Below are 144,179 nucleotides of genomic sequence, written 5' to 3'. Positions count from 1 at the left end.
CTGGATGGGCAGTTACATATCTTCTCCAGCACGTGGCCCATGCTACACAGACATCGTGTTTTCCTACAGGTAAGAACAGCCCTGACTGCACAGGGAGTGTGTCCTTCTGGGACAAGGCCTCTGTGGCAGTGTCCTCCTTGTCACCGCTCCATCTCACCAGGAGGCCAGGGTTTTCAGAGGTGAGGGGACATAGAGCTCCTACACTTCAAATTGATTTCCCAAAAAAACTATGGAAAAACCAAATTCACCTGCAGTGTGGGAAACATGAGCAGGGCCCCTAAGCAGACCGACAAACCCAAAGTAAGTCGGCCCGATGTTCAGATCGGAACCAGAACAATGAACACCTGGCCCCAGTTAAATGACCACCACCTCACCTGCAATGAACTGCTCATACTCAATGTCAGGGATGTTTCTGTTGAGACTTGGGAGGTCAAAGGTGTCGGACCAGGGAATCCAGACCTGGTTGATGTCGTGGCTCTGCCAGTGGTAGAGGTGGCCCCAAGGGGATAGCAACAGTACCGGCTTTTCCATCTTCAGCAGGGTCTTCAGGAGGAAGGCAATGTGGATGCAGACGTTCCTACGGAGGCTGAAGCCCTCTGGAGGGTTGAAGTCACACAGAAGGTACCTGGCAGGGAGCAAAGGAGGGCGGGTCTTCAGGGCCAGGCCTCTGCACAGGAATCTCGGCTTAGATAGAACAGATACAAAGGGAAACCCTGCACAGCCCATGGCCTAGACTCCAGACACATTCAGCAGCTTCTGGTTTGTAAACTGGAGGCACTGCCCACCCATCTCCATGTGGCCAATTACTTCAAGTCCGGGAGCAGTTGCGGAAGACATCTTGGCATCCGTCTAACACCACTAAGCACCTGACTAGCACCTGAGAACCCGTTCTCCAGGGGCTCACAAACTTCTTGTTCTACAGAACCCTATACACTCTTAACAATTACTGAGAACTCCAAAAGGCTGCTATTTATGTGAGTTAAATCTATCAATATTTCCTGTGTTAGAAGTTAAATAAGAAGTTAGAAAAAGTGTATGAATTCACTTAAAAATAATAACAATCTACTGTATGTTACCATTAATACTCTTAAAAAAAATATAATTCTATTTTTCAAAACAAAAACCATTAGTGAGAAGAATAGCAGTGATTTTAATTTCTGCAAATCTCTTTTGGACTGGTGAGAGCTGAATTCTCCTATCTGCCTCTACATTCCCTGTTTTGTGATATCACAGGCCAGGTTTTCCCTGGAAAACCCCACAGGATCTCGGGAGAGCAAGAGAGTGCAAAAGGCAGGTGACATCCCGGCGTTTCAATGAAAAAGGTCTTGCACCTCCGGGGCCTTGGATACACTTTCATAACTGCTGCCCTATCCTAGGCGAGACTCTTCTACACAAGAGACAGGCAAGGGTCCTGGATTCTGTAATGAGTTACCGCCACCACACCCCTCCCTTCTGTGTGTTTCTCACAACCTCCATTACTGCAGATGAGGATTTAATCCTCAGCTGGGACCTCTAATCCCAGGAGATTGCTAACTTCAAGAGAGAGGGTCCCATCAACCACCCCTACACCCCACATAGTTTATTTTGAGCCAAGCCCTAGATAACTGCTTATCGGCACTGACCCTTGTGTCTTATTCCTGAGGTTGACTGAAGGAACCAACATCTGGATGGAACTGAAATTTCCCTGCAGATAAACAAGGCTGATAAACCACCCCATTCCAACATCTGATTCTGGGGCTCTTCAAAACCCGGGTAAGGCCCCGCTTCATCTATGATGGGTCCTCCGCCTGCCCTTCCCGGGGGGTTCTGGGAGGCCGAGGCCACCAAGGGCGACCCAGACTCGCGGCCCCAGCCCCAGGGCCTGAGGGGGAGGAAAGCTTGAGGCTGTGCCCAAGTCCTGCCCAGCCCCGCCCCAACACGCTCCCCGGCACCACAGCACTCCCCGGCCACCACCCCAACCCCGATCCCACTCCGGTTCATGTCCACCGGCCTCGCCGACCACCAACCCAACCCCCATCCCACCCCGGTTCATGTCCAACGGCCCCGCCGACGGCGCGGACGTACGTTTACCGTCTGTGGGACGCCGCCCCAGACAGGATGTCGGCCGCCGACTGACCAGGCCAGAACTAGTCGCCCGGCCGAGCAAGCCGCCATCCCCAGCAGCAAGCACCGCCATGGTCCCTGGCAGCTACACACTTCCGGAGCCCGCTCCCCGCCCCAGAAGCGCACGTCGGCCGCGCGGAGCGCGGAGCCTGAAACCATGGCAACGCCGCGGGGCCCTCCCCTAGCGCTTGCGTCGTGCGTCCTCCCGAGTCTAGATGTGCGAGAGCAGAACTTGCGGAGCCAATGGGAGGCAGGGCGCGGCCAGGACGGGGGTGGGGGGAGGCTTATGGGACAGCTGGGCTGGGCCGTGGCGGGCGGGGCCGCGCGGAAGTCCTGACCTGCAGGTGGCGCCGGCTGGAGGCTGGGGCGGTGCTGCCACCAGTGGGCGGGACGGCGGGGCAGCGGGGCAGCGGGGCGGGGGCACCCTCACCTGTCCGTGTGTGGGGATCAGCCTGGGCTCCGCGGCCTCCGCTTGCACTGGCCGTGGACCCAGGCTACCGGTGGGCAAGATAGAGGACTGAGCCCAGGCACGCACAGCTGGCCAGGTAGGGCACCTGAAGTGCAGATCCGCCAGGCCCGCTGCCGGCCTTGAATACGCGCTGCTAGGCAGTTTCCAAGGAGACGGGATCTGTCATAAGAGGGGAGGTAGGGCTGGGGTGCCAGATGCCGGGTTGGGTGCAGTCTCATAGGAGAGCCACGGTGAGAGGATGCAGAGTGGCCCCTGTGTTGGCGGAGCTAAGAGTTTGGGGTATAGGGTGGGGGTGGTGTGTGCTTTGCTCTGTGGTCTCCCCAAGAACCCTCACTCCAGAGCAAGGGGCACTGCTCGCCCCACCCCTCACTGCACTCCCTGCCTTCCCCAGCACCACCAGGGGTGTGGTCATGTCTGGGCAGGGAAGACTCAGGGAAGGGGCTCATTCAGGGGCAGGGGCCACTCTGCAGGGATGCTGGACCTGACAGCGATGTGGTGCTTTGTAACTCCCCTGGGCTGGGTTTCTAACCAGTGGGATGGAAGGGTCTCTCCTTCCTGGGGTGCAGTTAGGGGAACTAGATCCATCATGAATGTCAGCCCTGAAAATGGAGGCTGCGCTACATCCATTCCTGGAAAGAAAAATCAGGCCCCTCCAGCCCAGGTGACTCACAAAGTCATTCAGCAATTTTTGCGGTCCCCAGTTTAGGCTTTCAATTAGAGCTGAGCAGCTCAGGAGGCCAGATCCCTGTCCGTGGCTCCAGGAGAAGGCTTTCTGCTGGGGGACAAGATCCTCACAAACACCTGTGTCTTTGTGGGTCACTCCCCTCTGACAAACTGGGAGGCAGGGTGCTGTTGTGGGAAATCGTGTTTCCATGAGGAGAGGGCCACCACGTGGTGGGGGCACAGGAGACAGTGAGAAAGTGTCCCACAGACTTTCTGGAATCAAAAAGCTGGCAAATGTGAAAAAGTGCATAATTTGTTTTATCGAACAGGCTGCTTATGTACGTTTGGAGGGCCAGGTTCAAGGACCCTCTATCCCTGCAGGACAGTAGCCTCAAGAGAAGAACACACAGAGCAGGAGGAGATGTGGGGTTTCTCCCAGGAATGAGGCAGAACAGGGATTTCTGCAGATTTGCAAGTAGACCCCGACCACTGAGCACGGGGTTACAAACCCACGTGACACCTGTCGTGTTTGGCTTGGGCTCTGGATCTGGCCTGATCATGTATACTTCAAGCTGAGTTCCAGAAACTCAGAGGGTAGACTTAGAGAGGCTGCGTTTGGAACCCGGTGTGGAGACGGAGGGTCCTTCATCCTGAGTCCCCTCAGCCTAATCACTGTAGCTGAGTTCCAACACTACCCAGGGTGGCCGTGGAGGGAGAGCAAGCCTGGCAGGTGACCCAGGGGTCCCACTGCTGTTCCCCTCCCTTATCTTTGTTCCCTTTCACCCCGGAAGGTGTGATTGTCTCATGTCATGGTGACAAGCCATCTCTCTTCTCTGTCAGGTGGGGTCGCCACCCCCGCTCAGCCTTCTCTCTGCATGGATGCTGAAGCACAAGGCTCACTTGAATTTCTGAGCTTGAGCAGTAAGGTGGAAACAAAAAAACCAATGGAAACAAAGAAACAAGTCATTGTGGCAAAGCTCCCCACCACAGAGAAGCTGCCCTGAGTGGAAGGGAGGGTGTGGGCATGCCCATTTGTTTCCTGTCTCCCAGTGCTCTTCTCTTTCTTATTGCAGACCTGCATGGTTACAACAAAGTGATCTGCAAAACTGAAAATATTTACTCTCTGGCTTTTACAGAAAAGGCTGACCAGGCTCTGTTTCCCGTAACAGTCAAGTGATTGGAGTACCTTTCCAGTTAGGAAACATCTGGGCAGGCCCAGGTTTGCAAAATTCTTTAAGAGTAGTTACGGAGTTTTGCTTCTAAGCATTTTTACGGCTGTATATTTCTGAGCTGAGGTTGTGCTGTGTAATTCTGAGCCGGGATTTTCTCAAGCTGTTTCTCATTTCTTATACCGGACACCCCTAAATTTCAAGGGGAATGGGATGTTAAGGAATCCATGGAGTTTAGGAAAAAGATACAGATTTCATTTCCATTTAAGCATCGATGTATCTCCATCCTAGGCAGTATCGGTTCTGTGGTATTGATAGGGGAACTAAATAGCAACCAAATTTATAGAAAATAGTGGGTCATTGGGTACACAAGTTCTTCTTTTCAACATTTTTGTAATGTTTGCAGTTTAAGATGACCATTCCTGAGAAGCAGGCAGCCTCTTAGAATGAAATAGCATTTTCCCTGAACCATACTCAGTTTTTATTTCGTCGAGAGCAAGAAGGGCAATCACACATCCAACACTTGGGGACCTCAAAGATAAAATGCAACTTTCTGAGAGCACACTCCCCCCGTCTCACTGTGCTCTTTTCACTGTCCCATTGTCCCTGAAGGCTCTTTCGTATCTTCTGCTCATGACTCCAGTAACTCTTCCTCCTCGTTCCTCAGCTGGTAAGTTTACTTTTCTACTTTGACCAAGCAAACTGAAGCCAACAGAAGAGAACTTTCACCAGCAACTCCCAGCACATCCGCTTGCCTTCTGATGTCTGTGACCTCACTCTCGCTGCCCCACCTCTTATTACAGGTGACATCGAAAGCCAGATCATCCAAAAGTCGCCAGGGGGCCCATCCATCCAATCTTCTCTGGGCTGTCACTCCCACATCCATCCTCTCTGTCACTACCTCATCTATTTTGTTCTCCTGCTAGTTGGCTCCTATCAGTATATAAAAGCCCCTCCTCTTAAAAGAAACAAACAGCACTCTTTGACCCTAATTCACCCCCACCGATTGCCAGCCCATGTCTTTGCAGCAAATCTTTAATGAGTAGTTTAAACTCACTGTCTGCATATTCTCCTGAGCCATCCCCTTTTGCACCCACTCTGGCTTTTCCCCTGATCCCTCGCTCTATGGAAACTGCTCTGTCAAGGCCATCAGTGACCGCACGTTGCTAAATATTGTGGTCAGTTTTTAGTCTTCATCATGCGTGGCCTTTTGGCAGCATTTGACCCAGCTCTGCCATCTCTCCTCCCCCGTGTTCCTGCTTTATTTGGCCTCCAGCCCATCGTTCTGCTTTCGATCCACTGGCTGGTCTTTTGCCAACGTCTCCTCTTTTTTCCAAACATGTACTGTGAATGTGCCCCGGAGTTGGGTCCTGGGTCTCTCCTCTCTCTCTCTGCTATACCTTTGGTGGAAGCAACCAGACTTGGAAATTGACATGCCATCAATTTCTCGATTTGTCCAAAACTCCCTGATTTGCCCTTTCCATTTGGAACTCTCTCCCTGATACTCATATTCTTTTTCCTTCATTCATCTTGCTTTCACATTCATACATATGTTCTACTGTGTAAATTACTTTTCCAAATTTTGAATCAGTCCATACATATCATGTAAAATGCTCAGATCTCTATTTCCACTAAGATGCTTATTCTACCTTAGAACTTTTCTGCATTTCTGTATTTATGTCAATAAAGTGAATAGTATTTCTACAAGCCTCATAGTTAAACAGTGTGTAGGTTTGGGGCTATTATGTAACATGAAATAATGATACATCAACATAGTCCTTTTTCATTTAATTTTATGTAACACCAAGATGAGGTTTTTGCACTGAGGACTGGTTTTATTGAAATTTTACCTACGTTATGGACAGTCAGTTTATGTGAAAGCACTCATTCCTCCCCTTTTCTGATATATTTTCCATTTGGCTATTATAACATATACCTTGGCATGAAATAAGTTTCCAAATTCATTCACATAATAAAATTAATACATTTAAATTATATTTTTTAATGTTAAAAAGAAAGAAAACAAAAAAAACAGACTCCTCTACCTATTAGGCATTTCTGTGGCAATATCTAATAGACTCCTTAACCATGACATTGAAGAACTGAGCTGATTCCAGCCCCTTTCCACCTGCTAACCCCATCTTGTCCCACCCCCTGTGGATGGAGAGGACATCCATCCCATTTTCCAGGTCCAGGTGTTTGAACTATGTTCTTTCTCTCTCTTTCTCTTACACACACACAGCAAATCCAGCTTGTTAGAAAATTCTGGCTACTCTGTCTTCATTAACCACCTACTCCCTGTTCCCCACCCTCCTAGGAGCAACCTTCAGCCCCTTCTTGGACACCAAATAGCCTCCTTCTTCCATCTTTGCTTTTCTACAATCTCATCCACACAGTCAGAGGGAGCCTATAAAAGCATACATTGAGGTGGTGGGTGTAGCTCAGTGATAGAGCGCATGCTTAGCATGCATGAGATTCTGGGTTAAAACCACAGCACCTTCACTAAAATAAATAAATTACCCTCCCCCCTCAAAAAAACAAAACAAAAGCATAAATTGGACATCATCCATCCCATCAAAACTCACTAAAAGGGTCACCATATCATTAGGAGCCAAAGTCATCCCAAAGCCTTCCAGGATCCGGCGTGCTCTGCCTCTCCAACCACGCTCTCCCCATCACTCTGGGGGCCTCTGGCTCCGGCTCTTCCTTCTTCCTCCAGATCTATTCTGCTTCAAGTTCATTACTCCGTGAGATCTGCCAGGATTGCCTTTTACCCTCCTGCCTGCATCCCACCCCACCAGCATCACCTGAGCTTGCTCATATCACTCTTATTTTTCCCCAAACTCTTGCTACCCCCAACATGCTGCCTGTTTCCTCTGCAAAAACTCTGAGCCCCCAGTGATGGGGAGTCGTGTCTATTTTGTTGACTAATAAAGCCCAAGACCCTTGGGAATGGGTATAGTTACTAGATTCCCATATGTAGTAGGAGCTTATACAGATTTGCTGAATGAATGCAGAGGTCCTGGTCCAATCCGATGGAGCACTTCTGTGTCCTGCTCAAAGAATAACTCTCCTTTCCCCCTGAGAGGGGGTGACCACTTCCTTGGTGATCAAATGCAAGATCTATTTTCTTTATGCTGTTAACCTTAGGTGGGGAGACTGGGGGATCTTCATTTATATTTTAAAATTTGATTCACTCTGCTGTTTGTCTTCTGTCTATGTATCCTTTTGAGAAACCATTTATGAGTGATCATTCTTCCATCAGACTGAACAGGATCCAGGGGGAAGTACCAAGCCTGTCCCATCGGCCATCCTGTGTGTCATGTCCTGTGACCCAGTGGATGCTCAGCACGTAAGTGAACCGACAGGAGTGAGTGAAGAAATGGGAGAATCTCATTATTGTGGTGGATGCACTCTGTCCGATGCCTTGAGGTTTGGGGAACGGTTTACAAGTGCGGAGGTGTGAGGGCAGGGCCTCTGTGCTCTTCCTGAGTGCCCTGGCCTTACCCATTCCCCCATCACCCTCTGGGCAGCCAAGCCCAGGAGCTGGGTCACCGGCGATTGTGCTGATCAATAATCCACCTCACCCAAAGTCAGGGGGTAGGAGCTGCCAGCACAAATGTTTGTAGACTCTGGAGTCAGATCCTTGGAGGAATTCCTCACTGAACGATGTTTTGGACCTTTCATTTTTCTCTATAGCCTCGAGCTGAAGAAACAGATAGCCATAGATACATGAAAGTTGAGGACACCTACTATCCTCATGGAGCCCAGATGGGGCTGGGAGTCTGCTGTTTGTACAGCCGGTGGGCTCGTGTTGCTTTGGGCATCCCTGTGCCTGAATTCCTGCTGTACACTCGGTGGTAAGAACGGGGGTGAATGGCAGGGAGGGAAGCGGGTCGGGAGACTGCACAGCTGGGGAGACGTTAACCTGGGGTGAGCGGGAGCCTGCTGATGCACGGAATCTCGGTGCAGGGAACTCTCCACACTCAGAGAGGTTCCCACTCCCTCAGGGTCCCTTTGATCAGGGTGCTGGGCTGCCAGCACAGCAGCGTCCCTGTGAGGATCATGGTGCCTTCAGGCAGTGGGAAGTGAGGGGTCCAGTGGCACTTAAATTAACTGTGCACCCGAAGCCAACCCCCGTGTCTTTCAGCCTGTTTCCTAATCTGCAAAACTGGAATGATGTTAACCATCCAGCAGGTTCGTTGATGGGCTGGGACACACTAGATAGCCAGGAGCTGGAATTCCTCTGTCCCGATTGTTTTCCTTCCTTCCCACTATTTGCTCTCACAAGCTCAGTCTCTTTGTCTCTCTCTCATTCACTTGTAACTTTCCCTCCTGCTCTGGTTTCATTTGATTCCCACCCTCCTCCCAATCTCGAGATGAGTGAAATTAATTTCTGTATGTCAGTTCCAAATTCCCGGGAAAGATGCTCTGTCCCCTCTGGATTGGTTGTCCAACCCATCAGTTGCAGCCAGAGGAGTGAGTCCCACTGTGACCAGTGGAGGGGCTCTGCCCATCCCCCCAGCCACCACTGTGGGAGCACATAGCTCTCCGAGGAGGAGGTACTGGCTATGACTTGTTGTCACTAAGTGTGAATTTATGTCTCCTCTTGCCCCACCTTCATCCTCTTAAACAAAGATGAAAATTAAACACTCCCGAGATTTGTGTCATGGAACACTCAGGGTGGGGGCTAAGAGGGCGGGATTCCCTGCTGAGTGTAAGGGGCTACAGTGAATCCCCAACGAGAGCCTGTAAAGGGAACAGCACCGGCCCCACCGGACACTTAGGGCGCTGAGTCTGTGTGACATTGAGCCAGGCTTCTGACCACAGCTCAGGGGTCTGGTCCGAACGGTTAGTCTTTGAAACCAACCAGCTTTGGATTCCTCAATCCCTCCCTGTGGTTTTACCTGAACTACCAGCTTCTGAATCTCTGAAGACAGATGATGAGGACCCTTCACGTAAGCCGTTCGCACAGCCCTGTGCAGGCCTTTGTGCTGCACGGTCAGCCCGGCGAGCTGACCGAGGTTGGTATTTTACTGATCTTAGAAATAGTCTGGTTTCCTGATGCGCTGTTTCACTGAACAAGCAACAGAAGCCACCTCTGGCTGATAAAAGCAAAAAAGGGTCTTAATGAAAAGATAATGGGAGGTTGCATGGAGTGGCCCGGACCAGAGCCGACCCGGGGGCCGTAGGAGATGTTGGGGAGCCCCAGGCACCAGGCTGGGCAGGGTGCTACCGGGCCCATTGCTGCCCCAGTAGGGGCCCCCGCTCCTGACACTCCACCTCACTGCAGGTTCATGTCCCGGCAGTGCCAGGTCACAATGAAGCCTCCAGCACACACCTCAATGGGGGAGTTGGCCCCGTCTCAGCTGATAGCGTGCCTGGTGTGGGGAGAGGCCCAGTTAGAGGAAGGCAGTTCCCCTACTGTTCTGAGTAAACGTGCAAGTCAGTGCCCATCACTCAGGAGAGCCAGGCTGGTCTGACCTCATTGTGGTGACTAGGACGTCTGAGTTCACTTATTAGTTTTTAGGTCGGAAGGCCCAAGAGAGAGAAGTGGAGGCTCTAGTACTTATTTTATATTTCCCATGTACCAGGTATAGTAAGCAAGCCACTTCAGACAAGGCCCAGAACAACCACGTAAACAGTCCACGGAGCAAGTCGTGCAGTCAGGCCTCTGCAGTCCCGAAAGCCGTGTCCTCATCAGCTCCGTAGTTACCAGTGGAAGTTGTAGGGATTTAGGGGACTGTGTGCTCCTGTGGGGGCTGGGATGTGTGTGTTTAAATCCACATCTTCAGAAACTCGGCTAGAACCACAGCCACTGATTGTCTGCATGGAGGCAGAGGAGGGGAGGCTTCCAGCCTCTGGTCCAGCTTGTGAGGAGCTCAGAAGTTGCTCCTTCTGTCCTGAAAACAATACCAGAGCTGAGGGAGCTGAAAACCCACTGGTCTTCTTAGATCCACAAGAAAACTGAGGGGGAAAGCTTCTCCCAACCCAGAGAGGCAGCCGGGCAGGCTTGGAGAGTCACAGTTCCCAGGGCAGAACCCGCTTTTGTAAGATCCCCGGGGGCAGGCAGATTTAGCAGGTCCCTGAGGCCAGCTGGAGGCTCAGCGTGGGGAAGTCTGAGTGTGACAACTCCAGGGGGCCAGTCAGAGGATCCCCCTGCTCTTTTTCATGCATTTTACTTCCAGGACCATACCCTGTTCTCAGAGTGAAGATCATAGGAAAACTCCTCATGCTTTCTGCCAGGAAAGGAAAAAATAGCTCTATTGAAATACACCCAGAATATTCTCTTCCATTGTGGGGGGTTGTGATTTGTTTTGTTTTGTTTTTTAATGAGAAGTTATTTTACCAGAGCCTAACCTACCTGGGAGAAGGGAAATACCTTCTGTGTCACCCAAATTGGGGTGGGGGGAAAGAGACACACTTGTGGAGGTCACAGCTCAGGGCACAGGCTCAATGAGAACCAATCACAGGACTGCAGATGCCCTAATCTGTCCCGCTCCCCCAACACCTTACCTCCATGTCAGTAGGGCCCCTGTGTAATAACAGGAATAAAATTAAAAGAAGTAAATGTCTCAGGAGTGTCTAGGGAAAACCCAAAGACAGCGGGGAGATGAAAACAAGGACACACAGGCGGCTTTAGCCCCTCGCACGAATTGCTGTAGCAAACTACACACAGCCCAGCCTCAGTAGATAAACAGAAATCCTCACAGAAGAAACTATTTATTTTGGTTCTCCTACCCAATGCATTCCATGGTGCATCCTCGCCTAGAATTGCGTGGAAGCAAGTCCATCTCAGAAGGGACATAACTGAAGGGGAAAGGCTTTCCAGACTCTGAAGGGCAAAGAAAGCACCAGCCTGGGTTAGAGAAAGGTGAGGGGTGGGGTAGGGGGTGGGCTGCCTTCTTCCCCAAATAAGGAACCTACCTGAGGCTAGCACAGTGGGAGGGAGGGCCATGGGGTGGAAGTAGCCAGACTTCTTCCTGAGAACTGATAGGATGCCTCCAAGGGAACATTCAGGTGCCCAAACTGGGTCCTGAGGGTGGGAGCCAGTCGGTCTGCCTCAGAGCCCAGGACTGAGTTGGGCACACAGCAGGCTGGTCTTACTTGGCCGGATCCGTTTCACTTCTCCGAAGCCCTGTGTAAAACATGAAGCGTGGACCGCCTGCTGAGCACAGCTCTGCCCTCAAGAGCAGTTTCAACTCCTCTCTTCCCAGAGAACAGCATCTCTGAGCCCGTCCTGGGTGACCTCACAGAGATCACCCTAGTGGCCCAGGCTAGTGACCGGGAACATGTACCTTCCTGCAGCCAACCCCAGACGTCCACTGATGCATCATATACTGGCAAAGAGTGAGTCCCTGTGCATTGGTCTAACAGCAGAGACTCTGCCACAGGCCCAAGAGGTGGTGTGTGGGACATGCTGGGGTGCAGGAGTGTACGCAGTGCAAAGGTGTAAGTGGTGGCAGGGGTGCAGGGGCTGTGGAGGGTGCAGGCAGTTCAGGGGATGCGGGGGTGCAGGCAGTGCAGAAGTGCAGAGAGTGGCAGGGGTGCAGGGAGGTGCTCAGGCACGTGGCCAGGATCAGAAGGCAAGTGCACATCCTGGAAGTCAGCCTGACCCCGGGAGGCTAGTGCAATGGTTTGGGGCGGCGGCAGGTGGGAGGCTGCCCGGGCAAGCCGGTCGATTTCTTCTCTTCCCTGCAGCCTGGACTGGGGGGGGGGGGGCCTTGGCCGCCGGAGATTCGCCAGATGTTGGACTCCAAGTAAGCTTGCTCCTGGGAGGTGGGGCGGTTAGGTCAGCGGGCGGCGGCAGCGGCAGAGGGGCGGAGCGCGGCTGCCCCTGGCGAACTGGTGGAATAGCTGCCTTGTCCCGGCTGCCGGGCCTGGGAGCGGCCTCTGCTGCCCCAGGTCGCCGGACACACCTGTCCCACTCAGCTTGCTGAGTGGGGAGTGGAGGCGGTGTCGTTAAGGTGCGGGGCCCACGTTGGTAGGGGGCCTGCCGCGGGGGAGCCAGTCAATTCGCTCCGCTCTCCCCCGCGGTGGAGTCTAGGAGCGGCCTCCGCTGCCCTAGAGGCGGGACGCCGGCCTCCAGGTGTGCTTGCTCCTGGGAGGCGGCGGCGGCGGCGGCGCCAGGGGGAGGGGGGCCGTTCCAGGGAGCTCTGCTCCATTTCTTCTCTCCCTCGCGGCCTGGCCTGGGGGCGACCTCTGCCGCCGGAGATTTGCCTGAGGTCCGACTCCAGGTGAGCGTGCTCCTGGGAGATGGGTGCGGTGCGGTCAGGGAGCTGGTAAGGTGGTGGCTGCGGGGATAGGGAGGCTGCCCCGGGGTAGCTTGTGGATTAGCTCCATGTCTGCACCTGCAGGCGGCCTCTGCTGCCCCAGGTTCAGGGACACCCCTGTCCCACTTAGCCAACTGTGGGCGGGAGGCAGGGTAGTCAGGGTGCAGGGGTGGCGGGGGTCGGGGGCCTGCAGCGGGGAAGCGGGCCCATTTGCTCCCATCTTCCCCGCGGCTTGTCCTGGGGGCGGTCTCTGTTGCCCTGGGTTACGGGACACGTGTATCCTAGTCAGCCTGACCCCGGGAGGCGGGCGTGGTACTTTGTGGGTGGTGGCAGCAGCGGCGGGTTTTCCCATGAAGCCGGTCCATTTGCTCCCATTTCCCCTCATGGTTTGCCCTGGGGGCGGTCCCTGTTGCCCCAAGTTCGCCGGACGTCCATCTCCAGGTCAGCCTGCTCCCTAGAGGAGGCCACCGTGAGGTCAGGGGCAGGAGCGGTGGCTGATGCTGGGGGATGGGGATGCCTTGGGGAGTTGGTGGATTGGCTCCCGTCTCCCTTATGGCCTGGTGTGGGAGTGGCCTCTCCTGCCCCAGATCAGCAGACACACCTGTCCCATTCAGCCTGCTGGGTAGGGGCGCCCTGGGCGGTGCCTTTAAGGTGCGAGGGTGGCGACGGCGGGGGTAGAGGACCTGCAGCGCGGAGCCTGTCAATTAGCTCCCCTCTTCCCCACGGCCAATCCTGGGGGCGTCCTCTGCTGCCCAAGAAGCCGGATGCCCGTCTCCAGGTCAGCTTGCTCCTGGGAGGCGGACGCGATGAGGTCGAGGGGCAGAGGCAGCTGCGACGGCCGGCTGCCCCGCCTAATGGGGCCACTTCTCCTTTCCCCTGACCTGGCCTGGGGACGGCCTCTCCCGCCCAAGATTCGCCTGACACACCACACCAGGTCAGGTTGCTCCTGGGAGGTGGGCGCGGTGAGATCAGGGGGTGGAGAGGAGAGGGATGTTAACTATTTCGAGCTGGAGGATAAGCTCCCTTCTCTCTGGAGGCCTGACGTGGGGGCGGCCTCTGCTGCCCATCGTTTCCAAGTCACCCTTCTCAGGGTCATATTGTCCTGGGTGTGCGTTAAGGTGCGGGGGCGGCGGGGTGATGGCGAGGGTATGGAGCCTGCCACTTGGGAGCTAGTGGTTTATCTCTCATCTCCCCAGCAGCTTGGCCTGGGGGCAGCCTCTGTTGTCCCAGGTCGCAAAGCACAGTTTCCCTGACAGCTTAGCCACCAGAGGTGGGCAGTATGTGCTGAGGGGGCGGAGGCAGCCACCAAGGCAGCGACGGAGGGTGCTGTCCCAGGCCAGCTGGTCTATTTGTTCCCATCTCTACCTTTGCTGCCCTCGTTTCGCAGGACGTCCTTCTCCAGTTTATCCTTCTCCTGGGAGGTGGGTGCAGTGCATGCAGCCCAAGGTCTGGGCTCTCCTCTGGGGAGGGGAAGAACTCTCTTGTTCTCCTTTGTCTTTATTCTTCAGCGAAGGGGTTACTTGACCCAATTCTTAATCCTGAGAAAGTGTAGCCTGTGTTACAGAAGAGCTGATGGACAGTGTGGTTTTTATCAGCTGATGCCCAAGGCAGGCAGGAAAGCTATTACTCAGAGCTTCTTAGTGTGGAGTTGGGGGATGGCCCCACTGTCCTCACCATACTTTTTAAAAATGTGTTTCTCCCCTCTTTTTCCTAGGTGACATTTTAGGTTATTGGGTCACAGATTGCAGGCACACTCATCCCTGTTCTCAAACATCTTTTAAACTTGGGTGAAGTGATAAGTAGGGGAAGAAGATGATTTACTGAATGGTAACAATACTTAAATTTGCATTAAAGCTAAATTCTGTCAATCTTTCTCAAATGATTTTCCTCGGATTCAAAATCCATGACCTAGTGAATGTTGTACTCCTGTGTAAATCATTGATCTTCACATCACATTTGTTAAATGGTCAATGAGATTTGTTAAGTAGATTATTCCTGAAAGAAAAAGCTCAGGCTTTTGAGACTTCCTTGTCTGATGTCACCCCGGCAGTCACAGTAGAAGACAGAGCTGATATAAAAAATCCCTCAGCTGCCTGAACTGCAAAGCTTCTGGGATTACTGATCCCTGAAATGCAGGTGACTCTTGATGATATTCTGGGGGATGGTTTACATGATCAGATTGTTCCAGTCCTGTAAATGGGTTCCGTGGCCCCAGCCCTGGGAGAACTGGTCATAAGGGCCATATCGTGAGGGGTGGGATGGGAAGGCAAGGTGTAAGAGCTGGAATCACTGAGATTCCACACTCGCTAAACACAGACTCCAGAGCCTAATTGTTGTCAGGTTCTGTTCTGGATTTGAGAGTGTGTTCAGACATGATTCTTGCCCGTCAGGAGTCACTGCCTGGGTGGAAGTAACCTTTACACAAATCTGGGAAGGATGGCAATTAAGTAGATGGGCTGTTATGGTTCTCAGTGTGCCCAGGCTCCCTCTTCAGGCACTCGTGGGACTAACGAGAGTCATGTTATTCACTCATTCACTGATTTATTACCCTTGAATTGATCATTTGTCCCATAGTAAGTGAAACAAGGGATCAGGGACCTGAGTTTTGTCCCCTCTCCTATCACTGATTGTATCTGTCAGTCGGGTGCCCTGCGTATGCATTGTGAAGTGGTGGTATTTCTTGCCCAATGGGGCTGCACTGTCAGTTCTGAGAATCAGGGGAGTCTCGTGGGTAGGACAGCACCCTGACACACATGACACCCCCCACCCCGTGGGACAGCATTGTCGATGCTCAGGTGACCCGATGTAGACGGCAGTGTTAAACCTGAGTGTGTTTAGTGATCTTGCTGGCTCTGAAAATACAGACTACCGGTCCCTACCTCTGGAGACGCTGAGTGTCTGTACCCCAGAATTCTGCATTTTAAGAGGCACTTTAACTAATTCTGATGAAGATGATCTGAGTGTCCCATTGAGTAAAAGTGTTGTGCGATACAGCAATATTGAAGATTCTCAGGGAACGATGTCTTTTCAGGATGGTCCAAGGGCCCTCACTTGAGACTTTTGCCTTGGGTTTAATTGTATGTGTTCAGAAGTGATGTCTCCCACTTCCAGTGCTTGTAAGCGTGCTCTGTGCAGGGACTTGCACTCAGTAGATGGCAAAAACTATGATTCTTCAGGTCACTGAGCTAGAGTGTGAGCGATCTTTTATTTTGGTTTTCTTTATAGCAATGCAGAGTCTCCTGAGAAGAGATTCAGACTGAACAGCTTTGTGTCAGACTTTGGAAGGCCGCTGGTGCCCAAGGTGTTCTCTGGTAGCACAATGACGAATCTAGGTCCCTCTTTCACTGCTACGTCAAAGAATTGGACCACTTGGGTAAGGCCAAAGCTGGTATCACAACCATTACCCTTGACAGTGATATTCGGCTCCAGGAAGCCATCAGATGCAGCAGGTGGCCAGATGAGGAGCCGAACAGGCTAATGAAATGTGACATCCCCAACTTCATCAACACGGACCAGAACTCTTCCTTTGGGGAAGATGATCTCCTGTTTTTGGACCCACCAATTGTTCTAGAAGATAAGCCAGTTGCTCAGACCTCACACAAAGACTTGAATTGAGAAACGTTCTTTGTCAAGTGTCTTTCTGAAGATGTGAAGTCTGTCTTTGTATAGCAGGAATTCCCCTTTCACAAAATTGTATGTGTTTGTGTCTGAGAGAGAGAAATGGAGACAGACAGAAAGACGGAGGCAGAAGAGAGCCCCCTCAGAAGAGAGCTGGTTAAGGTGAGATTTGTGCCTTTAAAAAACATTTGGGGTTTTGGGGGGAACAAAGTATTTACACTGTCTCATTCTCCTAGTTGGAAACCTTGGCCCCATACTCATTGTTATCGGCCTTGAACGGGGGTTGCCATGGTGCCACTTCCACGCTCTGCCTTTAGCACGTTGCTTTGCCTCTCAGGGCTGCCACCCTTTTAACTGTAAGGAGAGGAGTCTGGAGTAGGTGATCCATCCCAGCTCTGCTGTTTTGCAAATTTCTGATTTCGTATTCGGATGAGGCTGAGATACACCCAGAGCAGTATAAACCAGGCCCTACCTCCTGCCTATTGCTGGGGCATCCCTCAGGTCTGTGCCTTCTACTCAACCCTTTACTGAGCCCAGCTTTTGTCAGGAGCCCAAGTGCCTACCGAGATGGCAGGGGACGTCTCTCGTGGTCACGGTGGCCATCGTTTCTATTGGTTGTGCTGAAACAGCTCTTCTGAGATCTCCCGGCCACTATTGCTCAAACCTGAGGACAACCCTGTCATTTCTTTCCTAGGAGGAGGATCAATGCATGGTGCATTTTATGACAATCCTGTCCCCAGGAATGCACGGAAGGTTATCAGCTGAGTGAGGGGAGGTGCCTCTGTGTCCCTTTGTCCCTGTATCTCTGTCTGCTCACAGTGCTCTGCCACTGGCTACTGAGCAAGAAAAGTGCTTTTCACCATGATGTGTGTTTTGCAGACGTGTAGGTGATGGTCGTGTGGCTCGTGTGTGGGCTTTGAGCTGGGATGTTGAAGGGCTAACACATACCTCATCAACACGTATTCGAGGTGGCCTGGTGCCACACAGACTTGATTCATGAAGGCATCAAGCCTGCACACCGATTTGGAAACAACTTGCTTTTGATCAGTCACACTGCATGCATGACTCGCTGCTAATCTCTGGGTGGTGTTTTCATTTTAGATTTATTCACCCAGTGTCTTGCTTAAGCTGAAAAATACTTTTATTTCACCACAATATTCTCTGATTCTTTGTTTTCACACATCCAGTTTTTTAATTCCTTTAAAAATTGTTCTGTGTTTATAATGCCTCCTTATTTCTATCATCTCTAGGTTCCCAGTGGCCTGAGCCATGCACCAGATTTTATGTAGGAACTGTAACACCAAAAGGCATCCCCTCGCCATAATATCTTTTGAGGAAAATATTATTCTTGGTTAAGATTCTAACATTAAATCGTAGAACAAAGCATGGAACATTTCTTGTAGTTAATACATGTTGATGCAAAAAGAAACTTGATATTTTCATTGAAGAATGTTGATTTTAATAAATTTTACTAATGTGAATATTATTATTCATAATTTAAGTAACCAAATAAAACCACAGTTATTTATTATTAAGATTGAAAACTATTTACACAGTCTCTCATTTAGAAGACTGAAGTGTACTTAAAAGATGATAAAATACCCATGATGACACCATCTTTTTTATTAACTAAATATCAAGAACTGTGCAGGGTTAAGATTTGACCACCTGCAAGCTGCCAAGTTCGCATGAGGTAGTTTGTGGATGCTGCCAGAAGACAGGACACTCCCCCAGGATCAGAGACAAAGGACTTCCTGCCAGCACAGCAGGCAGCCTGTGGTTCATGTTCATGTTGGTTCCTGGGTTCCTTTCCTATTGCTGTTGTAACAAAGAACCACAGACTCAGTGTCTTAAAGTAACACACATCCATTGTCTCACTGTTCTAGGGTGCAGAAGTGCAAAGTCAATGTCAGTGGGCTAAAACCAACGTGTGGCCAAGGCTGCATTCCACACCGAGGCCCTTGGGAGGGATTCATCTTCCTACCTTTCCCAGCTTGCAGAGGTGCTCACACTCCTTGGCCCAGGGCCCTGTGTCACTGTGACTTCTGCTGCCACTTCACATCTCTGTCTCTGACCAATCTGCCTCTCTCCACTAAGGACCTCCTTGATGACGTTTGCTTTCCCACAGTGATCTGCCATCCCAAGGTACTTGACAGTCACACCTGCAGAGTCCCTTTTGCCATGCACAGTGACATATTCCCAGGTTCTAGGGATCAGACAGTGGACATATTGGGGGCCATTATGCTACCAAGTTCTTCCCTTTGGCCCCACTGGTTCTTGTCCATCCCACATGCAGTATGCATCCACCTCATCCCAGCACCCTCCAGGGTCTCATTTACTACACCATCAACTCAAAGTCCAATATGTAGTCTAACTATTATCATCTCAAAAGCCTAAATATTTTCATCCTCATTGCCTAAGTCAGGCATGATTGAGACCCTGGGTGTGATCTTCTCTGCTCAAAATCCTGCAATGGCTTCTCATTTCACTCAGTGAAGAAGCGAGAGTCCTTATGGTGACCTTACAGCTTTCCTCCCCCTCCCCAAGCTGAGCTCATCTCTGGTTTTCTCCCTGGCTCACTCCGCTCCAGCCACACTGGCCTCCCTGCTGGCCCTTGGGGACATCAGACATGCACCCACAGGCCTGTTGCCCTGGCCGGTCTCTGTCCAACGCATATGCTGAAGTCCTAACCGCCAGGACTACAGAACATGACCCCATTTGGTAATAGGGTTGTTGCAGATGTCATTGGTTAAGAAGAGGTCATTAGGGTGGGCCTTAATCCAGTATGACTTGTGTCCTGATAAAAAGGGGCAATGTGGACACAGAGACATGTGTACATGGGAGATGACGGGATGAGATGTGGAGAGAAGACGGTCGTCTCCCAGCCAAGGAGAAAACCCTGGACCAGCCTCTCCCTCCCAGCCCTCAGGAGGAACCAGCCCTGCTGACACCCTGCCTGCAGACTCCCCGCCCCCAGGGCTGTGAGACCGTGAGCCTCTGTGGTTCACGTCACCCAGCGTGCGGTGCTGTGTTAGAGGGAGCTCAGCAACTAGCACCCCCTTCTCAAGGTCCTCAGTGAGGCCAGCTCTGGCCATCTCATTTTAAACTGGAAACTGCCTTCCCCTTGTCTCTGCCCCAGAAACCCCCTCTCCCGGATCATATTATTTCTATCACCCTCTATAATACCATATATTTCACATGACTGTCACGACTGTAGTTTATGTTCTGCTCTTCCTCAGTCCTACAGGGACAAGGCTCCTTATTTGTTCACTGACGGACCTCAGGTGGCTTGAGCAGTACCCGTGGCACAGCAGTCAATACAAATTGGCCGGATGGAAGGAGGGATCGTTCCTTACATTCACAGGTGAGTGAACGAAGATTCCGGGGGATTGAATGTCTCGCTCAGGCACAGAGCTGGTAAGTGTCAGGCCAAGGTGGGTTTCAGGTACCTATGAACCTGAGGGAGGCTTGAGTGATAACATTTCCATTGATTAGTATTTCTCAGGTGTCTCTTTTTCTGGCTCTAACTTTTGACCTCTTTCTGTTATTCTTCTAAGCTTTCAACCAGTTTTAAGTTTTAATTTTTCTTTGTCTCAGGTAAACAAATGAAATCTGTAAATCTTTTAACTCATTATTTATTTCATCTAAATACATTGTGATTAGTGATGATGTTTTATTTCTGGCATCTTGTTTTGTGACTTCTATTTGCTTTGCTCTGCTTTTCTCCTGCCTGTTATATACCTTGCAGTCATGGTTAAGAGCATGGCGTCTAGAGACAGCCTATCCGGGCTTGGTTCCCTCCCTTGCTAACCATGTAACCAGGATATGTAATCCGTTTGAGACTCACTTTCTTCGTATACAAAAAGTGGTACTATCCACCTCAAAGACTGTGAGCAGTAAGTGATAAAATAGATGAACTTAGAATAGTGACCGGCCTATTTTGCATTCTTCATTTTGACTCCTTTATTTTTATTCTCTTTTTAAACAATTACTTTAGAGATTTCTGTTGAATTTTAATGAACACCCTAGATATTGAAGATTAAAATGTTACTTAACCCATACATTGAATTTTATATACCAAATGATATCTGTATTTTGTTTCCATAAGTTCTGTTTAGTTCTTTAAAAAATTGATCAGTTTTCTTTTTCATGATGTCCTGATTGTTCATTACGTTATATAAGATTCATTTTATCTTCTAATGATTCAGTCATACTTATTTTATGCTCTCTCTTAGATTGTGTCATAATTTTAGGCTCTGGAATATTAATCATCCTGTGTTTTACAGTTAGCTCTTTCTTCCCTGTGGCACTTATTTCCTTCTGGTTTTAGTTGTGTGTCTGTGTGTGTGTAGAGTTGTGGGAGTTTCTCTATAGTGAGTACAATTTTTTTCCTATGATTGTGCCTTACATCCTGGTTTTTAAAGTTTCCCTAGAGAACAATTTTATGTTGCTTATCCTAAGGCTCCACGTGGTATGATCAACCTTGAATTATTCTATTTTTTTTATTTGGGAATTCCGGAATCTTAAGTGGAGTATCAATTTGGATTCCACATTCATATAAAGCAGGGGCGTGGAGATTATAATTTTTAAGGGAGACTTTGTTTTTCCCTAGAGAACCGGTTGTTTCACCCCTTTCCTGTGTGCACATGTGGAGAACTTTGAGTCTCCCTTTCAGTGAAGAGGCAAGTCTTCCAATACGTCTTATGCAGAGGTTTCTATAAAGGAAGACTCTTCTACATCTGGTATGGACCCTTTTCCCTAAATGGACATTGTATTCCTATTTATGTGCAGATGAAAACCCCTTCCCTCCAGGGTGCGGTGGCATCAGCTCACAAGATTACCATTTTGGCGTTAAGTGTCCTCTTTGTATTGTCACCTGGGAACTTCTCTCTCCACAGTAAGCTCTGTGTTACTTTTGTTGTTGTATTTTATCCGGCATTACTGAAAGTTTTACTTAAAAGGGATCCTAATTAGCTCTGTTTACCTGTTTCCAGAGCTGAAAGCTTCAGTTCTAGAGTATCTGTTTGATTTTTCTTAAAAATACATTCCAGTATATTTCTCTGGGGAAAGTCTTGACCCTGTTATCAATTCTCCCATCATTTCCTTATTTTCTTGAATATATTAAAAGTATTTTATAGCCTCTATTGGTAACTCTGATGCCTACAACACCTGGGGGTTTGCATCCATTGTCTAACGTTTCTTATTCTCATTTTATCTATCATATAGTCTTGACATGTTGCATGTCTAGAAATTCTTTATTACATGGCAGACATTGCAAATGAAAAATCCATATCTTATCTTCCGTGAGAGGTTTTCTACCTTCCCGTTAGGCAGACAGGGTGAGGGACTGATCATCTCACTCCAATCAGGCCCTGAGTTGTGTCAGGACAGAAGTGCCTTTTTTCTAAAGACAGCTTGGAGGTATACTTGGCAAAATAATTTTCACACATTTAAAGTGTACAACTTAATATGTTTTAACATAAGTATATCACCAAGAAACCATGACCATATTCAAGACAGTGAACATACCCATCACCCACAAAACTCTTCTCCTGCATTTTGTTGTCCCTCCCTCGCTCCCCATCTATTCCCCTGGAAACCATTGATCTGGTTTCTATCACAACATAGTGGATTGCATTTTCAAGATCATTGTATGAATGGATTCATGCAGTATCTACTCTATGTTGTCTGATTTCTTTCATTCAGTGTAATTATTTTGAGAGTCATCTGTGTTGATTTATTAATAGCCTATTTTTCTTATAGCAGAGTATTGCTTAGTTCTGAGTTTTTCCTGAATAGTTTATTGTGAGCAGTGTTTGGATAGACCATCCTTTGTTTCTCCATTTACTTCTTGATGGATGCATGGGTTATTTACAACTTGAGCTATTATAAATAATATTGCAGTGAATATTTGGTTACAAGTCTTTGTATGGACATATGCTTTTCTTTTCTAAAGCATCAGATGAGGAATATCTGGGTTATATGGTAGATAGGTGTTTACCTTTTTTAAAGAAACTGTTAAACAGTTTTCCAAAATGGTTGTGCTACTGTAAATTCCTCGTGGTGTGTATCAGTTCTGGTTGCTCTATTTCCTTGCCAGCACTTTGTAAGGTCGGTCTTTCTAGTCGTATACATTCTAGTAGGTATGTGTAGTAGTATCTCACTGTGGTTTTTAAAAACATTTCTCTAATGACTAATGGCATCTTTAATCAGCATCTTTTCATATGCTTATTATCCATCTGGGTATCTTTACTGAAGTGTGTTTTCTGGCCTCATTCATTCATTCAGGTGTTTGCATTATTATTGAGTTTTGAAACCTTTTTATTCTGGATCAGACTCAAAGAGAGACATTTACCAGATATATGATCTGCAAATAGCTTCTGTCTATGGCTTGTCTTATCATTTGCTTCGCAGTGTTTAGAAGAGCTTTGAAGAGTCTTCATTTTTGTAATGTTCTATCAGTTACTTTTTAAAATAGATTATACTTCCGGTGTCATAGCAAAAAATAGTTGCCAAACCCAAGGTCATAAAGCTTATCCCTATGCTTTTTCTCCTAGCTGTTTTATAGTTTTAGATTTCCTATAAAGATCTACAATCCACTTTGAGTTAATTTTTGTATATTTTGTGAACTGTGGATCAAAGTTCATTTTTTTTGCATATAACTATCTAACAATTCCAGCACTACTTGTTGAAAAGATCCTTTTCTCCACTGCATCCTTTTTGAGAATCAATTGTCTATATTTATAAGTGTTGGTTTAGTTCTGAACTTTCTATTCTGTTCCATTATTCTATTTTCCTGTTTTACACCAACACCATACATTCTGATTACTGTAGCTTTATAAAAAAAGTCTGAAAATCAGATAGTGTAAGCCTTCCAACTTTGTTTTTCTTGTTCAAAGTTGTTTTGGATATTTGGGATCCTTTGTATCTTTATATGAATTTTAGAATCAGTTTTTAAGTTCCTTACATCCTTTTCTGCCAAAATTCCACCCATGTCTTTGGCCATCTCCAAAGCCACATTTTCTGAAGAAGTCTCTCTAGATCCCAGGTGAAAGGAATTTCTCTTTCGTCTGTGCTCCATTCACATTTCATAATATTTGATTACATTTATTCATATTTGGCTGTATGTACTTGTCTGATCTTTCCTGCCATATAGTAAACCTCTCAAGATTAGGAATCTTGACTTGGTTCCCTATGTCTGCTGAGAAAACTAGTTCTATGCTTTGCAGGAGTGAGCCCTGTAGTAAGAGGTATCTGCAGCACACATCCAGCTCATTGCTTGCATATTGTCAAGGAATCCTGCAGATTTAGAATTGTTTATTGATTGTTGTCTCCCCAAGACGGCTCAGTCTTTTTTATTTCTATTACTACTCCTGCAGTTTCAAAGAACAATGGGCTAATTATTTTCCAAATATCAAAACGTAGTGTAATTGAGTTGTGATGCAAATTATGAGCTGCTGTGTCTTAAAAACCTGCTTAGTGTTCACAGGCTCCTTCACTCATGGAACTTTTGGGAGAATGACATATCCTTAGAGATAGCACTGCTGACTTTGGCGACCTGAGCAGCAGTATCTGAACTCACTCCTCCTGTATTTCCAGTGTCCCGTCTAGCCCTCCTCCAGCCCTCCATGGGGGGACCTGCAGCTCTGCCCTCGAAAAGCCTGTTGCTTCTCAGGAAGACTTCCCTGTGAAACATAATCATATCCTTCTTGTGGTGACATTCAGTCCAGTGACCTGACAGCAGGGGAAAATGTTTAGTCTGCTCTTAGTAGAGCCTAAACTCTTCCATACTTATTAGAAGCAAATCCAATGAGGAAATTGTGTTGGCATCTAACAAATCAGCATAAATGTCTGATGAGGAAGATCAGCTTCCCCATCCCACTCAGGCGTCATGTTGATGTGACACTCACCTTGGCTAACATTTTCTCCTGTGTGCAACGTAAGTTTCAAGGCATATGAATGGCTTTTTGTTTTTCTTCCTTGGTCTTTCCACATTCACTGTGTCTGGTGAGATTATATGAGTCCTGCTTATTTTCAGCCCAGCGCTTACCCTTTTTAAAGGATCACGTGTTTGAAAGGCTAGTGGACAATTGGTTAGAAGATAGAAATCCTTAGATTTTGGTTCTAGAGTTGAATCTTGGTTGGGGTGAATGAAAGTTCCCATTAAAATTTTAAATTCAGTGTTACAAATTTTTAAAAATAGTTAAATATTAGTCAATTTCATTAAACACTTTAGCAGTTATTTAGTTTTAAGCCTGTTTCTGGGGCAATTTTGCAATGATTCCCTCCCTTTATTGATTCCCTCTTTATCAGAATCCTTGAGAGGCCCCTGTCATCACTGTCAGTATCATCATCATCATCATCATGGAACTGATTCCTCTGGAAGATTCTAGGAAAATAAAGAGATGGGTGGGGTTATGTGTAGGTCAGTGTGTGCATATACAATAAGAACAGTTATCAGACATTAGATGCAAGATATCCATTTTATTTGGAGAAGAATGTGGTCATGAATTCCTGATGTGGTGACTGAAGGAAGCAGTGGGAACATGATAGTCAATGGAAAGAAGGAGGAAGTGAGTGAAGTGGGGAGCATAGATCCTTGGTTAGGCGATCATCAAATTGGTGTGAATGAGGGTAGAGTGGTGGCAGAATCATATTCCTCCCCCGCCACATGTTAGCCAACTGTGACATGTTACTGTACATGGCAAAAAGGATGACAGATATATTTGGAGAAAAATCTTAGAGGATTTCTGTCTTCTAAATTGTCTATTAGCCTTTTAAACCCATGGTACATTATTAAAGATTAGTGGAGGGCCACAAATAAAAAGGATTCATATAATCTCACCACACATACTGAATGTAGAAAGACTAAGGAAGAAAAACAAAAAGTCATTCATAAGTGCCTTGAACCTTAAATTGCTCATGAGAGGAAATGTCACACAAGGTGAGTGTCACAGCCACATACATAATGCCTGAATGCGAGGGGAGAAGGGGATCCTGAGATGAGACAATAGGGTGAGTAGCCTGGATTGTCCAGGTGGGCCGAATGTAATCACAGGGGTCCTTAAAATGGAGGACATAGCCCAGCTGAGTTTAAAATCAGAGGGAGGTGTAGCCATGGAGCAGTGTTCATAAAGGCTGCTGGCCATGAAAATGGAAGAAGTCAAGGGGCACAAGCTAAGGAAGGTGGGTGACCTCTGGAAACTGGAAAGAAAAAACAAAAACAAGGAAATATTCTCTTCTAGATCCTCTGGAAGGAAGGAACCCTACTGGTAACTTGAATTTAGCTCAATGAGAACTGTGTTGGATCTCTGACCTCCACAGCCATAAGGTGATAAATCTGTGCTGGTTTAAGCTGTTAAGCTTATGGAAGTTTGTTACAGTGGTAATAGAAAAATAACACAGTGAGCGGTAGTGTAAGGGATTAAAGTTCTAGGCTGGGGTGTGGAGAGGATTCTGACATTTACACCTAAAAAACAACCAGGTTCAGTGGGAAGGTGTTTTAAGGAAGACCTACCTGGTAGGGCTGTTAAGAGGACTGTTTGGTGTGAGGAGAGCATTGGAGTAGAGGAATCAATTAAATCTCTACCAGAAAAATAAGGAATAAAATATAACAGGGCTTCAGTATTAGTGGATGCAGGAATGGAAATGGGCAGAGAGATATAAACATTACTATGAAATTAGCTACAGGTTTGATGATTGCATGTTGGGGAGAGTTAGCCAATGTGTGGACTAAAGGTTTGCATCCCCTCAAAACACATATGTCGAAACCCCATCTCCCAGGGTGATGGTATTGGGAGGCGGGGCCTTTGGATGGTGATTACTAGGATAAAATGAGGTCATGAGAGTAGAGTCCTCATGAATGGGATTAGTGCCCTTATAAAGGGTCCCAGATTGCTTGCTTCTCTCTGCTCTGGCCCATAAAGAAAGTGGGAAGACAGCCATCTTCGAGCCATGAAGGCTATCCTCTCCCAGACACATTGACCTCAGCCTCCAAAACTTAAGGACCATGCTGGTTGTTTAAGCCACCCGACCCATGGTAATTTGTTACAGCATCCCAGACTGACGAAGACAGTTGAGAATGCCTCTGAGTTTGGCACTGATTGCCTGGAGAATGCTGAAACCCAGGGAAGTGGGCAGCACAGACGCTTACTCATTTAACCTTGGCAACACGGTACGAGATAGTCTACATATTCCTCGCTATTTAAAAGGGAAGGAAAAAGAGGCACAAATAACAACAACAACAACAACAGCAATAATTTTTCCAAGATTCACACAGAAACCCCTGGAGGCAGAGTGTGAATTTATACTCAGGCAGGCTGGCCCCAGAGCCCCTGCTCATAACTACTAAGTCAGATCACCTTGCTTATGTGGATCAATTTATTTCAAGTGTGATATGAGGTTACTGTGTCCAGTAACTTATAATTTCAAAATAACTCACTGTAAGGGAATCATTAGTCGCAGGCATTGCAAACCACAGAAAGCTAGACATACAAAAATAACTCGTTAGGGCAAGATAACCAATAATGTTTTTAAATATTATACTTGCTGAACCTTTGCAATAAAATGTGTATTTATAATTCTGTCTGGCTACAGAAAAACTTCATAATCCTGAATGTGGCTGGTGGCTCCCATGGTGGACAGCACGGGCCTAGAGAATTTAAGTGACTTGTCCAGTCTCGCCCAGGAAGCTCGTGGTGGGATCAGAGCTATAGGCTGGGAGTTTTCCTTCCTATCCAACAAGTCCTTCATGGAGGCTTAGAAGCTTCTCCTTTGGTGCCCAGCTGTCTATCCGTACTTATGACATCTTGTCAGGTGACCCAGCCTGCTCCGGAACAACAGTCAGTAACCACTTCTGCTCTTTTCTGGCCAGGTAATACATTCTAGCAACTTCCATTGACTTCTTGGCATCAGTTCTTACCTGGAAGGGTAGTGCCTAGAGATGCAAATGTGTCCACATGACAGGGTTTTCATAAAAATAGCAGGAGTTGTCAAGAGAAGAAAACGTCAGGAAGACGAGTGGAAGCAGGTCATTTAATATACCAAATGGGTACTTTCAATGTATTTTTGTGTTTCCAAGTCCAGACTTGTTCTGTTCGTGCATTACAGGCCAATAAATCGGGAGACCAGGTCTTGGGGCAAGAAATAGCGACTTTAATTTGGAAAGCCAGCTGAGAAGATGGAAGTCTAATGTCCTGGTAAACCATCTCCCCAAGTCAGAATTCAGGCTCTTTTTATATTAAAAAGGGGAAGCAGGAATGCTTGGTTGTTGCAAACTTGGTTTATGAATTCTTTGTTGTTAGAATCTTTTGTTCTTGCAGCTCTTCACCAGGGTCAGATCCGTGTAAACCTCCAACAGACAAATGTTATTTTCTATTCTGTAACTTGTTATCTTTATATGAGTGGGAAAGTGTTAATATCCTTTAAAGTCAGAGCCTTGAGAATAGGGTCTCCTATATAATTCAGGCTCTAGGCAACATTGTTTTACAAAAGGTGCAGAACAAACAAGACTATAACTAGGAAACAGGGCACAGGGTTAAAGTCAAAAGAACAGATCTAATACGGAGTCAGATTTCTTCTTTCTTATTTCAGTAGTGCCATGGAGAAGGCACTTTGGGCAGTTTGTTGTAGGGTCCTGGAGGCTTTCTCTCTCAGCCTCTGGGCGCCTATATTGTAAACCCTTCATAGCTGTCTGGCCTGCTGGAAAACCACTCCAACTGTTTTGCCCGGAAGATGTGTTCTGTTTATAACTCATCTCTACAGCTTGGAAAACAACTCAAGAAAAACTCAGTTGGTTTTCCACCAGCCCTGGGCAGGGGTGAGGGATAGCATGTTATTATTTTATAAAATAAAAATAAAAATTAAAAAAATAATAAAAATAATAAAAGAAGTCTTAAAACAGCACTGGGCACATAGGAGAGAGTCAATAAATGTTTCCTGGCTTAAATTAAAAGTGATGGCTCAGTGATTCCATGGATGCTGTGTTTGCTGTGCTAGTTACTCCTTTGCTCCATTACAATTTTTTTTTAACTGAAAAAGAAATACATGCATATGGTTAAAAAAATTCAAACAGAGCACAAAAATACACAAGTGAACGAAGTTTTCCCTCATCCTCTGTCCTTTCAGCCCTAACTGGAGATGCCACTGTTTATTTTCCTTTGTGTGCTTTTCCAGATATGCTATGCACAGTCCCACCTATGTATGTAAGTTCCTTAAACTTTTATTTATTTTTAACTTAAAGGGTTTTAAATCCTCAAGTGCCTTCTGCCCGGGTAATAGAAAAGAACAATACTGACTCTATACTAGAACTTTTCCTTTGACTTTAACCATGTGCTCTGCCTCCTAGGCTTCATCTTTCTTGTGAAACAATGTTGCCTAGAGCCTGAAATATACAGGAGAGCCTATTCTGAAGGCTCTGAACTTTAAGGATATTTAACACGTTTTCATTCATAAAAAGATAACAAGTTGCAAAATAGGAAATAATGTTTGTTTTGCTGGAGGTTTACAGAGATTTGACTCAGGCAGATAGCTGCAAGAACAAAGGATTCTAACAAAAGAATTCCTACACCAAGAAGTTTGCTACAACCAAGCACGTAGGAAAGGAGCCTGAATTCTGACTTGGGGAGATGGGTTTCCAGGACATTAGTTTGCCATCAAGGTCTAGAGAAACTTGCTATTCCATGCCCCAACACCTGGTCTCCGAACTTATTGGCCTGTCCTGCAATGAGGAGAATAAATTTGGACTCGGTAACACTCCTATCTACCTAGCAAGATGGGCACTGGAATTGAGGACAGCTAGCTCTCCCACACCCAGGGACCTACTGTGAGCCCTTGATGGTTCCCCTAGGGTGGGGTGTGGTTTACTCAGGAGTAATGGGAACTATGTACCAACACTCAGGCAGTCTGCTCTGTCTGGGGCTCTCATCTTTTACCTGCTGCCCCCTGCCAGCCCAACACCTGGGACATTGGAGCTAAGGCAGAGATCCTGCCAGCCTGTTTCCCAGCGTGTAAAAGGGGAATATGTACTCTTCCCAAGGTAGTTCTGAGCGACAACACTTGCGGGTGCTTGGTTCCCAGAGCAACAGGAAACCCAGCTCTGCGTGGGGGCAACGGGTGTGATCCCCGTAGGGGTTCTGCACAGGCCTTGGCTGGAGGGCTGGACCAGGGAGGTAAAATTTGAGCTGCGGGCCTTGAAAGGTTAGAGTAGGGTACAGACGCAGGACTGCCGCCTCTTTCGGGGTGCCCCCAGAGGTAAAGCTTTTTCTCTCCATCTCGGCTACTCCCCTCCCCCCTCCAGATCCCTCCCTTCTCTCTGCACCTCCTGTCCGTCTCCCTCCACTTTTCCCCTCCTCTCATCCTCCTCCCATCATCTCCCTCCCTCACTTCCCCAGCTTGTCTCACAGAACCCAGAGGATCGCTGGCCGTCCTGCGCATGCGCAGTCGGTGCCAGCTGGACCGCGGGTTGGAAGCTCCAGCTCCGAGCCTGGGATCGGACCCAAAGGCTTCTCAGCTCTGTCGCCAGGTAGGCCTTTGGCTCCTGCCCGGGGCCTGGGCCTCCGGCTGTGGAAGTGCAAGGTGGGGGGCTCACGGGAAAGGTTCAGGCGGCTGCGGGAGGGCGGTCCGCGTATCACAGCCCTCGAGGGCGCGAGTCACCATGCGTTCAGCTAAATTCCTCGGGCCAGGCCCCTCTGCCCGCACCACCTGCCCCGGCGCCCCGGCCACACCTGTCCAGGGCCAGGTGTGCATCTGCCGCCTCTCGACCCAGCCGGGCTCCCCTCAGTCCGCGGCTGGCGTCCCTTTCCCCTCTCCCGCCCAAGAGTCCTCTCCTCCCGGGCTTCCTCTCCTAGGCAGCCTACCCGTCCCCGCCCCTGGGTGGTCTGTGTCCCGGAATGTCGGGGTCTGCGGACCCGGACTGGAGGGAGCAGCTGGGCCTGGGACTGGCCTCTGAGCGGGGCTGCAGCCCGAGTCCCCAACCCCCCCCCCCCGTTGTCCCTGCCCTGTCACCCCGGGGCTGCACTCCTCTCCCTTTCCCGCTCCCTCAGGACCAGCTCAGTGGCGTGGGCACTGCTCACCGGGCTGAGAGCCTCAGGCTGTAAATACCGGCTTCTCCTGGTGAAGTCGGGAAAAGGGAGCGTCAGTGCTAAGGGAGCTTCCATCTCCTCCCTCAGTGTTTCTGCCACAGGTAAGTTCCTTTAAAACTTTCAGGTGTTATGATGGCGGTGCTTGATGATGTCACGTGTTTTTATATTGAGGACGATTACAGTGTTGAAAGCAGGGCTAGGTTAAGTTAAAAATGAGCTGAAAGCATGAGTCTGTGGCAACCTCCAGGCTTCCCTCTCCCAGGGTGAAACGTGTGACCATCGATTTTAGAAAGATAGTTACAGTCCCTAACTAGTCCAGCCCAGCTAGTGTGTGTTAACAGGAACAGCACCACCAGAGGCGTTGGAGACCCAGGGACATTGAAGTCCTAAAGAGCTCCTGGCACAGTTTGGTTTGTTTTGGTTTTTTGTTTTTCTTAAATTGTGCGGCAGACTAGTTGTATACAGGGGAAAATAATTGTCAAGAAATATTTTTTTCATATAAGAGTTTTATTGTGATATTGTTCACACACTATGAAGTCCATCCATTTAAATGGTACAATTCAGCAGCTTTTAGCATATTCACAGTGGTGCAACAATTATTATTCCAGAACGTTTTCATCACTTCAGAAAGAACAGTGGAAATCAATGACCTATCCACCCTTCCCCAGTGGTGGTTCTAAAGAAGTTTCTTGGCTGTTCCTGACCATAAATTAACTTGTTATATTTCATGAAAAATCTGGTAGGAATTCTAAACAGAATTGCATTGAATCTGTCTATCAAAACAGGAAGAATTAATGCCTTTATGGAGTAAACTTCTTCTACCCATGAATATATCTGAGACCCTATCTTTTCATCTGTCCAGAGCCTGGCCCATGGGAAGTCCTCACTAAATTTTGGGCTTGTGAATGATGAGATTCTATACATTGTTAGTTGCAAATGTAGCCTTTCACAGAACAGAAAAGTAACCTCAGTCAAACCAAGTGACTCTCTGATGGTCAGAAATGGTGACAGTCAGTGCTGGAGTGATCCAGTGGACTTGCTGCTTGCAGACAGACTTCTGCACCACCTACAGCTACAGGGATTACAGTGTTCTTTTATTTTTTTAATGACTTGCTTTTGTTTTTCTAATTATTTTTTATTGAAGTGTAGTTAACTTACAATGTTAGTTTCAGGTGTACAGCAGAGATTCAGTTGTAAACATATGCATATGTATATACATACATTTTTGATTGCTTTTAGTACAACCCATTACAAGAACTTGAATATAGTTCCCTGTGCTATATAGCAGGTCCTTGTCATTTATTTTATATTTATTAATGTGTATCTGTTAATCCCCCATTTCCTGCCTGCTAACCACAGTTTGTTTCTATGTCCATGAGTCCATTTCTAGTAGCACCGTTTTTCCTAGTTAATATATGGTGCTTGGCTGCTTTCAGTTTCAGTAATTCCATCTTATCTGTGGGTGTTTTTCTTCTGGTGGGTCTGTATGTGGTTTGCACACGTGGTAATAGAGATCTGTATTTGGGAGAACTCCAGGCCTTGTGTAGTCCCTAGTACAGAGCGCCCACTGACATGATGTTTGACCTGGGAAAAAAGCATAGAAATTGTTGGAATTTCCACTATGCTTGAGACTTCCAGGTTTGTATAACCTCTCTAGCCCACCTTAATGTGGGCTGCACCCATACTGGGTAATTTGGTGGAACTCCCTGGTATGGTGATGTAGAGACAGGGCCTTGTATGCTTCTCCTCTTTCCTTTTTCTAACACTCATTCTCCTGGGCCTCCCAGATCCTCCCACAGCAGTGCCAAGGGCTGGCTTGGTGCTGCACTCAGGCAATATTTGTTAATAAGGCCCTTTCCTCATCTTTTTGGAGCCTTTGTTTCCTTCTCTGCACAATGAGACCGTAGACTAGATAAGTCCTTTTCAGTTTCTTTTTAAGCCATGTTTCCTTTGAGAAACAGAAAATGCAAATCTCTCCTCCCATTTCAACCCTTTAGATTTTGATAAGTCCTCCAAGGAGTGACATAGCTCTTTGTGGAAAACTGATGTGATTGTGATTCCAGGTGGCACAGAAAAGACTCTTCAGAGATTTATTGCAGGGAAAGGGCAGGAAAGGGGCAGAATGTCACACTTTCTAGTGTGAGCAAAGGAGCAGGGGATTGGGTTTAAATATGGTATCTGATGTGGCCTCTCTCTAATTTTGCACAATGTGATAAACCTCTCTCCATCAGTTTCTTCATGTGTCAAGTTGGGGTGATAGTATTTTAGGGTTTTTGTGAAACATTATACACATAATCCATTTGTGTCTCGGTAGAATCAAGCCTTGCTAGGGAGTCAGTGATTTATTTAAAAAAAAAAATCTTATCCATAGTACTCTGTGTGTATTTTGAAGTTCCTGGAGGGTGAGTGTTGAAACTGAAGTCCATCGTGGGACAGGTGGCCCATGGTTCTCTGTGCCCCAGATTGCCCCCTCCTCCCCAGTCCTCTTCCCCTCAGTCCTGGATGAAGTTCCCTAGTAGATTTACACAGAGTTCTTGTGGAAATGGCTTTTCATTTTATTGTTTCACCAAGAAGGGCTGCCATCATGATCTCTGTGGTCATGTTTTGGTGACCTGAAGGCTATGCAATTGGGGGACCCTATTTAATAAAAAGAAAAAAAATTACAAATACAAAGTTAGACCTAGGGTCGTGACAGGGGCTCTGGGAAGTGGGGACCATTAGCTTTGTTAGCTTCAGGTGAAGTAGCCTCTGGCCACGAGGACCCATCCTCGTGCTCTGAAGTTGGAGGGACCAGTGGGTTCAGTGGGAAATTTAACTGAGTGTATCTCATGGTCTAGGGATTGTCCTATTTGTGCTGTGTGTTCCTTATTTGAGACAGTGAGCTCATTTAACCTCAATAGCCTCTTTAAAAAATTAGACTTTTAATTTTGTGATGTAATGTAGATTCCCATGTAGTTGTAAGAGCTAATATGGAGAGGGCCTATGGACACTTTGCCCAATTTTCCTTAATGGTTCCATCTTGCAAAATTCGGGTACAATTCATTACTGACTCACTAACCCTTTGAGGTTTGTGTTATTGCCCTCATTTCTATTCATGATTAAACTGGGGCTTAGAGAAGCACACAGGCCTGCACAGTTCACCCACATGGTTAGTGTAGAGTCGGGTGAACGTGGGCTTGGGATTTCCAGGCAGAAACATTATGATGGTCTGTGGCAGGGAGCAGCATTCACTTTGCTTGTTTATTCATTCATTCAACATTTATTGAGTAACCTCAGTGTGTCAGATGCTTTTATAGGGTTATCAGATTCTTCAGCAGTACTGAGAATCAGGTAATGTTTTCTTTTTTTTAATCTGAGAAAATTAGCTCTGAGAGGTTATAACCAGCCCCCAAAAGTAATATAGCTCATAAAGGAGGGATAGTAAATTTGTACAGTCCCCCCTTTTTATGCAGGTTGTAACCTAGGCATTTTACATTTGCAAACTTCCGTAATCTAGATATATTCTTGTAAGGCAAGGAATTTTTTCTAATTGAAGTATAGTCAAGTTTACAGTGTTGGGTCAATTGCAAGGTGTTTTTTTTAATTTTGAATTAAAAAATATTTTTTGAGGAGGGTAATTAGGTTTGTTTATTTGTTTCAATTTTTAAAGTGAGGTACTGGGGATTGAACCCAGGACCTCGTACATGCTAAGCACGTGCTCTAACACTGAACTGTACCCTCCTCCCCAAGGCAAGTTTTCTTATCCATTATTCTGCAGCTTAGGAGTTCAAATAAATTGGAGTTGATATCCAGATGTTTTGATCCACTGTGGTTCTTTTCTTTATATTCTGCTTAAAGGGTTGTGGAAAGCAGTTCCTTTGTTCATTTTTTTTATTCAGCAGTTTTGAGCACTGACTTTGCATCAGGGTCTTGCTAGGTGCTTGGAGCAAAAACAAGAAATGACCCTGCTCTGCAGGGGCAGGAAGCCTAGACCAAAAGCTGGGTAATGTGATCCGAGCTACGGTAGCCATGTGCATACACTGAGGACAAACTGTACCCCCGGCTTTGCTTGGGCTTCCCTTGCCTTCTGGCTGGTACACACCATGTCACCACAACCCAGAGGGGCCCACAGCCCACAGCAGAGTATATCGATCACCTCTCCCCTCTCGGCAGGGGCTGCAACATGAGCATCCCTGACTATGTGCAGTGCACTGAGAACGAGCAGATTCTCCTCGTGGTGGTCCAAGTCGTTGGGAGCATCTCAGAAGAGAATTTCTTTCGCATCTATAAGCGAATCTCCTTGGTGAGCCAGATCAGCCCGTGCGGATCCCATTGGGCACTCTGTATCCACTACAGGCACCACTATGCGCCCTAGAATGGGTGGAGAAACTCCCAGACCCACAGCAAACTAGTGGGCCTTGTCACCATTACCGACTGCCAATAGGCCAAGGCCTTCAAGAAGCTCCAAGTGCAGAGGAGCTGTATGGCACCTAATTAATGACTCTCAGCACTTTGTCTTTGTGCTGCATGGGGAAGTAGCCGAGCAGACACGCACTGACCTGGCCTTCAATCTACGAGGACTGCAGGTTGTTGGAGAAGAGGTTCGAGGACTTCACTGAATCACTCTTCATCTCGCTCAAGTCCAAGTGGCTGGATAGGGCCCCCAACAAGTCTGGGGACAAGATCCCCCTCCTCTGCACATTGTTTGAGGAGGAGGACTTCATGGGACTGGACACAGACATCAGGTAAGTCTACCTGAAGGCCCGGCTGCCCTGGCTGTGAGCCGGAATGCTTCCGGACATCCAGGAAGGGATCAGCAAAGAAGAGGGCTGTCTTGTAGCCAAGGGTGGAGGGAGGTGCAGCCCGCAGGTTTACAGACATTTAAAAGTGAATCTGCCTTTGATTCAGAGAGATCCTTTTAGGGTTAGTGTGGACACTTACTCCCGCTTTTCAGCCAGGACCCCTGGTGGGACCCTTGGACTTGCTGTCCAATAGAGTAGGCACAGCCACTGATGTTAGGAGTGCTGGGGAGTAGGCTGGTCTGAGCTGACATGTGCTGTAGGTCAAATGCACATCAGACGCTGAGACTTATCTAGTAAAAGGAATGTAATCTATGTTGTTACTTTCTATATTGATTATATGTCAAAATGATAGTATTTTACATACAGTAGAATAAGTGAGATCTGTTCTTAAAATCAGTTTCAAGCAATTGTTTTTTGTTTGTTTGTTTCTTTGTTTACTTTTTAAATATGGCAACTGGGAAACTTTCTTTACATGGATCTCATTTCATTTCTGTTGGGCAGCCTGTCCTGGGACAGTCTCATCCCTTTGCTTATAGATGAGACGCTGAATCCCGAGACGCAGAACGAGGCTCTGGTTGAGCTGCGGGTGGTGCCGGTGTCTCCTGACTCCTAGGCCCAGCACCTGCACGGCTCAGGCCCTCTCTTCATGACCAAAAGCCACCATGCCAGGTTAGGACATCAGAAACACCGCCAGGGACCTCCGAATGAACTCCTTACACAGGGAAAGGCGTGTCACAGGGTATGGGACAGAGCAGGGAAAGGTTCCTCCTCACTTTGTCCCTGTGATTAGGTCAAAGGCCTCACTTGGCCTAGGGTGGAGGGCTTTGGAAGAGTTTGGGTTTTACTAGAACTGACACAGGAGGCAGTGAAGGGTGTCAGCAGGAAGTGACCCTCAGGAAAGGTACTTCTGGTTTTGCTTCTGATATTCTACAGGAAGTAGGGTCGGGACGGGAGACAGCAGGTATGTCTCTCCCTTTGAGACCCACCCCGTCATTCATTTATTCATAACACGAGCACTTCTGAGTGCCTAGGGAAGAGAGGGTGGACCCACATTAGTAAGCAAAATGTATTTGCTTCTTGGGAGCTTAGCAGTGTCAGAAGTTGACTTAGCCTAGAATTTTCTAGGAACAGAGGAAGAAAGTGCGGAGGTTGGAGGGAGGGAAGGCTTCCTTGAGCAACAGTCAAAATGAGCCTGGAGGCAAGTGGGAAGTAGGAGCAAGTCAGGGGGCCCCTGAGGTCACTGGCGACCTGGGTACTGAGGAGAGGCTGGGCGAGCAGGGTCAGGGTCAGGGTCAGAGGTGGGGCTAGAACTCTACCAGGGAGCTTGTGATTGGTTTGAAGTGGGGGTTGATGTAATCAAATTTGTGCTTTGGGAAGGCTGCCCTGGCTCTGTGTGTGTGTGTGTGTGTGTGTAGTGGGGAAGAGGGGGATGTTGCCACCAACTTGGGGGGTCATTAGAAGACCATTCACAGGCTGGGAGGCGACCAGTGGGCGAGGGGCGTCGGGGTTGCTTGGGGACAGCAGGGGCAGTGTGGATGCCGGATTTCCTTATGGGGAGGGCTTGTTAGCGGGGCCGCCCAAGCGGCACCTTGTGGCTGGAAGAAAATAGATGGAGGCCGCCAGGTGGACTTTCCTCTTCTCTCCTTCCCTGCCTTGTGTGATTATCTTAGCTCAGCCAACATTTGGAACAGAAGAGGTAAGTTCTAGGGTAGCTCAGTACTTTGTTGCTCTCGTTCGAGTGAGATCTGAAAGGACATAAGTTTGTGTTCAGATCTGCATGTTCACTTAGCTAGAAACGTCCCTTCTTTTGGATTTCCATAGGGGTTTTTATTCTTGGTAAAGATTGCTTTCTTGGTGAGAGGAAATTTAATACAGCTGTTGTCTTTCTCAAAAAGAAATCATATCTTTTAAGAAATTTAATTTTCAAAAGAATCAGAATATTTAAAAATGATAAAGTAAGGTTTTGGTGTAGTTTCTTTGGTTTCTGAGTTAATGTGGAGTTAGAGCCTTTGCATTACATAATAGCACATCCCTGTCAGTATTTAAAGAGCCGTTAGTGAGCTCCTCAGGCCCCACCTCTCAAAGAATCGTTAAAGTTTGCTCTGAAATAGTGAAGTCATAAAGGCCTTGTTTGCAGAAGCCAAACAGTTGTTTCATACTATGCAGTATAGCTCCTTTATAAAATAATAATAGGATCAACATTAAGAAAGTGGAAGATAATTGATTTTTTTTTTAAAGCTGAAACATAAACTTTCTTGTGCTAATGTTGCAACTGGAAATTTTGAAAAGAAAAATCCTTCTGTAATATCATCTACGTGGAATACATTTATACCTTTCACGTTTGAAAAGTAACTGCGCAGTGGTTTTTGATATCAGGAGCATTCCACCTCAGATACTGGCAGTGACGGTTGCTGGTTTTCAATGGAAGAGCCTAAATTTACCTTCTTAGATTTTTTTTTTTTTTGTAGTGAGCGGGTTGTGTAGTGCTTTGCCAGCATGATTTTGGGGTAATTTGGGAGCAGATGTCATGCACCAGCAGTGAGATATTTCCATGCATTTTACTTTCTGGACATCAACAGGGCACATGTGGGGTTTGTACCTGCAGGCTCGGATGCTGCAGGACTCCCTGATCCATCACTGTTATGTCCTGGAGCTGCTCCGGTCAGTGAATGATTTTCTGTGGCTTGGAGGTAAGGTGGTCTGATGTAGATGATCAGATGTGTAGTTAAAGTGCTATTACTTGAAGTAAGAGAAACACAGAAACATGGCTCTAAAAATACAGGATGAGGGAGGAGAACTGGCTGAGCTGCTTGCAGTGGGGCGTCTTCTCAGGTTACTCCCTTACCGTGATCCCTTCCAATATCCGCCCCAGCCCTGCACGGTAGTCCTGCCGAAGCAAGAAAGCACTTTGCTCAGAAACGCAGTGAATTTCCTTGCGCCTCTGTTGGTTGGCTTTATTTTAAATGCACATATTGCCCTTTGTTTAAATGCCATCCCTGCTACTCACCTCTTACACTCATTTTTCTGGACCTCGTCCATACATAGCTGCTGAATGTATGAACAGAATGAAGTATCTCCATGTAGTGGAACATTATTCAGACGTAAGAGTGAATAAAAAAGAAAAACAAAAATAAAAGGGAAGATGAAAAAGGCCTCCTGCTCTGGGAAGACAGCCCTGACTGCTCAACCCGCCCTTTTCCCTTTGAAACCCAATCACTTATACTCCACTATACTTTTTGATAGTACTTACCACCTTCTAATAAACTTTAACGGTTAAAAAAAAAAGAGAGAGAGATGTTGATACCACTTCAACATGGACGAGCCTTGATAACAGCATTTTAAGAGAAAGGAACCAGTCACAAACGGCCACATATTGTTGATTTCAGTGATCTGAAATGCCCAGAATAGGTACATGCAGAGGCAGAGAGCAGGTGATGGTTGCAAGGGGCTGGGTGGAGGGGTGTTAGGGAGTGACTGTTAGTGACAGGGGGTTTCTTCTGGGGTGATGAACTTTTCTGGAACTAGATGGTGGTGAGGGCTGCAAAACCGTGAGTGTGCAGAAGACTGTTGGGCGCTGTCTCTGGGAGTGCCTGTTGTTGGGGCGGCTTTATTTTGTTCTCATCCTGCAATGTGAAGAGACATCTGCTGTGGCCGTTCTACTCCTGTGAGTGGTGAGGGTCAGAGACTTTGTAGAGTCATGTTTCTTTTTTCCCCCTTGCTGAGTGTAGGCAAAAAATGTTTAAGCCTGGGAAAGTGCTCCATCTGCAGAAATGTCTTTAAGTTTTGCATGGTGTAAAAATCTTGAGAGCTTTTTAATCGTTGAGGGCAGTCTGTGGGGGGAAATAGCCCGTGACGCCTGAGTGAGACCAGGAAGAACCACGCTTCTTCCCAGACACGGGTCGGGATTTCACCCCCGTTCAGGCAGTGAAGGGCCCAGACCCGTGAGCGGAGTTGACACCCGTGAATATTTACGTGTATCCACTGCATCATCTTGGATATTAATTTCAAGCTGAGTCAGTTTGTGGCGGCAGCCTCATCCTACATCAGCAATTTATAGTATCTGCTCTTTGTGGTGAAGACCAGACACACTTGATTATTTAAGTCTCTCTTGAATTGATATCTCAGATTATTTTGTCAAAAGCAAAACAGCAGAAATACAGACATCCTTTAATAAGAATGTGACCTGGAACGGGTGTAGTCTCTATTCCTCAGTGGCCTTATCTGCAGGTGGAGAAGATGATAACAGTGCTTCCCTCAGATAGTGAGGGGGGAGTGAGGAACACAAACGTAGGACTTACACGAGATGCTCATGAATGACCGGATTTAGTGCTCTCGGCCTAGTGAGGCTTCAGGGGCAGAGATGTCAGTACAGAGCAGTCCTAGCCAGAGATCAATCCGCGTTGGCAGCTGTTAGGATCACTATCACTACTGTGGGTTATCAGGCAGTTTTAAGACTTGGTAATATGAATTCATGAATAATGTTAAAAGACTAGACATCTCAGATCCAGTTTACATAGTTCTCAAGATTTCCTCTGAGAAATGGATGTTTTCTTCCCCATCTTAAATCTGAGTTGAGTCTCTAACAAAATTCTGTATTCCTCCATCTTTTTGCTTTAATTCTCCATTTCTTAAAAAAAAGTTTTTAAATGGAGTTATTGGGGACTGAACTGAGGGCCTCATGCATGCTAAGCACATACTCTCCCAAATGAGGTATAATATCCCCCCTGATTTTTTTAAACTTTCTTTCTTAGTATTCAGAGGTTAGAGGCCTCTAATACTTTTTCAGGAGACTTGTCCATGAACCTGTAAATCTATAATTAATGGACAAAACTTGGTTTATTAAAAAAATCAATAGAATATTCTGCAATCCATCCAAAAGGAAATGCTCATTGACTTAAAATGATTCTCCTTTATGGTGATTTCTACTTTTTTCATCTAGCTTAATTTATAAACAGCCATCCCCATCATCATAATGACCAAACTCGCTGTGAGTGGACACCTACCTAAGGCTAAAATGCCTTCCTCATGTTTTACTTCATAGCAGGTGTTGGAGGGTAGGTATCAGTGTCTCCTTTTTTGCAGCTGAGGGATTGAGAGATGGGCCAGCTTGTCCCAAATCACACGCAGCTGGCGGTGGCTAGCTCGGTGCTGGAATCCAGGCTGCACAGGATGCATTCTCAATTGCTCCTCTAATCAGCCCCCGTTGAGTGGTTTCCCGAACTCCTGTGTGCCCATAAATGACCGAGTTTAGTGATCTCAGCCTGATGAGGTCTTCAAAGGAGAGACACCAGTGAGAATGTGAGACAGAGTGGCATAAATTAAAATTGTACATTTTCACAAAATTTTTATTCTCAGGTAATGACATAAAAGGTATTTTTTTTTATTTTAGTGCTTTGTAAGCACTAACAACAAAACATTTAAAATAATTATTGTCCAAAAGAGAAGTGGGCTTTGAAAGTCCAACCGTTGCTAATGATGTTACTTGTTTTTCTCTAGTGGCGCTTATTGACTGAAAAATGTACAAAAACTGAATTGGTTTTATGTAGTCTTAGTATGGAAGAAAATATTGTCAGTGAGTATTGTAAGTAAAATCCTTACTCTTTTCCTTCCTGATGATGAATATGTTAGTTGTTTTCATGGCTTAAGCACATTTTGTCATTTGTGATATTTGAGTAATATCGTTTACCTTGTCTGACTGTGAGAGTTAGACGCCTTGTATACAAAGCACCGTAGAGCTGCTTAATAAAAATGTGCTGTCACAATGACTGATACTTTAGAAGGATCAACTCTGAATACTAAAGAGGGTGGCTTATTTCTGATGCATATTCAATATGTATATATATGATATATATGAATATGGCTTAAAGTAACAAGGATTCAGTTTTTTTTTGTGCAGTATGAAGTTTTAATGAAATCTGTAACATTCTAGTGAGACAGGGACTAGTTAAATTGCCTTAAGCAGACCAACTTGAAGATTATTTACACAGAATGTGTATTGTTACAACTCAGAATTCATGTTGCCGTGTAACCATCCACTCAGACTTTTAAATTCGTGGGATTCTGACCAGAACCATTAAGTTTAGAAAAATCCACATTGATCATTTTCAGGGAATAAGCTTCTCTATTTTGTGATTAAAGAAAATTTTGATTTTTTTCTGCCCTCTTAACAGGTTTTAAAATATCAAAATTTTGATTTGGCATGTCACTTTTTTAATAGAGGGAATAAAGCTCATGCAGTTTTATTATGTAAATAAATGTTTTTGTATTTCATCAAACTTGTATGATTTCCTGACTCTTTGAGAAGTATTTTGCAAGATACTTAGATTACCTACTGTTGGAAAAATACAGACGTGACTTTTATGAATGTAGGCGTAGTACAGATCTGTTGGTTTTTGCTACAGTGCAAGACAAGAGACCTAGGAGAGCATTGCTGCGGATTGCCAGGAGGACAGATCCCAGGTCTCAGTCTCCCCTCCTGTAAAATGAAGTGGCTGGACTGTATTCTTCCCTCTTTTAAGATGGGTTTCCATGAGCCTATGTCTTCTGTTTATATTCAGGACTATTAGCAATATCAGATTAAATACTGAATACCCCTCCCTTCCCCCGAATCAAAGTGTAGTATGTGGTACGTAAGCTTTTAGTTACCTGATTCCCGTTTCTCATCCTTCAGGCAATTTTTGTGTTGCATCTTTCCCGGCAACCTGGAAGGTCTTTTTAGCCATAGGTGGCGCTGTTGCACATTCTTACAGTCTTAATTTTCCTTTTTGTAAAAGAAGGCTTAAACAACGTTGTTTTATTTTGATTTCTTTGCTTAATGCTTTAGAATAGCACAATGACCATTATGTCTGTCTACCTGGAAAAATTATTCTGTTTATATCTTAGTTTTATTCTGTTATCTCGCTGTGAACATTTCAGACTTGCTGTGCAAACAATGGCAAAATCGGACTTTTCTTCCAGTATTAGAAACCAGTGAGCCGGGATTTTATAAAAGAGCTAGAAGTGGCCTCTGGAGCAACTTAAAGATAAAAAGTGTGTTGAGTTCCCTGAGTATAGACCCCGCCGCTGTGTGTTAATTGGTGGGAGGTGATTTGGTACATATACGAAGGTGTGAAGTGTTTTGACTTGGTTTTGTGTGCACGTGCTGCCACTGAGCCACGTGAGCCTGAGTCAGTTCGTTCTGAGTTTTTCCCTCGTCTGTGAGATGGGGATGCTCATATCTGCTTTGTAGAATTGTGAGAATTAGAAATTATGTAAAGTGTTTACCACAGTGGGTATCTCAAGAGGGCTCATAAACTTTAGATGCTGTTTTGTGTGAAGCCATCATTTTATGGTCTTTGGCAAATACTGAGAAGCAGGAAAATAAGAAAAGCTGGTTTTATGATGAAAGATATTTGAGGAGGTTCCATAATTCCTATACCCACAATTTAGCATCAGCAGGGTCAAAACTGTTACACAGTCACCCTGAACCAACGTTAAGCCACAGAATTTTTTGTTACTTCATATATGTTGGGGCTTAAGGGGATCCAATACATATACACATGTTGTCTCTAGCAGCCAAATGAGAGATGACACAAAAGACTAGGCAGGCGATAAATGTCTTCTTTGTTTCTGATGAAGCCACGTTTTCCATGAACTTCAGGGCTGTGGGTAAATGCGTGTCATGATACTATGTCCGAGAAGTAGAGACTTACCCTGTCCCAGGTATCTCTGGGACACAGCGAGCCTTCCCTTGAGAGGATCTGACCCATCATGCACAGGGCTGTTCTGCCATGGAGCTGAGCATCCCGGTTGCTTCCCAATGTGGCCCACACAGGAGGGGAAGGAAGGGTTTCACATGCCCTGCTTGTCTCCCCGGAATCACAACTCACTCTGTTAGTGTGAGGAGGGCTAGCTGTGGGCCAGGGGTCAGGGGTGTGAAGGGAGAAGCACTCTCCATGGCCCAGAGGAGTGGGAAGGAGGCATCCCTTCCTTCAGTTTAAACAGGTGGTGGGATGGAACAGAAGGGTACACACCAAGAGTTTAAAAAAGGAGAAATAAGGATTTCTTTGGGACTTAGTCTAGCCAGGAAACACAGAAGATGATTAGAAAGGAGACTTGTAAACCACTGTAATATTAAGTTGACATTTGTTGAGCACTAAAAATGTGCTGCATTCTTTTCTGAGAGTTTTACAGAAATGAATCCTTCAATCTTCTCAACAAGCGAGTAAGGAAGGTTTGATTGTTATCCCAGTTTTACAGTGTGGAAATTGAGGCACACAGAAGGTAAGTAAGTTGGCCAAGGTCACAGAATTAGTAAGTGGCAGGGCTTGTATTTTAACCCTGGCTGTCTGGTTTTGAGGCTCCCAGAATTTGCTTTGGGTGTTTAGATGTATCTGCATCCCTGGATTTCTGTACATCTGTGCATAAATTAGCCCAGAAAGGACAGAGAAAAGAGAGTTACACAGGTGCTCACAGTCGAGTATCGGCCACTGTCCACGAAGAGTGCACCGTGATTAGCGTTAATGGTTTTCCAGGCAGTAGAACTGTTGGTATAACAGAAATTTAGTCCATTGAATTAATCTAGAAACCCTTCCTGCTCTGCTTCTGTCCATGCTTGCCATGTGACTGCCTGCCCGTGATTGGGCCGTTGAGGAGAACATGTACTCATGGTTGAACTCTGATATTGCAGTCTGGTTCATAGTTTCACGTCTTCTGTTACATTAATAAGTTAAGTTTCTGGTTTTCTTGCATCAGTGTCTCATGAGTTTGGTTAATGTGAAACCAGTCCTTGGGAGCCCAGGGGTAATGACGGTATAATTTCTTAGCACGTTGTGGCACTTCTAGCCGTGCAGACCTGACTGGAGGATGTACGCCTTCCTCACTGATTTCCCCCGACAGCAGGGTCCTCTCCCACACCCGGATATGAGGCTGGGAGCTCTCTGAGTAGGCCAGTCAGAGGCCAAGTCCACTAATCAGAAAATAATGAGGTACCTGGAAGTGGGTTTAATAGAAGTAAAGGGCTTCCAGGTAGTCCGATGGGCTGTTCGAGTAATTTGGTGAAAAGCTGTCCACTGTCTGTGGTTGAGCTGCTTCTTTGCTGTTGAAAAGTCTGGATTAGATGAAGGGATTTTAAAAAGCAGAAAGGAGTGATTTCAGGTGGTACATCCACACCAGTGAGAAATGATGGAGGACCGCCTGTGTGAAGCCAAGACAGTCTTACAAACTTCATAAAACAGCTTTAAAAGCTCTTCCATCTGAGTGCACTTCATATGGGGTCCAGTTCATCACTGGTCGTGCTGAGAGGGCAAGTAACTGATGATGGCAGAAAGGACATGGAGTCATCAAAACGGTCTTAGTCATGTTCCCTGTTTAAAGGATGTGGCACAGTGTAATATATTTGAGCTGGTTTTTCACTGAAGAATTTTTAGTGTTTTCTGGGACTCCCCAGTGCCCCAAGGTTCCATGCAGCTGGGAGTCCCCTCTGTGCAGCTCCGTCAGCGCTTGCCCTGGGCTGACGCGGTGTCCCGGGGAGCAGGACGGTCAGCGTCGCCGGCTCCTCCGAGCCCCGTCTCCTCATCCGCAGGGCCGGGTTTCTCATCCGTTTCTACTTAGTAGGGTTGCTGAGAATCACACGTGATGGTTATCAGGTGTGATTTGTGGTTGTCTCTGTGATTGGCATATATTCAATATTTGATAGAAACACTTGTTTTTTTATTGTAGTTGTGGCTCCTAGATTGCAGTGGTTTTTAGTCTGCATTTTTTTTATAACTTTACTCATTTTTAAATATGCACTTATTTTTATTTATTTTTTTGGTGGTACTGGGGACTGAAGCCAGGACATTGTGCATGCTAACCAGGTGGTCTACAAGTGAGTAACACCCACCCTCCTTGTCTGCACTTAAAAATAAATATTGCAATACACAAAAGAGCTCTTAAACACCATCATGGGACCTAGTCTCTGTATACGCAATTGAACACGTATACTATTTCAATAAGAATAAATGTTGTTGGGACATACCTTTCTGAATCTGTTAATGTGCTTAAAAACGATCATAGCTAGCGATAAGCACGAGACTTGGATCCAGTACTTCTTAGGGTCTGTTTTGCCATCATGGGAAATTACATTCTACAGAAAAGGCTAATTGGGCCTCTTTGATATTTGGATGGTTTAGCAGATGATCAAGGCTTTCAAAAGCTGACAGTTTTGTATTTTAAACTAACTACAAAGTTATCTTCTAGAAGTTGGAAGTCCTAAGCTTGTGAAGTGCCCAGTAATCCAGGGGGAATATGTCTGTGTCTGTGTGAACGATTGTGTGTGTGATTTCAGGAAGGAAGAAAGGAGTTCCATATAGACTTCTGATATATTTCTCCTCTTGTTTAAGCTGTAGGCATATATGTACACAAATAAATTGATATTCTTTTGTCATTTGGCATATTGGTGGAAATAAGTCGTTCTCATACTTGTTTCAGAAGGGTTGGGAAGCATGAACTTAGAAAATGGTAGGAGAAAGAGGCAAAGAGACACTTCACACTTTATGCAGGATATGAGAAACAGTAGCTTTTCTTTTCTCTTTTCTTCTAAAGCAAACTGGCACTGAATTGTAACATACTATTACTCAGAATTGCTTTTCTAATCAGATACAAGTGCCTCAGGTTTTTCAAGGCAACATGAATGATGAAATGTGTTTTAGCATTTACCTTTAAAAGTAGTTTTATTTTTCAAGTAAAAGGCTATAGCCTGTTTTTTCTTCCAGCGGTACATGAAGTGCTCATTGATCCAGGTTCATGATCTATGTGCTTAGTTTCTTTGGGTTTTTTTTTTTTAAGTTCTTGTTTCATTGTGGTGTGAATGAATGTTTAAAATTTCTGGATTTTGATCTTTAGAACATGCTGATTTATCAGAACTCTTAAAAACCTGATTGTTCTTTGGTCCTTGTTTGGTGGGACACCCTATTGATTACTGTTGTCTGTTAAAGAGAGAAATTCTTCCTCTAGCCTGCAGATCATTAAGTGAATGGTTTGCAGTGTGCCTTTAAATTTCATTGAATGCATTGTACATGATTGTCCAGTGAATTTTGGATTGACTTATAGTAATGATTTTGCTTTGGTTCTGTGGCTTTTGCTCCTCTCCATAAGAGTTTGAATTCTCTGTTGCACTTTGTATACGTGTTCTTCACAGGGGAAGAAATTTTGCATTTTTTACAAGGTGGGCTTTCCTAAACCCTCTGAATGCCTTCTGTAATTGATACAACAATATCTGTTATTGCAGTGCTTAATTATTTCATAAACTAGTTTTTGGCTTAATCAGAAACAATGACAGAGTGATAATAAAAAATAGGAAAGCCTTCCTTCCTTTGAAGAATAGAAATCAGGTGGTCAGGCTCACCCATGCTTTGTGCCTGACACACTTACTCTCATGTCATTGTGTATCATGATTCGGAGATGGAGTTGTTTCAGGTTTATAGATTTTTGTTTTAACATTTGTGTTGAATTCTTTCTCCAGGCTGATGTAATCTGTTGGGTTTGTTGAAAGTGTAGAAGGGAAATAAATGCTATTTTTTGTTTTCAGGAGGCCTGAGTTGCTGATGATAAAGAGTTGAGTGTGGGCTGAGGAAAAAAGTGACACTCCCTCTACTCCCAGCTGAAATTGATGAACAATTAAACCAATTAAGTGTATCGGTATTTGACCAATAAAAGTTAGTAAGACCAAACTGTCTAGTTATGCCCAAAGAAAGTACTGAATTCACCTGCAGAATTAGGTGCTTTACCAAGAAGAAGCAGCTTAGAGCAATCAGAAAAATCAGTCCTATGATGAGATATAAAATGAATATAATATCTTTTATTTCTGAAACTTTTCTACGTTAAGTTGTGTAGAGCTAAAATTAAGTTTCAAGCACCAGGAGTTAAAAGTGTGCATGGTTCTGTAGGATCTTTATTCAGGGATGTGCCTAGACCCTGCTAGAGTGGCTGAAGCTGGCAGGAAAAGGCCCAGAGCCAGGATTTATCACCCTAGGGTGTCCTCCATAATGGTTCCATGTGGGAGCCCATGATTGGGTTAACAAATTTTAACAGACCCCGGCCGCCTGTCAACTTTAAGAATAAAAAAATATACTTAGTAACTGCTTTGCAAGCAGGGGCCTGTGCATCCTCACTCCTGTCTCCTTGCATTAAAAAGCAGAGACAATGCTTCACTTGCGTATTTGAGGTTTTAGATAGCACTCTGCTCATTGAAAAGCAATGACCGAGAACCTCAGGTATAAACGCTGGGCTTGTGTGCAGTTAGATAGTCTATTATCCCCAAAAGAAGGACCTAGCTGGTCTGGTGGTCTGCTTTGTAATTCACGGATGTAAAGAATGTATCTTATTCCCCTCACTCCATGACTTCCCTAAAGATACACTAAGCCTTTGTACTCATGGTGGATTCTACAATCTCTGTCTCATCTCTTCTTTCCCCAAGTTCCTGCTTACTATCACACAACTGTTAATGACTTTTTCCTTTGATTATACACAATAAATATGGGAGCATTTGAGAGGCACGTGGAGTTGGCTCCCTACTCCCTCTCGCTTTGTTGACTTTTTCCACAGAGTCTTGAGTAATCATTCCCTGTAGGTAAGACTTCTGCCAGCCAGAACCCACAGTTCCAGGTGAGAAGGATGCAGGCTTTATCTCTCCTACCCAAGGGAGAAAGAGTAGAGAATTGAGATCTGCTCCTCCATGGTCCCTTCCTGCCCCAGGGCCACTCCAGTTCACTTGCAGGTTTCTGGCCTCTGCTCACAGGGTCTCTGTCCCAGGACTGACCGCAGCCTTTTCTTCCCTTGTCAACATTTCCGGTGCCTTTTAGAAGTTGGTCTCTTCTCTGCAATACAACCCTGGCAGATATGATGTTGGTAAGCGTGCTGGTGGGCAGTCACTTGGGGACTGCCAGGAGACATGCTGATTCTCCTGAGTCTCTCATTAGGGGCTACAGAACTGTCGAGCACCGGAGGAAGCCCATTCACGTGATGCCAGCACAGCATTGCATCACTTTCATTTTATTTTTGAATTTTCATTGGAGAAATTATTTGTAGCTAACTGTTCCAGAATTTCGGCCGCCTGCTTTCCTCACCACCATTTCCTTGTTGGCTCTGGTGCTTGTTTTAAGAACCAGGTTTCTTCTCTGGTCATTTCTAGCAGCTGGGCTTGATAAATCTTTGATCTGCATTTGAAACAGAATTCTTCTTCGTGATGTCAAGCTGATTTTCCTATTTTTGAATATTTCGTGTACACTCAGCAACTGTTTCAAGTGAAATGCTCTTGTCCAATTTCAGTTAACCCACATTTGCTGACCTCCTGCTTTCATGCTGAGGGCAGTTTCTTCTTCCTGTAATAAAATTTAGTAATTTGCATTTACTATGGGAAGGTACTGGCCCTAGGTGCTTTTGTCCTTAACAGTTTTAATACAATTCACCCATTAAAATATACAGCGGTTTTTACTCTATGCCTAGAATTGTGCATTGCGGTCAATCTTAGAACATTTTCATCCCCCAACAGGAAGCCCCGTATGCACAAGCAGTCATTCCCGTCTTCCCCATTCTCCCCCAGCCCCAGGCAGACACTATTCTCTCCCTATGGATTTGCCTGTGCTGGACATTTCATGAAAAACGAGTCATTTCATGTAAATGGAACCGATTATTGTGACTGACTTCTTTCACACGGAGTAACGTTTTCAATGTTTGTCCACGTTGTGGCCTGGGTCAGTGCTCTATGCTTTGCTATTGCTGAATTATATTCTACTGTATGGCTGGGCCCCACTGTTTATCCACTCATCAGGTGATAGGCATTTGTGTTGTTTCTGCTTTTTGGCTGTGATGAGTAATGGCGCCGTGAATATTCCTGTAGGAGTTTTTATGTGGACATTTGTTTTCAGTTCTCTTCCGTGTGTGACCAGACAGCAGAAATGCTGGGTCATTCATAAACCAAATGTTCAATTCTCTGAGGTCCTGCCAGGCTGTTTTCCAAAGTGGCCACGAAGCGTTACATCCTCACCAGTAAGGGCTGTGATCTCCACTTCCTCTGTGTCCTCATTAGTGCTTGTTACTCTGTTTTTTATTATAACCTATTGTAGTGAGTGTGAAGCGGTTTCTCCTAGTGGTTTTGACTTTATTTCCTTTAAAGCTAAAGATATTGAACATCGTTTGATTGTGCTTATTGGCCATTTGTATATTTTCTTTGAAAAATACATTTTCAGATCATTTATTCACTTTTTAATTGAGTTCCTTTTTATTGTTGAATTGTAGGACTTTTTTTTTTTGAAGATACAAATTCCTAATCAGATAAATGATTTGAAAAAATTTTCTCTTGTCTGTTGTTTTTTCACTTTCTAGATGGTTTCCTTTGAAGCAAAGTTTTACATTTGGATTAACTCCAATTAATCACTGTTTTCTTTGTTCCTTGTGCTTTTGTGGTAATATTTAAAATCTGAGGTATTTTATTTAAACTTTTATATATAAAATAACTTAATTCTTAGGACCGTTCAAGGAGACGGGTGCTATGGTAGTCCCCAGTCTATGGATAGGAGACTGAGGTGCAGAAAATTTCACTGACATATCAGTGTCACAGCTACCCAGGGCTGTGGGAGTTCAGACCCTCATGTTTGTCCCCAGCATCTGTGCTCATCCCCACCATGCTCCACTCCTTCCTGGAATCGTTAATGAATAAGTCTTTCCTTTTTTGATTTCTTGTTTGTTTTCTCATTGGGGACCTCATCTCCTCATTTTTCCTTGCAGAGATCAGTGTAGGCTTATTTTAGGTCTCATGTAGGCAGAAGCATTGCTATCAGTTTACTTCTTTATTACCCACTCTCGAGTGATGATTGTTGCTAGTTGACCTAATCAATTCATGCTTAAGTCTTTCCTGCTCATGACACTAAAAACAGAGTCATGACATACAGAATGCTCAAGGAAGAAAGTACTTGAGTGATTTTATTTTTCTAACCAACCAAACCAATCAAATAAAAACCCCGGTTTTGGCACAGATTATAAGCCCTCCAGAATAGGGTCAGTGTCTTCCTTGTGTTTCATTTGTTTGGTCACAGTGTCTGGATAGTGCCTTGCTGTCCAGCAGTTTTGTTAGGATACGGTGCTCGTGAATCATTGTAAGGACAGCATTTTGACAACAGACTGTGTTGTTTATTTCACGAGGGAGAAGATCATATACAAATACTGCTCAGATCTATTTTAAAATTAAGCTTGGAAGTTTGAGAAGAGTTCAAGGAACCATACAAAGCTGTTTTTCACTAACTTTAGATCTATCTTAGACACATTATGTTTACATAGCAGAGTAACTTATCAACTAGATTTGAGAAGAGGTGTGTATGATTGATTATTTGTTTTAGTTGAAATATTCTACCTGGGATAAAGTAATCAGTGCCCATAAATGAACAAATATGTTTGTATTTCTATGCAACATGGGAGCAGACTTCATATGTTTCTATATAATATATATGACTGTGTGTTTTAATCTGTCTGTCAGTGTTTTTTATAGTTTTTCAACAATGTTGCAACGTTAGAATTCTAAGAAAATCACCCCCGATTCTAGTACAGTTTGTACTGTGTATCCTGTCTTATGCATGGGATTCCACTGTCCCCTCAATGAGGAATTTCCTCTCCTATTGAGTCAGTAGCAGAGTTACAGGAACTGTGACTTCTAGGCCTTAGCTCTCCATGTGTTTGCAGTTGGCTGTCAACCACGATTTTCCCTTTCTTGAGTTTTCATTGTTCAATAAGAATTTTTGAAAATAACTATTAATATGTTGCATTGGTCTCCCTAGAAACTTGATGTGTTTGTACTTTTCAGTTTTCAATTTATGAAAAATGTAAATGCACTCTTGTTTTTAAGTAGTCCTTTTTTACTAGATATTTGTTTAACTCTTTATGGTTAAAATATTTTTTCCCAATGAATGAATCGTTGTGCATGTTTTCAAAGATACATTACTTTTTATTTTTCTTATTGTAACAGTTATATTCATTGTGGAGAATTTAGAAAATAAGCATAAACACAATAATAACTTAAAAATGGCCTCTAACCTCACCTGGAGATACAGTTGTAAGGTTTGAAATTGAGAATTACAAGTCCTCTCATCTTGTTCTTCTTTTTCAAGTACAATTTGGTTACTGAGACTGTCGAATTCCCATATGAATTTTAGCAGCAGCTAGTCAGTTTCTGCAGTGGAGCCCGCTGGGATTGTGATCGAGACCACGTTGTATGTATGGATCGCTCTGGGGAGCACTGCCATTCCAAGAGATCTGTCTTCTGATCCAGGAATGTGCGTGGTGTGTCTCTCCAGGAATTTAGGACTTCTTTAATTTTTTTCATCAGTGCTTTGAGTTTACAGAGCATTATTTTACTTTTTTTTCTTTGCCTTTATACTGAGGACAAGTGTGCCAGGTACCGGGATCAGAAGTGTATTTGAGCCCCGCCACTTGCTGCCACCATGGATGCTGCAATCTTGCTTTGCCCTCTGTACAGTCTTGCACAAAATAGGACCCCAGTAACTCTCTCTTGAATGAATGATAATATGATTGTTGAATGACGCTTGAGGGTCCTTGTGATGATGTCTTTTTCCCAGCCTTTCCCCTCTTCTTAACTATGCCCTTTCTCTTCCTTTCCTCCAGCCTGGTTTTCAGCCTGCCTGTGGCATTGATTTTCCCTGTCTGTAGACTCTTCCTTTCACTGGTTCACGATAATGTTACATATGGGCTGTGGAAACTTGGTAGATGTCAAGAAAGAGCAAATCCATTGCATGCTACTATTTTTAGAGTGTGTTATTCTTTTATCGATTGAAATTAAATCAGGCTGACCCCCTGAGCCCTCCCATGAGCTCTTTCTGCCTTCCTACTTGTGATACTGCTCTTGTTGCTGCATGTGCCCTGCCCCCAGCCTTGGTTTTGTAGTAGAGAAAGTCACCCTCAGTGGAGCCCTCTCTTTAAAAGATGAAGAGAACATTTGCTCCTTCTCCCTCATTGGGGACTTGGATGAGGTGAGGTACCAGATAAAGAATGGAGCCCCTCCTCATTCTGACCCCTGCTCTTTCCATTCCTTTGTCCAGGGGAAAAGAGAACAATTCAACAGTATAAAGATTGATTGTGAGCTAATGAGATAGACAAGACAACCGAACATTTATTAAATATCCTTTCATGCCGGAAACAAATGAATTATACACACAAAAAGCACATAAATCACGGTAGTACTGTGGTTACAAACATGGGTCCGAGTTCGAGTCCTGCTCTGGAGTGACCAGCCCTGTGAGTTGGAGAACTGGTAGGTCGGCTTAGCCTCTCCCGGACTTGTTTTCTGTCCTGCAGAGACGGGGCTCGCTAGGCGTCCCTCCCCCGTAGAGGTGCTGAGGGGTGTAAATGATGCGCGTGGGCAGCCCGAGCACAGCTGCTCGTTCCTCATAATTGCAGGATAGAATGGATTTGCGGAGACGGCTTTATGACCGCCCCGTGTAGACTCTCAGTGCTCGAAAGGGATGCCTTGTGGTTTGGAGATGGGATTCTCATTTCTGTAAATACCCAATGATTGTTTTATTGGGCCCTGCATATTTGAATGTATTCTTTAGAAAGTACATATTGTAGATATATTTTTCAAGCATGTGTGTTTTTTTTCTTTTATTGTTTATAGTTCTACCCTCTCATCTCTTGGTGTGACTTTTCATGGAATCCAGGAAACAGCCCTAAGCTACCTGCCTCTTCACACTTCTCTGTGTTGGTTTTCTTCCCTGAATAGAAGAGGGTTTTGCATAGGAAATTTTCTTTATTCCCCTTTTCTTGGAGTCTCTCTGTCTGTCTGCCCATCTCTCACCTGTCCATCTGCCCATTTCTATACCCACTCATTCTTCTGACTTGTTCCAAGAAGCACTTCAGGCAGCATACAGAAGAACAGATACCCAATAAACAGGTGAGTAAATGAGGCCAAGTTCAGACAATGAGGCTAGGAGGCGAGCCTGTGTGAGGTTTGCAGGCATGAGACACACGCCTCTGCCCTGTGACTTATAAGATGGACAGCAAGAGTGTGCCTGAGGCTCCCACCAGACACAGGGAAACAGGGTTTGTTGGAGTTGCTCAGTGGCTGTGAAATAAATAACTGGCTTAGGAGAAGCCTAGCCCTTCCAGCTACTAAGGCTTAGGAGAATATTTTGAATGTCTTCCAAAATCAGAGTATTTCATCTTTTATTTTGTCAGATTTCTACATGTAGTTGGTTACATTTTATACCTGGAAATTTCTCCAAAACTCCTTACTACGTGAGTTCCATGGCTCGGGAATGGGGTGATTCTGCTCATTGACGGTGTTTGGACAGAAACAGAAAATGACAGCTTCGAAGGAGCCTGGGATTTGTCAGTTATGTTTTGTCAGTGATGTAGATTTCAGAGAATGCTTTCACAGTTTCTCTCCATCTGAGGCAGCAGCGTGCCCTTTTAGCAGCATCAGGAGCTCTGTGCCACGGGATGGTGGGGGCTGACTGCACTGCCGTCAATACATCTAAGGTAGTCACTACAGGTGTGGTGCTATTGCGTAGTGCATTTCATATTCTTTAATAGAAGGCTTCAACAGGGAGTTAATTAACTGAGTTAATTAACATTTAATAAATATGATGCTTTGTTGAATAGGCAGTTATAGGCAGAATATAAGGTGTGAAGATTTTAAGAACGGCTTCATTACTGAAATTTCAGTAGGGAAGATTCACAGTTTATCTTATTTATGCCTCTCTTTTAAAGTAACAAAGAAACAAGACAGAAGAAGCAGAGGATGATTTCTGTTCTTCCTTTCGGCTTGCAGGTGCCCTCACCTCCAGTGGCATCCAACCAGACACCAGCACTGTCACTGGCCGTGCTCAGAACTACCTCAGCCCTGAAGACACAACTGACAAATAGAAGGGGGCCGCGTCCTGTTACAGCAGGTGCTCTCCCTTTGTGGGTCCTTACGTAACTGCGCGGTGTTATTCAGGATCCCCCGTTCCACATTGTGCGACGCTACTGCGGTGTCCCCTAGTTACTTGTTTCTGTAAGTACTCGTGTATTTTCTCCAATGTGTGGTACTAGACATCTAAAAATGCTTTTTTTCAGATGAAAAACAATGTGTTTTTAATATAATAAGTCTGAAAATAGGGGTAAGAGAGGTTATCCTGGTCCCACTACTCAGAGATAATAATTAACACTTTAACATCTATTTTCTGTCCTTTTCGTCAGTGTGTATCACCTCTGTCATAAAAACCAGCGAGCACTTTGTGCCTGTTTACTGTGTGGAGAACTCCATTTTCCATTTGGCTTTTTATATTTTTTCTGCAATATTCTATCTCCCCTGGCATGATTTTTAATGACAAGTATAGAATTCTGTCTTGTGGAGGCATCGTCCATTTTACTTCAGACTTAAATAAACTTTTAAATTCCAAGTATACTTTACTGAAATACTGAAAAGAGAACTGTGGTGGTACTGATAGGCCCCTACATCCCATCCCCTTATTTCCTGAAGGTAAAAGCTGTTGACAATGTGGTGTATATATTTCATGACATTTATGCCTTTGATATATATATATACACATACATACATAGAAACATACATGAATCTGAGAAATCTATGTATATGTGTGTGTGTATATACTTTATTGAAAAATAAGGCCATACTATAAGTTTTCTGCAGCTCGCTTTATTCATTCAGGGGTATATCATAGACGTCCTCCCACTCCAGACTCACCCGGTCCTTTCAGATAGAGTGGAGGGGTCCCCTGATGTGCACGTGTGGTCTCTTGTGCAAGGACACTTTTGGTGGGAGAGTGCTGTGGACAAGGCCCTGGACCATGCCGAAACGCCAGCCCCCTCAGAGCCCACAGCTCTCCGTGATTTACCGCATCGTTGTCTTGATGGTGGACACTTAAGTTTTCTCCATTTTCCACTGTCAGAAAAGATGTTTGACTGGCATCCTTCTTCTGCAAATATTCCTGTGATCTCATATGAGTATTCCTTTAATTAAGGCTTCTGGAAATTTAGTCCCTGGATGTGACATTTACATTCATCACAGGCTCTTTTCAAGTGACTCGAGAAATTCCTTCTCAAGTGGGAAATGAAAAGACGTAGAATTACTTATGTAACCATTTCTCTATCGCTGGATAATGATTTCACTTTAGCTTTTCTTCCCACCTTTGTAAACAGTGCTGTGAAAATATCCTGATGAGTACATCTTTTTGAACTGATTTTTTTTCTAAACGAAACGATTGCTAGAAGTGGAGTTGAGTCTGTGTGTACACACGTTTTTCAGAGTTTACATATCCATTGACATGTTGTCCTCCAAAATGTCGCTCACAGTTTGTTCTCTCACAGATGGATACTAGCTAGAATATCTTTTATAAATATTTGCCAATATGATGAGCAAAAGTGCTTTTTCATTGTTTTAGCTTGCATTTGATGACCAGTGAGGTATTCAGTATTTTTCACTCATTAGCCATCTGACTTTTTAAAAGTGAATGATCCCTTTTGTCCGTTGCACACAGTTAAGTGAGGGAGCTTCTTGTTGCTTTGTGACAGCTCTTTGTATGTCATGAACATTAACCCCTTGTCTTCATCAACATGTACCACGCAGCTTTTTCTTGTCATTTCTTGCCTTTCATTTTGTTCAGTAGGTTTACTTTTGTTGTGGCCCAAAATATACTTAAGATAGTAAATGCCTTCTTTTTGGGTTTTATTTTCGGTATTATTCTTAGAGACACTTTCTTATAATGGTAAAAGTCTCTTCTGTAGGTTTTGTAATCTCTAAGGTGGAGATGCTAATAGTGCTTGTTATATTGAGGGGAAGTTGAATTAATATGAGCAAGGGGTTGTATTTGCTGTTGTTAGTCCTTTTTAATATTTACGTCACTATCTGTAAGTTTTCTTGTGGTCATTATGACAGGACTAGAATTTGTTCTTTCCAGGGGATTCTCTGATTGTCCCAGGACAATTATTGAATTCATACTTTGCTCTTTGATTTGAAATCCCACGTGTACAAAATACTTATATACACTAGAGTCTCTTTTTGAGCTCATGGTTTATTTCTGTCAATCTTACTTTCTTACTCCAGCACCATATCTTACATATTGTAAAAATTTATTTAATATCCGACAGTGCAATTTTTTTAATTCTTTTCTTCCATCCCAAATTTTCTGGCTAGTATTATGACTTTATTATTCCAGAAGAATTCTAAAATACTTTGTTCAAGTTAAAAAAAAACGATAAGGGTTTTCATAGGATTTTTTAGTAAGTTTTGAATTATCTTTAGCAGAACTTTCATCTTTACAAAACTGCTTTCCTCCATGCAATATGTTGATGTCTCTACATTCACATCTCTTACTTTACACCTCAGTACAGTCCTGTAGTTTCTCCATGAAGAACATGGGCTTTACTTTTGAGTTTATTCCAGATTATTGTTTATGTTTTAGTTAATTTTGTAAGTGAAAATTTCTGGCTAATATATTTTTTAACTGTTTAAACTGACACCTAGGAAGGCAGAATTTGTTTGTAAATACTCACTTTGTAACTTGTCATTTAAAATTGTAAGTGTTAAATACTTGTTCCAGAATCCTTTCTTTTCTGTTTTTCAAAATTTGTTTCCAAGATTATCAGAATGGTCATAGCTAAGTAGTATAGATGGGGAGAAAGATGGAAAGAGGTAGTGTGACCCATGTACAAACTGTGAACAGTTTCATGGTTGCCTTTAGGCTGGAGAGGCCTCAGAAGAGCCCAGATAAGACCAGGGATGCCTTTTTATGCACTTGAAAGCCAGCTTTCCTGCCTTTATGGTGAAGCCTGGTGGGCGTGGCAGGTAGATGAACAAGGTCCGATGGAGGTCATTGGCTGCACAGAGCGCTGTGTCTGTGAGAAGTGGAGACCAGTGCCATAGGAATTCCTTGGTGCCAGGAACACTGCAGGGGAGCTGGGGAACCTGTGTGTTAAGGATTTTCCAGTCCTGGGTGTGAGAAGAGCAGACTCTGCATTCAGATCTGAGTTTGAATTCATCCTCTCTTGTTTACTGGTCCTCTGGCTTTTGTCAAGTTACATACCCTCTTTGAACTCCTGTTTTCTTGTCTCTCAAAATATGAGAATTATGGCCTGCTGCTAGAGTGTTTGATCAGGTTAAAAGATTTGTGTCTGTAACATGTCATGTACTGTCACAAGTTCAGTGAGAAATGGGCTGTCGCCTCTTCTTCTGCAACTCAGTGCTCGACAAGACATCGGGTGAAAGCCAGTCCCTAACTTGTGTGTGATGCAAGTAGGAACAAAATTAATGTGTTTCCTTTAACTAGCAGTATTCTTACTCCTTTGCTTCATTTACTTCTTTCCTCCTTTCCTTTCCACTTTCCCCTCCTCCACCATAAGAACCTGAGACTGTCTCAGAACACTTGATTCAAATTACTTTAAAGGTTATCTCATCCTCATGAAATGACAGTAACATAAAAAAATCTGTACAAATCCCAGAATTCATTGTATTTGATTTACACACACACGCTCACGCACACACACACACACACACAATCAGGCTACCTCCCACTTACTGAGGGAGAAGAACCACTTATACTGAGTTTTCATTCACTGACCGTGAGAGCAAAGTGTCTTACGCAGACTTTCACTTGGCTTCGTGCATGGTGTTTTTAGTTGGATTTCTGCTTTGTGGCCATAGAATTATTCTAATAGAAGAGAGGAAGTGGAGACATAGACATTCTGCTGAAATACTGGTGTCATCATATTTGAGTTGGGAAGGTCTTAAGACAGCATAGAGTCGTAACTGTATATGGGTAAGAATCCATGATAGTGTAACTTGGACAAGAGCCTGGATCTTCTAGCATTGTGTCCACGTGGGTGAAGAGGCAACTTGGTGGGGAATGGCAGGGATCCTTCTTGCTTGAGTTCCAGGGTCTTGCTAGTTTTCATTGTTCACCTACCTTTAATTTAGGTCCATGTGGCCTCTCATGGGAATGTCACTCTGTCCTGATAAATAGAGTTTCTAATCAGCAAAAAGCTCTGTACCCACTCATATTTCCCAGAGTTTTTTCTGCTGACCTGCTGACATTTTATATAAATGAGACCTAAGAAACTACTGGATATAAAATCCTTTGTGTTATGGTTAGCCCTCAAGTTCCATAGGAATGGGGTGCTGTCTCAGGCTGTCTAAGGCTAGATCTGAATAAAGATATGGTGACAGGCTGTGCTCTGGACCCTCCACAATCAAATGTGATTTCCACCTTAGTTTTTAGAATCAGGCAGATGAGCTCAAATCTTGCCTTTACCAGTTATTAGCTTAGTGACCTTGGGGAAGAAACTGTACTTATTTGTGTACAATTTTCTTTATATGTAAATAAGTTCAGTATTTATGTTAAGGTTTTTGTTTTAGAATTGAATGAGCTAATTCCCTCATTTATACCTAAAATACTGATCGCGTGGTTCTATAATGGTGCCTTGGTTGTTGATTACTAAGGCACTCGGCAGTGAGAAGGGGGGTGGGGGACCCCTGGATTCTAGAGCTTATATTCCAGGATATGCTTGTAAAAGACTGGTTGTGCAGTGAAATTTTAGTAAATATCCATTCCTTTCCTAATCCGCATTGATTGTGTATATATCTTTATACAAATATATGAACAATTTTTTAATGCAATTTAAATCTTTATGTAGAATTTAAAATATGTAGCTGTAACAATAATACGTGAAATAAAATGATTTCACTTTTATTTTCTTTTCAACAAGCAAAACAAAATAAACTAGAAAAGAAAAAACAGTTTTGAAGGAGTAGAAATAACTTTATTTCCGTAGAATCAATTCCCTATGATATGTTTTTTGGTTGTGTTGTTAAACAGCATATAAAATTGATAGGTTGTGACCTATTGGAAATGAGGGAGCAGTGCAGACATACTACCACCAATGCAGTCATTTTGTTACCAAGTCCAAACTCGTTCTACTTACTGCATCACAGGCCAATAAATCAGGAGATGAGGTGTTGGAGCAAACAATAGTGACTTTATTTGAAAAGCTGGCAGACTCAGAAGATGTCATACTGAAATCCTGGAGAACCCTCTTCCCCAAGACAGAATTCAGTCTCCTTTTATACTAAAAAGGGGCGGGGGTGTGGTTGGTTTTTGCAAACTTCTTGCTGTATGAATTGTTTGTCCTTGGAATCCTTTGTTCTTGCAGCTGTCCATGTAGGTCAAATCAGAGTGCCCCTGTAAAACCTCCAAAAAAAAAAACAAAGTTTATTCTCTATTTTGCAACGTGCCATCTCTACATAAGTGCAGAAGAGCTAACATCCTTAAAGATCAGAGCCCGGAGAATAGGCTCTCCTGGATATTTCAGGCTAAAGGCAACTTTCTTTTACAAAAGTTGCAGAGCTAGCAAGTCTGAGCCTAGAAAACAGGGCACAGGTTTAAAGCCCAAGGAACACATCTAACATGGAGTCAAATTTGTTCTTTTCTATTACAATTTCTTTTTCCACCTCATAAATAATTTTAGTAAGAAATATGGTCAATTGTTTTTATTTTTGCTTCTTAATAACGGAGAAGTGGTCCAAATACATTTTTGTGATCAGGGATGCTGTGCGGGCCTTCGGGTCACAGCAAACTCTTGTTGGGGGTGGTCGACCCTGCAACATGCCTGATGTCCCGTGAGTGTTGGTGAGGGTCCCCCTAACCAGGGGCTCTCTTCAGGAACCAGCATATGGGCATTGACCTCTGGCGACCTCTTTTTCAGCTGCAGGAAATTTTTTCAGATACTGTGATTGAAAAATCACTCCAGCTGGGGATAATTAGGGACTAAAGGAAGAGGAAAAGGGCTTGGAGTACAGTAGAAGAGAAGGACAGAAGATCAGGGAACCTGGGGGCTTGGCAGCGGGGCCTCCGGAGAAAGAGAAGCAGGGGTGGGGAGGGGTCCGTTTCCAGAACCAACTCCTGCACCTGTCCCCGTGCCAAAGACACACAGAATTTAATTACCCAGGATGCTCTCCTGTCTGGACATCACCCTGGGCAGAACCTTGAGAATTGAAATTAAGGGGTGGGCATCACTCACCTAGGGGGTCACAGAGGACTTAGGTCAAGTCCACAGTGCCTTTTCTGGTCATGTGTCTTCACTTGTCCTTTATCTTTGGATCTGAGGAACAGGAGCAAGGAACTCAGGGAGAGATCCAGGAAGACATCTGAGTGTGTTAGGGAGGACATTCACAGCGACACGGGGACCAAGGACACTTGCAGCAAAGTAAAATGACTTCACAACTATTGCATCAGAGCTGCAGGTGTAACAGAGCCTAAGCCTGGGTCAGAGTGCAGGGGACAAGTGGAAAGAAATGGTAAAATTTCAACTGACAATTGAAATTTTGTTAAATAGCCTGCTACGCTTAATTGTATCACTTGAATGTATGCAGGTGTATTTCTGTGAGGATTTATAGGTTCACACAACCCCATCAGCTCCTCTTGCCCACATTGGGGTGGGCTTTCTCAAGCACAGTGCCCCTCCTGCTTGGGTGGGCCACACTTTGGGTCCTCGTCAGGTGCCGGGCTGCTGCAGGGCATTGAGTCCCTGGGGCAAGGCCTGTGAGACACGACAGGAACATCTCTGCGATTGACTGAGAGCCTCCATTTCCCCCTGCAGTGTAAGAATGCCGATGACTCATTTAGAAGCATGCTTCAAAGCTGTCCCTGCCCTTGCCATCCAGAAGCGGAGCCTGAAAGCTTCCAAATTTCTCCAGAATGCGGTTTACTTTCACCTTCGACAGGTGAGTGTATGTCCACTTACAAGTGGAGGAATTACTGCAGTTTTTCTGAAACTTACTCACCACTAGTCCATCTGATTTTCCTGTGCTAGGATTCAGTATGGCATGCTAAAAATTCTGGAGTCAGATCTTGAATGCCTGATGAAGAGGATTATTTATTTTATTTCTTTATATGATAGTATTTTACTTTCAAAATTCAGAGTTTTCTGTTCTTTGAGGAATTTTTTGGGGGGTTGGAGAATCAACTTTACTCTTACCATCTTTGTGACCTGTTGCTTTATGCCTCTCACCTGTCTTCTGTCACTTGTGAGGCAGTTCCATTTGTGACCCTGTGTGGGTTGTTCATGTTATAAAATATAAAGTCTGTAAAAGTACGGTCCCTTTTACTCGGAAGATATTTTACAAGTACTACTTAAATCTGGGTGTGGTTTTTAGAAGACAGTATGGTTAGAACATGTACTTGCAGGTTGCTAGTGCAAAATCCCCAAATCAATACTCAAGCTCAACATCTAAAATCTTTCTAATCTACCTTGGATTTGTATGAATAAGTGAAGCAGTTTGCTAAGAACACAAGACCAGGTTTAGAATACAGGCTGGTGTTGCTCAGCAGGTACTCCCAAGCTGACGCTCTGCCAGAGGGCGGGGCTGAGTGGAGAGGGCGGGTCCTGCCCTCCCTGAACTGACAGTTTCATGGTAAAGACCTTCACCAGGTGAATACCTGGGAGTTTCTTCTAAGAAGAGTGGGTTTGAAAAGAGCCCTAAAAGCGCGGGACTGACACAATCCCATTTGTCTCAAGTAGGGGAGAGCGGCTGTGGGGCCACTTGGGAGACTCGTGAGTCCATGTGGGCAGTGTTGGTGGCTTCCCCTTGAGCTGTGGGACGGTCAGTGAGTAAAAGTGAACAGATTGAAGGCATGTTTAGATGGTAAAAAGGAAAGGATGAATGCTGTCTGTGAAGGTAGGATGGAGTAAGGCCCAGGTTTCTGGGTGGATTAATCACGTAAATGATTGTCCTGCTGTGCTCTTAGGAGGGAAACTTGCAGAGGGAGTTCTGGAGGAATACTGATGAGTTCAGCTGTGGGTAAAGTGAAAGGCTGTTCGATGTGTGGTCTGGGAGCTCAGGTGAGAGCCAGTAGTGACTAGGGAGAGGGGAGAGAGACTTTCAAATCATTTTGTCTTGTGAACATACAAATCAATATGAGTAATGACACACTTAACACCTCTATATTCTGGATTTAAAACCCAGTAACATTTTGTTATATTGAGTGCAGAGGTTCTTAAATTTTTTAATAGAAATAAAATAAATAAAAACAAAATAGTGGAGTTAATCAACATCTTAGAGTTGATGTGTGTCCTTGTATGTATTTTGATACCTCATCTGTTTATAAGCATAATCTACAAAAGCTTGTGTAGCATAAGAGTTAAAAAGAGGGACGGGGCACACAGTGTTGGGGGTTGAGGCTGATCTTCTTGGGCAAATTTTGTAGCCTCTCTGTGCCTTAGTTGCATCTTCTGTGACTGCCCCCGGGTCCCTCATCACAGCTGATTTCCTAGACTAGATGTTGGGAGGGAGGCTGCTGAAGGGATTAAGAAGTGGCAACTGCTAGAGATACTGAAGAGAGAGAAAAAAACAGATTAAAGCCTATAAACTTAGTACAAATACCCTCAAAAGTGAAAGGATCCCGCAGTGTTTTGAACCACTTAGCGTAAGGGAAACAAAATCACGTGGACCCAATTCTCTTGAGCATGTGAGTATTGTGGGTGGGAGGGTGTCATCAGTAAAGGGTTCAGAAGAGGCCTTTTGGTTTCCCTTGACGTTTCCAGTAAGGATGGGGCACAGAAGCAAAAACCCCCCGCTTCATAGTGGAAGCTGCTGTTTTGTGCGAAACTGACCAAAGGTTGGAAACCAGTCATCAGCGGTGCTGGCAAATGAAGAGACTTCTGGATTGGGTGGGGCACTTGCTGTGACTTCCAGGTGACCTGCTGGCTGGGGGCTGTGAGGCGGGCAGTAGGTTTGCAGGGTGACCCGGGCATAATCCCTGGCTCTGAGGCTGCTGTTCTGACTAGCAGACCTGGGCACACGCAGTCCTAATGGGGCAGCTCGTGATGTGGCCTGGGACACCTGCCATGCTGAGGGGGAGAAGAGGGCTCCCCTGAGTTGGTGTCCCTGCGGAGAGTGGAAACGTCCTCCTGCAGGGGAGGAAGAGCCTCTGAGCAGGGGGCCGGAAGCATAGGCAGGACCAGCCTGAGCACGGAGGGTTTGGGAAACCGGAAGTCTTACAGTGGCCCGAGCAGCCTTGTTCCAGAGAGACTGGAGGGAAAAGATGCTGAAAAGTCAGGCTAGGGTCCGACCCTGTGGTGGGTTATGAGTGACAGGAAAGGACTGGTCAGGCAGGCTCAAGAGAATCCTGTGGGCGTCCCAGCTGTTGCGTCCCGCCGGAGGGAGTAGCAGAGTTACAGACTTTGCCGCTTATTAGCTGTGTGACTTTGAGCAATATCACTCCACCTCTCTCTACATATATCTTGATGTATAAAGTGACAGAGTGACAAGCTCGTGTCATCAGAAGGCTTAGTTCAGCTCTGATCCTCTGTGTCCAGTCCTGTCAGTGCTGCCCTGCAAGGTTCTGCAGCGGCTGCTCTTACCCCGAGATGGGAGGGCATAGAGGGATATTGTAGCGCCTGAGGGCAGGAAGAGGTTGCTTTAAAAGCAGACGTGTAGCCGCCTGCAGTTGCAGACCTGCAGGCAGTTTGTTTGACGTAGTGGAGAGGACTTTGGAGGCCTTAACATCGTCTTAAAACTTGTTTTCCCTTGGGGCCCGGATTTGCCTTTGCAGATTAACATTGAAGATTTGGGCTTCTGGCAAAGCTGTTTTCAGAGATGGGTATATGTTGCCGATGAAATGAAACACAGACCTGCTGCATTGCCATTTAAGAGTGTGATTAGACCATTTTTCTAAAAATTGAACATGATCGGGACTCCAATCAACAATGTCACGAGTATAATTAGTAGTATAGTTATATACAAGTTTAGGTTTATGATCTCTGCATTTCTCCCATTCTAAATGAGTTAAATCTGCTTCAGAAAATGTAGCGAGACATAAAGAAAGTGATGTAGGAATTGTATCATTAACAAAACCTGACACATTAAATCCTCTAGTAGATACCATAACAGAAAATATAGCAGTGTGTAGCCCTCTATAATTAACTCCCCATGTATTATAAGCATGCTTATGATTTTGATGGTATAAAGGAAGACAAAAAAGATCCTGTCCAAAACATATAGGATCTCCTTCTACTCCTATAACATAACTTCCATTAATAATTTGAGGATCTCTATGACTATGTATATCTTGTATTCCACCGCAATCAGGTGGTGGAAAAAATCTGGAACATTAGTACATACAGGGACCTCAGGATCTCCGCAAGATACTGCACGAACCAAAGGAAGATTGGGAATATAAGCCCAGTAATGTTGAGATACTTCTTGACTCATGCATACCTGGCAGGTAACAATAGCCATTATAGCAAGAAAAAGATTAACAGGATTCAGCGGTTGTCCAGCCCGCTGAAGAGTCTTCTCTGCCTCCTGGGTCAATTTCTTGAGTTGTCCCCACATTGGAGTTTGAGCTTCTCGAGTCGCAAAAGTGAAGGTTGTCTGCATGGAGAGCTCTCGGAATTGTCTTACGAACGGATCTCTCATATTGTCGTTTTATCAAGCGAGTAGGCACCCAAAAAGAAGACTGATCTGTAGAGATAAAAGCATAACCCCGTCCCTGATAACACAATTTTACAGGGATCCAACCCTTATCAGGATCTTTATACCAAGAATCTTGTTTAGGATGCTTGCCCATGAAGTGATCAGAATTTGTATCAAAATGCATTTTTGCCGCAGATCGGTCAGCTGAAGACCAAACATTCAAAAAATTTAGTGTTGAAAGTGTATGAGGTAATATATTAGCAGGGGTTTCACTGTATTCTTTACTCATATCCCCCTTTTTTATTTTTTGCAAATAATCTCCCAAGTTTCGACTGGCCCGTTCAATGATGGCCTGACCTTGACTATTATAATGAATGCCAAAGGTGTGTACAATATGATGTTTAGAGAGGAATTTATGTAATTTTATAGACTGATAAGCAAGAGCATTATCAGTTTTGAGTTCTTTAGGTACACCCATTATTGCAAAACAAGCTAATAGATGAGTGATGACAGTGTCAGCTTTCTCTGATGATAAGGCTGTAGCCCACTGAAAATGAGAAAATGTGTCAACAGTATGATGTACATATTTAAGGCGTCCAAAAGAAGGTACAATAAACACATCCATCTGCCAAATTTCATTAGTAGTACATCCTCGGGGGTTAACACCTGAAGGAAGAAGGGGTAAAGAAAAAGGGGCACAAGAAGGACAGGTCCGAACTATATTTTGAGCTTGCTTTCAAGTTATTGAATGCCTACTGATAAGTCCTCGAGCATTCGTATGATGAGCTTGATGTTCTGTTTCTGCAGCTTGAAGAGGAAATAATAAAGAATCTATTAATTGATTACCTTTAGCTAAAGGAACAGGTAACATAGAGTGAGCTCTTATATGACAGATATATACTGCATGTTGACGTTGAAGCAATACTTGTTGCACCTGGGAAAAAAGTTTATCAATAGAAGTTTTTAAAAACAAGGGAAGATCCACTTCTGGAAGCAAGGAACATGACAATGTTGCATATTTAGAATCAGAAACAATGTTAATAGGTTCTGAAGAAAGTCTTGTAAAGCTAACAAGATTGCCCATAATTCAGCTAGTTGTACAGATGAGAAAGAATGTGCTAAGATTTTTTTTGTCGGCCTTCTGTCCAGTATCCTGCAGAAGTTTTGTTAGCATCTGTAAAAATGATCATACCTGAAACAGGAGCAGGAGAAATCACTTTAGAAATTATAACAGGTGTCTGTCGAAGAAAATGAAAATGTTTAGAATGAGGATAATGATTAGACAATTGTCCAGGAAATTCTGATAAGGCCAAATGCCATTCTTCATTAAATTGAAGACTTTTTGAAATCTGCACTTGTGTTAATTGAGTAATAATTTCATTAGGTTCTTTCCCGGTTAATTGAAGAACTCCTGTTCTTCCTTTGGCAATCAATAAAGCAATTTTTTCCAAGTATATACTTAATTTTTTATTAACTCTATTAGGAAGAAAAAGCCATTCGATAATGGCAGCATTTTGAGAGACTACTCCAGTAGGAGTATGAGGAGTACGAAAAATGATCAATTGTATTGGTTTTTGTAAGTCAACATATGATAAATATCCAGTATTAATTTGTTGCTCGACATACATAAGCTCTTCTATATCCTGGGGCGTAAGTGTTCGTGGACTATCGAGAGCTTTGTCTCCTTCTAGAGTTCCAAATAAATGACGTAGCTGATAAGTGGAAATACCAATTGATGGTCTGAGCCAATTAATATCTCCTAATAATTTTTGAAAATCATTAAGGGTTTTTAATTGATCTTTACGAATTTGAATTTTCTGAGGTCTTATACGAGTTCTTTCCAATATAGATCATAAATATGAGTAGGGAAAATCTTCTTGGACCTTTTCAGGTGCCACACACAACCCAAAATTCGACAATGGTATTAAAACATTTTTATAAATCTGTAATTTTGATTCTTTCGTGGGGGCAGCTATCAATAAATCATCCATATAGTGATATAAAAGTTATTGAAGAAATGATTGTTGTACAGGTTCTAAGGCTCGAGCCACAAATTCCTGACATAAAGTAGGACTATTAACCATTCCTTGTGGTAACACAGTCCATTGATAGCTCTTAACACGTTGACTATGATTATATGTAGGAACAGTGAAAGCAAATTTTGCTTTATCTTCTGGTTGTAAAGGAATGGTAAAAAAACAATCTTTTAAATCTATCACCATAACACTCCACCCTTGAGGAATCATAGCAAGAGAGGGGAGACCTAATTGCAGTCCTCCCATAGGTTCTATACATTTATTTACTTCACGTAAGTCTATTAAATGTCTTCACTTTTCAGATTGTTTTTTTTTAATAACAAACACAAGAGAATTCCAAAGAGATGTAGAAGGTTCAATGTGACCAACAGATAATTGTTCAGCCATTAATTGTTCTAAAGCCTCGAGCTTAAATGTAGGGAGTGGCCACTGCTCAGTCCATTTAGGTTTTGTAATAATCCGTTTTAAAGGGAGTGCTCGAGGACACTGAGCAGTGGCTATTAGTTTTCCGGCAGAAAAGACAAGGTTACACCCAGTTTTGTCAAAATATCTCTGCCCCAGATATTAATGGGTATATTTACAATGTAAAAAAATGTTGTAATTACAGTTCCCCCTGGTGTTTGGACTGATAATGGAGAAATACTCTTCCATACATTAGAGACAGTTCCAAGTCCAGATAAGGAAAGGGAACATTTTTGTTTTTCCCAATCAGCAGGCCATTGTAATAAAGAAATTACAGAAACATCTGCTCCAGTATCTACAAGACCTTCAAAAGGCTTTTGATTTACTGGTAAGGTAAGAGAAGGGCGAGAATCCTTAATAAGCATTTCCCAATAAATTTCTCTTCCTGTACTACCAAATCCTCCAGTACGTTCTTTACCCGTACTATCAAAAGGAATATAAGGGAGTAGCAACAGTTGGGCAATTCTCTCTCTTGCAATCAAGGAAATAGTTTTAGATGTTTTTACTGCAATAAGAATTTCTCCTCTATAATGAGGGTCAATTATTCCAGGGAAGACAGTTAATCCCCTGAAGGCAGCACTACTTCGGCCAAGAAGGAGACCAAAAGTGCCTTGGAGCATAGGGCCAAATATATTCGTTTTTAATCTATAAATTCCTGTATCAGGAGAGAGAGTTACACATTCGGCAATTGGAAGATCAGCGGCAGCACTACCTTGTGTAGCAGCCTTTTAATCAGAGATAACTAAGTGAGGGCTTTTTGAGGAGAGTCGGGAGTCGTGGATTGAGGTATTGTAGGGTTGATAGTCCTCGGTATTGTTGTAGGGCCCCAAGGACTCAGGCCCTCTGAGAAGTTTCCCTGTTGACGTGGGGGAAGAGGGTTTCCATCTTTGTCATTACGAGATCTACACTCATTGGTCCAATGTTTCCCTTTTCCACATCTACGACAGGGTCCAGAAGGTTGTTACTTAGGTATAACAGGAGAAATTTCTGTAGGCTTATTACGTTTACGACATTCTTTTTGGAAATGCCCTGCTTTTCTGCAATTAAAACAGGTACCCTTTCGTTGGGGTTTTAAAGCAGTCACCATTGCAGTGGCAAACACATTAGCTTGATGTTCAACTCCTCCAATACCTGAACATGCTCGTACATATTCAGCTATATTTGCTCCCTGTCCCCTTAAGGGATCCAAAATACGTTTACATTCAGAATTAGCATTTTCATATCCTAAGGTTTGTAACAGAATTTGAGATATCTGGTCTTTTCCTATGGCTCTCTCAACTGCCACTATTAAACGAGCCAAAATGTCTGCATATGGCTCAGTAGCTCCCTGCATAATTTTAACAAATGACGGTTGAGAATGACCCGTAGGAACAACTCCTCTCCAAGCTCTCAAAAAAACCTGTCTGACCTGTTGTAAATCTTGATCAGTATATTGAGCCTGAGCTTGTAAAGATCGAAAAGGACCATCTCCCATTAATTTCTCCTCTAATGGTCCAGGAGGCTGTTGCGTCTGATTTATACGAGCCTGTTTTCGAGCTTCCTCCTCCCACCATTGTGAAGTTGCAGCCATTGGGAACCCTCAAGTTCAGCTTGCGCAATGGCCTCCCAGTCCATAGGTAAAAGTAACTTAGCCATTCCAACAGTTTCCATCATGATTAACACAAAAGGGGACTGTGGCCCATATTAAGCCACTGCAGATTTTAAATCCTTAAAAAAATTATATTCCATAGGCATATAATTTATATTTAACATTCCGGGAGGTCCGGGTTGCCGAGTTATTGGAAAAAGCTGTGGAGGATCAATAAAGCCACCAGGTGGCGCTGGAAGAAAATCATCATCATCATCATAAAACATAGTGGCTGGAAAAGTAAAACGTCTATTTTCTCGGCCCACATCCACATTGGACACGTGGGGTTTCTCTATGGGAAAGAGGGAAGCATACGATGTGGTGATAGGATTCACAGGCACGGTAGAGACTTTCCTTGAATCCGTTTTTTCCTGTACTTTATTCATCATTTTGTGAAGCATTTCAGTCATAGTAAAAACTAATTTATCCAATTCTTCATCCCCCTTTTTCGCTCCTTTTTCCCTGTTTCCTTCCTCCTCTTCCTCCTCACTACTAGAAACAGAACAATCACCTGGAGGTTTAGGAGGAGGTTCCGGGGGGGGGAATATTTCTCTTGGCTTTTCCCTTCTGAAGGTAATGGCACATCCTCATAAGGAGCTTCAACAGGAGGAGAGTTAGCTTCACTATCTGTCTCAAACAATTCTAAAGCTTGTGTTATAGCACTACAAAGCGTCCATAATCGCAAAGACATTATATTTCCTTTCTGATGCTGCTTCTTTAATTCTTTTTGAACCTGTTTCCATTCCCTTAAATTTAATTGAACTTGAGTCTGATGCCGAAACCAATAACAATGCCGTTCAATATGCTCAAACATTTCACTTAACCGCTTTGAAGCAGCTTTAACTCCTACTGATTGTAACAGACCTTGTATCAGGTCCAAATATTGAGTTTCCAAGGAATTAGAATTCCCCATTTTAATCCCGAAAGTCCCCCTTTCTATTTTCCGGGGTGCTTACAGTACCTTTTCGGTTCTGTCGGGCCCCACGTGGGGCGCCACATGTTGCCGATGAAATGAAACACAGACCTGCTGCGTTGCCATTTAAGAGTGTGTTTAGACCATTTTTCTAAAAACTGACCATGATCGGGACTCCAATCAACAATAATGTCACGAGTATAATTAGTAGTATAGTTATATACAAGTTTAGGTTTATAATCTCTGCAGGTATATACATAACATATGGTATAAAATAAAATCCTTTTATTTAATGTGTGGGACTTTGCTGCTGTCGGGAACAGCTATGTTGGCCTGGTCTCCGTGGAGGACAGTAGGGGTCAGCAGAGCGTGCGGGAGGGCAGGCTGACTACCTTGCTTCTGCAGGGGGTTCTCCACAGCAAGGCACTCTGTTGAGTTTACTCTTCTCTAAGTTTGGTCTGAGAAGACAGCAAAGTAATGAGTTCTGGTGGGATTGTATAATGACGGGAAGAAAGAGGAACCTGTAGTTTTCGGGACTAGAACACGCTTTTGGTTCCTGATCCAGTGTGTTCCATTACAGAATTGATGAGTTGTGTCTATTCTGGGACTTGATTGAAATAAACGTTCAGCTTAAAAGTTAAGAGTTATGTTTTATTTGGCGGGAGGACTCGAGACTGGATGAAAGCCTCTCAGATCGCTCTGAGGGACTGCTACAAAGAGGTAGGGAAGGAGCTGGGATATATAGGAGCTTTACAACAAAGACCAGGTAGTTGGAACAATAAAAGATTGCTTGTTATCTAAAGAAATCCAGGTATCTCAAGTTCAAGAATTTAGTGCTTTTCTATGTATGGGAGGAAGCAAACATTTGGACTCAATGAATTCATTCTTTAGACAAGCACTTAGCTATCTAGGGCCAGTTTCCTGTCCTTTTTTATTCTGAGTCTGCTCAGAGGGCACCATTGTGAGTGGCTGCAGAGGCTGGGTTGCAGGCCTGTCCTTGCTGGGGTGTGTTGGCAGCCGCTGATGACTTGGTTTCAGCATTCTTTGTTTACTGACATGGTTGCAGTATTTTCATTCACGTTGTAGTATTTTCGTTCACAGACTGATTATGGATAATCTGCAAACTTGGAAAGCAACCGAGATCGAATTACTGCAGGTACCTTCTACTTTAATAAGCCATGTGCAAACATAAACATGGAGGAAGCATACAAAAGGATTTGGTGATGTAGGGAAGGGTTTCTGCACATTACAGGAAAAGGCAAGGCAGAATTCCTCTCCTTTGTAGGCAGGGTCGTGAGTCCACCTTTCGTTTCTGTAGTGGTTTCTGAGAACAATTTAGGGTAATTAACCAACATTGACAAACGGTGGAACACAATGCATTTAAGAGCTGGCCGGCTGAAAATTGTGTATTGGACAGGTGGATTTCATACGCAAGTGGTCAGGTGGATGGGAGAGAGATGGAGCCAAGACCTGGGCACACATTCAGGTTTAAACCGCCATTTTCTCACCATTGGGCCTTGGACTAGAATGTAACCTCTCTTAACCTGTTGGTGAATCTGTGAAATGGACATGATAATATTCGTTTTTTCCTGGGATTGTTGTAAGTTGTAAAGAGTATTATAGCACACATGAAGCACTTAACACACTGGCACTTAGCAGTGTTCACTGTGTGCGGCCGCCCCGCTTGGCGTGTGTCAGAGCCGCAAAGGCAGCATTTGTCTGTTGAGGGCGCACTGGTAGCCCCTTGAATTAGTTGTGAATTTGGTGATTTCCTTTAATCCTTGTAACTCTGTGTGCCATGGGCAGTTCTTTTCATGGACAGATGAGGAATCTCAGGGTAAAGAAGACTGTGTAACTTGCCCAAACTCAGACCATAATTTTGGGTACAGGGGCCTCGATTTAGCATGGGCCCTTGGGCCTTCTACCCTCTTCGTTCAGCACTAGAGCCAGATGTGGGGTCGGCTGTCACCCAGCACAGAATATCCAGCAGGCAGCAAGACACATCTGGCCCTGTGCTGCTTGAGCAAAAGCCCCAGAGGGGAGGCAGGTTCTAAAGGGATAAACATAAAAACAGAGGACTGCAAACTGTGATCAGCTCTGAGAAGGAAAGGAACACGCCTCGCCGTGCAGAGCTGGGAGATTTCCCGTCGGGGCTGCTCTGGGGGCGTTCATCTCAGCTAAACAATCTCTGCTGCTGCACCAAGGCAGGAAGGAAGGGCGCGTGTGACCAGCTAGACTGGGCCTCGTTGATCATAATCATTCCCCATTAAGCGGCAGCTCTCACGGGCATTTACCTAGTAAACAGATGCCGGCCATAATCATCACGCATTTTGCTTGGTAGTTTTATTGGCCCCACCTTTGAGATTAGATAATTGAAACTGGGGAGTTTGCTGCATGCCTGTGATCACCTTGGAAATACCCCCACTGCTCTTTCATTTTCATATTCTTTTTAAACATAAGTTACTATAAGATATTAAATACGTTTTCCTGTGCTATACAGTATAAATTTGCTGTTTATTCTATACATAGTCGATATCTGCAAGTCTTGAACTCCCAATTTATTCCTTCCCATACCCTCTCCCCTCTGGTAACAATAGTTTGGTTTCTATGTCTCTGTGTCTGTTTCTGTTCTGTAGATAAATTTATCGTTTTATTTGTTGGTTGTTTTTTTTTTAGATTCCACATGTGAGCGATCTCATATGGTATTTTTCTTTCTCTTTCTGGCTTACTTCACTTAGAATGTCATTCTCCAGGTCCATTCATGTTGCTGCAAATGGCATTAATTTATTATTTTTTATGGATGAATAGTAGTCTAATGTACAAATATACTACTACCTCTTTTTCCAGTTATCTGTCAGTGGACATTTAGGTTATTTCCATGTCTTGCTATTGTAAATAGTGCTGCTCTGAAAATTGGGTTGTAGGTGTCTTTTTGAATTAGGGTTCCTTCTGGATATATGCCCAGGAGTGGGATTGCTGTGTCATATGGGAGGTCAATGTTTTGTCTTTTGAGGAACCTCTATACTGTTTTCCACAATGGCTTCACCAAACTGCATTCTCACCACCCTGTAGGAGCGTTCCCTTTTTCCACAGCCTCTGCAGCATTTATTGTTTGTGAACTTCTGCATGCTGGCTATTCTGACTGGTGAGAGGTGATACTTGATTGCAGTTTTGATTTACATTTCTCTGATAATGATATTGAACATTTTTTCATGTGCCTATTGGCCATTTGTATGTTTTCATTGGAGAAATGTTTGTTTAAGTCTTCTGCCCATTTTTGGATTGAATCGTTTGTTTTTCCTTCTAATCAAGTGTAAAAGCTGTTTACATATTCTGGGAATTAAGCCCTTGTCAGTTTCATTCATTGCAAATATTTTCTTCCATTCCATAGGCTGTCTTTTTGTTTTGCTTACTGTTTCCTTTGCTGTTCAAAAGCTTGTAAGTTTAATTAGATCCCACTTATATATATTTGCTTGTATTTCTATTGCTTGAGTAGACTGCTCTAGGAGAACATTGCTGAGATGTATGTCAGATGAATTGCCTATGGTTTCTTCTAAGAGGTTTATAGCATCTTATCTACATGTTAAAGTCTTTAAGCCATTTTGAATTTATTTTTGTGTATGCTGTGAGGGAGTTGTCTAACTTCATTGATTTACATGCAGCTGTCCAGTTTTCCCTACACCATTTGCTGAAAAGTCTATCTTTACTCTATTGTATGTTCTCACCTCCTATGTCAAAGATTCAAAGACCAAAAGTTTATGGGACTATTCTTGGTAATTTTGTTTATCCATTCATTGATGGATGGATATTGTTTGTAACTTTTGGCTACTCTGAATGATACTGCTATGAATATTGATATACAAGTTTTTGTGAGAATATGTTTTCATTCTTTTGGCTGTAGAGTTGGCCCGCCATATCTGTAGTTTCCACTTCATGGATCTAGATGGCTGATTGTAAAGAGACTCAAACATCCTTGGATTATGGTATCCAGGGTGGGGGGTTCCTGAATCCAACCCCCCGAGGATACTGAAGGATGACTCAATATGTAGGAGTGGAATTGCTGAGCCATATAACTCTAACCTTTTGAGGAAACACCAGACTTCTGCAAAGAAGCTGCACCATTGTCCCTTTCCAATGGCCACATATAAGGTATCTCTTCCTCCTGAACGACAATTGTTATTGTCCATGTTTGATTATAACCATCCTATTGGGTGTAAAATGAGGTTGCATTTTGATATTGATTTGGCTAGTGATGCTGAGCATCTTTTCATATGCTTATTGGTCATTTGTGTATCTATTTAAATCCTTGGCAAATTTAAAAATTGGGTCGATTTTCTTTGTATTGTTCAGTTGTAAGCATTTGCTATGTATCCTGGATACTAGTCTCTTATTAGATATATGCTTTGCAAAATTTTTCTCCTATTCTGCAGATTGTCCTTTCACTTTAGTTTTCTTAAATATTAAAACAATTTCTTTATAGGGGAGGTAATTAGATGTATTGATTTATTTTATTTTTCTTGCTAAGCACGCACTCTATCACTTGAGATAATCCCTTCCTCTGAAATTTCACTTTCTTGATGATGTCCTTTGTAAGAAAAAGGTTTTAATTTTGATGAAGTGCAGTTCATCTGCCTTTATCTTCTATCACTTCTGCTCATGGTATTGTATCTAGGAAACCAAAACCTATCCTAGGACCACAAAGATTTATACTGTGTCTTCTTTTAGAAAGTTTATCGGTTTAGTTTTTATATTTCTGTCTGTGATCCATTTTGAATTAATTTTTATTTGTTATATACAATTTGGGGGTCCAGATTCCAGATTCATTCTTTTGCCTGCAGATACCCAGCTGTCCCTGCACCATTTGTTGAATAGACTATTCTTTCAATGGAGTGTTTTTGGCACTCTTGTGGAAAACTGACTGTAAATGTAAGTTTTTCCCCTCTGGGTTTTTATTGTGTCTCATTGATTTATTTATCCAAACTTATGCCAACACTATACTGACTTGAGTACTATAGCGTTTTAGTAAACTTTAAAGTGAGTCCTCCAACTTTGCTCTACTTTTTAAGGATTCTTTTGGCTGACCTGGGTCCCTTGCACTTTCATATGAATTTTGGGATCAGTTTTTCAATTTTTGCAAAGAAGTCAGCTGGAATTTTGATAGGGATTCCACTGAATTTGTAGATCACTTTGGGGAGTCTTAGCATTTTTAACAATATTGTCTAACATTCCATGAACATGGGATGTCTTCCATATATGTAAAGCTTTTAAATTTTTTTCGGTGATACTTAAAAATGTTCAATGTACAAATCTTGTAAATTTTTGTGAAAAGTATCTCTCATTTTATTTTTAATGCTGTTGTAAATGGAGAGGCTAAGCTTCTTAAGGGTGGGACTATATATAAATTTGTTTATTTCTAGGATTCCTACACAGCAAATACCCTCGGTTTAAAATTGCTACATAAATCTATCCACATCTCTTCCCACCCCTGTGTTATAAGAAACCAAGACCCAAGTTAGGCTACCTGAACACCTATGCGGAAGTGAGAAATGAGACCCTTGGGTGGGGCTTTGTGCAGATGATACTGAGAGCTTATTCAGGTTGGCTTTATCTTAATTTCTTTTAAACAACCCTTTTGGTGTATATAGTCAGATACATTAATAACATGCCCTTTTGATGTGCAGAGGAGCTAAGACCATCATTTTCAAATAATTTCTAGTGACAGTGTTGTACTTGAAACCCAATTTGCATCAATCTTTGAAGATTTATGTTTCAGGAGCTTTGACTAAAGAACACATGTCTTTATTCAATGACAACTAAATGCTCAAGCAACATGTAAGAGTTTGAGCAAAATGCCCCCGCCCCGTAGTGCTGGTTGGCTGCAGCTGAAAATGGAGTCAGCGCTTACCTCTCCCAGTACGCTTCTGCTGATCTGCTCAAAGGGGTTCGTCCAACAGTTTGTCTGTAGTCTGTTGGAAAAAGCCATACAACATTGATTTAAGGTTGCTGGATTGCAATATATTCTTAGTAATATTAAGAAAGCACATATTGAGTGCTTACTGTATGATGGCATTGTCCCTCAGCCTCACATGAATATTATTTCTCTTAAAACCTCACATGTTTCCTTGTTATTCTCACTTTACAGATAAGGAGACAGAGAATTAAGACTTCTCTCTTTTGGGGGGAGCTCATTATCAATGACTTGAAGTTGTAAGGAAAAAGATATTGATTCATCCTGAAAAAACATTTTTTTGAGAGTCAGCAATGAAGAGGGTGACCGCTGAAGAAGGTGATCATTGTTCTAGTGAGATGAGCCCCAGGTTGTACGGAGTCAGCATCCTTGTCCTGGACACGGCCAGTGTAGAGCTGCGTGGTGGGTGAGGCGGAGCGGCCATGCAGGGAATGAGGATGCCGGGCCATTGGGCTGTGCTCAGGCGCGGTGGGGCTTTCCGTTAAGGGCAGTGGACCGTCATTGACAGATTTTAAGTAGGGGAGTGGGGTGCTCTCGTAGATCCCTTTTGTCTTGTAGAATGCTTGGAAACATTTAGAAGGCTCGGCAGGAGCTGATGTGATGAGTCAGAGTAGGGTGGCTATGAGGTGTACCAGCGTTCAATTTTCAAGTGGTTTTCAGTCCCAGGTTTGTGGCTCAGTAGCCATGTCACTTTGGACGACGCACTCAAGGAAGTGAAACAATTTATCTAATCAATTGAAGCAGTGATGTACCCACTTCCCAAGACTGCTGTGGAGATCCAGTGAGATAACGTTTTCACAGTGTGCAGCATGGACCTCAGCACAAAGTCAGTGCTGAGTGAGTGCCAGTGAGTACCTGGTAGGACAGGTGTGGGTGGTGGGGCTCGATGACTGAGGAAATTTGCGCCCTGAAGAATGGGTCCAGTCACATCTGTGAGTGATGGGCCCGAGCTGGGAGAGGCAGGGAGACCTTGCCCCCGACCAGTGGCCCTGAGCAGGACGGCTATGGGAGAAGGACCATGAAGTCAGCTCTTTGCAGGTGTAGTTGGACGTGCCCATGAGACATCTAAGTGCAATGTCACGAGCTCACAGAGGAGGTCTGGGCCCGGGCTGTGCATTTTCCTATAATCTCAAACCCTGAGGACGCCGAGGTATTGATCACGGAATGTGAAGACATACTTTACAGGACAAGTGAATAGTAGTATCATCTCTGTCATCAAAGGTCACGTCTCTTTATTCATCACTCACTTTGCTAATTGGGTACTTACAGGGCGGTTCTTCACCGCCCTCCCCTGGGCTCAGGCTCCACAGTAAAGAGCTGGTGAGCCTCCCTCTTTTCTAGAAGAAGACACACTTACTTAGCTGGTAGCCTTCTGTACCTCACCAGACGTAGAATTTTAGTTTGTTGTTTTAATTCTATTTTCTGTTGGCCATCTCCTGACAGGAGAGAAGTTTTACCTCATGGTCATGTTTCAATTAGCTGTTACTAAGAATTGCTGATCTGATCCATAGTGTATGTATTCTATGAACTTTGTAGAGTCCTATCATTTTTCTATCTTTTCCCTTTAATTTTATATGCCACTTCAAGTCTCTATCCTATTTGGGGACTTATTTTTTTTAATTAAATAATGTCTGTTAGCAGTTAAGAAAACAAAAGCAAAGAAAAAATGCACATGATACCTAAATTTAGAAAATATCTAGTGTGTTTCCTGTCTCGGCAATGGAGGGATATAGAAACTCATTAAAACCTTCATTACACAAGTTCCTTAAAATGCTGATTAAGAAATAAAACCTTCCTTCCTCATCTTTCAAGCTGCACAGCTAATTGTCAAGAAAGTGAGGGGAAATACTCAGAAGCCAAGACAAACCAGAAAGGGATTCTGGGAAGTAAGCGAGCCTTAGAATCACTGGGGGGCCGTTTGACTCCTGACCTGGGTTTCAGTTGCCCTGACAGGAGGGCAGGAGGTGAACCCCAGGCCTCTCACAATGGGAGTTGAATGGCTGATCTTATGTAAGGCCAAGCAGATCCTGAGAAGCCTGGTTTTCTAAAGGGTGAACTAGGAAAAAGAAATTCTCAAGGCAGGAAAGTAAGGAAAGTCAATTTTGTTTGAAGTGGGGAAAAATAACAAATCCAAAGTAAGGATGTAATTTAAAGCTGTTCTGGCATGAGGGTGACCACAAACTCCTGGCCGAAAAGCACAGCTCCTCCTGGAATGAGAAGTTGTGTTTTGAATGGATCAGTGAACAGCCATTCCGAGAAAGGCCTCCAGAGTCTTCTGGATCAAGATACTGGACCCAAACACCTCTCTTCCAAGGTCTAATTCAAATAACCAGAAAGGTTTTAAAGGAAAGAAGCCATAATCATAGTTCTATTTATTGACATTACTATATGCTAGGAATTCAGAGGTGACTATGGAGTTGTCTCCTCTTTGATGGACCTTACTTTCTCTTTGGGGAGACAAACTGACATAGTTGGGGAGCTTGGTGGAGGGAGGTGTTAGTCTTTTGCAATTAGCTAGGAAAGGAGATTAAGAAATCAGTGAAGAGTGGGTGAACTTTTTAGCTGAGGACAGTCTTGTTCAGTTGGCTTTTAATTGCAGGCTTGATGAGTTTTCACTGGAGGGAATAGATCTTATGGAGGATGGACTTAGCTCAGGCCTCTTTAGAATGTACAAGTGAACCTGGACAAAGACAAGTCAAATCTGTGCAGACATTGAAGTTCACTTGAACGTGCTCCATCCCTGAGCCAAAGATAGGACAAATATGCAGCACTCCTTGAGGACAGAGGAGTGGTTTTTAAGGTTCCTTAAGAATGAATCCCAGGGAACCGAGATGGCCAGTTGTCAAACTGTGACTTTGCTCTTTGGACAGTGTACCCACCAAGGGTATTGGGCTTTTATAGGTTTCCATTTCTCTTTAATACATGTCAGGTTATGACGTCGTGGGCACAAGCATTTGACACCTTGTCGAGGTGACGTTGGGTACCTGCCAAGAAGCGCGGGCACAGCTGCGGATGCATCATACATCTTGCCGCCCTTCCCGTTCGCTGGCTCCGTGATCACAGCAGAGTGGTTCCTTGTTGACCTGTCCGTCTCCTCTGTGACATCATAATCCATGAAAAGACCGGAGCGTATTAACTTGGCTTTGTTAAAGTCAAAGGAACAGATCTAATATGGAGTCAGATTTGTTCATTCCTATTTCAGTAGTGCCATGGAGAAGGCACTTTGGGCAGCTTATTATAGGGTCCTGGAGGCTTTCTCTCTCAGCCTCTGGGTGCCTCTATTGCAAACCCTTCATAGCTGTCTGGCCTGCTGGAAAACCATTCCGACTGTTTTGCCCCTGAAGATGTGTTGTGTTTATAACTCATCCCTACACCTTGGGAAACAACTCAATAAGAACTCAGTGGGTTTTCCACCAACCATGGGCAGGGGTGAGGGATAGCATGTTATAATTTTATAAAGTAATAATAATAATAATAATAATAATAATAAAAAGAATACTTAAATCAGCACTGGGCACATAGGAGAGAGTCAATAAAAGCTTCCTGGCTTAAATCAAAAGTGATGGCTCAGCGATTCCATGGCTGCTGTAATTGCTGTGCTAGTTACTCCTTTGCTCCATTACACTTTTTTTTTAACAATTTTTATTGATTCATAATCATTTTACAGTGTTGTGTCAAATTCCAGTGTTCAGCACAATTTTTCAGTCATTCATGGACATATACACACTCATTGTCACATTTTTTTCTCTGTGATTTATCATAACATTTTGTGTATATTTCCCTGTGCTATACAGTGTAATCTTGTTTATCTATTCTACAATTTTGAAACCCCAGTCTATCCCTTCCCACCCTCTACCCCGCCCCCCACCCCGGTAACCACAAGTCTGTATTCTCTGTCCATGAGTCTATTTCTGTCCTGTATTTACGCTTTGTTTTTGTTTGTTTGTTTTTGTTTTTTAGATTCCACATATGAGCGATCTCATATGGTATTTTTTTTTCTCTTTCTGGCTTACTTCACATTACACTTTCTTTTAACTGAAAAAGTAATACATACATATGGTTGAAAAATTCAAACAGAGCACAAATTTACACAAGTGAAAGAAGTTTTCCCTCACCGTCTGTTCTTTCAGGCCTCCCTGGAGGTGCCACAGTTTACTATCCTTTGTGTGATTTTCCAGATATGCTATGCACATTCCCACCTATGTATGTAAATTCCTTTAAAATTTTAGTTATATTTAACTTAAAGTGATTTAAATCCTGAAGTGGCTTCTTCCCCGGTAATAGAAAAGAACAAATCTGTCTCCATATTAGATCTGTTCCTTTGAATTTAACCCTGTGCTCTGCCTCCTAGGCTTCATCTTGCTTGTATAAAAATGTTGCCTAGAGCCTGAAATGTACAGGAGAGCCTATTCTAAAGGCTCTGCCCTTTAAGGATATTTAACACTGTTTCACTCATAAAAAGATTACAAGTTGCAGAATAGAAAATAACGTTTGTTTTGTTGGAGGTTTACAGAGATTTGACCCAGGCAGATAGCTGCAAGAACAAAGGATTCTAGCAACAAAGAATTCCTACACCAAGAAGTTTGCAACAACCAAGCACGTAGGAAAGGAGCCTGAATTCTGACTTGGGGAGATGGTTTTCCAGGACATTAGTTTGCCATCAAGGTCTACAGAAACTTGCTATTCCATGCCCCAACACCTGGTCTCCGAACTTATTGGCCTGTCCTGCAATGAGGAGAATGAATTTGGACTCGGTAACACTCCTATCTACCTAGCAACCTGGGCACCAGAACTGAGGACAGCACTCCCACACCCAGGGACCTACTGTGAGTCCTTGATGGTTCCCCTAGGGTGGGGTGTGGTTTACTCAGGAGGGATGGGGATTATGTACCAACACTCAGGCAGTCTGCTCTGTCTGGGGCTCTGATCTTTTACCTGCTGCCCCTGCCAGCCCAACACCTGGGACATTGGAGCTAAGGCAGAGATCCTGCCCGCCTGTTTCCCAGAGTGTAAAAGGGGAATATGTACTCTTCCCAAGGTAGTTCTGAGCGACAACACTTGCGGGTGCTTGGTTCCCAGAGCAACAGGAAACCCAGCTCTGCATGGGGGCAACGGGTGAGATCCCCATAGAGGTTCTGCACAGGCCTTGGCTGGAGGGCTGGACCAGGGAGGTAAAACTTGAGCTGCGGGCCTTAAAGGGTTAGAGAAGGGTACAGAGGCAGGACTGCCTCCTCCTTTGGGGTGCCCCCAGAGGTAAAGCTTTTCCTCTCCATCTCCGCTACTCCCCTCCCCTCTCCAGATCCCTCCCTTCTCTCTGCACCTCCTGTCCATCTGTCTCCCTCCACTTTTCCCCTCCTCCCCTCCTTCTCCCATCTTCTCCCTTCCTCGCTGCCCCAGCTTTTCTAGCAGAACCAAGAGGGTCGCTGGCCCTCATGCGCATGCGCAGTCGGTGCCAGCTGGACCGCGGGTTGGAAGCCCCAGCTCCAAGCCGGGGATTGGCCCCAAATGCTCCTCAGCCCTGACGCCCTGTAGGCCTTTGGCTCCTTCCTGTGGCCGGGGCCTCTGGCTGTGGACGTGCAAGGTGGGGTCCCCCGGGAAAGGGGTCAGGCGGCTGCGGGAGGGCGTCCGCGTGTCACAGCCCGCGAGGGCGCGAGTCACCGTGTGTTCAGCTGAATTCCTCGGGCCAGGCCCCTCTGCCCGCGCCACCGGCCACGGCGCCCCGGCCACAGCTGCCCAGGGCCAGGTGTGCACCTGCCGCCTCTCGTCCCAGCCGGGCTCCCCTCAGTCCGCGGCTGGCGTCCCCTTCCCCTCTCCCGCCCGCGAGTCCTCTCCTCCCTGGCTTCCTCTCCTTGGCCGCCTACCCGTCCCCGCCCCTGGGCGGGCTGTGTCCGGGGCGGGCTGTTTCTGCGGACCCGGATGGGGGCGGGCGGCTGAGGCTGGGGCTGCCCTCCTCTCCCTTTCCCGCTCCCTGAGTACAAGCTCAGCGGCGTGGGCGCTGCTCCCCGGGCTGAGAGTCTCCAGCTGTAAAGCCCAGCTTCTCCTGGTGGAGTCGGGAAAAGGGATCGCCAGTGCTGAGCGAGCTTCCGTCTCCTCCCTCAGTGTTTCTGCCCCAGGTAAGTACCTTGAACACTTTCAGGTGGTATGATGGCGGTGCTTGTTGATGTCACGTGTTTTTAGTGAGGAGGATTACAGTGTTGAAAGTAATGTTTTGTTCAGTTAAAAATGAACTGAAGGCATGAGGCTGCGCCATCCTCCTTCCTTCCCTCTCCTAGGGTGAAACGTGTGACCGACGATTTTAGGAATACAGTTACAGTCCCTAACTAGTCCAGCCCAGCTAGTGTGTGTTAACAGGAACAGCACCACCAGAGGCGTTGGAGACCCAGGGACATTGCAGTCCTAAAGAGCTCCTGGCACAGTTTGGTTTGTTTTGGTTTTTTGTTTTTCTTAAGCTGTGGGGCAGACTAGTTGTATACAGGAGAAAATAATTGTCAAGAAATTTTTTTTCATATAACAGCTTTATTGTGATATTGTTCACACACCATGAAGTCCATCCATTTAAATGGTACAATTCAGCAGCTTTTAGCATATTCGCAGTGGTGCAACCATTATTATTTCAGAATGTTTTCATCACTTCAGAAAGAACAGTGGAAATCAATGACCTATCCACCCTTCCCCAGTGGTGGTTCTAAAGAAGTTTCTTGGCTGTTCCTGATCATAAATTAACTTGTTACATTCCATGAAAAATCTGGTAGGTATTCTAATCAGAATTGCATTGAATCTGTCTATCAAAACAGGAAAAAATATTGTCTTTATGGCTTAAACTTCTTCTACCCATGAATAAATCTGGGACCCTTTATTTTCATCTGTCCAGAGCCTGGCCCATGGGAAGTCATCACTAATTTTGGGGCTTGTGAATGATGAGATTCTATACATCGTTAGTTGCAATTGTTGCCTTTCACAGGGGAGAAAAGTAACCTCTGTGAAGCCAAGTAACTCTGATGGTGAAAAAGAGTTCAGTCAGTGCTGGAGTGATCCAGTGGACTTGGTACTTGCAACCAGAATTCTCCACCACCTACAGCTAAGGGGATTACAGTTTTCTTTTATTTTTTCTTAATGGCGTTGCTTTTATTTTTACTTTTTTTTAAATTATTTTTTATTGAAGTGTAGTCAATTTACAATGTTAGTTTCAGGTGTACAACAGAGATTCAGTTATAAACATATTCATATGTATATACATACGTTTTAGATTGTTTTTAGTACAACTCATTACAAGAAATTGAATACAGTTCCCTGTGCTATATAGTAGGTCCTTGCCATTTATTTTATATTTATTAATGTGTATCTGTTAATCCCCCCTTTCCTGCCTGCTAAACACAGTTTGCTTTCTATGTCTATGAGTCCATTTCTAGCAGCACCGTTTTTCCTAGTAATATATGCTGGTTGGCTGCTTTCAGTTTCAGTAATTCCATCTTCTCTGTGGGCGCTTTCCTTCTGGTGGGCCTTTATGTGGTTTGCACACGTGATAGTAGAGATCTGTTTTTGGGAGAACCCCAGGCCTAGTGTCGTCCCTGGTATGGAGCGGCCACTGATTTGATGCTTGAACTGGGAAAAAAGCATAGTAAATGTTGGAATTTCCACTATGTTTGAGACTTCCAGGTTTCTATAATCTGTTTAGCCCACCTTAATATTGGCTGCACCCATACTGGGTAATTTGGTGGAACTCCATGGTATGGTGGTGTAGAGACAGGGACTTGTATGCTTTTTCTCTTTCCTTTTTCTAACACTCATTCTCCTGGGCCTCCCAGATCCTCCCCAAGAAGTGCCCAGGGATGGTTTGGTGCTGCGCTGAGGCAGTATCTGTTAATAAGGCCCTTTCCTCATCTCTTCTGAGCTTCCGTTTCCTTCTCTGCACAATGAGGGCTTAGACTAGATAAGCGCTTTTCATTTTCTTTTTAAGCCATGTTTCCTTTGAGAAACAGAAAATGCAAATATCTCCTCCCATCCCAACACTTTAGATTTTGATACGTCCTCCAAGGAGTGACATAGCTCTTTGTGGAAAATTGATGTGATTGTGATTCCAGGGGGCACAGAAAAGACTCTTCAGTGATTTATTGCAAGGAGAGGGCAGGAAAGGGTCAGTATGTCACACTTTCTAGTGTGAGCACTGGAGCAGGGGTTTGGGTTTAAATACGGTGACTGACATGACCTCTCTCTAATCTTGTACAATGTGATAAACCTCTCTCCCTCAGTTTCTTAATGTGTCATGTTGAGGTGATAATATTTTAAGGCTTTTGTGAAATATTATACACATAAGCCATTTGTGTCTCGGTAGAAGCAAGACCTGCTAGGGAGTCAGGGATTTCTTTAAAAAAAAAAATTGACCATACCGCTCTGTGTGTATTTTGAAGTTTCTGGAAAGTGAGGGTTGAGTCTAAAGCCCATCGTGGGACAGGTGGCCCATGGGTCTGTGTGCCCCAGATTGCCCCCTCCTCCCCAGTCCTCTTCCCCTCAGTCCAGGATGAAGTTCCCTAGTAGATTTACACAGAGTTCTTGTGGAAATGGCTTTTCATTAAATTTTTTCACCAAGAAGGGCTGCCATCATGATCTCTATGGTCATGTTTTGGTGACCTGAAGGCTATGCAATTGGGGGATTATATTTAATAAAAAGAACAAAGTTACAAATACAAAATTAGACCTAGGGTGGTGACAGGGGCTCTTGGAAGTGGGGACCATTAGCTTTGTTAGTTTCAGTTGCAGTGGCCTCTGGCCACGAGGACCCATCCTCATGCTCTGAAGTTGGAGGGACCAGTGGGTTCAGTGGGAAATTTAACTGAGTGTATCTCATGGGCTGGGCATTGTCCTATTTGTGCTGTGTGTTCCTTATTTGAGACAGTGAGCTCATTTAACCTCAAAAGCCTCTTTAAAAAATTAGACTTTTAATTTTGTGATGTAATGTAGATTCCCATGTAGTTGTAAGAGCTAATATGGAGAGGGCCTATGGGCACTTTGCCCAATTTTTCTTAATGGTTCCATCTTGCAAGTTTGGGTTACAATTCATTACAGACTCACTAACCCTTTGAGGATTGTGTTATTGCCCTCATTTCTATTCATGATTAATCTGGGGCTTAGAGAAGCACACAGGCCTGCCCAGGTCACCCACATGGTTAATGTAGAGTCGGGTGGAACGTGGGCTTGGGATTTCCAGGCAGTATCATTATGATGGAGTGTGGCAGGGAGCAGCATTCACTTTGCTTGTTTATTCATTCATTCAACAAACTTTTATTGAGTAACCTCAGTGTGTCAGATGCTTTTATAGGGTTATCAGATTCTTCAGCAGTACTGAGAATCAGGTAATATTTTCTTTTTTAATCTGAGAAAATTAGCTCTGAGAAGTTATAACCCCCCCAAAGGTAATATAGCTCATAAAGGAGGGATAGTAAATTTATACAGTCTCCCATTTCTATGCAGGTGGTACCCTAGGCATTTTACATTTGCAAACTTCCATAATCTAGATATATTCTTGTAAGGCAAGGAATTTTTTTTTTATATTGAAACTTTTTATTTCATTTTTTTATTTGATTAGACAGGAAAGAAATTTATTTTTAACATTTTAAAAGCAATTTTATTTTTCAATCAAGTGTTCAGATCTGTGACATTTGAAGAATACTTGTGTATGTATATAGGGAATAGAATGATATTGTCTTTTTTTTATCATTTTACAGTGTTGTGTCAAATTCCAGTGTTCAGCACAATTTTTCAGTCATTCATGGACATATACACACTCATTGTCACATTTTTTTCTCTGTGATTTATCATAACATTTTGTGTATATTTCCCTGTGCTATACAGTGTAATCTTGTTTATCTATTCGACAATTTTAAATCCCAGTCTATCCCTTCCCACCCTCTACCCCCCCTCGGTAACCACAAGTCTGTATTCTCTGTCCATGAGTCTATTTCTGTCCTGTATTTATGCTTTGTTTTTGTTTGTTTTTGTTTTTTAGATTCCACATATGAGCGATCTCATATGGTATTTTTCTTTCTCTTTCTGGCTTACTTCACTTAGAATGACATTCTCTAGGAGCATCCATGTTGCTGCAAATGGCTTTATGTTGTCGGTTTTTATGGCTGAGTAGTATTCCATTGTATAAATATACCACATCTTCTTTATCCAGTCACCTGTTGATGGACATTTAGGTTGTTTCCATGTTTTGGCTATTGTAAATAGTGCTGCTATGAACATTGGGGTGCAGGTGTCATCCTGAAGTAGATTTCCTTCTGGGTACAAGCCCAGGAGTGGGATTCCTGGGTCATATGGTAAGTCTATTCCTGGTCTTTTGAGGAATCTCCACACTGTTTTCCATAGTGGCTGCACCAAACTGCATTCCCACCAGCAGTGTAGGAGTGTTCCCCTTTCTCCACGGCCTCTCCAGCATTTGTCATTTTTGGATTTTTGAATGACGGCCATTCTGACTGGTGTGAGGTGATACCTCATTGTAGTTTTGATTTGCATTTCTCTGATAATTAGTGATATTGAACATTTTTTCATGTGCTTTTTGATCATTTGTATGTCTTCCTTGGAGAGTTGCTTGTTTAGATCTTCTGCCCATTTTTGGATTGGGTTGTTTATTTTTTCCTTATTGAGTCGTATGAGCTGCTTATATATTTTGTAGATCAAGCCTTTGTCGGTTTCACTTGCAAAAATTTTCTCCCATTCCGTAGGTTTTCTTCTTGTTTTATTTCTGGTTTCCTTTGCTCTGCAGAAGCTTGTAAGTTTCATTAGGTCCCATTTGTTTATTCTTGCTTTTATTTCTTCTAGGAGAAAATTTTTGAAATGTATGTCAGATAATGTTTTGCCTATGTTTTCCTCTGGGAGGCTTATTGTATCTTGTCTTATGTTTAAGTCTTTGATCCATTTTGAGTTGATTTTTGTATATGGTGTAAGAAGGAATTTTTTTTTAATTGATGTGTAGGCAAGTTTACAGTGTTGTGTCAATTGCAAGGTGTTTTTTGAATTTTGAATTAAAAAATATTTTTTGAGGAGTGTAATTAGGTTTATTTATTTGTTTCATTTTTTAAAATGAGGTACTGGGGATTGAACCCAGGACCTCGTACATGCTAAGCACGTGCTCTAACACTGAACTGTACCCTCCTTCCCAAGGCAAGTTTTCTTATCCATTATTCTGCAGCTTAGGAGTCCAAATAAGTTGGAGTTGAAATCCAGATGTTTTGCTCCCACTGTGGTTCTTTTGTTTATATTCTGCTGAAGAGGATTGGGGAAAGCAGTTCCTTTGTTCATTTCTTTATTCAGCAGTTTTGAGCACTGACTTTGCATCAGGGTCTGGCTAGGTGCTTGGAGCAGAAAACAAGAAATGACCCTTCTCTGCAGGGGCCGGAAGCCTAGAGCAAAAGCTGGGTAATGTGATCCGAGCTACGGTAGCCATGTGCAGACTCTGAGGACAAACTGTACCCCCTGCTTTGCTTGGGCTTCCCTTGCCTTATGGCTGGTACACACCAGATCACCTCAACCCAGATGGGCCTGCAGCCCACAGCACAGTATGTACCTCGATCTCCTCTCTCCTCTCGGCAGGGCCTGCAACATGAGCATCCCTGACTACGTGCAGTGTGCTGAGGACTACAAGACTCTCCCCGTTGTGGTCCAACCCGTTGGGATCACCTCAGAGGAGAATTTCTTTTGCATCTATAAGCGAATCTCCTTGGTGAGCCAGATCAGCCAGTGCGGCTCCCAGTTGGCACTCTGTATCCACTACAGGCACCACTATGTGCCCGAGAATGGGTGGAGATACTTCCAGACGAACCGCAAGGTCGTGGGCCTTGTCACCATTACCGAATGCCTCTTGGCCACGGCCTTCAGTAAGCTCCACGTGCAGAGAGGAGCTGTATGGCACCACGCTTATTGTCTCTCAGCTGTTTGTCTTTGTGCTGCATGGGGAGGCAGCCGAGCAGACACGCACCGACGTGGCCGTCAATCTACGAGGACTGCAGGGTGGTGAAGAGGATTGAAGACTTCACTGAGTCACTCTTCATCTTGCTCAAGTCTAAGTGGCTGGATGGGGCCCCCGAAAATTCTGGGGACAAGATCCCCTTCCTCTGCATCCTGTTTGAGAAGGAGGACTTCATGGGACTGGACACAGACTGAAGGTAAGTTTACATGGCGGCCCGTCCGCCCTGGCTTTGTGCCGGGTTGATTCCCTACAATCAGAAAGGGATCAGCAAGGAAGAGGGCTGTCTTGTAGCCAAGGGTGGAGGGAGGTGCAACCCGCCGGTTTACAGACATTTAAAAGTGAATCCGCCTTTGTTTCAGAGAGATCCTTTTAGGGCTAGTGTGGACACTTCCTCCTGCTTTCCAGCCAGGAACCCTGGTGGGACCCTTGGAGTTGCTGTCCAATAGATTAGCCACAGCCACTGATGCTAGGAGCGCTGGGGAGGAGGCTGGTCTGAGCTGACATGTGCTGTAGGTCAAATGCACATCAGATGCTGAGACTTGTCTAGGAAAAAGAATGTAAGCTATCTTGTTACTTTCTATATTGATTACATGTCAAAATGATAGTATTTTACATACAGTAGAATAAGTAAGATCTGTTCTTAAAATCAGTTTCTAGTATTTGTTTTTTGTTTGTTCGTGTACCGTTTTAAATGTGGCAACTGGGAAACTTTCTTTACATGGCTCTCATTTCATTTCAGTTGGGCAGCCTTTCCTGGGACAGTCTCATCCCTTTGCTTACAGATGAGATGCTGAATCCCGAGACGCAGAACGAGGCTCTGGTTGAGCTGGGGGTGATGCAGGTGTCTCCTTACTCTCAGGTCCAGCAGCTGCATGGCTCAGGCCCTCTCTTCTTGCCCGACAGCCACCATGCCATGTTAGGACATCAGAAACACTGCCAGGCACTTCCAAATGAACTCCTTTTGCAGGGAAAGTTGTGTCACGGAGTATGGGACAGAACAGGGAAAGATTCCTCCTCACTTTCTCCCTGTGATTAATTCAACAGCCCCACTTTGCCACGGAAGTGCAGACGAGCTCTTCTGGGCTGCCTACACCCCCACCTTCTGCTGTTTCCCCGTGTATCTATCGTGCTTTCCCTAGGGCAGAAGAGGGTGAGATGCCTTTGCCGAGAGGTGGTCCCCCTTTGCTGAGGAGAGTGAGGGAATCTGTGTCCCCCGGCCTATGGCCTCGGACCTTGAGTCCAGAGAGCGCTGATGGCGGTCCCACAGGTGACGGTCGGAGGACCTGGCACGTGCTGCCGTGACTGCTGTGGAGCCAGTGCTGATTCTTGAACTTACCTAAGATCAGGTCCTACTTTCTGTTTGGTGGTCAGTTGGAGGAGAAGAAGCCAGAGAATTGATAAAAAGAAATTCCAGACCAGCCCTTTGAGTGAGAGCCTCAGGGGACCCGAGTCCCACCTGCGTGTGGTGCCTGGCGGGCTCTGGATGAATTTTCAGTTCCTCCCCGGACATGCCTCTATGGCTTAAGGAAGGGGTGACGCATGTCGTGGCCATGATCTGTACTTGGAGATGAGGTGGCAGGTTTAGGAGATTGGGCACTGCTGAGTGCAGAGCTGCCAGCATCTTGCTACACCGAGGCTGGCTCCATTCAACTCACCTGTGACCTCCTGCTGAGCCCCCAGGCTTTAGTCAAGGTAGGTGTACCGGTGCAACGTAAGCAGGGACCAAATTCTCCTCCTGGACAGACTGGTGGGTGAGCAGTGGAAGCCTGGGGCCCTGCCCCAGCCCCCTGTCCAGTGCCTCCTCTTTTGTCGTATGAGGCACTGGTGACATTTTCCTCAGCAACTGCTTGGCTCTGAGTCTGCAGACCCACCAGAGAATGCCAGCTTGTTTTTGCCTTTTGAATTCTGCCCGTGGGATTTGGAGGAGTAACTGGTTGTGTGCTTACCCCATAGTGGCTGACACTGTCACCATTGTTTATCCAGAACCTCGTGTACCAGGCATGGCTCTCGGCATCAAAATATAGCAGCGCATTAAACATCCTTCCTGTTGGGTCTGTCTGTTTTGGTACAATAAGTGCTCAGACAGCATCTGAACATCAGTGAGATAACGCGGCCAGTGAGCTTGGGTCAAGCACGTTCTCTTCCAGTCACGTTTACTCCAGTGTTGCTTTTACTATTCCACAGTCATTAATTTATGAAACAATGCTTTGGTGCAGGAGCAGAGCCCATTTCTCTCCTGCTACTCTTGGTGGGAGTGAGTAAAACTGTCCAGCCTGAAATGCGACCACATTTTGTAGCTCAAAAGCTGCCTAGATGCATGTAGGTGGAGTTTTGGTTAGGGGCGCTGACCACGGTGGGGTCCCCAGGCAGCGCTGCTCCACTCAGGCCCCTGCCTTCCCTGGAGCAGGAGGTGAGTGTGGGTCTCACCGTCTTCGCATCCCTGGCCTCACACACTGACGTAAATTCTTGTATAGGCTGTCAAAGCCATTTTTGTTCTTGTGTGTTTCTAATTTTCGCTTGTTCCTCTTCCTTTTTCTTTTTTCCTTTTTCTCTTGTACTGCCCTGTGAGCATGTTGTTGCATCTGAAAAGGTGGGCTGTGCACACCCTGCATTGGAAATAGCTAGATCGCCCTCCATGCTGTCTCCATCGCTTTAAAAGGCAAAAACTTAACAGCTGCCTTGATCCATGTATTATCCTAGTCATGTTTTTATTTTCTAATTTTTGCAATATTTGCTTTGTTAGCACATCACCCACTGGTGTTTGATACCTGTTAAAATCCTTGATTTGAGGAACCTGTTTGGTCCTCCTTATATTTGGTGACAAATGTGCCCTTATTAAATTTGTTTGATTGTTTTGAAGAAGTGAGATACGAATTGATTTAGGCGGCTGCTGAGGTGTTATTTTCATGGAGTATTTAAACTTGTAAATTCAAAGTCTGCAGCATCTTGCTCGATTCCTGCTTTTCCACAAACGTGCTCGGCATGCGGTTCCTGGCTGTCGATCTGTGACGTGCGTGACGGCGCTGCCTGGCCGGCGGTCACTGGTGAGGAAGTGGCAGGCTCGGAGGTGAGCAGCTGCAGGGGATGCTGTTGGAGGAAGCAGTCACCGTTCTGTTATTTTTTTTTTTTTGCATTCAACTTCCCCATGCCATTTACTTTATTTTACCTTCATAAAGGGGCAGAAGCGGGACTAAAATCCATACCACTCTTTTGTTCCATTTACGAGGTTGTTTTTTCTTAGTATCAGGACAACATGGCCTTCTCCTAAGTAGCTGGCTCACCTGGATCTGGTGGACACAGGGACCGCTAAAGGGGACCATGGCTTCCTCTTGGCTTCAGCCAGTGGGCATGCAGAGCCTGGTCTGTGATTTCACTCAGCAGCCATGCAGGCCTCCCTGCACCGGACTTTACTTTTAACACATGTTGGCAGTAAGTAGCTGACTCGTTGTCTGTTGCAGCTGACGTCCACCATTGATGGCCGTGTCGTTAGTTTGCGGTAGTGAGTGTCCAACACCCCAGTCAGCCATGTAGGAATAAGCTTTGGCCGACCTAGGACCTTGGATTCTCACCCCCAGCCTGTTTCATCTCACCCGGGGGAAGGGTTTGGCCACCACCATCATGCTGACCATGAGGCCTTGTTTCTCCTTTCATGTTGTGGTCCAAATGTCGGCACTTCATCCTTCACTGACTTGGTCTCGCTTGAGACAGGCCAGACTTTCTTAAAGAGTCCATCACATTCTTGGGGGGAACAGAACAGAAGTAAGTGTCGCAAGTAGAAGGAGTCTAGGCTGTCCGGGTTGGCAAATGCAGGCTGGGATCTCTGATGGCTGGGCTGTGCTCTGATGCTGGACACAGGCTTTTCCCGTGGCTCCCGAGGGCCCAGGGGTCGGAGTGAGAACAGCCTTGCCTGGGTTCCTCCATCCACATCTGCTCACTGGCAAGTGTGTCTGCTAATTAGGAGCTCCCCCAGACCTCGGGCCCTTCAAAGTTCAGACCACGGGAGAACTTTGAGTCCCTTCTCCTGGGCCTCCTTTGTGAGAATTCAGTGCCTTCTGAGGTGCCCCGAGCCAGGAGATGCCTCCCCCTCCAGGGAGCACCCTTTGGAGGATTGTGACTCACTGCACCATGCTGTGAGCTTGTGGGGTTCTTTCCGTGGTCCCTGCAGAACCAGTCTTGAGATGGGCTTAGCAACGGAAATGACAAGACAGGTTCCAGGGCAGGGCTAGGGGGAGGGAACAAGGGAAATTTAATGTGACTTCAAACACCTAGGTGGGTTCTGGAGCTGTTACTAAAATAGGGAGCCTGGGAGGTACCTGCCAGGAATCGAATTCCAGAGTAAATGGTGGACATGAGGGATATTTAAGATGCCATTTGTCATCCAAGTTAGGACTTCAAAGAGGCACTCGGGTCTATGAACCTGGGGCTCAGGTGAAGGAGCCGGACTAGAGATACACATTGGGAGTCGTCATTCTCAGCTGGTGTTCACAGCCGTATAGGGGGCTGAGCTCATCTTGAGATGTGCAGACTAAGGCTGAGGGGGGACAAGGCTGTGCCTCGGTTGGAGGAAAGCCCAGACCATTCAGCTTTGGTGTGTCAGTCAGTGGCATTTGCGATTTTCAGAGCAATGCCATTTATCCTTAAGGGGCTAGGGGGTGGGGAGGGCCACCCAGGAAGAAATCTGAAGGGAAGGTTGTGGCCACGTGTGCGCGTTTTGGGACGATGCAGAGGGTGCAGGGTCCTGGAGGGGAGACTCTTCAGAAGCTGGAGTTGGAGTGGGGAGTGGGGAGAAGGTAGTCACACTCACCTGTGAGGGAGGGAGGGAGGCCTAGGGAGTCCCCAACCTACCGGACTTGCTTTCCCATGAACAGAAGGCAATCAGACAGAGGATCTGAGGTGAAAAGGGATGGGCGCTGGGTGAGGAGCCAACCTGGAGAATGGTGCTTGGACAGTTCTGGAATAGTCTCCCTGCAAACTAGAGTTAAAAAATCTCAGACTCTTAAGAACATTGATAGTGACTGGGGAGGAGACAGTTCTTTTTCTGGCCTCCTAAGGGTAAGGCATGTATCCGGGGATACACAGAAGAATCAGGCAGTCTGTTCCATTGGTTTGACCCTTACCAGGGGGAACAGAGCAAGTTTAAAGGGGGAGAAGGGCAGTGGAGGGAAACGAGCAGGGCCCCGTGTCAGGTACCAATCGGCCGCCCTACTTGCGTGTTGCATTCACATCCATGCCTCCCAGGTGGTCGGTGGCAGCCCCCTTTTGCAGATTGGGAAGCCTTCTCAGAGGGGTTAAGGAATTGGTCCGTTTAGCGGCTAGTAAATGCTGTAGCAGGATTCAAGCAGGGCCTTGTCAGACTTCAAGGGCATGTTTTCTCTACTAATTCTGGTACCTCCCTGTTGTACCTGGAATGGTGAAGGGGGTCAGTTTTGGAGCCTTTCAGAAAAAGTGCGATTCATGTGCCTCAGGACTCTTTCACAAAGCTCAGTGTTCTTTGATGGTTTGGAAGCACCGCAGTGCTTTTCGGCCCATAGAGGTAAGGTCTTACTCCTTTGACGATGACGTGGTTGCAAATGACGTACAGGTGCAAAACCAGACTTAGCAGCTTCTGAAGGGAAACTCTCCAGTTCTCCCTTGATAGACTTTCTTCCACGGGATATAACTGTGCTGCAGGTTAGGCCTGAGCTTTCCATATGAAGTGAGGGTTTCTTATCCAAAGTTAGCATAAAACGGTCAGATGAAGAAAATCGACGTTGACAATTTATTTTTGGATTTCATTAGACAAGATGTACTATCAGTTCATGGCCCATGTAGCGAATGAAATTGAGTACAGAACATTGCATTTCTTACTTTCTATTTAGAGTTCTCTTACAACATAAGGTTGCCTGCTTTGGAACATCAGCTCCACCACCAGGGCGCCTGTCGGTGTGTTGGTGTGATTGCATTTACACAGTGAATGTAATCTGGGCTTCCTCAGCCGCAAACACTCCAGTGCAGAATCACGGGCTGTAGCCATCTCTTAGTCACGCAAATACTTCTAAAATTATATGATGCCAGAAAAGAAAGAAGAGAGAGAGAGAGATTGCCTTTATCAAAGATCCTTTCAATTCTAACTGCAAACTGTTGTTGAGCAGCTCTGGTTTCATTTGGATATGAATATATACATTTCTTTGCATTTAACCTGGGTTTTGGACTAGAACACCAAGCTCTTGCTGTCCACAAGCCACAAAAATAGTAGCCAAATTGCACTCTTGTGAAATATTTTATTCTTTTTTTCTGAGAAAGGATCCTTGAACTTGGGACTTGGGCTGTGATTTATGCTTTTTGCTTTTCCCACCCCTCTTGTAATCTCACTCCTTCCCACATGGCCCCCAAGAGGTCGTGGTCTCAAAGGAGCGGGCAAACACACAGTTGGTCACCATGCAGTGCTGCTGTAGAGGGAGCCCAGCCAAGACCTAAAGGACATTATCAGAGAGGACTTCCTGGAAGAAATGGGCTGTACATTCAGTTGTGAGGACATAGTAAGTGTCAGTCAGGAGAAGGCATCAAGAGGATGGCTCACGTGGCAGGTGCAGCCTGGGCAGAGGCCTGGAGGCTTGTGGGGTGGGGACTCGGGGAGAGTGTCTTGTGTGGTCCAGGGTGGAGGGTGCCTTGCTGGGGAGGACACTGGAGATGGCCTAGGGTGGAGGGCTTTGGAAGAGTTTGGGTTTTACTAGACCTGTCACAGGAGGCATTGAAGGGTGTCAGCAGGAAGTGACCCTCAGGAAAGGTACTTCTGGTTTTGCTTCTGATATTCTACAGAAAGTAGGGTCGGGATGGGCGACAGCAGGTATGTCTCTCCCTTTGAGACCCACCCCGTCATTCATTTATTCATAACACTAGCACTTCTGAGTGTCTAGGGGAGAGAGGGTGGACCCACATTAGTAAGCAAAATGTATTTGCTTCTTGGGAGCTTAGCAGTGTCAGAAGTTGACTTAACCTAGAATGTTCTTGGAAGAGAGGAACAAAGTGCGGAGGTTGGAGGGAGGGAAGGCTTCCTTGAGAAACATTCAAAATGAGCCTGGAGGCAAGTGGGAAGTAGGAGCAGGTCAGGGGGCCCCTGAGGTCACTGGGGACCTGGGTACTGAGGTGAAGCTGGGCGAGAAGTGTCGGGGGTGCGGCTAGAACTCCACCAGGGAGCCTCTGAAGGGTTTGAAGTGGGGATGATGTAATCAAATTTGTGCTTTGGGCAGGCTGCCCTGGCTCTGTGTGTGTGTGTGCGTGTGTGTGTGTAGCAGGGAAGAGGGGGAGGGTGCCACCAACTGGGGGGGTCATTAGAAGACCATTCACAGGCTGGGAGGTGACCCGTGGGAGAGGGGCGTCGGGGCTGCTTGGGAACTGCAGGGGCAGTGTGGATGCCGGATTTCCTTATGGGGAGGGCTTGTTAGCGGGGCCGCCCTAGCGGCGCCTTTTGGCTGGAAGTAAAAAGATGGAGGCCGCTAGGTGGACTTTCCTCTTCTCTCCTTCCCTGCCTTGTGTGATTATCTTAGCTCAGCCAACATTTGGAATAGAAGAGCTAAGTTTCAGGGTAGCCCAGGAATTTGTTGAGCTCGTTGGAGTGAGATCTGATAGGATTTAGGTTTGTTCTGCATGTTCACTTAGCTAGAAACGTCCCGTCTTTCGGATTTCCATAGGGGTTTTATTCTTGATAAAAATTGCGTTCTTGGTGAGAAGAAAATTAATACAGCTGTTGTCTTCCTCAAAAAAAACATATCTTTTAAGAACATTAATATTCAAAAGAATAGGAATATATAAAAATGATAAAGTAAGGCTTTGGTGTAGTTTCTTTGGTTTCTGAGTTAATGTGGAGTTACAGCGTTTGCATTACTTAATAGCACATCCTTATCAGTATTTAAAGAGCTGTTAGTGAGCGCCCCAGGCCCCACCTCTCAAAGCATCATTAGTTTGCTCTGAAATAGTGAGGTCATAAAGGTCTTGATTACAGAAGCCAAAGAGTTGGTTTATAATATGCAGCATAGCTCCCTTTAAAAAATAATAATAGGATCAACATTAAGAAAGTGGAAGATAATTGATTTTTTGAAAGCTGAAACATAAACTTTCTTGTGCTAATGTTGCAACTGGAAATTTTGAAAAGAAAAATCCTTCTGTAATATCATCTACGTGGAATTCATATGTGCCTTTCACGTTTAAAAAGTAACTGCGCAGTGGTTTTTGAAGTCAGGAGCATTCCAGCTGAGATACTAACATTGATGGTTGCTGGTTTTCAATGGAAGGGCCTATATTTGCCTTCTTAGCTGTTTTGTTTGTTTGTTTGCTTGTTTGTTTGTTTTGTTGTGAGAGGGTTGAGTAGTGCTTTGCCAGCAAGATTTTGGGGCAATTTAGGGGCAGATGTCGTGTACCAGCAGTGAGAAATTTCCATGCATTTTATTTTCTGGACATCAACGGGGCACATGTGGGGTTTGTGCCTGCAGGATGGAATGCTGCAGGACTCCCTGATCCATCACTGTTATGTCCTGGAGCTGCTCCGGTCAGTGAATGATTTTCTGTGGCTTGGAGGTAAGGTGGTCTGATGTAGATGATCAGATGTGTAGTTAAAGTGCTATTACTTGAAGTAAGAGAAACACAGAAACATGGCTCTAAAAATACAGGATGAGGGAGGAGAACTGGCTGAGCTGCTTGCAGTGGGGCGTCTTCTCAGGTTACTCCCTCACCGTGATTCCTTCCAATATCCGCCCCAGCCCTGCACGGTAGTCCTGCCGAAGCAAGCATTCACTTTGCTCAGAAACTCACTGAATTTCCTTGTGCCTCTGTTTGTTGGCTTTTTTTTTTTTTAAAGAAAATCTTGCCCTTTGCTTAAATGCCATCCCTGCTACTCACCTCTTACATTCATTCTTCTGGACTTCGTCCATACATAGCTGCTGAATGGATGAACAGAATGTAGTATCTCCATGTAGTGGAACATTATTCAGACGTAAGAGTGAATAAAAAAGAAAAAAAAAATAAAGGGGAAGATGAAAAAGGCCACCTGTTCTGGGAAGTCCACCCTGACTGCTCAACCCGCCCTTTTCCCTTTGAAACCCAATCCCTTATGCTCCACTCTACTCTTTTTGATAGTACTTACCACCTTCTAATAAACTTTAACGTTTTCAAAAAAAAAAAAAAACAGAGAGAGATGCTGATGCCACTTCAAAATGGACGAGCCTTGATAACAGCATTTTAAGTGAAAGGAACCAGACAGAAACGGCCACATATTGTTGATTTCAGTGATCTGAAATGCCCAGAATAGGCACATGCAGAGGTAGAGAGCAGGTGTTGGTTGCAAGGGTCTTGGTGGAGGGGGGATGGGGAGTGACTACTAGTGGACAGGGGGTTCTTTTGGGATGATGGAGTGTTCTGGAAATAGATGGTGGTGAGGGCTGCACAACCGTGAGTGTGCAGAAGACTGCTGAGTGCTGTCTCTGGGAGTGCCTGTTGTTGGGGCGGCTTTATCTTTTTCTCACCCTGCAATGTGAAGTGTCATCTTGTGCTGTGGCATTTCTACTCCTGTGAGTGGTGAGGATCAGAGACTTTGCAGAGTCATGTTTCTTTTTTCCCCCTTGCTAAGTGTAGGCAAAATAGGTTTAAGCCTGAGAAATTGCTCCATCTGCAGAAATGTCTTTCAGTTTTGCACGGTGTAAAAATCTTGAGAGCTTTTTAATCGTTGAGCACAGTCTGTGGGGGGAAACAGCCCGTGAAGCCTGAGTGAGACATGGAAGATGCGTGCTTTCCTCCCTGACACGGGTGGGGATTTCACCCCCGTTCATACAGTGAAGGGCCCAGACCCGTGAGCGGAGTTGACACTCGTGAATATTTACGTGTATCCACTGCATCATCTTGGATATTAATTCCAAGCTGAGTCAGTTTGTGGCGGCAGCCTCATCCTACATCAGGAATTTATAGTATCTGCTCTTTGAGGTGAAGACCAGACAGACTTGATTATTCAACAGCCTCCCTTGAATTGATATCTCAGATTCCTTTGTCAAAAGCAAAACAGCAGAAATACAGACGTCCTTTAATGTCGATGTGACTTGGAACTGGTTTAGTCTCAGTGCCTCAGTGGCCTTATCTGCGGGTGGGGGAGATGATAACAGTGCTTCCCTCAGAGGGGCTGGTGAGGGGGGAGTGAGAAGCACAAATGTAGGACTTACACGAGATGCTCATGAATGACCGGATTTAGTGCTCTCAGCCTGGTGAGGCCTCAGGGGCAGAGATGTCAGAACAGCAGCCCTAGCCGGAGCTCGATCCGCGTTGGCAGCTGTTACGATCACTATCACCACTGTGGGTTATCAGGTAGTTTTAAGACTTGGTAATATGAATTCGCGAATAATGTTAAAAGACTAGACATCTCAGATCCAGTTTACATAGTTCTCAAGATTTCCTCTTGTTACGGAAATGACAGGCCAGCCAAGAAACAAGCACCACTCGGAGGGTTGGAGTACTCAGATTTATTACGCCGGTGGGCTCAGAGGGGCTTCTGCTCTGAAGCTCTGAGCACCTCCAAGACGTGCACATGAGGTTTTATAGGGTTAATTACAAGTATGGGGCTATTAGCCAATAAGGTTGAAACAACATAAAGCAAGGAATTAGTACACTGGAGCTTATCAATTTGGAACAGATCACGTTACTGACGCTAGTTGAGCTTGGATTTACGAGTTAGCTTGTTAGCCCAGTAAACTGACACTAAACTTTAGATTTACAAGTTAGCCCAGCAGAACTTATATCAGTAAAATGACACTTATCACACTTAGATTTGTGACTTAGCTTTTTAGCCCAGCTGGGCTTTTCCTTCACACTCAGAAATAGATGTTTTTTCCCCATCTTAAATCTGAGTTGAGTCTCTAACAAAATTCTGTATTCCTCCATTTTTTGCTGTAATTCTCCATTTCTTAAAAAAAAAGTTTTAAAATGGTGTTATCGGGGACTGAACTGAGGGCCTCATGCATGCTAAGCACATATTCTCCCAAATGAGGTATAATCTCCCCCCTGATTTTTTTTAAACTTTACTTTCTTAATATTCAGAGGTTAGAGGCCTCTAATTCTTTTTCTGGAGACTTGTCCATGAACCTGTAAATCTATAATTAATGGACAAAACTTGGTTTAATAAAAAAATCAATAGAATATTCTGCAATCCATCCAAAAGGAAATGCTCATTGACTTAAAATGATTCTCCTTTATGGTGATTTCTCCTTTTTGGTCTAGCTTAATTTGTTAACAGCCATCCTCATCATCATAATGACCAAACGCACTGTAAGTGGTCACCTACCTAAGGCTAAAATACCTTCCTCAAGTTTTACTTCATAGCAGGTGTTGGAGGGTAGGTATCAGTGTCTCCTTTTTTGCAGCTGAGGGATTGAGAGATGGGCCAGCTTGTCCCAAATCACACGCAGCTGGCGGTGGGTAGCTCGGTGCTGGAACCCTGGCTGCACAGGATGCATTCTTAATTGCTCCTCTAATCATCCTCCCGTTGAGTTGTTTCCCGAACTCCTCTGAGCCCATAAATGACCGATTTTTGTGATCTCAGCCTGATGAGGCCTTGAAAGGAGAGACACCAGTGAGAAAGTGAGACAGAGTGGCATAAGTTAAAATTGTACATTTTCACAAATGTTTTATTTTCAGGTAGTTACTTAAAAATTTAGTATTTTTTTTTAAATTTAGTGCTCTGTAAGCACTAACAGCAAAACATTAAAAGTAATTATAGTGCAAAAGAGAAGTGGGCTTTGAAAATCCAACCATTGCTAATGATGTTACTTGTTTTTCTCTAGTGGCCCTTATTGTCAGAAATACTTACAAAGACTGAATTGGTTTTATGTAGTCTTAGTATGGAAGAAAAGATTGTCAGAGACTATTGTACGTAAAATCCTTGCTCTTTTCTTTCCTGATGATGAATATGTTAGTTGTTTTCATGGCTTAAGCACATTTCGTCATTTGTGAAATTTGAGTACTATCGTTTACCTTGTCTGACTGTGAGAGTTAGACGCCTTGTATACAAAGCACCCAAGAGGTGCTTAATAAAAATATGCTGTCACAATGACAGATAGTTTAGAAGGATCAACTCTGAGTACTAAAGAGGGTGGCTTATTTCTGATGCATATTCAATATGTATATATATGATATATATGAAAATGGTTTAAAGAAACAAGGATTCTTTTTTTAGTGCAGTATGAAGTTTTAATGAAATCTGTAACATTCCAGTGAGACAGGGACTAGTTACATTGCCTTAAGCAGATGACCTTGAAGGTTATTTACTCAGCATATGTATTGTTGCAACTCAGAATTCATGTTGCCGTGTAACCATCCACTCAGACATTTAAATTCGTCTGACTCTGAACAGATCCATTAAGTTTAGGAAAGTCCACATTGATCATTTTCAGGGAGTAAGCTTCTCTATTTTGTGATTAAAGAAAATTTTGATTTTTTTCCTGCACTCTTAACAGGTTTAAAATATCAAAACATTGATTTGACGTGTCACTTTTTTAATAGAGAGAATAAAGCTCATGCTGTTTTATTTTGTAAATGAATGTTTTTGTATTTCAACAAACTTGTATGATATCCTGGCTCTTTGAGAAGTATTTTGCAAGATACTTAGATAACCTGCTGTTGGAAAAATACAGACGTGACTTTTATGAATGTAGGCGTAGTACAGATCTGTTGGTTTTTGCTACAGTGCAAGACATGAGGCCTAGGAGAGATTTGCTGCGGATTGCCAGGAGGACAGATCCCAGGTCTCAGTCTCCCCTCCTGTAAAATGAAGTGGCTGGACTGTATTCTTCCCTCTTTTAAGATGAGTTTCCATGAGCCTATGTCTTCTGTTTATATTCAGGACTATTAGCAATATCAGATTAAATACTGTATACCCATCCCTTCCCCCGAATCAAAGTGTAGTATGTGGTACGTAAGCTTTTAGTTACCTGATTCTCGTTTCTGATCCTACAGGCAATTTTTGTGTTGCATCTTTCCCGGCAACCTGGAAGGTCTTTTTAGCCATAGGTGGCACAGATGCACCTTCTTACAGTCTTAATTTTCCTGTTTGTCAAAGAAGGCTTAAACAACGTGATTTTATTTTGATATCTTTGCTTAACGCTTCAGAATAGCACAATTTCCATTGTGTCTCTCTACGTGGAAAGATTACTCTGCTTATATCTTAGTTTTATTCTGTCATCTCGCTGTGAACATTTCAGACTTGTTGTGCAAACAGTGGCAAAATCTGACTTTGCTTCCAGTGTTAGAAACCAGTGAGCCAGGATTTTAAAAAAGAGCTAGAAGCGGCCTCTGGTACACCTTAAAGGTGAAAAGTGTATTGAGTTCCCTGAGTATTGACCCCGCCACTGTCTGTTAATTGGTGGGAGGTGATTTGGTACATATACGAAGGGGTGTAGTGTTTTGAATTGGGTTTGCGTGCACGTGCTGCCACTGAGCCACGTGAGCCTGAGTCAGTTCGTTCTGAGTTTTTCCCTCGTCTGTGAGATGGGGACGCTGGTATCTGCTTTGTAGAATTGTGAGAATTAGAAATTATGTAAAGTGTTTCCCACAGTGTGTATGTCAAGAGGGCTCTTAAACTTTAGCTGCTGTTTTCTGTGAAGCCATCATTTATGGTCTTTGGCAATTACTAAGAAACAGGAAAATAAGAAAAGCTGGTTTTATGATGAAAGATATTTGAGGAGGTTCCATAGTTCCTATACCCATAATTTAGCATTTAGCAGAGTTAGAACTGTTACACAGTCGCCCTGAACCAACGTTAAGCCACAGAATTTTTTGTTACTTTATATATGTTGGGGCTTAAGGGGATCCAATACTTATACACATGTTGTCTCCAGCAGCCAACTGAGAGATGACACAAAAGACTAGGCAGACGATAAATGTGTTCTTTGTTACTGATGAAGCCACGTTCTCCATGAACTTCAGGGCTCTGGGAAAATGCGTGTCATGATTCTGTGTCCCAGAAGTAGAGACTCAACCTGTCGCAGGTATCTCTGGGCCACAGCGAGCCTTCCCTTGAGAGGATGTGCCCCATCATGCACAGGGCTGTCCTGCTATGGAGCTGAGCATCCCGGTTGCTTCCCAATGGTGGCCAACACTGGAGGGAAAGTAAGGGTTTCATATGCCTTGCTTGTCTCCCCGGAATCACAACTCACTCTGTTAGTGTGACGAGGGCTAGCTGTGGGCCAGGGGTCAGGGTTGTGAAGGGAGAAGCACTCTCCATGGCCCAGAGGAGTGGGGAGGAGGCATCCCCTAATTCAGTTTAAACTGGTGGTGGGATGGAACAGAAGGCTGCTCCCCAAGAGTTTATAAAAGGAGAAATAAGGATTTCCTTTGGGACTTAGTCTAGCCAGGAAACACAGAAGATGATTAGAAGGGAGACTTGTAAATCACTTTAATATTAAGTTGACGTTTGTTGAGCACCAAAAATGTGCTGCATTCTTTTCTGAGAGTTTTACAGAAATGAATCCTTCAATCTTCTCAACAAGCGAGTAAGGAAGGTTTGATTGTTATCCCAGTTTTACAGTGTGGAAATTGAGGCACACAGAGGGTAAGTAATTTGGCCAAAGTCAGAAAACTAGTAAGTGGCAGGGCTTGTATTTTAACCCTGGCTGTCTGGTTTTGAGGCTCACAGAGATGAGCTTTGGTTGTTTAGATGTACCTGCATGCCTTGATCTCTGTACCTCTGTGCATCATTTAGCCCAGAAAGACAGAGAAAGGAGAGTTACACAGGTGCTCACAGTCGAGTATCGGCCACTGTCCACGAAGAGTGCACCGTGATAAGCGTTAATTGTTTTCCAGGCAGTAGAACTTTTCGTATAACAGAAATTTAGTCCATTGAGTTAATCTAGAAACCCTTCCTGCTCTGCTTCTGTCCATGCTTGCCATGTGACTGCCTGCCCGTGATTAGGCCGTTGAGGAGAAAATGTACTCATGGTTGAGCTCTGATATTGCAGCCTGGTTCATAGTTTCACATCTTCTGTTACATTAATAAGTTAAGTTTCTGGTTTTCTTGCATCAGTGTCTCATGAGTTTGGTTAATGTGAAACCAGTCCATGGGAGCCCAGGGGTGCTGACTGCATAATTTTTGAGCACGTTGTGGCACTTCTACCCATGCAGTCCTGACTGGAGTATGTCCGCCTTCCGCACTGATTTCCCCCAACAGCAGGGTCCTATCCCACACCCGGATGTGAGGCTGGGAGCTCTCTGAGTAGGCCAGTCAGAGGCCAAGTCCACTAATCAGAAAATGATGAAGTACCTGATAGTGGGTTTAATAGAAGAAAAGGGCTTCCAGGAAGTCTGATGGGCTGTTCAAGTCCATTTGGTGAGAAGCTGTCCACTGTGTGTGGTTGAGCTTCTTCTTTGCTGTTGAAAAGTCTGGAGTAGATGAAGGGACTTTAAAAAGCAGAAAGGAGTGATTTCAGGTGGTACATCCACACCGGTGAGAAATGATGGATGACCACCTGTGAGGCATAGACAGAGTCCTACAAACTTCATAAAACAACTTTAAAAGCTCTTCCATCTGAGTGCAGTTCATATGGGGTCCAGTTTATCACTGGTTGCGCTGAGCGGGCAAGTAACTGATGATGACAGAAAGGACACGGAGGCATCAAAACGGTCTCAGTCATGTTCCCTGTTTAAAGGATGTGGCACAGTGTAATATATTTGAGCTGGTTTTTCACTGAACAATTTTTAGTGTTTTCTGGGACTCCCCAGTGCCCCAAGGTTCCATGCAGCTGGGAGTCCCCTCTGTGCAGCTCCGTCAGCGCTTGCCCTGGGCTGACGCGGTGTCCCGGGGAGCAGGACGGTCAGCGTCCCCGGCTACTCCGAGCCCCGTCTCCTCATCCGCAGGGCCGGGTTTCTCATCCATGTCTACTTAGTAGGGTTGCTGAGAATCACACGTGATGGTTATCAGGTGTGATTTCTGGTTGTCTCTGTGATTGGCATATAGTCAATATTTGATAGAAACACTTTTTTTTTTATTGTAATTGTGGCTTTTACATTGCAGTGGTTTTTAGTCTGTATTTTTAATAACTTTATTCTTATTTTTAAATATGCCCTTATTTTTATTTATTTTTTGGAAGTACTGGGGACTGAAGCCAGGACATTGTGCATGCTAAACAGGTGCTCTACAACTGAGTAATAGCCACTCTCCTTGTCTGCACTTAAAAATACACATTGCAATACACAAAAGAGCTCTTAAACACCATCATGGGACCTAGTCTCTGTATAGGCAATTGAACACGTATCCTATTTCAATAAGAATAAATGTTGTTGGGACATACATTTCTGAATCTGTTAATGTGCTTAAAAACGATCGTAGCTAGTGATAAACACAAGACTTGGATCCAGAACTTCTTAGGGTCTGTTTTGCCATCATGGGAAATTACATTCTACAGAAAAGGCTAATTGGGTCTCTTTGATATTTGGATGGTTTAGCAGATGATCAAGGCTTTCAAAAGCTGACAGTTTTGTATTTTAAACTAACTACAAAGTTATCTTCTAGAAGTTGTAAGTCTTAAGCTTTTGAAGTGCCCAGTAATCCAGGGGGTATGTGTCTGTGTCTGTGTGAACGTTTGTGTGTGTGATTTCAGGAAGGTAGAAATAATTTCCATATAGACTTTGATACCTTTCTCCTCCAGTTCAAGGTATAGGCATATATTTACAAAAATAAATTGATTTTCTTTTGTCATTTGGCATATTGGTGGGAATAAGTGGTTCTCATACTTGTTTCTGAAGTGTTGTGGAGCATGAGCTTAGAAAACGGGAGGAGAAAGAGGCAAGGAGGCACTTCACTCTTTATGCAGGATAAGAGAAACAGTAGCTTTTCTTTTCTCTTTTCTTCTAAAGCAAACTGGCACTGAAATGTAACATACTATTACTCAGAATTGCTTTTCTAATCAGATACAAGGGCCTCAGGTTTTTCAAGACAACATGAATGATGAAATGTGTGTTAGCATTTATCTTTGAAAGTAGTTTTATTTTTCAAGTAAAAGGCTATAGCCTGTTCTTTCTTCCAGTGGTACATGAAGTGCTCATTGATCCAGGTACATGATCTATGTGCTTAGTTTTTTGGGTTTTTTGTTTTTTTAAGTGCTTGTTTCATTGTGGTGAACATTATGGTGAAACATTATGAATGTTTAAAATTTTTGGATTTTGATCTTTAGAACATGTTGATTTGTCAGAACTTTTAAAAACCTGATTGTTCTTTGGTCGTAGTTTGGTGGGGCACCCTATTGGTTTCTGCTGTCTGTTAAAGAGTGAAATTGTTCCTCTAGCCTGCAGATCATTAAGTGAATGTTTTGCAGTGTGCTTTAAAATTCATTGAATGCATTGAGCATGTTTGTCCAGTGAATTTTGAATTCACTCATAGTATTACTTTGCTTTGGTTCTGTGGCTTTTGCTCCTCTCCACAAGAATTTGAATTCTCTGTTGCATTTTGTATACGTGTTCTTAACAGGGGAAGATATTTTGCATTTTTTACAGAGGTGGGTTTTCCCATCCCCTCTGAATGTCTTCTGTAATTGATACAACAAAAATCTGTTATTGCAGTGCTAAATTATTTCATAAACTATTTTTTGGCTTAATCAGAAACAATGACAAAGAGTGATAATAAAACATACGAAAATCTTCCTTCCTTTGAAGAATATGTATCAGGTGGTTAGGCTCACGCATGCTTTGTGCCTGACACACTTATTCTCATGTCATTGTGTATCATGATTCGGAGATGGAAATACTTCAGGTTTATAGATTTTTGTTTTAACATTTGTGTTGAATTCTATCTTCAGGCTGATGTTTTCTGTTGGGTTTGTGGAAAGTGTAGAAGAAGGGAAACAAATGCTTTGTCTTGTTTTCAGGAGGCCTGAGTTGCTGATGATAAAAGAATTGAGGGTGGGCTGAGGAAAAGAGTGACACTCCCTCTCCTCCCGGTTGAAATTGATGAAAAATGAATTCAATTAAGTGTATCGGTATTTGACCAATAGAAGTTAGCGAGACCAAACTGGCTAGTTATGCACAATGGAAAGTATTGAATTCACCTGCAGAGTTAGGTGCTTTACCAAGTAGCAGCAGCTTAGAGCAATAAGAAAAATCAGTCCTATGATGAGCTATAAAAATTATATAATATCTTTTATTTCTGAAACTTTTCTACTTAAATTGTGTAGAGCTAAAATTAAGTTTCAAGCACCAGGAGTTAAGAATGTGGGTGGTTCTGTGGGATCGTTATTCAGGGATGTGCCTAGACCCTGCTAGAGTGGCTGAAGCTGGCAGGAAATGACCCAAAACCAGGATTTGTCATCCCAGGGTGTTCTCCATAATGGTTCCATTTGGGAGCCCTTGATTGGGTTAACAAATTGTAACAGACCCCAGCCGCCTGTCAACTTTAAGAAGAAAAAATATGCTTAGTAACTGCTTTGCAAGCAGGGGCCTGTGCATCCTCAGTCCTGTCTCCTTGCCTTAAAGAGCAGAGACAATGCTTTGCTTGCATAGTTGAGGTTTTAGATAGCACTCTGCTCATTGCAAAGCAAGGACCCAGGACCTCAGCTATAAAAGCTGGGCTTGTGTGCTGTTGGATAGTCTGTTACCCCCACAACAAGGACCTGGCTGGTCTGGTTGTCTGCTTTGTAATTCACATATCTAAAGAATGTATTTTGTTCCTCTCACCCCATGACTTCCCTAAAGATACACTAAGACTATGCACTCCTGGTGGATTCTACAATCTCTGTCTCATACAGACTTTGCCCAAGTTCCTGCTTACTATCACACAACAGTTAATGACTATTTCCTTTGATTAAACACAATAAATATGGGAGAATTTGAGAGGCTCGTGGAGTAGGCTCCCTACTCCCTATCGATTTCTGGACTTTTTCCACTGTGTTGAATAATCATTCCGTGTCGGTAAGATTTCTGCCAGCCAGAACTCAGAGTTCCAGGTGAGAAGGATGCAGTTTTATCTCTCCTACCGGAGGGAGAGAGAGAACATAATTGAGATCTGCTTCCTTGTGGTTCACCTGCAGCCTTCTGGCCTCTGCTCACAGGGCGTCTATCCCAGGACTGACCACAGCCTTTTCTTCCCTTGTCAACATTTCCTGTGCCTTTCAGAAGTTGGTCTCTTCTCTACAATTCAACCCTGGCAGATGTGATGGTGGTCAGCGTGCTGGTGGGCAGTCACTTGGGGCTCCCAGGAGCCATGCTGATACTCCTGAGTCTCTCATTCGGGATAACAGAACTGTGGAGCACCGGAGGAAGCCCATTCATGCGAGGTCAACACAGCATTGCATCATTTTCATTTTACTTTTGAATTTTCAGTGGAGTAATTACTTGTAGCAAACTGTTCCAGATTTTCGGCCACCTGCTTTCCTCACCACCATTTCCTTGTTGGCTCTGGTGCTTGTTTGAAGAACCAGGTTTCTTCTCTGGTCATTTCTAGCAGCTGGGCTTGCCGAATCCTTGATCATCATTTGAAGCAGAATGCTTCTTCGTGATGTCAAACTGATTTTCCTATTTGTGAATATTTCATGTACACTCAGCAACTGTTTCAAGTGAAATGCTCTTATCCAATTTCGGTTAACTCACATTTGCTGATCTCCTGCTTTCATGCTGAGGGCAGTTTTTCTTCCTGTAATAAAAGCTCGCAATTTGCATTTACTATGGGAAGGTACTGGCCCGAGGTGGCTTTTGTTCTTAACAGTTTTAATACAATTCACCCATTAACATATACAGCGGTTTTTACCCTATGCCGAGAATTGTGCATCCCAGTGAATCTTAGAACATTTTCATCCCCCCAACAGGAAGCCCCGTACGCATAAGCAGTCTTTCCCATTTTCCCCATCCTCCCCCAGCCCCAAGGAGCCACTCTTCTCTCTCTGTGGATTTGCCTGTGTTGGACATTTCATGTAAACCCAGTCATTTCAAGTAAATGGAACCGTCTATTGTGACTGACTTCTTTCACACTGAGTAACGTTTTCAATTTTTGTCCACGTTGCGGCCTGGGTCAGTACTCTATGCTTTGCCATTGCTGAATTATATTCCACTGTATGGCTGGGACCCACTGTTTACCCATTCATCAGGTGATAGGCATTTTTTTTGTTTCTGCTTTTTGGCTGTAATGAATAATGGCGCCGTGAATATTCCTGTAGGAGTTTTTATGTGGACATTTCTTTTCAGTTCTCTTATGTGTGTGCCCAGAGAGCAGAATTGCTGGGTCATCCAGAAACCAAACATTTCACTCTCTGAGGCCCTGCCAGGCTGTTTTCCAAAGTGGCCACGCTGTGTTACGTCCTCACCAGCAAGGGCTGCGAGCTCCAATTAGTCTGTGTCTTCATTACTGCTTGTTACACTTTTTTAATTATAACCTATTGTAGTGAGTGTGAAGCGGTTTCTCCTAGTGGTTTTGACTTTATTTCCCTTAAAGCTAAAGATATTGAACATCGTTTGATTGTGCTTATTGGCCATTTGTATATTTTCCTTGAAAAATACCTTTTCAGATCCATTATTCACTTTTTAATTGAGTTGCCTTTCTATTGTTGAGTTGTAGGAGTTTTTTTCTTATTTGGAGATACAAATTCCTAATCAGATAAATGATTTGAAAAAATTTTCTCCTGTGTGTTTTTTTTCACTTTCTGTATGGTGTCCTTTGAAGCAAAGTTTTAAATTTTCATGAACTCCAATTTATCTCTGTTTTCTTTGTTCCTTGTGCTTTTGGGGTAATATTTAAAATCCGAGGTATTTTATTTAAACTTTTATATATAAAATAACTTAATTCTTAGGACCGTTCTAGGAGATGGGTGCTGTTGTTCTTCCCAGTCTGTGGATAGGAGACTGAGATGCAGAAAATTTCACTGACATATCAGTGTTACAGCTACCCAGTGTTGTGGGAGTTCAGGCCCTCATGTTTGTCCCGAGCATCTGTGCTCTTCCCCTCCATGCTCCACTCCTTCCTGGAATCGTTAATGAAAAAGTCTTTCCTTTTTTGATTTCTTGTTAGTTTGTTTTCTCATTGGGGACCTCATCACCTCATTTTCCTTGCAGAGGTCAGTGTAGCTTTATTTTAGGTCTCATGTAGGCAGAAGCATTGCTATCAGTTAACTTCTTTATTACTCACCCTCGAGTGATGATTGTTGCTAGTTGACCCAATCAATTCATGCTTAAGTCTCTCCTGCTCATGACACTAAAAACAGTCATGACTTACAGAATGCTCAAAGAAGAAAGTACCTGATTGATTTCATTTTGCTACCCAATCAACCCAATCAAATAAAAACCCCGGTGTTGACACAGATTGTAAGCCCTCCAGAATATGGTCACTGTCTTCTTTGTGTTTCATTTGTTTGGTCACAGTGTCTGGATAGTGCCTTGCTGTCCAGCAGTTTTGTTAGGATACGGTGCTCGTGAATCATTGTAAGGACAGTATTTGGACAACAGACTGTGTTGTTCACTTCACGAGGGAAAAGAGCATATAGAAATACTGCTCAGTTCTATTTTAAAATTAAGCTTGGAATTTTGAGGAGAGTTCAAGAAACCATACAAAGCTCATTTTCACTAACTTTAGATCTATCTTATACACATTATGGTTACATAGCAGAGTAACTTATCAACTAAATTTGACAAGAAGAGTGTATTATTGATTATTTGTTTTAGTTGAAATATTCTACCTGGGATAAAGTAATCAGTGCCCATAAATGAACAAATATGTTTGTATTTCTATGCAACATGGGAGCAGACTTCATATGTTTCTATATAATATATATGACTGTGTGTTTTAATCTGTCTGTCAGTGTTTTTATACTTTTTCAGCAATGTTGTAACTTTAGAATTCTTCTAAGAAAATCACCCCCGATTCTAGTGCAGTTTGTACAGTTTATCCTCTCTTATGCATGGGATTCCACTGTCCCCTCAGTGAGGAATTTCCTCTCCTATTGAGTCAGTAGCAGAGTTAAAGGAACTGTGATTTCTAGGCCTTTGCTCTCCATGTGTTTGCAGTTGGCTGTCAATCACAGTTTTCCCTTTCTTGAGTTTTCATTGTTAAATTAGAATTATGGAAATAACTATTAATATGTTGCATCGGTCTCCCTAGAAACTTGATGTGTTTGTGCTTTTCAGTTTTCAATTTATGAAAAATTTAAACGCACTTTTTTTTAAGTAGTCCTTTCTCACTAGATATTTGTTTAACTCTTTATAGTTAAAATATTTTTTTCCCAATGAATGAATCGGTGTGCATGTTTTAAAAGGTACGTTACTTTTTAGTTTTCATATTGTAACAGTTATATTCATTGTAGAGAATTTGGAAAATAAGGATAAAAACAATAATAACTTAAAGATGGCCTCTAACCTCACCTGGAGATACAGTTGTAAGGTTTGATATTGAGAATTACAGGTCCTCTCATGTTGTTCTTCTTCTTCAAGTATGTTTTTGTCACTTAGACCCTCGAATTCCCATATGAATTGTAGCAGCAAGCTGTCAGTTTCTGCAGAGGAGCCTGCTGGGATTGTGATCGAGACCACGTTGAATGTATGGATCGCTCTGGGGAGCACTGCCATTTCAAGAGCGCTGTCTTCTGATCCAGGAATGTGCGTGGTGTGTCTGTCCAGGTATTTAGGTCTTCTTTAATTTTTTTCAGCAATGCGTTGAGTTTACAGAGTATTATTTTACTTTTTTTTCTTTGCCTTTATACTGAGGACAAGTGTGCAAGGTACCGGGATCAGAAGTGTATTTGAGCCCCGCCACTTGCTGCCACCATGGACGCTGTGCTCTTGCTTTGCCCTCTGTAAAATCTTCCACAAAATAAGACCTCAGTAACTCTCTCTTGAATGAATGATTCTATGATTGTTGGATGATGCTTGAGAGTCCTTGTGATGATGTCTTTTTCTCAGCCTTTCCCCTCTTCTTAACTATGCCCTTTCTCTTCCTTTCCTCCAGCCTGGTTTTCAGCCTGCCTGTGGCATTGATTTTCCCTGTCCGTAGACTCTTCCTTTCACTGGTACATGATAATGTTACATGGGGGCTGTGGAAACTTGCTAGATATCAAGAAAGAGCAAATCCATTGCATGCTAGTATTTTTAGACTGTGGTATTTTTTATCGATTGAAATTAAATGAGTCACACCACCGGAGCCCTCCCGTGAGCTCTTTTCGCCTTCCTACAGGTGATACTGCTCTTGTTGCTGCATGTGCCCTGCCCCCAGCCTTGGTTTTGGAATTGAGAAAGTCACCCTCAGTGGAGCCCTCTCTTTAAAAGATGAAGAGAACATTTGCTCCTTCTCCCTCGTTGGGGACTTGGATGAGATGAGGTACCAGATAAAGAATGGAGCCCCTCCTCATTCTGACCCCTGCTCTTTCTGTTCCTTTCTCCAGGGGAAAAGAGTACAATTGAACAGTATAAAGATTGATTGTGAGCTAATGAGATAGACAAGACAACCGAACATTAATTAAATATCCTTTCATGCCGGAAACAAATGAATTATACACACAAAAAGCACATAAATCACGGTAGTACTGTGGTTACAAACATGGGTCCGAGTTCGAGTCCTGCTCTGGAGTGACCAGCCCTGTGAGTTGGAGAACTGGTAGGTCGGCTTAGCCTCTCCCGGACTTGTTTTCTGTCCTGCAGAGACGGGGCTCGCTAGGCGTCCCTCCCCCGTAGAGGTGCTGAGGGGTGTAAATGATGCGCGTGGGCAGCCCGAGCACAGCTGCTCGTTCCTCATAAGTGCAGGATAGAATGGATTTGCGGAGACGGCTTTATGACTGCCCCGTGTAGACTCTCAGTGCTCCAAAGGGATGCCTTGTGGTTTGGAGGTGGGATTCCCACTTCTGTAAATACCCAAGGATTGTGTTATTTGGCCCTGCTTATTTGAATGTATTCTTTAGTAAGTACATATTGTAGATATATTTTTCAAGCATGCATGCTTTTTTCTTTTATTATTTATATTTCTACCCTCTCGTCTCTTGGTGTGACATTTCATGGAATCCAAGAAACAGTCCTAAGCTACCTGCCTCTTCACACTTCTCCATGGTGGTTTTCTTCCCAGACTAGAAGAGGGTTTTGCATAGGAAATTTTCTTTGTTCCCCTTTTCTTGGAGTCTCTCTGTCTGTCTGCCCATCTCTCACCTGTCCATCTGTCCATTTCTCTACCCACTCGTTCTTCTGACTTGTTCCAAGAAGCATTTCAGGCAGCTTAGAGAAGAACAGATACCAAATAAACAGGTGAGAAAATACGGCCAAGTTCAGACAGTGAGGCTAGGAGGCGAGCCTGTTTGAGGGTTGCAGACGTGAGACACACACCTCTGCCCTGTCATTTATAAGATGGACAGCAAGAGTGTGCCTGAGGCTCCCACCAGACACAGGGTAACAGAGTTTATGGGAAATGCTCACTGGCTGTGAAATAAATAAGTGGCTTAGGAGAAGCCCAGTCTTTCCTGCTACTAAGGCTTAGGAGAATATTTTGACTGTCTTCCAAAATCAGAGTACTTCATCGTTTCTTTTGTCAGAGTTCTATGTATAGTTGGTTACATTCTATATCTGGAAATTTCTCCAAAACTGCTTCCCACGTGAGTCCCATGGCTCAGGAATGGGGTGGTTCTGCTCATTGACCGGGGTTGGCCAGAAACAGAAAATGACAGCCTCAAAGGAGCCTGTGATTTCTCAGTTATGTTTTGTCAGTGCTGTACATTTCAGAGAATGCTTTCACAGTTTCTCTCCATCTGAGGCGGCAGCGTGCTCTTACCAGCATCAGGAGCTCAGGGCCACGGGATGGTGGGTGCTGACTGCACTGCCGTCAAGACAGCTAAGGTAGTCACTGCAGGCGTGGTGCTTTTACGTAGTGCATTTCATGTTCTTTAATAGAAGGTTTCAACAGGGAGTTAATTGAGTTAATTAACATTTAATAAATATGATGCTGTTTTAAAAGACAGTTATAGGCAGAATATAAGCTGTGTAGACTTTAAAAACGGTTTCATTTCTGAAATTTCAGTAGGGAAGATGCACAGTTTATCTTATTTATGCCTCTCTTATAAAGTAACAAAGAAACAAGACAGAAAAAGCAGAGGATGATTTCTGTTCTTCGTCTCGGCTTGCAGGTGCCCCTACCTCCAGTGGCATCCATCCAGACACCAGCAGTGACACTGGCCGTGCTCAGAACTGCCTCAGCCCTGAAGACACAACTGACAAATAGAAGGGGACCGCGTCCTGTTACAGCAGGTGCTCTCCCTTTGTGGGTCCTTACGTAACTGCGCGGTGTTATTCAGGATCGCCCGTTCCACATTGTGCGACGCTACTGCGGTGTCTCCTAGTTACTTGTTTCTGTAAGTACTCGTGTATTTTCTCCAATGTGTGGTACTAGACATCTAAAAATGCTTTTTTTCAGATGAAAAACAATGTGTTTTTAATATAATAAGTCTGAAAAAAGGTGTAAGAGAGGCTATCCTGGTCCCACTACTCGGAGATAATAATTAACACTTTAACGTCTATTTTTGTCCTTTTCGTCAGTGTGTATCACCTCTGTCATAAAAACCAGCGAGCACTCTGTGCCTGTTTACTGTGTGGAGAACTCCATTTTCCATTCGGCTTTTTATATTTTTTCTGCAATATTCTATCTCCCCTGGCATGATTTTTAATGACCAGTATAGAATTCTGTCTTGTGGAGGCATCGTCCATTTTACTTCAGACTAAAATAAACTTTTAAATTCCAAGTATACTTTACTGAAATACTGAAAAGAGAACCGTGGTGGTACCGAAAGTCCCCTACCTCCCTTCCCCTTATTTCCTGAAGGTAAAAGCTGTTGACAATGTGTATATATTTCATGACCTTTATGCCTAGGACATATATATATACACATACATACATATGTACATACATACACGTATATGAGAAATCTATATATATGTGTGTGTTTATATGCTTTATTGAAAATTAAGGCCATACTATATGTTTTCTACAGCTCACTTTATTCACTCAGGGGTATATCATAGACGTCCTCCCACTCCAGATTCACCCGGTCCTTTCAGATACAGTGGAAGGGGTCTCCTGATGTGCAGGTGTGGTCTCTTTTGGAAGGACACCTTTGGTGAGAGAGTGCTGTGGACAAGGCCCTGGACCATGCCGAAACACCGGCCCCCTCAGAGCCCACAGCTCGCCGTGATTTACTGCATAATTTTCTTGATGGTGGACGCTTAAGTTTTCTCCATTTTCCACTGTCAGTAATGATGTTTGACTGGCATCCTTCTTGTACAAACATTCCTGTAATCTTGTATGAGTATTCCTTTAGTTAAGGCTTCCTGAAATTTAGTCCCTGGATGTGACATTTACATTCATCACAGGCTCCTTTCAAGAGACTCTAGAAATTCCTTCTCCAGTGGGGAATGAATAGATGTAGAATAATTTCTGTAACCAGTTGTATATCGCTGGATATGATTTCACTTCAGCTTTTCTTCCCAGCATTGTAAAAAGTGCTGTGTAAATGCCCTGATGAATACATCTTTTTGAACTGATTTTTTTTCTAAACGAAGCGATTCCTTGAAGCTGAGTTGAGTCTGTGTGTACACACGTTTTTCAGTGTTTATATATCCATTGACATGTCGTCCTCCAAAATGTCGCTCAAAATTTGTTCTCTCACAGATGGATACTAGCTAGAATATCTTTTATAAATATTTGCCAATATGATGAGCAAAAGTGCTTTTTCATTGTTTTAGCTTGCATTTGATGACCAGTGAGGTATTCAGTATTTTTCACTCATTAGCCATCTGACTTTTTAAAAGTGAATGATCCCTTTTGTCCGTTGCACACAGTTAAGTGAGGGAGCTTCTTGTTGCTTTGTGACAGCTCTTTGTATGTCATGAACATTAACCCCTTGTCTTCATCAACATGTATCACAGAGCTTTTTCTTGTCATTTCTTGCCTTTCATTTTGTTCAGTAGGTTTATTTTTGTTGTGGCCCAACATATTCTTAAGGTATTAAATGTCTTCCTTTTGGGTTTTAACTTTGGTATTATTCTTAGAAATACTTTCTTATAATGGTACAAATCTCTTCTGCAGGTTTTTAAATCTCTAAGATGGAGATGATAATGGTAATTGTTCTAGTGAAGAGAAGTTGAAGTAATATGAGCAAAGGGTTGTATTGGCTCTTATTAGTACTTTCTAATATTTACATCACTATCTGTAATTTTTCTTGTGGTCATTATGACAGGAATAGAATTTGTTCTTTGCAGGGGATTCTCTGATTGTCCCAGAACAATTATTGAATTCATACTTTGCTCTTTGATTTGAAATCCCACGTGTACAAAATACTTATGAACACTAGAGTCTCTTTTTGAGCTCATGGTATATTTCTGTAAATCTTTCTTTCTTATTCCAGCTCTATATCTTACATATTGTAAAAATTTATTTAATATCCGACAGTGCAATGTTTTTTCATTCTTTTCTTCCATCCCAAATTTTCTTGGCTAGTATTATGACTTTACTATTCCTGAAGAATTCTAAAATAATTTGCTCAAGTTAAAAAAAAACAGGTAATAGTTTTCATGGGATTTTTTAGTAAGTTTTGAATTATCTTTAGGGGAACTTACGTCTTTACAAAACTGCTTTCCTCCATGCAATATGTTGATGTCCATACATTCACTCCTCTTAATTTACCCCTCAGTACAGTCCTGTAGTTTTCTCCATGTAGAACATGGGCATTAATTTTGAGTTTATTCAAGATTATTGTTGAGGATTTTGTTAATTTTTTAAGGGAGAATTTTTTGGTATTACATTTTTTAACTGTTTAAACTGACACCTAGGAAGGCAGATTCGGTTTGTAAATACTCACTTTGTAACTTGTCATTTAAAATTGTAATTATTAAGTACTTGTTCCAGAATGCTTTCTTTTCTGTTTTTAAAAGTTTGTTTCCAAGATTATCAAAATGGTCATAGCTAAGTAGTACACGTGGGGAGACAGATGGAGAGAGGTAGTGTGGTTCATGTACAAACTGTGAGCAGTTTCATGGCTGCCTTTAGGCTGGAGAAGCCACAGAAGAGTCCAGGAAAGACCAGGGATAGCTTTGTATGCACTTGAAAGCCAGCTTTCCTGCCTTTATGGAGAAGCCTGGTGCGCGTGGCAGGTAGATGATCAAGGTCCGATGGAGGTCATTGGCTGGACACAGCACTGTGTCTGTGAGAAGTGGAGACCAGTGCCATGGGAAATGCTTGGTGCCAGGAACACTGCAGGGAAGCTGGGTAGCCTATGCGTTAAGGATTTTCCAGTCCTGAGAGTTGGAAGTTCAGACTCTGCATTCAGATCTGAGTTTGAATTCATCCTCTCTTGTTTACTGGTCCTCAGACTTTTGCCAAGTTATATACCCTCTTTGAACTCCTGTTTTCTTGTCTCTCAAAATAGGAGAATTACGGCCTGCTGCTAGAGTGTTTGATCAGGGTAAATGATTTGTGTCTGTAACATGCCACGTACAGTCACAAGCTCAGTGAGAAATGGGCTGTCGCCTCTTCTTCTGCAACTCAGTGCTTGACAAGGCATGGGAGAAAGCCAGTCCCTAATTTGTGTGTGATGCAAGAAGGAACAAAATTAATGTCTTGCCTATCCCTAGCAGTATTCTTACTCCTTAGCTTCATTTACTTCTTTCCTCCTTTCCTTTCTCCTTTCCCCTCCTCCACCAAAAGAGCCTGAGACTCTCTGAGAACACTAGATTCAAATCACTTTAAAGGTTGGCTCATCCTCATGAAATGATACTAACATAAAAAAAATCTGTACACATCCCAGAATTCATTGTATTTGATTTACACACACACGCGTGCACGCACACACAAGCACACACACACACAATCAGGGTACCTCCCACTTGCTGAGGGAGGAGGACCACTTTTTCTGAGTTTTCATTCAGTGAGCGTGAGAACAAAGTCTCTTATGTAGACATTCACCCGGCTTCGTGCATGGTGTTTTCAATTGGATTTCTGCTTTGTGGCCATAGACATATTCTCCTAATAGAACACAGTAAGTGAAGACATAGACATTTTGCTGAGATATTGGTGTCATCATATTTGAGTTGGAATGGGCTTGAGACAGCAGAGTCATAACTTTTTATGGGTGAGAATCCATTAAAGTGTAACTTGGACAAAGACCTGGGTCTTCTGCCATCGTGTCCAAGCAGATGAAGAGGCGAATGGTTGTGGGATGGCAGGGATCCTTCTTGCTTGGGTTCCAGGGTCTTGCTAGTTTTCATTGCTCAGCTGCCTTTAGTTTATATCCATGTGGCCTCTCATGGGAAGGTCACTCTGTCCTTATAGACTGAGTTTCTAATCAGCAAAAAGCTCTGGATCCACTCATATTTCTCAGAGTTTTTCTGCTGACCTGCTGACACTTTATATAAATGAGACCTAAGAAACTACCGGATATAAAATCCTTACTGTTATCACTTGCCCTCGATTTCCATAGGAATGGGGTGCTGTCTCAGGCTGTCTAAGGCTATATTTGAACAATGATAGGGTGTTAGGCTGTGCTACTGGACCCTCCACAGTCGAATGGGATTTCCACCTTAGTTTTTAGAATCAGGCAGACGCTTTCAAATCTTGCCTTTACCAGTTACTAGCTTTGTGACCTTGGGGAAGGAACTGCACTTATTTGTGTCCAATTTTCTTTATATGTAAATAGGTTCAGTATTTATTTTAATGTTTTTGTTATAGAATTGAATGAGCTAATTCCCTCATTTATACCTAAAATACTGATCGTGTGGTTCAATGGTGGTGCCTTGGTAGTTGATTACTAAGGAACTCGGCAGTGAGAATAGGGGTGGGGGACCCCTGGATCATAGAGCTTATATTACAGGATATGCTTGTAAAAGACTGGATGTGCAGTGGATTTTTAGTAAATAGCCATTCCTTTCCTAATCCGCATTGATTGTTTATAAATCTTTATACTAATATATGAGCAATTTTTATTGCAATTTAAATATCTTTGTAGTATTTAATATATGTAGCTATAACAAAAATACGTGAAATAAAATGATTTGTTTTTTTTCAATAAGCAAAACAAAAAAATAGAAAAGAAAAACAGTTTTGAAAGAGTAGAAATAATTTTATTTCCATGGAATCAATTCCCAAGATAGGTTTTTTGGTTCTGTTGTTAAACAGCAAATAAAATTGATAGGTTGTGACATAATGGAAATGAGGAAACAGTGGAGACATACTACCTCCAATACAGTCATTTTGTTATCAAGTCCCATCTCGTTCTGCTTACTGCATGACAGGCCAATAAATCGGGAGATGAGCTGTTGGAGCAAGGAATAGTGACTTTATTTGAAAAGCTGGCAGACCCAGAAGATGGCATACTGATATCCTGGGGAACCCTCTTCCCCAAGTCAGAATTCCGGCTCCTTTTATACTAAAAAGAGGCGGTGGTGTGGTTGGTTGTTGCAAACTTCTTGCTGTACGAATTGTTTGTCCTTGGAATCCTTTGTTCTTGCAGCTGTCCATGTGGATCAAATCATGGTGCCCCTGAAAAAACTCCAAAAAAAAAAACAAAGTTTATTCTCTGTTTTACAACTTCTCATCCCTATTTAAGTGCAGAAGAGCTAACAGTCTTAAAGATCAGAGCCCGGAGAATAGGCTCTCCTGGATATTTCAGGCTAAAGGCAACTTTCTTTTACAAAAGGTGCAGAGCTAGCAAGTCTGAGCCTAGAACACAGGGCACACGGTTAAAGCCCAAGGAACACTTCTAACATGGAGTCAAATTTGTTCTTTTCTATTACAATTTCTTTTTCCACCTCATAAATAATTTTAGTAAGAAACATGAACAATTTTTTTATTTTTGGTTCTTAATAACGGATAAGTGGGCCAACTACATTTTTGTGATCAGGGATGCTGTTCGGGCCTTGGGGTCACAGCAAACTCTTGTTGGGGGTGGTCAAACCTGCAACATGTCTGATGCCCCGTAAGTGTTGGTGAGGGTCCCTCTAACCAGGGGCTGCCTTCAGGAACCAGCATATGGGCATTGACTTCTGGAGACCTCTTTTTCAGCTGCAGGAAATTTTTTCAGATACTGTGATTGAAAAATCATTCCAGCTGGGGATAATTAGGGAATAAAGGAAGAGGAAAAGGGCTTGGTGTAGAGTAGAAGAGAGGGACAGAAGATCAGAGAGCCTGGGGAATAGGCAGCTGGGCCTCAGGAAAGAGAGGAGTAGAGGTGGGGAGGGGCACGACCCTGGAACCAGCTCCTGCACCGTCCCCGCACCCAAGCCACACAGCTTTTAATTGGCCCAGGACGCTCTCCTGTCTGGATGTCACCCTGGGCAGAACCATGAGAATCGAATGTAAGGGGTGGGCAGCACTCACATAGGGGTCACTGAGGACTTTGATCAAGTCCACAGTGCCTTTTCTGGTCATGTGTCTTCCCTTGCCCTTTATCTTAGGATCTGAAAAGCAGGAGCAAGGAACTCAGGGAGAGATCCAGGAAGACATCTGACTGTGTAAGAGACGACAGTCACAGCGACACGGGGAACGAAGACACTTGCAGCAAAGTAAAATAACTTCACAACTATTGCATCAGAGCTGCAGGTGTGAGAGAGCCTAAGCCTGTCTCAGAGTGCAGGGGACAAACGAAAAGGAATGATAAAATTACCACTGACAATTGAAATTTTATTAAATAGCCTGCTCCTGTTAATTGTATCAATTGATTATGTGTAGGTGTATTTCTGTGAGCATTTATATGTTCAAACAACCCCACCAGCCCCTCTTGCCCACATCGGGGATGGGCTTTCTCAAGCACAGTGCCCCACCTGCTTGGGTGGGCCACACTGCGGGTCCTCGCCTGGGGCCGGGCTGCTGCTGGGCATTGAGTCCCCGAGGCCCGGCCTGTGAGACACGGCCCCAAAGCTCTTGACTGAGGGCCTCCTTTTCCTCCTGCAGTGTAAGAATGCTGGTGACTCAGTTAGAAGCATGCTTCGAAGCTGTCCGTGTCCTTGCCATCCAGAAGCAGAGCCTGGAAGCTTCCAAATTTCTCCAGAATGCGGTTTACTTTCACCTTCGACAGGTGAGTGTATGTCCACTTACAAGTGGAGGAATTACTGCAGTTTTTCTGAAACTTACTCACCACTAGTCCATCTGATTTTCCTGTGCTAGGATTCAGTATGACATGCTAAAAATTCTGGAGTCAGATCTTGAATCCCTGATGAAGAGGATTATTTATTTTATTTCTTTATATGATAGTATTTTACTTTCAAAATTCAGAGTTTTCTGTTCTTTGAGGAATTTTTTCGGGGGTTGGAGAAACAACTTTGCTCTTACCATCTTTGTGACCTGTTTCTATATGCCTCTCACATGTCTTGTCACTTGTGAGGCAGTTCCATTTGTGACCCTGTGTGGGTTGTTCATGTTATAAAATATAAAGCCTGTAAAAGTACAGTCCCTCTTACTTCGAAGATATTCCACAAATACTACTTAAATCTGGGTATGGTTTTAAGCATACAGAATCATTAGAACATGTACTTGCAGGTTGCTAGTGCAAAATCCCCAAATCAATAGTCTAGCTCAACATCTAAAATCTTTCTTATCTTCCTTGGATGTGTGTACATAAGTGAAGCAGTTTGCCAAGAACTCAAGACCAGGTTTAGAAAACAGGCTGGTGTAGCTCAGCAGGTCCTCAGAAGCTGATGCTCTGCCAGAGGGCGGGGCCGAGGGGAGAGGGCGTGTCCTGCCCTCCCTGAGCTGACAGTTTCATGGTAAAGACCTTCACCAGGTGAAGAACTGGGAGTTTCTTCTAAGAAGAGTGGGTTTGAAAAGAGTCCTAAAAGCACGGGAGTGACACAATCCCATTTGTCTCAAGTAGGGGAGAGCGGCTGTGGGGCCACTTGGGAGACTCGTGAGTCCAGGTGGGCAGTGTTGGTGGCTTCCCCTTGAGCTGTGGGACGGTCAGTGGGTAAAAGTGAACGGAATGAAGGCATGTTTAGATGGTAAAAAGGAAAGGATGAATGCTGTCTGTGAAGGTAGGATGGAGTAAGGCCCAGGTTTCTATGTGGATTAATGAGGTAAATGATTGTCATGCTGTACTCTGAGGAGGGAAACTGCAGAGGGAGTTCCGGGGGGGAACTAAAGAGTTCAGCTCTGGGTAAAGTGAAAGGCTGTTCGATGTGTGATCTGGGAGCTCTGGTGAGAGCCAGTAGTGTGTAGGGGGAGAGGAGAGAGACTTTCAAATCATTTTGTCTTGTGAACATACAAATAAGTATGAGTAATGACAGACTTAACACCTCTATATTCTGGATTTAAAGCCCTGTAAACTTTTGCTATATTGACTGCAGAGGTTCTTAATTTTTTTTAATAGAAATAAAATAAATGGAAACTAAATAGTGTATTTAATGAACATCTAAGAGTTGATGTTTGTCCTTGTATGTATTTTGATACCTCATCTGTTTATAAACATAATCTACAAAAAGTTAGCTTGCTTAGCATAAGAGTTAAAAAGAGGGACGGGGCACACAATGTTGGGGGTTGAGGCTGATCTTCTTGGGCAAATTTTGTAGGCTTTCTGTGCCTTAGTTGCATCTTCTGTGACTGCCCCCGGGCCCCTCATCACAGCTGATTTCCTAGACTAGATGTTGGGAGGGAGGCTGCTGAAAGGAGTAAGAAGTGGCAACTGTTAGGGATACTGAAGAGAGAGACAAAAACAGATTAAGCCGATAAACTGAGTACAAATACCCTCAAAAGAGAAAGAATCCTGCAGTGTTTTGAGCCCCTTAGCATAAGGGAAACAAGATCAAGTGGACCCAAACTGTTGAGAATGTGAGTATTGTGGGTGGGAGGGTGTCATCAGAAAATGGTTGAGAAAAGGCCTTTTGGTTTCCCTTGACGTTTCCAGTAAGGATGGGACGCAGAAGCGAAAGCCCCCTCGCTTCACAGCGGAAGCTGCTGTTTTGTGCGAAACTGACCAAAGTTTGGAAACCAGTCATCAGTGGTGCTGGCAAATGAAGAGACTTCTGGATTGGGTGGGGCCCTTGCTGTGACTTCCAGGTGACCTGCTGGCTGGGGGCTGTGAGGCGGACAGTAGGTTTGCAGGGTGGCCCGGGCATGATCCCTGGCTCTAAGGCTGCTGGTCTGATTAGCAGACCTTGGCACCCACAGTCCTAATGGGGCAGCTCGTGATGTGGCCTGGGACACCTGCCATGCTGAGGGGGAGAAGAGGGCTCCCCTGAGTTGGTGTCCCTGCGGAGAGTGGAAACATCCTCCTGCAGGGGAGGAAGATCCTCTGTACAGGTGGCCGAATGCATAGGCAAGACCAGCCTGAGCACGGAGGGTTTGGGGAGCTGGAAGTCATACAGTGGCCCGAACAGCCTTGTTCCTGAGAGACTGGAGGGAAAAGATGCTGAAAAAGGCAGGCTAGTGTCTGACCCTGTGGTGGGTTATGAGTGACAGGAAAGGACTGGTCAGGCAGGCACAAGAGAACCCTGTGGGCGTCCCAACTGGGGCGTCTCGCTGGAGGGAGTAGCAGAGTTATAGACTTTTCAACTTATTAGCTGTGTGACTTTGAGCAATATCACCCCACTTCTCTCTCTATATATCTTGATGTGTAAAGTGACAGAGTGACCAGCTCGTGTCATCAGAAGGCTTAGTTTAGCTCTGATCCTCTGTGTCCAGTCCTGTCAGTGCTGCCCTGCAAGGTTCTGCAGCGGCTGCACTTACCATGAGATGGGAGGGTGTAGAGGGACATTGTAGCACACGAGGACAGGAAGGGACTGCTTTAAAAGCAGACATGTAGCCTGCTGAAGCTGCAGACCTGCAGGCAGTTTGGTTGATGGTCGTGGAGAGGACTTTGGAGGCCTTAGCGTCGTCTTAAGACTTGTTTTCCCTTGGGGACCGGATTTGCCTTTGCAGAATAATATTGAAGATTTGGGCTTCTGGCAAAGCTGTTTTCAGAGATGGGTATATACGTAACATATCGTATAAAACAAAATGATTTATTTAACTTGTGGGACTTTGCAGCTGTTGGGAACAGCTCTGTTGGCCTGGTCTCCACGGAGGACACTAGGGGTCAGCAGAGCGTGCGTTAGGGCAGGCAGCCCGCAGTGCTGCTGCGGGGGGTTCTCCCCTGTAGGGCGCTCTGCTGAGTTGACTCTTCTCTGAGTTTGGATGCCAGATGAGCAGACAGCAAAGTTATGAGTTCTGGTGGGATTGTATAATGACAGGAAGAAAGAGGAACCCGTAGTTTTTGGGACTAGAACACGCTTCTGGTTCCTGAACCCGTGTGTTCCATGACAGAATTGATGAGTTTTGTCTATTCTGGGATTTGATTGAAATAAACGTTCAGCCTAAAAGTTAAGAGTTATGTTTTATTTGGCGGGAAGACTCGAGCCGGGATGACAGCCTCTCAGATCACTCTGAGGGACTACTCCCAAGGTGTATGGGAGGATCTAGGATATATAGGAGCTTTACAACAAAGACCAGGTAGTTGGAACAATAAAACATTGCTTGTTATCTAAAGAAAGCCAGGTGTCTCAGGTTCAAGAATTTAGTGCTTTTCTATGTATGGGAGGAAGCAAACATTTTGGTCATTGAATTTCTTCCTTCGACAAGCACCTAGCTATCTAGGGCCAGTGTCCTGTCGTTTCTTATTCTGAGTCCGCTCAGAGGGCACCACTGTGAGTGGCTAAGAGGTTGGGCTGCAGGCATGTCCTCGCTGGAGGGTGGCAGCAGCCGCTGATGACTTGGTTTCAGCATTCTTTGTTTACTGACATGGTTGCAGTATTGTCATTCACATTGTAGTACTTTCATTCACAGTGCTCCCCCTTGGTCCTAAATTCGACCAATATTTTGAGAGACATTTCATGACCTATTTTGTCCCACGGTGCTAGGATTGCTCATTCCTAGTTCAGGTGAAGAATCTTCTGAACTGCCATTCAAGGTGTTAGGTGTTTTTATCAGGCCCTGTTCATACTAAAAGTTCTCTGGATCTCCTGTCTTACTAGTGTATTATGATCCAGGAAATGTTCGCCCTTCGTTGGTCATTCCCATACCTAGAATCACACTATAACAATTATTTTATGCAGGGCTATAAATTTTATCTATTTCTTCAAGATGTTTAGCCATCATCAATCTTGTAGGCCTAGTTACACATAGGGAATTGTAACAGACAACAATTTTATAAAATAGACAGGATATAAGTAATACAGCTAGTAACGTTAATAAAGTCATGAGTAAGAATTTAATAGCCGAAAAGTTATATTTTTGGGTTAAAATTTTTCTTGTGTTACTAATTGAGTTTGAGTTACCTTATGAGAAATTTCATATTTATGGGCAGGGTCAGAGCAGGTATTATTTGGCCAGGTGAGGTCACCCACCTTGTAAGATCAACAGTGGCCTAAAGAGAACTATAATTTCCTTTTTAGAATAACGTTTCTGAGGGCTATCTAGTTAGAGCCTTTGAGTAGGGAAACCCACCAAAGTAACACAGAAGTACTAGACATAGTTAATTTACCATAAACTTAACAATAGGTGTAGTTCATAATCAAAGGTAGGAGAAATTATCAAAGTAATTGGTATACAGGCATGGTCCGTTGTCTTGGGTCAGCTGTCTACGTCAGATGTCGTCTTCTTCTCATCCTGGCCTGGTAGCTTTTACTCCATTTGGGCATTATTTTAAGGTGAGCAGTGCTCTATAGGCCAGTGCACTGTAGGGTCTGTTTCTGATAGGAAATGAATCTGAAAGTCCGTTTCCTTCAGCCTTGGTTTGTATGGTCTAGTTAAGAGTACTTGATAAAGGGTCCTTCCATTCAGGATGGAGACAGTTTTTTAAGTCATGCCTGTTCCAGTATGTATAATCCCCTGGCTGCAGGTCATGGGGCATTGGAACTTTACCCAAGGATAGATTACTGAGCTTCAGAAACAAACCTAGAGTATCCTTTTCATAATTCAATTAAACTTTACAGCAATGTGACATAACAGCAAGGAATGATCTGGGAAGTGCCTTAGTAAATATAGACCTCAATTAACAAAACTAGAATTTAATATCCTCTAAAATATAATCTTTTTTCTCTCTAAAGTTACCCTCATTTTTCTCAAATATAGCCAAATGAAGATTAACTTGTTTACAAGTTAAGTCTGATTATTTGATCATATAGGCTTTTTTAAATTGGCTGTGTTGGAACTTTTAATAAGGAGTCTCAGGGTAGAATGTTAATAAGATTTCCTAAGGCCAAGAAAGCCACGTCAAGGGCTTGTCATGGGTTTCTGCCTTACAGATTTAGGTAAATCCTTTTCTCTTTAAAATCCTTAAAATACCTTGAGATTCCTATATCTGTTAGGGGATGATCTTCCTCATTTGTCTGATAGAGCCACTGGGGACCTAAGAGTTTTTAGTCTCTTGAGGGATCAGATAGAGAGAAAAGATAACTGTTCCAAGTCGGATTACATAGGTATAATTTATCAAATTGCTGTGAATCATAAGTAGCTTAAGGAGAATAGTTTCTTTATGTCTGTGAAACAGGTTAAAAGCCAGGAGTATTTCAGACAAAATCAAAAATTATAACCATATTCACCAGTTTACTCAGTCCCATGTAATTAATTCATTTAATCAGAGTTTTCATTAGACCTTTAAAATTTCATACCCAGTTTAGTTCAGTGTTATAGTTTGAAATTTATTAGAAATCAGTAAATTTCCTTGAAGAGAAAGCATTTTGCAAAACCATCAGAAGAAAACAATTAACTGTCTATAAATGACAAAAGATTTAAAATCATGGTTAAACACAGTTGCACTATAATCAATAAAGAAACCTGATCACTACAACCAGAATTATGACTGGTAACATTTCAGATATACCAGAATTTTAGGGAGTCCATATAATTTCTAGAATATCTATGTTAATAATATTTTCTCATACAATATTACCTAGGAAGATTTATTATTCAGTTGACAATACCATGTTATTTAACATGCCAAATGAAACTTACTAGTTTAAAATCTCTCTTTGGGATGTTTCAGGGGCCCTCTGTAGCATCCCAAACTTAACTGGAGACTAAAAGAACTTTAATTGGAAATTGATATTTGGGTAGCTTGTTAAAAGATTTGAGAACACTTGGTCAGATAAACTTATAGTTCACTGTAAAGAAGTACTTATTCATTAACAAGAAAATACTTCAAAGGTAAAGGCAGAACAGATCAGTTAAGTGGTATAAGAAGTTTTACAATTTGTTACTGAAAGTGGATTAACATTTTAAGAAAATTTTGTCCTCTTAACAGTGAAAAAACCAAATCTAGTCTTGTACCAGCTTGCTTCTAAGATTCATTTACTTTGCCCAAGTTCATTGCAAACTTAGCCAATTCCGACCACGTACAAAACTCTTTCCTCAGGGTTCCTCTTCCACAAGCCTTCCACAGTTTCTATACTCATATTAGTGTGTCCCTTATTTTCTCTTCCATTCAGAAGTAACCAGCTTCAGGAGAAAGTCACTATTTTTCCTTAACAAAATATAATTCCATTCTTATATCTTCCTTTACACATTTCTCTTACTTTCCTAGGATTCTGAGATCATTCCCTTAATAATAGAGACTATTTCAGGGTGGCACAAACCATTTATTAATATTTCTAAACACCTTTAGTTTCTCTGTAAGAAGAAGTTACATGTTAAGTAATTCATATTTCAATCTTATTTTATCTGAAAATGGCATAGCTATTTAGTAAAATCCTATCAGTTAACTTAATTTAGCACATCTCTAGAATTTAAAGATACCAATCATTTAGAGATTATCTTAAGCATACATTTTAAAAATGAACCCAAAGCTCTCATCTCATTTGCATTTAATTTACTTAAAATTTTACCACACCACATTTCTATTATTTTTTTCTTGACAAATCTGCAACAGATATAACAGGATCTTATTTGACTTTCATTAAACCTAGGTACAGTAAAGGTATTATAGTTAATATTGATGACTTTAAAGATGTTTATATTAATTAGAACTTACTTAAACTGAACAATATCAAATATTATCTTAATATTGAATACTTTCCAGTTCACGTGAAGCTGAAATTCAATTTGGTCAGTTTCTATTTTAAAAATACTTCATTTGTAATCTCTTATTTTTTATGCCAATTAAGCAGAGCTCTTTGACTTTGATTTTTTTTTTTAGCTGTAGAAATATCTCACGTCTATAATGTGCATGCAGGCTTATAAAACGACAAAAGCTAGAGATCTCATAGCTTCACTTTGAAACTTACTTATAAGATAGGTATAATAATAGCTGGAGTAAGCTGAATTTGCTTGCTCAAATCACTAAGGCTTACTATTTGTGAAACAGACATTTAAGATTTCTTGACAAAGTCTGAAGGACCCGTCAGAGTTCTGAGTTCTAAAATGCCAAAAATTTCTTGGCCTTAAGTTTTATCTCATTGAGCTAATTAGGCTCAGTCCTAGGTCACTGTTTGGTGAATTTACATTTCTGATCTGCAAGACAAAGACACACGCTTCCAGTTCCCCAGAGAACTGCTCTGTCACCCAGTCCCAATTGTATATCCTTAATTTGCTTTTTTGTATCAGTGAGAAGAGCTGTAAACAAAGAATTCCATGTTTTAAAACTTTAAGGTTTACTTTATCATGTCTTCCAAAGCTTGCATAACGCATTTAGTAAGGCCTCTTTTCCTTGAGTTATAAGTTAAACCCAGGGTAAACCTCTTATTATATGTTTTTATTAGCCACTGAATATTAGTTTTTAGTTTTACGTTATACTGGACGGCTCATGTAACTCTATTGGTTTCCTTTATTTGTACAATTAATATTTTCTGAGGGACAGATATGGGCCCAGCCTTATAATACCAAGAAGGGAAGCGTTTTTCCATTGAAACATATCTATCCCACAACACAATTAAGCAGAAAGTTTATATAAAGCCCATTTAAATATACCAATTTTAGAAACTTTTATCTCAATTTTATTAAATCTTATACCTTTAATTTTTATATTTATTAGGTTTAATCAGTAATTCCTATTTCTAGAAGGAGTGCCAGATGCTTTTTTGTGTGTGTGTGTGTTTGTGCATTGTATCTAATTTTATAGAAAAGTCTCTAGGATCCCCAAGTTTGAGCCAAAGGGCTTAGGGCCTTCTCAATTTTTAATTTGACTATTTGGTCTGTTGTTCCAATCATTGATCAAGTATTTCAGTCTATATATATATATATTTTTTTTTTTTTTATATTTTAGCCCTATAAATACATATATTTTAAACTGTGTTAAATAAAACGGACTTGTTTGAACTTTAATGTTGGGGGCAGTAGGTGATCCCTTTGGCCCTTTTTCTTAACTTTACGTAGTGTAGTATCAAAACCTAGTATCTAAATCCAAAAATGTCCATTTTATTTATCTCATTCAAAATAACCATTTAAAAATATTTATCCATTTGGGATAAGCCCCTTATCTTTTTTTCCGACATTTTTACAATCGTTTTTCCAATTATCAGCCTAATTAACATTAATTATTCTAAGTTTTTATTAGCATCTCTAAAACCATTGATAGGAAAGGAAAAACACAAATGTAGCATTTCAAACCAGTTTTTTTTTTAAACTAAGTTCTTAGGTTAACCATTAAATATATTCTTCTACCTTTAAACTTGATTTTAATAGGTACCAATAAAACAGCTGTTTATAATGAGAGCTCTTTCAACTTTCACCAATTTAAAAGTTTTTCCAAATTAAAGGATCCATCATATGGCCATCAATTTATATATATGTAGATCGTGATTTTAAACCAATAAGATGAAGATGCATTTCCACATGAGAGTGGGGGTGTTGCCTAAATAAAATTCAAAAGTTTACTCTCCAAAAGCTAGAGGCCTTTGTGGCCCAGGCTGATGCAACAAAGGTTAAGATGGCAAAATGTCTGAAAATTAGTACTACAAAAGGATTGTTGAGAATCCCAATTTATTTGCGTGGCCACCATATGTACACAATACTTGTACCTTTTGCATGGCAGAGTCCAAGGTTTCCTTTAAAAAAAGGAAACACATATATACATACATACACACATATAAAACACTCGGAGAAAGATAAAATGTTTACAATTCAAGGACACAGGAAGAGAAATCCAAGTTTCCCCTAAAGGGGATTTCGTTTTTATAACTTCAGAATTCCAAAAACTGTTTATATCAGGCCTGGTTAGTTACTTTCAGAGTGAGATTTTTTTTTCTAATTCCCAAATAATGTTGTAAGTCTTGTACGTATATAAACCTGGCTGGGGTATTAGGTGGAGGCTGGCAATCTGTTATTTCTTTTTCTTTTCTTTACCTTTTTTTTTTTTAAATTCTATTCCCCATTGTAAGGTCGGGTTCTCAGAATAAAATTGCTAGTAAGATTTCCCACAGGGACAACTCTATGGCATGAAGTCTTTGCCCCTACCATTCCTGCAAGTTTCTCTGTCACGGAAGAAAGCTGTTACCAGCCAGGAGGAGGGTCCCATTTTTGGAGTTGAAAGGTTCCTCATAAGAGTTTTACTTTTATCCCGAAAAATTCAATGGAGGTAACCAAAGTGAGGAAAACATTAGACCAGCCTCTTACCTAACCACTCAGTCCTGAAGCCAGTGTCTTTCAACTTGGACCCGCTCAGGACGTCTCCACTGGGTGAGTATTTTCCTGGTATGTTTCCACCAGCCCCACTTCGGACGTCTATTCAAGGTGGCTATTTCCCGTTATGTTTCAACCAGGCCCCACCCAGTATGTCCCCACTAGGTGGGTAATTCCCCCCAGTATCTTTCAACTGGAGGGCCAGGTACCTGGAAAAACCGCCAAATAAATCTCAGGATCATCAACCAATATGGGAGATCCTAGAACCAGGAGAGACTCACCCAGGTTCATCTGGACTCCCCGAGGAGGCGGATGGGCACAAAGGGCCACTGCTGGTACCAAGGCTCCGGTTACTCGGGGAGTTCAGGTAGAGAGAAATCTGCTCTGGGTCCCTTTATGGTTTCCAAAACTGTTGACTGAAATACATGTGCAGCCTAAAAGTTAAGAGTTATGTTTTATTTGGCAGGAGGACTGAAGGCCAGATGACATCTTCTCAGATCGCCCTGAGGGACTGCTCCCAAGAGGTTGAGGAGGAGCTAGGATATATAGGAGCTTTACAACAAAGACCAGGAAGTTGGAACAATAAAAGACTGCTTCTTATCTAAAGAAAGCCAGGTATCTCAAGTTCAAGAATTTAGTGCTTTTCTATGTATGGGAGGAAGCAAACATTTGGACTCGGAATTCATTCTTTAGACAAGCACCTAGCTATCTAGGGCCAGTATCCTGTCCTTTCTTATTCTGAGTCTGCTCAGAGGGCACCATGGTGAGTGGCTGCAGAGGCTGGGCTGCAGGCCTGTCCTTGCTGGGGTGTGTTGGCAGCCGCTGATGACTTGGTTTCAGCATTCTTTGTTTACTGACATGGTTGCAATATTTTCATTCACATTGTAGTATTTTAGCTCACAGACTGATTATGGATAATCTGCAACCTTGGAAGGCAGCCGAGACCGAATTACTGCAGGTTCCTTCTACTTTAATAAGCCGTGTGCAAACATAAACATGGAGGAAGCAGACATTTGGATTTAGTGGTGTAGGGAAGGGTTTCTGCACATTACAGGAGAAGGCATGGCAGAATTCCTCTTCTTTGTGGGCAGGGACGTGAGTCCACCTTTCTTTTCTGTAGTGGTTTCTGAGAACAGTTAATGGTAATTAACCAACATTGACAAACGGTGGCACACATTGCATTTAAGAGCTGGCCGGCTGCAAACTTGTGTATTGGACAGGTGGATTTCATAGGCAAGTGGTCAGGTGGATGGGAGAGAGATGGAGCCCAGGCCTGGGCCCAGATTCATTTTTAAATCACCATTTCCTCATCATAGGGCCTTGGACTAGTATGTAACCTCTCTTAACTTGTTAGTGAATCTGTGAAATGGGTATGATAATATTCGTTTTTTCCTGGGATTGTTGTAAGTTGTAAAGAGTATTATAGCACACGTGAAGCACTTAACACACTGGCACTTAGCAGTGTTCACTGTGTGCGGCTTTCCTGCTTGGCGTGTGTCAGAGCCGTAAAGGCAGCATTTGTCTGTTGAGGATGCACTGGTAGCCCCTTGAATAGTTTGTGAATTTGGTGATTTCCTTTAATCCTTGTAACTCTGTGTGCCATGGGCAGTTCTTTTCATGGACAGATGAGGAATCTCAGGGTAAAGAAGACTGTGTAATTTGCCTAAACTCAGACCATAATTTTGGGTGCAGGGCCTCAGTTCAGCATGGGCCCCTGTGCTTTCTGCCCTCTCCATTCAGCACCAGAGCGCGATGTGGGTTCGGCTGTCTCCCAGCCCAGAATATCCAGCAGGCAGCAAGACACACCTGGCCCTGTGCTGCTTGAGCAAAAACTCCGGAGGGGAGGCAGTTACAAAAGGGATAAACATAAAAACAGAAGACTGCAAATTGTGATCAGCTCTGAGAAGGAAAGGAACACGCCTCGCCGTGCAGAGCTGGGAGATTTCCCGTCGGGGCTGCTCTGGGGGCGTTCATCTCAGCTAAACAAGCTCCGCTCCTGCACCAAGGCAGGAAGGCAGGGCAGGTGTGACCAGGTAGACTGGGCCTCGTTGATCATACTCATTCCCCATTAACGGCAGCTGTCACGGGCACTTAGCTAGTAAACAGATGTCGGCCACAATCATCACGCACCTTGCTTGGTAGTTTTATTGGCCCCACCTTTGAGATGAGGTCATTGAAACTGGGGAGTTTGTTGCATGCCCGTGGTTACCTTGGAAATACGGCCATTGGTCTTTCAACTTAGACTGTTTTGGCTGTCATGCCCCAACCCTGTGAATGGCATCGTGTAGCTTCTCCCAAGTGGCCCAAATGACTGACATTGATTCTCTTAATTCGTAGGAAATGGTATGTGACAATAGGAGAAAAAGGAAGTAAGAAATTATTTGGAAAAATTGAAAAAAATCCAATTCTTCCCCAGCTGGGGGAGCGTACCCTGTGTCACTCACCCCCCTCACTGCCTGGCACCTCCTCCCTGCCGACTCCGTGTTCAGAAGCCACTCTGAGCCTTTGAAGAACATTTTGCCTCATGACACTATTGACTAGGACCTGCGACCTCTCTGTCCCTGGTTTACACTCTCTTCAAAGCCATTTCAATTTTATGCAGGCTTCTCGGCTCAGATGTAAGAATAACCTCTTTAAACTTCTTGATGCAGCTCCTTAATGAAGACCTTGCAAAGGAAACCTAGCCAAAGCTTGGGAGGTATGCAGATAGTGACTGTAACCTCAGCACTTTTTGATGTTCAGAATCAGAGGGGTGGGAGACTCAGGAAAGGCTTTTTAAGGTAGAAAGGGGAAAGTGAAAGGACGAAGGCTGTGTGAGACTGAAACATGTCCGTCTCAGCCAGCAAGGCACCTGAGTTCAGGATGGTGAGAGGAGAGTGCAGAGTTCTGACAAAGAAAAAATGGTGGGATGGGAGGGAGGACAGTTAGGTTCTTTACTAGGGAAGGAAAAATTGGGCTGAGCATTTCCTGGTTGAACAAGAGGATTGTGACATGATGTGCTTGTATTTTGGAGAGAAGGGTTTTGTGGGGACAGGCCTAGGGAGAACGCTCTCTGGATGGGGAGTCAGCACAACAAGGAACCACAGACAACCGGGCCGACCCCAGCGCCCCTGCTGGGGGAGAGGCTGCCCGCCAATTCGAGCCCTGGGGGCTGCTTCTGTCCCTTAGATGGGGCCTCAGAGCTCCCTTTACAACCCAGTCCTGTTGATACAAGAAAAAATAAGTGGAGCATGAGAAGGGCTGTGTCCCAGGCTTTGGTTGGGCCCCTGGGATGTGCCTTGGCAGATGTTGGTCCTAGGCTTCGTGCAGGAAAGAATTCAAGAGCAAGCCAGTGTTGGGTAAAGGTAGATTTATTCAGAGAGCTACATTGAAAGGCAAGAGAAACACCACGAGGTGTGGGGGTTTGATGCTCAGATTAAAAGTAGGTACCCAATCCACAGACAGTGTGTGGGCCTTCTCCGAAGAGGGAGAGACAGGGGTGACCGCGAGGCTGCGCTGTGTTGCTGGTTTTCCTGGGCTTGGTGGTTTCATATGCTCTTAAGTAGAAGGACCAGCCTAAGGGCAAGGGGATGGAATTCCCAGGGAGTTGGCCATTTCCCACCCTTTGACCTTTTGTGGCTAGTCTTGGGACTGCCATTGTGCCTAGGGTTGTGTTATTCACCATGTTACTATTACAATGGGTGTATAATGAAGCTCAAGATCTGCTAGAAGTTAAATCTCTTCATCCTTAGCCTCAAGGCCTATTGGGGGTTGAATCATTCACCATTTTGGTGTTAATTGCTGTGGCCTTCCTTGAATGGCTGTGCTTTGCCCCCTTCCATCCTGTCTCACTGTGATGACACAGAGAGAGCAAAGGTCTGACCCTGCCTGTGCTCCTGCATTTAACAGGGAGAGGTGTGGGGTGGGCTGAGGATGACTCTGTGTGGTGAGAAGAATGTTTCAGATTTTCGCTCGTGGGACATGGGGACCTTCCAGCAGCCACCTCAGATATATCTCACGGGCATTATCGCTTGTGTCACTCATCTTTTTCTATTTTTCTTTTTTTTAAGTATTTATTCTAAATTTAATATCAGGTTTTTTAGGAAAGAAATTTCTCTTTATCTTTTCGTTGAGGCTCTTGTGGGGGGGGTAATTAGGTGTATTTATCTGTTAGTGAAGGCCCTGGGGCTTGACCCCAGGACCCCATGCATGCTAAGCACACGCCCTATCACTGAGCTCTACCACCCGCCCCGTCATCTTTTTCTTTTTGCTTTAGCTGCCAGGAATCTTACAGCTGAATTTCTAGTCGGCCTTTAACACTTACTTTGACTTCATGGCATCCGTTTTTATGAATTTACCTCCCCCTGGTTTCATTTAAGTATTGAATCTCCATTTTCTCTTCACTCTCACCTTTGTCTTTTTGTTGTTACTGTTGTTAAGCTGTGTTTAAAAAATGTTAAATTTCTCTTTTAGCAGGAGGCTGAAAGTAAATATATATGTAAACAATCTTATCACACTTAAATGCATTTATACATTCTAAGCTGTTTAGTAGTTACTTAAAAACTGAATTGAATACTAAAGTGATACAGTTTTTAAATTATTTTTTAGTTTTTTATCACGGTATAGCTGATTTACAATATGATATAAGCTTCTGGTGTACAATAGATGCTCCATTTATAGTTATTGTAAAACATTGGCTGTATTCCCTGTGTTGTAAGATACATCCCTGTAGCGTGTTTACGTTACATGTAGCAGTTTGTATAAGAAAGTTGGGTACCGCAGAGTTTGGGGCGTGGCTGTATCTGACCCAGGTTCTCGGTTCCCCTGCCTGTCAGAGCCCAGGCCCTCACTCTTGTCTGCAGGGGAGTGAGTGAAGGCAGCTCTCATCAGCGCTGGCACCACCCTCTGAGTAACAGTGACAGCAGTGACTGTGGACATGCAAAGTGTTGTTCCAGGACCTTTACATGCATTTCTTCATTTATTATTTAAAGTCCTCCTGTGAGGAATCGTTTTATGTTTTTAATGAATAGTACACTTTATTTTTATTTTGATAGACCAAACTTCCGGAAAATTTACAGGAGTAGTACAATGAACACTTAGATACACTTCACCTAAAAGGGCAGTATTTGTCCGTTTGTGTCTGGCTTATTTTAGCATACATTTTGAAGGATCATCCATGTTGTAGCCTGAAACATTAATTTATTCTTTTGGTTTAATAATATCTTTTTTCTTTTTTTTTTGTTTTTGGTGTATTTAAAAATAGTTTCATTGAAGTCTAGTCAGTTTATAATGTTGCATCAGTTTCTTGTTTACAGCACAACACTTCAGTTCTATAGGAACATACATGTATTCATTTTCATAATCTTTTTCAACATAAGTTACTAAAAGTTAGTAAATATATTTCCCTGTGCTATACAGTATAAGCTTGCTGTTTATTCTATACATAGTCAGTATCTGCAAATCTTGAACTCCCAATGTATCCCTTCCGACACCCTCTCCCCTCTGGTAACCATAGTTTGCATTCTATGTCTCTGTGCCTGTTTCTTTTCTGTAGATGTTGGTCTTGTTTAGTTTTGTTTTGTTTTCTTTCTTTTAGATTCCACATAAGAGCGATCTCATATGGTAATTTTCTTTCTCTTTCTGGCTTAATTCTCTTAGAATGACATTCTCCAGGTCCATTCATGTTGCTGCAAATGGCATTATTTTATTATTTTTTATGGCTGAGTAGTAGTCTATGGTATATTTATACTACAACCTCTTTATCCAGTCATCTGTCATTGGACATTTAGGTTGTTTCCATGTCTTGGCTATTGTAAATAGTGCTGCTGTGAACATTGGCGTGCAGGTGTCTTTTTGAATTAGGGTTCCCTCTGGATATATGCCCAGGAGTGGGATTGCTGTGTCATATGGAAGTCAATTTTTTGTCTTTTGGGGAATCTCCATACTATTTTCCACAATGGCTCCACCAAACTGCATTCCCAGCACAGTGTAGAGGGTTCCATATTCTTCACAGCCTCTCCAGCATTTATTGTTTGTGAACTTCTGAATGATGGCTATTCTGACTTGTGTGAGGTGATACTTGATTGTAGTTTTGATTTGCATTTCTCTGATAGTGATATTGAGCATTCTTTCATGTGCCTATTGGCCATTTGTATGTTTTCATTGGAGAAAGGTTTGTTTAGATCTTCTGCCCATTTTTGGATTGAATGGTTTGTTTTTCTTTCTTATCAAGTGTAAAAGCTGTTTATATATTCTGGGAATTAAGCCCTTGTCAGTCTCATTCATTGCAAATATTTTCTCCCATTCCATAGGTTGTCTTTTTATTTTGCTTACTGTTTCCTTTGCTGTGCAAAACTTGTAAGTTTAATTAGATCCCACATATATTTTTGCTTGTATTTCTATTGCTTGTGTAGACTGCTCTAGGAGAATATTGCTGAGATGTATGTCAGATGTTTTGCCTGTTTTCTTCTAAGAGGTTTAAAGTGTCTTGCCTACATGTTTAAATCTTTAAGGCATTTTGAGTTTATTTTTGTGTATGCTGTGAGGGAGTAGTCTAACTTCATTGATTTATATGCAGCTGTCCAGTTTTCCCTACACCATTTGCTGAAGAGGCTATCTTTACTCCATTGTATTTTCTCAGCTCCTTTGTCAAAGATTCAATGACCAAAAGTTTGTGGGACTATTCTTGATCATCTTCTTTATCCATTCATTGATGGATGGATATTGTTTGTAACTTTTGGCTACTCTGAATGATACTGCTATGAATATTGATGTGCAAGTTTTTGTGAGAATATGTTTTCATTCTGTTGGCTGTAAAGTTGGCCCACCATATCTGTAGATTCCACTTCATGGATCCAGATGGCTGATTGTAAAGGGACTCGAACATCCTTGGATTATGGGATCCAGGGTGGTGGGTTCCTGAATCCAACCCCCCGAGGACACTGAGGGATGACACTATATGTAGGAGTGGAATTGCTGAGCCATATGATAACTCTAGCCTTTTGAGGAAACACCAGACTTTTCCAAAGAAGCTGCACCGTTGTCTCTTTCTACTGGCTGCATATGAGGGTTCCCATTTCCCTGCCTCCTGTCGGACACTTGTTATTGCCCATGTTTTGATTATAAACATCCTAGTGGGTGTAAGATGAGATCTCATTTTGATTTCGATTTGGCTAGTGATGCTGAGCATCTTTTCATATGCTTATTGGCCAATTGTGTATCTATTTAAATCCTTGGCAAATTTAAAAATTGGGTCGATTTTCTTTGTATTGTTCAGTTGTAAGCATTTGTTTTATATCCTGGATACTAGTCTCTTATTAGATATATGCTTGCAAAATTTTTCTCCTAGTCTGCAGATTGTCATTTCATATTACTTTTTTTAAACATTAAAACAATTTCTTTATAGGGGAGGTAATTAGATTTATTCATTTTTTTTTACCAAGCATGCACTCTATCACTTGAGCTACCCCCTTCCCCTTTCATTTCATTTTCTTGATGATGTCCTTTGTAACAAATGGTTTTAAATTTCATGAAGTCCAGTTTATCTGTGCTTTTTTTTTATCACTTCTGCTGTTGGTATTATATCTAGGAAAGCATAGCCTATCCTAGGACCACAAAGATTTATACTATGTCTTCTTTTAGAAAGTTTATAGGTTTAGATTTTACGTTTCTCTCTGTGATCCATTTTGAATTAATTTTTATTTGTTGTATACAATAGGGGTTCAAGATTCCAGATTCTTTCTTTTGCCTGCAAATACCCAGGTGACCCTGCTCCATCTGTTGAATAGACTATTCTTTCAATGGTGTGTTGTTGGCACTCTTGTGGAAAACTGACTGTAAATGTAAGTTTCCCCCCCTGGAGTTTTTATTGTGTCTCATAGATTTACGTATCCAAACTTATGCCAGTACCATAATGACTTGAGTACTATAGATTTGTAGTAACATTTAAAGTGAGTCCTCCAACTTTGCTCTTCTTTTTCCAGATTGTTTTGGCTGACCTTGGTCCCTTGCACTTCCATATGAATTTTGGGATCAGTTTTTGCAAAGAAGACAGCTGGAATTTTGATAGGGATTCCATTGAATTTGTAGATCACTTTGGGGAGTCTTAATATTTTTAACAATATTGTCTACCATTCCTCGAACATGGGATGTCTTCCATATATGTAGATCTTTTAAAATTTTTTTCGGTGAGACTTCAAAATTTTCAATGTACAAACCTTGTAAATTTTTGTTAAATGTGTCTCCCATTTTATTTTTAATGCTGTTGTAAATGGAAAGACTGAGGTTCTTAAGGGTGGGACTATATATCAATTTGTTTATTTCTAGGATTCCTACACAGCAAATACACTAGGTATATATTTGCTACATAAATCTATCCACAACTATTCCCTCACCCGTGTTATAAGAAAGCAAGACCCAGGTTAAGCAACCTGAACACCTACATGGAAGTGAGAAATGAGACCCTTGGGTGGGGCTTTGTGCAGATAATACTGAGAGCTTATTTAGGATGGCTTCATCTAAATTTCTTTTAAACAATCCTTTCAGTGTATATAGTCAGATACATTAAGAACATGCCCTTTTGATGTGCAGAGGAGCTAAGACTATGATTTTCAAATAATTCCTAGGGAGAATGTTGTACTTGAAACCTAATTTGCATCAATCTTTGAAGATTTATGTTTCAGGAGCTTTGACTAAAGAACACCTGTCTTTATTCAATAACGACAACTAAATGCTCAAGCAACATGTAAGAGTTTGAGCAAACTGCCCCCGCCCCGTAGTGCTGGTTGGCTGCCCCTGAAACTGGAGCCAACGCTTACCTCTCCCAGGACGCTTGTGCTGATCTGCTCAAAGGGGTTCGTCCAACAGTTTGTCTGTAGTCTGTTGGACAAAGCCATAAAACATTGATTTAAGTTTGCTGGAATGGAATCTATTCTTATTAATATTAAGTAAGCACATATTGAGTGCTTAGTGTATGTTGGGAATTGTCACTCAGCCTCACATGAATATTATTTCTCTTAAAACCTCACATATTTCCTTGTTATTCCCACTTTTCAGATAAGGAGACTGAGGAATAGTTCTTCTCTCTTTTGGCGGAAGCTCATTATCAATGACTGGAAGTTGTAAGGAAAAAGATATTGATTCATCCAGAGAAAACATTTTTCTGAGAGTCAGTACTGAAGAGGGTGACCACTGAAGAGGGTGATCATTGTTCGAGTGAGAAGAGCCCCAGGTTGTACGGAGTCAGCATCCTTGTCCTGGACACGGCACGTGTAGAGCTGCGTGGTGGGTGAGGCAGCGCGGCCGCTCAGGGAACGAGGACGCCGGGCCATTGGGCTGTGCTCAGGCGCGGTGGGGCTTTCCCTTAAGGGCAGTGGACCGTCATTGACAGATTTTAAGTAGGGGAGTGGGGTGCTCTCGTAGATCACTTTTGTGCTTGTAAAATGCTTGCAAACATTTAGTAGGCTCGGCAGGAGGTGATGTGATGAGTCAGAGTAGGGTGGCTGCGAGGTGTAGCAGTGTTCAGTTTTCAAGTGGTTTTCAGTCCCAGGTTTTTGGCTCGGTAGCCGTGTCACTTTGAACGATGCACTCAAGGAAGTGAAACAATTTATCTAATCAATTGAAGCAGTGATGTACCAACTTCCTAGGACTGCTGTGGAGATTGAGTGAGATAACGTGTGCACAGTGTGCAGCATGGACCCCAGCACAGAGTCAGTGCTGAGTGAGTGCCAGTGAGTACCTGGTAGGACAGGTGTGGGTGGTGGGACTCAGTGACTGAGGAAATCTGGGCCCTGAAGAAGGGGTCCAGGCCCATCTGTGAGTGATGGGCCTGAGCTGGAAGAGGCAGTGAGACCTTCCCCTCCCGACCAGGGTTCCTGGGCAGGACGGCTATGGGAGGAGATCCGTGAAGTCAGCTCTGTGCAGGTAGAGTTGGAGGTGCCCTTGAGACATCTAAGTGCAGTGTCACGAGCTCAAAGAGGAGGTCTGGGCCCGGGCTGTGCATTTTCCTATAATCTCAATCCCTCAGGACGCCGAGGTATTGATCACTGAACGTGAAGACATACTTTACAGGACAAGTGAATAGTAGTATCATCTCTGTCATTAAAGCTCACGTCTCTTTATTCATCACTCACTTTGCTAATTGGGTACTTACAGAGCTCACTTCACCGCCCTCCCCTGGGCTCAGGCCCCACAGTAAAGGGCTGGTGAGCCTCCCTCCTTTCCAGAAGAAGACACATGTAGCTGGTAGCCTTCTATACCTCGCCAGACTTAGAATTTTAATTTGTTGTTTTAATTCAATTTTCTGTTGGCCATCTCCTGACAGGAGAGAAGTTTTACCTCATGGTCATGTTTCAATTAGCTGTTGCTGAGAATTGCTGATCTGATCCATAGTGTATGTATTCTATTAACTTTGTAGAGTACTTATCATTTTTCTGTCTTTGCCCTTTAATTTTGTTTGCCCCTTCAATGTTCTATCCTATTAGCGGCCATATTTTTTTTAATTAAAAAATGTCTGTTAGCAGTTAAGAAAACTAAAGCAAAGAAAAAATGCACATGATTCCTAAATTTAGAAAATATCTAGTGTGTTTTCTGTCTTGGCAATGGAGGATTCTAGAAACTTGTGAAAACCTTCATTACACAAGTTCCTTAAAATGCTGATTAAGAAATAAAACCTTCCTTCCTCATCTTTCATGCTGCACAGATAATTGTCAAGAAAGTGAGGGGAAATCCTCAGAAGCCAAGACAAACCAGAAAGCAGAAATTCTCGGAGATACACGAGCCTTAGAATCCCCGGGGTGCTGGTTGGCTCCTGAACTGAGTTTCACTTGCCCTGACATGAGGGTCGGAGGTGAGCCCCAGGCCTCTGACACTGGGAGTTGGATGGCTGTTCCTATGTAAGGCCAAGCACATCCTGAGAAGCCTGCTTTACTAAAGGGTGAATTAGAAAGAAAGAAAAAAAAACATTCCTCAAGGCAAGAAAATAAGGAAAGTCAATTTTTTTTGGAACAGGGGAAAATAACAAATCCAAGGTAAGGATTTAGTTTAAAGCTGTTCTGGCATGAGAGTGACCACAAACTCCTGGCCGAAAATCACAGCTTCTCCAGGAATGAGAAGTTGTGTTTTGAATGAATCAGTGAACAGCCATTCCAAAAAAGACCTCCAGAGTCTTCTGGATCAAGATACTGGACCCAAACACCTCTCTTCCAAGGTCTCATTTAAATAACCAGAAAGCTTTTAAAGGAAAGAAGCCATAATCATAGTTCTATTTATTGTCATTACTATATGCTAGGAATTCAGAGGTGACTATGGAGTTGTCTCCTCTTTGATGGACCTTACTTTCTGTTTGTCATAGTTGGGGAGCTGGGTGGAGGGAGGTGTTAGTCTGTTGCAATTAGCCAGGAGAGGAGATTAAGAAAGCAGTGAAGGGTGGGTGAACATTTTAGCTGAGGACAGTCCTGTTCAGTTGGCTTTTAATTGCAGGCTCGATGACTTGTCACTGGAGGGAATTGATCTTACAGAGGATGGACTTAACTCAGGCCTCTTCAGAATGGACAAGTGAACCTGGAGAAATACAATCAAAGCTGTGCAGACATTAAAGACCACGTGAACGTGCTGTATCCCTGAGCCAAATATAGGGCAAGTAGGCAGCACTTCTTGAGGACAGAGGAGTGGTTTTTAAGGTTCTCCAAGAATGAATCCCAGGGAACTGAGATGGTCAGTTGTCAAACTGTGACATTGCTCTTTGGACAGTGTACCCACCAAGGGTATTGGCCGTTTATAGGTTTTCATTTCTCTTTAATACATGTCAGGTGATGATGACGTGGGCACAAGCGTTTGACACCTTGTCGAGGTGACTTTGGGTACCTGCCTAGAAGCGTGGGCACAGCTGCAGCTGCGTCATACATCTTGCCGCCCATCCCGTTCCCCGGCTCCGTGATCACGGCAGAGTGGCTCCTTGATGACTTGTCCATCTCCTCTGTGACATCGTAACCCAACAAAAGACTGGAGTATATTAGCTTGGCTTTGTTCTTTTCCATCCTTCTCTTCGAATGTTGATGACTGATAGTGGACCCAGTTATGTTAGCAGATGTTTTACAAGTAGGGCTCTTAGAACAAACCTTGTAATCCCCGCTTTGTGATCTAAAGAAAGTTACATTCTTTCCAAATAGTTTTGATGCACTTATGTGGGAAATTGTTGTAAGTTTGAATATGTATTTCCTCTCTGAATCATCATAGCTAGAGATCAATGTGGGTAGACATGGAATGTGTATTCTGTATTTGAACTGCATGGTCCTCTAAATTCTCCACAGCTTTTTAATGTCATCACTGGAGTGCTACCTCCAGAGTGTCCCAAAGCATCCGCCACTGCCTGTTCTTCAGATACTATGAGTTTCCAAGTTGGAGAAGGCTGCTGGCTGGTGAGGCATTCTCGGTCACATCTCTGGCTGGCTGATGTGGTCTTAGCACCCAAGACTTGGCAGACAGTAACTAACCACGATCACGTCCATTTCTGGAATACTCATGGAGGATTTTAGACCTATGCTAGTGGCATACGTTATTTCATTTAGTTTTCCCAAGAATCATAATTAGATTTTATCACCTGTATTAATACGGTAACTGTCAAATCGAGTGACGTGCAGACTTTGGACTGGAAATCGGGTCTTTCTGATCCCTGTCTCTGTTCCCTCCCCGGCCTATCCTTCCAGATGGCCAGGAGACTTCCTCTGTCTTGAGTTTCCTGCTGATGTTACCACTCTCTTTGTTTCTAGGAGAGGAAAACAAGTCTAAACTTACTTTCCAGTTGGAAATGGAATGGAGAGTTAACGTTGGAATCTGGGAGAGTCTCTCCTGTGATGAAGTGGTCTCCAAGCCACTTCCACTGGGACGTCATGCCACTCTCTGGGCCCCTTGCTCAGCCTGTGCACAGGTGACAGCGCAGATGTGCCGAGCAGTCCTCCCGGACAGGGCAGTCGGTTGGAAATTAGTTTGGGGATTTGGTTCCATTTCATAGGTTCTTGAGTGTCTTGGCCTGGCACTTCAAGTGGGAGCATTCCCTGTCGCACAGACTCATGCTCTGGGCCCGTGCAGACCTGACATGGCCTCAGCCTGAGCCTCAGGGCCTGTGGTGAACCGGAGCATTTTAGTCCAGGTTCTACTGGAGGCTCTGACACTTCTGGGTCAGGGGACTTTTTCCAGGATGATAATAATTCCTCCCCGAGTTTCAGATGTCCTTGCCTGTGAGCCGGGGTAATAATCGTTTCTGAGATGATTGTAATGATTCAGTAAGGGGCGCAGCGTGTGCTGGCAGGTAGCTGCTGCTTAAGGAGCAGAAGTCGCAGTCACTCTGTCAGCCTCTCACTGTGTGCTCTGTGCTTTGAGAAGTTGTGTGTTTGGTGAAAGTCCCGTCCAAACCCTAGGGTCTAGATGAACTGTTGTTCCTTTACTTTCCCTTCCTTTTCCTCTTTCCCTTCTCTGTTTCTCATGTGTGGTTATCAGATTCCTCTGTTTCAGGGAATACAGGCCTTTCTAGTAAAAGGACAGGCTGAACGCGGAGAGGTGGGGCCCGGAGGGGGTCTGGAGCATCTGCACTGCGCTGCTTCCCTGCGTTTCTGCATCCGGTCCCGTCAGTGCACGAAGTCAGCCTTCCTCTTCCTTCCTGTGTCATCGGGTCTCTGTTTTAAGGGAAAACTTTTATTCTGGGTCTTTGTTCACTTACATGTTTCGTTCAGATGCTTGTTGCTTTTCTCCCTGTGCTTCAGCGTTCTGAGGAGCGAATTCAGCAGTGCAGCATCCTCTCCGAGCTCTATGAGTTGATCGGCTTCCACTGCAAGTCCGCCTTCTTCAGGCGGGTGGCCCCCGTGCAGCGCGCGGCCCCCGGCATCCCAGAGCCTGGCGGGAAGACCTGCTACTGACTCCTCCTGCAGACGCTTCCTGGCTACATTCTGTCACTGGACCTGCAGGACTTCAGCAAAGGTGTTGGAACTAAAACATTGCTTCAGTCACATTAACCATGCCTGGTTTGGGCCCTGCTGTCCTGTCTCATCAGGGTGAATTCTGATTCGTGTAGAACAGGGCTGAGCAGAATTTTCTCTGTCAAGGGCTTGGAAGTAAGTATTTCAGAGTCTGCAAGCCTCCTGATCTCTGGTGCAGCTGCTCAGCTCTGCTGTTCAGACGCCAGAGCGGCCGAACAATCCACACACCCGCAGAGCTTTATTCACAGCGGTGCCTGGGGCTGGATTGGGTGTATGAACTGCAGTTTGTCCCCACAGCCTCCTCACTATTGACGCCTGCACCAGAGCGTGCATTTGCGACAATGGGCGAACCTACACTGACACGTCATCATCACCCAGAGCCCATACTTGACACTAGGATTTACACTTGGTGGTGTGCACTCTGTGGGTTTGGACAGATGTACAATGACATGTATGCACCGTCACAGCCTCATATAGAGTAGTCTGTCTTAGTGACCCTAAAAATGCTCCGTGCTGCACCTCATTCATTGCTCCTTCCCCTCTAGCCTCTGACAGCCACTGATCTTTTAGTCTCTGTGGTTTTGCCTTTCCCAGAACACCATACAGTTGGAATCAGACAGTTGCAGAACCTTCCCAGATTGGCTTCTTTCACTTAATAATATGCATTTAAGGTTCCTCCTTGTCTTTCCATGCCTTGATAACTCATTCCATTTTAACACCAAATAATAGTCCATTTTCTGGCTGGACCACAGTTTATTTATCCACCCACCTACTGAAAACAGCTTAGTTGCTTCTGAGCTCTGGTGATTATGAATAAAGCTGCTATTAACATCTGTATGCAGATTTGTGTGTAGACATAAGTTTCCATTTTGTCGAGTAAACACCAAGGGGCACAGTTGCCGGATCATATGGTAGGAGTACGTTTAGTTTTGTAAAAAATTGCCAGACCGTCTTCCAAAGTATCTGGGCCATTTAACATTCCCACCAGCAATGCATGGGAATTCCTGTCGCTCCACGTCCTCACCAGCATTCGGTGCTGTCAGTGTTCTGCGTTTTGGCAGTTCTGACAGTTGTGCAGTGGTACCTCGCTGTTTCAGTCTGCATCCCGTTGATGACAGATGCTGTGGAGCATGTTTCCATAGAG

At 43.6% G+C, this 144,179-nt stretch overlaps 1 protein-coding gene and 2 pseudogenes across 3 annotated transcripts; all 3 read left to right on the top strand.

Annotated features, from left to right (window-relative positions):
• Nucleotides 1–15,464: 15,464 nt before the first annotated feature.
• LOC116278718 (melanocortin-2 receptor accessory protein 2-like) lies at nt 15,465–16,292 on the top strand (annotated as a pseudogene).
• Nucleotides 16,293–81,553: 65,261 nt separating this feature from the next.
• LOC140691965 (trafficking protein particle complex subunit 9-like) lies at nt 81,554–108,053 on the top strand (annotated as a pseudogene).
• Nucleotides 108,054–109,612: 1,559 nt separating this feature from the next.
• LOC140691969 (trafficking protein particle complex subunit 9-like) lies at nt 109,613–143,715 on the top strand. 3 transcript variants are annotated; one of them, XR_012067575.1, is made up of 6 exons: nt 109,613–110,161; nt 110,923–111,134; nt 112,645–112,869; nt 119,457–119,580; nt 129,553–129,701; nt 138,120–143,715. XR_012067575.1 is itself a non-coding variant. In XM_072956547.1 (5 exons), the coding sequence occupies exons 4-5, from the start codon at nt 119,464–119,466 to the stop codon at nt 142,973–142,975; spliced, it is 270 nt and encodes an 89-aa protein (XP_072812648.1). In that variant the 5' UTR covers nt 109,613–110,161; nt 112,645–112,869; nt 118,961–119,105; nt 119,457–119,463; the 3' UTR covers nt 142,976–143,715. The 3 variants fall into 3 exon arrangements, 2 of the variants coding, with proteins under 2 accessions (XP_072812648.1, XP_072812649.1); XM_072956547.1 differs by lacking the exons at nt 110,923–111,134; nt 129,553–129,701 and adding an exon at nt 118,961–119,105 and having other exon boundaries at nt 142,823–143,715; XM_072956548.1 differs by lacking the exons at nt 110,923–111,134; nt 129,553–129,701 and having other exon boundaries at nt 142,823–143,715.
• The last annotated feature ends 464 nt before the right edge of the window (nt 143,716–144,179 follow it).

This window comes from Vicugna pacos, chromosome X (assembly GCF_048564905.1).
Source record: "Vicugna pacos chromosome X, VicPac4, whole genome shotgun sequence".
In the NCBI taxonomy this organism is placed as follows: domain Eukaryota; kingdom Metazoa; phylum Chordata; class Mammalia; order Artiodactyla; family Camelidae; genus Vicugna; species Vicugna pacos.
Note: the sequence above shows the minus strand (reverse complement) of the source record. Positions and strands in the feature narration are given on the sequence as shown.

What these genes read in the sequence shown, in the direction of transcription:
- LOC140691969 (XM_072956548.1), top strand. Translation starts at nt 119,464, where the DNA reads ATGCTGGTGACTCAGTTAGAAGCATGCTTCGAAGCTGTCCGTGTCCTT. An exon ending in TTTACTTTCACCTTCGACAG is followed by an intron (nt 119,581 to 142,822) that starts GTGAGTGTATGT and finishes CCTGTGCTTCAG; the next exon opens with CGTTCTGAGGAGCGAATTCA.